The 144179-nt window shown below is 40.9% G+C and overlaps 1 protein-coding gene, 1 non-coding gene and 2 gene segments (V, D, J or C); 2 read left to right on the top strand and 2 right to left on the bottom strand.

Moving 5' to 3' along the window:
* The first annotated feature begins 25519 nt into the window (after positions 1-25519).
* RPIA (ribose 5-phosphate isomerase A) lies at positions 25520-77693 on the top strand. 2 transcript variants are annotated; one of them, XM_032243639.1, is made up of 10 exons: positions 25520-25848; positions 32166-32226; positions 33671-33726; positions 59075-59134; positions 61359-61423; positions 62422-62490; positions 63284-63425; positions 64724-64823; positions 67191-67228; positions 76730-77693. In XM_032243639.1, exons 1-10 carry the CDS (start codon positions 25564-25566, stop codon positions 76805-76807), a joined length of 954 nt encoding a protein of 317 aa, XP_032099530.1. In that variant the 5' UTR covers positions 25520-25563; the 3' UTR covers positions 76808-77693. The 2 variants fall into 2 exon arrangements, with proteins under 2 accessions (XP_032099530.1, XP_032099531.1); XM_032243640.1 differs by lacking the exon at positions 67191-67228.
* Positions 77694-79870: 2177 nt separating this feature from the next.
* LOC116527057 lies at positions 79871-80033 on the bottom strand. Its single transcript, XR_004258369.1, has one exon. It is a non-coding gene; the product is annotated as a U1 spliceosomal RNA (small nuclear RNA).
* A 34199-nt stretch (positions 80034-114232) lies between these two features.
* LOC116526975 overlaps positions 114233-144179 on the bottom strand; it is a 315897-nt gene continuing 285950 nt past the window's right edge. The window contains 2 exon segments of the V gene segment in view: positions 114233-114760; positions 118630-118667. Coding sequence covers positions 114438-114760; positions 118630-118667 — 361 coding nt within the window.
* Positions 141282-142643, top strand: LOC116526976. The segment is given in 2 exon segments: positions 141282-141409; positions 141625-142643. Coding segments are annotated over 2 exon segments (609 nt in total).

A 144179-nucleotide genomic window follows, 5' to 3' on the forward strand; every position in this document is an offset into this window, starting at 1 on the left:
GGCTTGGAATTTTGTAGTTTTTTCTCTAAAGTCCTTTTTCCAAAGTGCTTCTTCATGCTTCAAACAATACAAGCTTTAATTCTTAAAAACTCAACAGAAAGCCAACATGGAAATGGAGGGTGAGTTAGCTGCCAGTGGATAGCACATAGGCAAGCACACCACCTAATCACTCCAGACTCTAACGACTGAATGAAAAGGCTCATGGAAGATTTGGGGATGTCAATGTATGCTGGGAAAGGCAGGTGGGACAAAAGGTCAGGGCAACCTGTATCAAACTCTGGGTCCAGACAGGGGCAGAGAATATTTTTAGCCATAGTGATTTGGTTAGACCTACCTTTAGGCTCTCAACCTCAGGTTCATAAAGACGATCATTTGGTATCTCATAATTCAGTCTACCAAATATTCTCCTAATTTTATTTCTTCTCTTCCCATTCTGAAATCCTAATCTTTCTAGCTCCCTCTCATTAAATGGTGCTTGGTGATGAACACCCAAACTAATTTTGATACTACTTGTTCATTTTACAGAATAAACTGGCTCAGGCATCTTAGTCCATTTGAAATGTTAATTTTTCTAATTCTGCCTATTAAGCACTGTATACAAAGAGGATTAGAGCAGTGAGGCACTTAAATCTATTGTCTGATCAAAAATGACCTCGATATGAACTGTGGAAGGCCACAGCGCTGTAAATGCCAGAGAGGTAGAGGGGACATGTCCGTACACTTTGGGAAATGGTCAACGCTCGTCACCTATGTTGCTGCACCCTTCAGTCTTTGTAGATGCAATCTCGCTCACTTTGAATGAAAAACCAGTTATATCCAAAGCCAGCAAATATTTCTGAGCGCCTACACTAGAAAATACATTGTATAGATGAATATCCTGTAAAACACATACCACCACATGTTCAATGAACATTTCTTGGATGTCATTCTGTTAAAAATTTTTGTTATAATGTGGGTCTGTCTTGGGACTAAACCCAGGGTTTAACTGCTGTAGAATGCAATGGACCACATGTTTACTGTGGCCCATGACACGGAGCCCAAGAGGCTGATCACAATGAAAATTTGTTCAGGCTCAAGCCTGTAATCCCAGCACTTTGGGAGGCCGAGGCGGGTGGATCACGAGGTCAAGAGATCAAGACCATCCTGGTCAACATGGTGAAACCCCGTCTCTACTAAAAATACAAAAAATTAGCTGGGCATGGTGGCGCGTGCCTGTAATCCCAGCTACTCAGGAGGCTGAGGCAGGAGAATTGCCTGAACCCAGGAGGCGGAGGTTGCGGTGAGCCGAGATCGCGCCATTGCACTTCAGCCTGGGTAACATGAGTGAAACTCCGTCTCAAAAAAAAAAGAAAATTTGTTCTAATCCAACTTGTAATTGTGCAGTGAATACTTTTACAACTCTGACCGATGTCGAAGCATTTGTACCAATTAAGAAACATAGTACATTGTCAGTATCCTTCTGTGGCAGTTATTTAATTTATTTTATTTTTTCGAGACGGAGTCTTGCTCTGTCACCCAGGCTGGAATGCAGTGGTGTGATTCCAGCTCACTGCAACTGGCACCAAGCAATTCTCCTGCCTCAGCCTCCCAAGTAATTGGGACTACAGGTGCCCACCACCACATCTATCTAAATTTTGTGTTTTTAGTGGATACGGGGTTTCACCATATTGGCCAGGCTGGTCTCGAACTCTCGGCCTCAAGTGATTCTCCCACCTCAGCCTCCAAAAGTGCTGGGATTACAGGCGTGAGCCACTGTGCCCAGCCTTTTGTGGCATTTAAATGGACATATGTAATGTGCTAAGTGTTGTGTTAAATATCCAAGCAGGAGTCTTTAAGAAAAGGGTGTAGTCCTGTTTGCAACTCCTTCATCTTGGAATTTATTTTTCATGGTAATTTGGAAAATTTAGTTTTCAGCACCTTTCTGAATTCCATGGTCTCTTAAACTGAATAGCAAATCCTGTGAAGAGTAACTCTGTGATTGCTTGAGACCCTTAGCAGGCTGCCAGGGTCCTGGCCTTCAAACTCCATGAGAGTGAAGTGCAAGCATGGTGAACACTCAGCACCAAGATTCGTGTGCAAAGCCCAAAGCAAGGGTTTCTGTTTTCTTAGGCTAGTAGTTCTCTAACTTTGAGCATATCATATTTTTAAAAGCTGATGCTTAGACCACCCCAGACCAATAAATTAGATGCTCTGAAGATGGGAAGCAGGCATTGGTAGTTTTTAAACTTTCCCCAGTGATTCCAAAGCAAAGTCAAGGTTGAGAGTCAAACTGTTACTTCTCAAGCTTTAATATCTACAAATCACCTGAAGATCTTACTAAAATGAAGATTCTAATGAAGTAGGGATGGAGCCTGAGTGTCTGCATTTCTAAAAGCTCCCAGGTGGTGCTTAACCTACTGGTTCACAGATTACACCGGATTAGCAAAGTCCTGGAAAATCTGGGCAGGATTCCAAGACCTCCAGTTGGGAGTAAAATCAAGACGAAGGGTGTCCACAGGCAGGAGATGCTGTGCTTTGGCTCCTCTACTTCTGTTTCGGCCTCTTCCTGTGTGCTTTCCTGTATTGTAAAGGCAAGAAGCCTAAAAACATTTCCCCTTGCATCTAGGGCTCTGAATCTTATTCTCATCCCTCCAGTCCTAAGCATGTATGTGACACTTGAATTCAGAACTGAGTTAAGTGGGAAAGGGGGCAAAATTAGAAGTGCCAGCACTGGCTGGAGGCGAAGGAGGGCTGTGTGACAGCCTCCAAATGTAGCAGAGTCACGGTCGCCTATTTGCTTACTTCAAATTTGGGAGTTGTTTCTTAATGTTCCATCTAGGCTCTATGTCTTTAAATTCTCCAACAATGCTGCAAGCTTTTAAATACTTTCTGCATAAACTAGTGATATGGTTTGGATGTGTGTTTCTGTATAAGCTAGTGATATGGTTTAGATGTGTGTTCCCTCCAAATCTCATGTTGAAATGTAATCTCCAGTGCTGGAGGTGGGCCTAATGGGAATTGTTTGGGTCATGTGGACGGATCCCTCATGAATGGCTTGGTGCCATCCCTTTGGTAATAAGTGAATTCTCACTCTATTAGTTCACATGAGAGCTGGTTGTTAAAAAGAGCCCGGCACCTCCTCCCCGCTCTCTTGCTCCCTCTTGCCAGGTGATGTGCTGGCTCCCCTTTAGTCTTCCACCGTGATTATAAGCTTCCTGAGGCCTCACCAGAAGCTGAGTGGAAGCTGGCACCATGCTCATATGGCTTGTAGAACCGTGAGCCAAATAAATCTCTTTTCTTTATAAATTACCCAGTCTCAGGTATTCATTTATACAGCTAGTTAATACAGGACTAATAAGCTAGTTAGAGTGAATTCTGTCTTCTGAAGCTTTTTGACCAATACATCAGGTGTTGTAATAATATAGCAAACCGGTAACATTGAATGAGTAACATCTGGAATACAGGTAAAACTGAGGTCAAAATAGAAATAGCTTACAAGGAGAAAAGTAGTAGAGAGACTTCTCATGGATATGCATGACAACATCTAGGGTTTTGTTATTTTCTTTGAGACGGAATTTCACTCTTGTTCCTCAGGTTGGGGTGCAATGGTGCAATCTCGGCTCACTGTAACCTCCGCCTCCCAGGGTCAAGCGATTCTCCTGCCTCAGCCTCCTGAGTAGCTGGAATTACAGGCATTGCCACCACGCCTGGCTAATTTTGTTTTAGTAGAGACAAGTTTCTCCATGTTGGTCAGGCTGGTCTTGAACTCTCGACCTCAAGTGATCCGCCCTCCTCGGCCTCCCAAAGTGCTGGGATTATAGGCGCGAGCCACCATGCCTGGCTAGGGTTATTTAAAGAGTGTGGGACTCTCCCTATATCAGAAAACCCTTGTCTTTTATTTTGCTTAGTTTTAGTTTATATTAGACAAAATAAGTCTTTTACTAAGACCTTGGAGCTGGCATCTAACCAGAAAGAACTACTGAAGTAATTAAATATGTCTTTGGGGGATCCTGAAACAACACCTTTCTGGAAGGGTGGGGAGACCCAGGGCTGATACTGAAGAAGCAAGGGTTGAGAGGTAAAGAAGGGAAGCTTCCTGAGTGGTACTATTTCCCTAGAATCTCATATAAACAGAGGTCTCCCGAGTTTGGAGTCAAGCCTTATCTTGTAGGCAAGCTACCTTCTTTTTTATAACTCTGTGGTCCCTCAGGTTGGGATGCATGGGACCAAAGAGTTAGGACATGAGGTTTGGAGAAGAACAAGGCTTTGAAAAACCCACAGGATCACCAAGATTTTGGCTATGGGCTGAATAAACAATGTATCACACACATACATATGACAATCTATCTAATGAATATAAAAATAGCATGATTAATAAAATGCAAATATGTTTTAAATCATTGGAGAATTTATTAATTTTTCATTATGAGTTTTATTAGTCAACAAATATTAGAAAAACAATTACTAGGCCAGGAGTGGTGGCTCACACCTGTAATCCCAGCACTTTGGGAGGCCACGGCAGGTGGATCACTTGAGGTCAGGAGTTTGAGACCAGCCTGGTCAATATGGTGAAATCCCATCTCTACTAAAAATACAAAAATTAGCTGAGCATGGTGGTGCCTGTAATCCCAGCTACTCAGGAGGCAAGGGCAAGAGAATCGCTTGAACCCAGGAGACGGAGGTTGCAGTGAGCTGAGATCACACCATTGCACTCCAGCCTGGGCAACAGAGTGAGACAACAACAACAATTATTGACAAGTAGATACTGACAAGTTTTTTTCTACAGAAGTGAAAAAAGCGTCCTTATAACAAAGTATTGGGTATGATTGTCCAGTCATTCTTGAAGCTGGGTTTGCATGTTTCAGCTCTGATATAAGGTATAGTAAGAAGAGCTTGTTCACAGCTGGGCAGGCAGAGGAACTAGACCAATGGGTCTGAGCAAAGGTGCAACCCCATGGCCCACATGCCCCCACCTCACATGGAGAGTCTTGGTCTAGTGTCCATTTTGGAGGATCTGGGTTTTGATTTTATTAAGAAGACTCCATCAAGTCTCTGACTCAGGGTCATGAGAGGAGAAAGAAAATTCTCACTTGGGGCTGGGCGCGGTGGCTCACATCTGTAATCCCAGCACTTTGGGAGGCCGACACGGGTGGATCACGAGGTCAAGAGATCGAGACCATCCTGGTCAACATGGTGAAACCCCGTCTCTAGTAAAGCTACAAAAAATCAGCTGGGCATGGTGGCGTGTGCCTGTAATCCCAGCTACTCAGGAGGCTGAGGCAGGAGAATTGCCTGAACCCAGGAGGCAGAGGCTGCGGTGAGCCGAGATCGCGCCATTGCACTCCAGCCTGGGTAACAAGAGCGAAACTCCATCTCAAAAAAAAAAATTCTCACTTGGAAGCAGTCCATGGTAGCAGTATAAAAGTAAAAGACATAAAATCCTGGACTAGGATATAGTCATTGACTTATACAACAAACAGTCATTGGGTATTTATTATGTATCAAGCAGAGTGCTATGTTCCAGAGATGTTTGACACCATCCTTTTGCCCTCTAAAAGCTCACAGGTGAGTAGGAAGGGAGACATATAAATATATTGGTGACCAGATTTAATGGTAGAAATATCATGATGGGGACGATGTTGGAAGTGATGGTGGCCTATAAATCAAAAGAAAGATTCAATCATGTATCCACCATCTCTTCTGCAAACTTTATGTCAGGCTAACCTCCGCCTCCCAGGTTCAAATGATTCTCATGCCTCAGCTACTGGAGTAGCTGGGATTACAGGTGCGTGCCACCACTCCCTGCCAATTTTTGTATTTTTAGTAGAGATGGTTCGCTATGTTGGCCAGGCTGGTCTCAAACTCCTGGCCTCAAGTGATCCACCCACCTCGGACTCCCAAAGTGCTGGTATGGGCCACAGTGCCTGGCCAGAAGTCTTATTTTTGTAGACCTAAGTATCACAGGTAAAATAACCATACCCCACTGTGGGTGGAGGAGAGAACGACTCCGTCCAACAATAACTTGTAATTAGTCCAGTCCAGATCTAGGTTCTCCAAAGGTGATTGGGTGGCAGCCCTCTTGCCTTCCCCAGCTGCTGATCTTCTCAGGGGCTCTCATTCTCAGGTGCTGTCAATAGGTATGAGTCATGCTCATGGGATGCCTGTGTCTGTTCCCACCCTGGTCCCTGCCAGATCAAACATACTAGCCGCAGATGCAATTGGCCATGAGTGGTGCTTACCTTGGAAACTTGGCCCAGTCTCTGCAGCAAATCCATTGTTAAGGTATGGCTGTATGTGGACACACTCACTGGACCCCACACTGAGACCTCGTTCCCTCCTCAACCTCACTGTCCCTGAATTCCCCCACTCCTAGCACTCCTACCAGACATCACCCAGGAGAGCCCCTTGGCCCAGGTGATTCACTTTTTCTCAGTCGCCCTAACTCATTGCAAGCATTTATTTGGTAGCAGCTCTTAACTCAGCGTAACTCAGCACTCTTCACAGCAGAAAGCCGAGCTGTGTGGTTCACAGATTTCTTGGCCTTGGAGGGGTGGAATATTGAAGACCAACAATGTGTATAGTTGAGTGTTTTTATTAACATAAGCTGACCAGTTCATCTCCTCTTTCCTCTCACCCACAAGTTTCATTCCTGAATCAATGCCTATGCCCAGTTCAAGGGTAAAAGAGGTGCCCAGAAGAGCAGATGCTATGACCATTTGAGGAACTGCTAACGATCTCTCTCTCTCTCTGTAGCTTTTTCTCTCAGAGATCTTGCCTTTCCCGCCAGAATTCTCACTAATACCCCCTACCTGGGGCAGTGGATGCCACCATTTTTACTCTTATTTAAAACCTGACACTCCGATAGCCTGGCATGTCAGGATGTGCCCATGCTGCTGCTGGGGGAGGCTGGCAGATCCCCCATTCACATTCCTATTCATTTCAAGAATGACAGTAGTTGCATTTTGAGATTCTGCAAGACACTTCCAATAGTCTTCTACTCAGCTCCAGCATCAGATGGATGGAAGAGGAAAAGCTAGTGGGATGGGGGAGTATGTATTGCTGCCTATTTCAGGATGAAGAGCACTAAAATGTGCTTGTGCTTTTCCCGTTTCTCTCATTTTTTGACCACATCTCCTCACTCTCTCATCTCTCCCTCTTCTGCATGCTTTCCGGGTAAAGACATACAGACAGCAATGTCCAAGGGGCTTCATGGCTGTCTCTGGAGGAGTCATCCCTTGCTCTTGGTGAGGCCTAATGCTGGGTGCCTGAGCTGCTTCTTGGCTCCAAAGCAGGGTGTGGGAAACTGGAGTGAGATTCCAGTTGGTAGCTCTTCTTGGTGGCAGCTGTCTTTCCTTGCTGGCACTTATGAGGTTCAGGACAAAATATGGCACCGTGGCATTTGAGAAAACGGCAAAAACAGGCAGGCCTCTCTTACCTTCCCCTCGCCTCTTATCCTCGGAAGCAGATCATGAAACTAAGTTGAGCTTCCCCTGAAGCAGGTCCTAACATCCTCATGTGAGAGGTGCCCATCCTACACTTGGAGAAAAGGAAGGTTACACAGGAGCGCCAAGAAGAATCTGAACAAACCAACCTTGCTATGTTTCCCTCAGCTTGTTACCATCAGATCATACCCTTTTGTCCTCCGATCATACTTCTGCATGGCCGTCCACAAAAATACAGTTTTCTTCACTTCTTTGCATCTTCATTTCTGAAGGCTCTCATGAAACTTATGTGAAATACACTTGTATGCTTTTCTCTTGGTAATCTGTCTTTTGTCATGGGATGATCAGCCATGAACCTTGTGATGGGTGAGGAAAAGTTAGTACCTTCTCTCCCCTACAGCAGCGTGTGCTCTCAGATGATGGCACAGGGGCTCTCATCAGTCTGATACCATGAGTTTTATTTCAACAATCAGTGCCTCTTGAACGCTGTGCCTGGCCCCACTTTTGCTCCATGGGGCTTTTTACAATGTAAACTTGATCATGTCCTTCTTCCTCTTAAGATCTCCAGTGGCTTCTCCTTACTAAGAACAAAATCCATACTCCTTACCAAGACCCAGAAGACCTTCCATGAACCAGCTGCTGCCTGCCCAGACAAATTCACCTCCTACCTTCTTCTCCTTCTCACTCTGCTCCAGCCACACTGAGCATTTTTTTGGTTCCACCAACTCCTTACATTTCTTCCCACTGCATGGCCTTGGCACTTGCCACTTCTTCTGTTTGCAATGTTTGCAATGCCTTCCCCCATGGAACTTTGGATATCTGTCCCCTTCCCTTCTTTCAGGGCTCAGCTCAAATGTCACTTCCTCAGAGTGGCCTTCTGATGACCCAAACTAAAGCCTCTCACTCCAATTTATTCCCCACCCCATCACCAGAGTTTTCTAGGCTTTTCTGACTCATATTTATGCTGGATGCTGTCCCCAGATTCAAAGGCAGCATTAGGTCCTCCTGGCGGTTAGACATGGTGTCCTGATTGGCGGGGCCTATGACAATAGAGGCTTAGTGAAAAGATAGGATAAAGTCATTCTGAAATCCACTCCCATTTCTCATTCTGATACTTCTTGTACTGGGAGAGAAAGAGAGGCTGTCTTTAGGTAGAGTGATCAACTGTCCCAGTTTCCAGGGTTTTATGGAATATGGGGTTTTCAGGTCAAAAACTGGGCAAGTCTCAGGAAAACTAGGACAAGTTCGTTACCATGAGATCTCTTGAGGAAATTCAACAGTGAAAAATCCAATTGAATCACCGTTGACCACTCAGTTTAATTCCCTTAACTTTGTCTGAGTCATAGAAGTTGAATACAAAGAAAAACAAGTACTTTTTGCAATACCTTGAATAATGTTATATAGGAGGATTTGTTAGAAAAATACCTTGCAATACACACACACACACACACACACACACACACACACACCCTAAATGCAAATGTGCCACACAGACTGAACATTTAATACGGTTTTTACTCCAAATCCTTTCTACAGCACCTGTTGCCTGAGCTTGATAAAGAGTTCATAAGCTGTTGAACCAAGTTTAGCTGAGTATATTATCAGATCACTTCTAAAAATTCAGAGCCAGAAAATCTGAAGAAACTGAGCTGTTTCAGAAATTCCTCACAGCAGGAAAACCGAGAAAGACTTCATAATCTAAATATAGATGATTACCGTCACCTCCGGTGACCAAATTGATCAGTCAATAGGGAGGATGGTCTGCCACCTGGTGGTAACTCATAACATTGCTCTCTGGTAAAGCACAATTCCTGTGTTAGGTGAATTAATTGGGTATAGAATCATAAGAAGAGTTGGAGCCGGGCGCGGTGGCTCAAGCCTGTAATCCCAGCACTTTGGGAGGCCGAGGCGGGTGGATCACGAGGTCAAGAGATCGAGACCATCCTGGTCAACATGGTGAAACCCCGTCTCTACTAAAAATACAAAAAATCAGCTGGGCATGGTGGCGCATGCCTGTAATTCCAGCTACTCAGGAGGCTGAGGCAGGAGAATTGCCTGAACCCAGGAGGCGGAGGTTGCGGTGAGCCGAGATCGCGCCATTGCACTCCAGCCTGGGTAACATGAGTGAAACTCCGTCTCAAAAAAAAAAAAAAAAAAAAGAGCTGGAGACTCCTTAGGTTATGACTATATTTTTTAACCACTAAAATAAATAAATTTCACAAATAATATTTTTAAATTATTTGTGAATTTTTGTACATGAAGTAATCTCACAACGGGGTGAGGGAAAGGGAAAAGAGAACTGAAATCTGTAGAATATCTAAGTGAGCTAGATGTTATACAAAGATTTCTCCCACAACCTTGTAATATGAATAATATTATATAAATTTTGCAGATGCTAACATGGATACTTAGGTGTTTCCCTAAGATTAAACAAGAAAATAAAGGGCATAGTCAATTCAACCTCAGTTCTTCCTGGCTCCAAAGTTTGATCTCAGGCTGTTACACTGCATTTTGTCATACATTTAACAGATCACTTCATAAGAAATAACTTTATTAAAGTATAGTTTACATGCAATATACCTGTATGTTTTAAACGTGTTATGTTGAGATAATTATACATTCACAGGAAGTTGCAAAAATGGTTACATATTATATAACTAGAGTTTAATATCAAAACCAGACATTGATATTGGCACAGGGTATATGTATAGTTCTATGGTATTTTATCACATGCATACATACACATAACCATCACTGTGATCAAGATACAGAACTGGGGCTGTGAGCTATGGCTCACATTCCTAATCCCAGCACTTTAGGAGACCGAGGTGGGTGGATTGCTTAAATTCAAGAGTTCAAGACCATCCCGGGCAACATGATGAAACTCCTCTCAGCAAAAAATACACAAATTGGTGCCTGTACTATGCGCCTGTCGTCTCAGCTACCTGGCAAGCTGAGGTGGGAGGATGCCCTGGGCCCAGGAGTTCGAGGCTGCAGTGAGCCAAGATTACACCACTGCACCCCAGCCTAAGCAACACTTTGTGAGACAGAGCAAGACCCTGTCTCATAAATAAATAAATCTGTGATCCATTCTGAGTTAACTTTTGTATAAAGTGTGTTTAAGTGTTTTTTTTAAATTGTTGTTTGTTTGTTTGTTTTTGAGACAGTCTTGCTCTGTCACCCAGGTTGGAGTGTAGTGGCACAGTCACTGCTCATTGCAGCCTTGATCTCAAACTGCTGACCTCAAGTGATCTGCCCACCTCAGCCTCCCAAAGTGCTGGAATGACATGCGTGAGCCACCATGCCCAACCTTTTTTTTTTTTTTTTTTTTTTTTTTCTATAGTTATCAATGGCAAGCTGAATAATGTCCACATCCTAATATCTGGAACCTGAGAATATTACCTTAAATGGCAAAGGGGCTTTTGCTGGTGTGATTAAATTAAGGTTCTTGAGATGGGGAAGTGATCCTGGATTATCTATGTGGGCTGGGTGTCATCACAAGGACCCTTGTCAGAGGGATACAGCAGATCAGAGTGAGTAGAAGATGTGACCGTGGAACCAAGATGTTGGAGTGACACAGAGAGTCATGAGTCAAGAAATGCAGGCGACTTCTATCAGTTTGTGACCAGGAGAGGAGCAAAAATTGGTTCTTCTAACTCAATTCTTTATTTTCATGATCTACTATACCATACAGTTTTTTTTTTTTTTTTTGAGACAGAGTCTTGCTCTGTTGCCTGGCTGGCATGCAGTGGCGCAATCTTGGCTCACTACAACCTCTGCCTCCTGGGTTCAAGCGATTCTTCCACCTCAGCCTCCCAAGTAGCTGGGGCCACAGGCGCATGCCACCACACCTGGCTAATTTTTGTATTTTTAGTAGAGATGGGGTTTCACCATGCTGGCCAGGATGGTCTCAATCTCTTGACCTCATGATCTGCTGACCTCATGATCTGCCCACCTCGGCCTCCCAAAGTGCTGGAATTACAGGCGTGAGCCACCGCACTCGGCCTATACTATACAGTTTTATACCATTACGCTGTACAACAATTAAATCATATTATAATAAACTGTAAGCAATTGTACAATTTATTGATTGTACTGGGATTTTATTTTATTTATTTATTTATTATTATTTTTTGAAACAGAGTCTCATTCTGTTGCCCAGGCTGGAGTGTAGTGGTATTATCTTGGCTCACTGCAACCTTTGCCTCCTGGGTTTGAGTGATTCTTGTGCCCTAGCCTCCTGAGAAGCTGGGATTACAGGTGTGCACCACCACACCTGGCTAATTTTTGTATTAATATTAAATATTTTTAGCGGAGACGGGGTTTCACCATCTTGGCCAGGCTGGTCTCAAACGCCTAGTCTCAAGTGATCCGCCTGGCTCAGTCTCCCAAAGTGCTGGGATTATAGGTGTGAGCCACCACTCTGTACTGGGATTTTAACATGATGATTTTATCTGTTCATCATCTATCCATCCATACTTTCATCCATCCAGTAATCTCTTTTTTTTTTTTTTTTTTTTTTTGAGACGGAGTTTCGCTCTTGTTACCCAGGCTGGCGTGCAATGGCGCGATCTCGGCTCACCGCAACCTCCGCCTCTTGGGTTCAGGCAATTCTCCTGCCTCAGCCTCCTGAGTAGCTGGGATTACAGGCACGTGCCACCATGCCCAGCTAATTTTTTTGTAGTTTTAGTAGAGATGGGGTTTCACCATGTTGACCAGGATGGTCTCGATCTCTTGACCTTGTGATCCACCCGCCTCGGCCTCCCAAAGTGCTGGGATTACAGGCTTGAGCCACCGCGCCCGGCCCCCATCCAGTAATCTCTTACTGGTGCCAGTGTAAAGCCCTGAGGATACAAATGTAAAAAATAATACATGCAGGCTCTGCACTCAAGGAGGTTGCCCTCTAGTGGGTTAAAATAGGAATGGCAATTATTTCTTTTTTCGCCTGGTACCCTGGTACAGCAATTATGTACGTATACACATAAATATTTGTCTGTCTTAGAAGATGACTTAGCCAGATGAAGATGAAGACTGAGAGGATAGGGGGTTATAGTGAGGACATTCTATGCAGAGGCACTGGTTCTTGCAAAGGCATGAAGACAGGATAAAACATGGCACACTACGGAAACTTGGAGTGGCTGGCTATGATTGGGGTTTGAGTGGTAAAAGGGGGCTGGCGGAGGAGGATGATGCTGAGGAAAGAAGAGGTCAGCTCATGGAAGAACCCCTGCATACCTTGTTAAGAAGCTTGGACTTTAACCTTAAAACAGTGAGACTCATTGTAAGATTTAAGCAAGGATAACATGATCAGATTTTTTAAAAAATCACTCCCGCTAGGCCCTACCTTCAACACTGGGATTATAATTCAACATGAGATTTGGAGGCTGGGTGTGGTGGCTCACACCTGTAATCCAGCACTTTCAGAAGCCGAGGCAGGTGGATCACTAGGTCAGGAAATTGAGACCATCCTGACTAACATGGTGAAACCCCTTCTGTACTAAAAATACAAAAATTAGCCAGGTGTGGTAGCATACGCCTGATACGAAGTTGTTTGTCAAGGATTCTCATTGGTTTATAGAAATAATGTTGATTGGTGATTGCCTATATGGTTGTTCTTTGTATGACAACTTCCAGGAATATGAAGATAATGGGTGAGCGTTACATTATGAAACTAAAGGAAAGGAAAGGGAAAACAAAATGCCTTTACACAATTGCCTCTGGGGATGGGTGCAGGAGAAGGTGGGGTGGCTGAAGTCCCATACTCATGTTTCTCTGGGTCTGATATATTTTACGTACCTCACGTTCCTCAGACAGCTCTGAGCTATTTTTCTTTCTTGGTAACAAGATGATGACAGAGCACAATAGAATGATCTGATGGGAGTGAGGGGGAAATGGGAGGGCTAAGGATTGGGGCAGTGGTACTGTTCTGGAAAATCTTACCCGACCAGAAACCCAAGCGGCACTCAGGGGAGTGGAGGAACACACTTTATTACACTGGCGGGCCCAGAAGGGTTCGCACCCAAAAGTCTGGACCCCGGCTAAGAAAAGTACACAGTTTTTGTAGGTAAAGGGGCAGGGGAAGGAACTCAGGACTTTAGACAACGCAGCAGGTTTTAGACAATGCGATAGTTTCTCTTAAGGTTTTCCGGTTAGTAAGCAATAAGCTGATGTACAGAAGCAGAAAGAGGCAGTTACTAACAAAAATAGGGACAGTCTCCAAATAGGGACAGTTATAGACAACTTGCTGACAAAATTCTGGGCAAAATATTTCCACTTCAGTACTTTATTAGTAAATCAGGGAAGGCCTCTGAGGCTAAACCTGAATGAGGTAAGGAGGCCAGCTTTGTGAAGGTTGTAAGGGCCCAGAGAAAGCTTCCCTTTTGCTCTCTGAAGGTTCACTGAAAATCGACAGACAGAATGGCAGAAAAGGAGTACAAATTTATTTGATCATCATTTTATACCACATGGCAGTCTTCAGAATGAAGACTCAAAAATATAGGAAAAACTGCCCATTTTTATGCTTAGGTTCAAGAGGTATGGATGGCCACAAATAAATATGATTGTATATAAAGGATATGATCTCATGCTAACAGACTGAGTGGGGAACCCAGCAAGGCCTGCCTGCCTAGATGACTCTCGGCCTCTCTGTGGAGCAGTCCTTCCTTCTGGGTATGGGGCAAGAACCTCTCTGGAATCATTGCAGGAGCGGCCGTGGGAAACAGATCTCTTCGACACAGAATATTCAAGGAAGGAGTTTATTCGGCTGGGAGCAATGTGGCGTATTTGTCTAATACCCAAGCTCGCCTAACAAAGGAAGGTTCTTCTTTATATAGGCTTCTTTTTTTTTTTTTTTTTTTTTTTTTGAGACGGAGTTTCGCTCTTGTTACCCAGGCTGGAGTGCAATGGCGCGATCTCGGCTCACCGCAACCTCTGTCTCCTGGGTTCAGGCAATTCTCCTGCCTCAGCCTCCTGAGTAGCTGGGATTACAGGCACACGCCACCATGCCCAGCTAATTTTTTGTATTTTTAGTAGAGACGGGGTTTCACCATGTTGACCAGGATGGTACTGATCTCTTGACCTCATGATCCACCCGCCTCTGCCTCCCAAAGTGCTGGGATTACAGGCTTGAGCCACCGTGCCCGGCCCTATATAGGCTTCTTATACTTTAGATGCTACACATGGAAGAATCTTAGGTTTATAGTTTAACAGATGAAAAGGGTCTCTGTTTAAAGTCTTAGGAATTACATATGAAAAGGGTTTCAATTTACAGTCTTAGGAATGAAAAGGGGAAGTTGATCTGAGATGCTTGGGTATCCCTCTTCAGAATGGTTATCCCTACATGGTAGGTCAGGTAATTTCTTTATGGCCAGTTTTTACACAGAAAGGTTGGGGAATGTTGGAGTAATATTTCTAGGCATTATGGCTTGCTTTGGGGGGAAGGGGTACTGCTTTCTATGACCTGCTTTGGGGAAGAGGGATTCTAGTTTCTGTGGCTATCCTGGGGGAGAATGAGGGGGCAGAGACTGGAAGGTTGCTTCTGAGACCTTCATCTTGGTGTATCATTTTCTCAGATTCAACAAGATCCATGGATGTGTGGTCCAGTCTTAGAAAGCTCCCCTTTGACTTTTCTAGAGAATAGAAAAGAATATATTCAAGTGGTGTTGGGGACCAGCCCAACCCTGTTCGTGGGTGCCCTTAGTCCTGGCAGTGACGAGGGATTGAGAAAAGGAAATAAAGACAGAGCCACAAGAGTATAATTTACAGCATGGGTCCAGGGGACCAATACAAGCGTGGCAGCTGCATTGGCCCCAAGCTCTGGGCTCCAAACACTTCATTATGTTCACAATCTCATTGATCTTACGGGAGTGGAAGAGGAGGGTGAAGATCTGGGGAGAGCACTTGAGATCCTTTTAAGACATGCTAAACTAGTACTCTTAGTTTACCACGATTGTTATCAGGGTGCGGCTGCATCAGAAGTGTATCGGATTAGGAGCCACAGGGTCTGACCACTCCCAGTACATCAAGGGGCTTTTGTCTCTCGAGCATTGAGGACATAGAGCAATTAAAATCACTCCGTATTCCGACAATCTAGGCAGAGCCTGAGGTGTTGTGTGATCTCTGCCCTGCAAGGCTTTTTTCCTCCTTGCCACCTCTCATCTGCAAAGACCCTCCCGGATCTTGTGAGCAGAGGTCGCTTCCCTAGTGGTAAGAGACCTATACGCCTTGCCTGCTTCAGCTGGAGAGATTCAACCCCTGTACGTGGTTTTCTTCTCCTTTTTGCTCTCCTGCTTACTAACCAATCCCATGACAATCCCTCTCAGCTACAGTGGCTCTGCTCCTCCCAGCTGATCTCTCAGCTCACCCTGATGGGTGGCTCACATGGATGGGAAGGACCTTGAGGTCCACAATGAGTAGAGCTAATGGTCCTCCAGTGCAGGAGGCTCATGAAAGTGGTAGGGCTAAAGTCTAAAACCATGCAATGTCTGGGTTTTCCTCTGCTTTTTCAGCTAAAATCAGCTTTTCCCCAAGAACCTGCAGTGTCCTGATTTCTGTATGTGTTCTGAAATGGACTTGCACACTTGCCCAGACCATCTGCCTTGGGGGCAAGTCTGCCTCTTTGCTTTCACTTCACATGCCACATGACTTCTTAAACATACACTCCCTGTTATTCATGTGTCTGTGGCTCTTGCTGAATTTTCATGGCAGAAAAGACACATGCTCCCTTGCAGACAGCCTCTGAGATTTATACTTGTTTTTATCCTACCAGTTCAGATGACCTTCCACCTTTCCCCTGTCTGCTGGACATTGCCCAGGATAGACACTAGTTGGAACTCTAATTCTGCCAGCTCCTTATAACTTATCATATGCTTTTTGCTCCTGTTACACCCCAGGGCTGAGTTTTCCAGTGGCTTTTGAAGCAATTTGTCTGCCTGCACAGGGCCTCACTCTGGCCCTTTAAGAATCCCACTTACTTGCTTTTATCTTTTTTGAGTAAGTACCCACTGGGAGGAGGGCAAATTCTTCCTTTACCATTTGCAAGTTCTTACCCCAAGCCCCAAGTCCTCTGGCAGTTACTCCCTTATGTCAAGAGGGCAAATAAATATTGCCCTCTTGAATCCAAGGGCTGCCGGTTTTTTGAGCATATGAAGGCTTTCCCTGAGTATTTCTCTCTCTTTCTCCCACTTCCTCCTGTAGCTTCCATTTCTCTAATCACTTCCATGCACTTCTTAACATGCATTAAGACCTTCAAGGTCATATTAGAAGGGAGGAAAGTCTAGCCCCTTGCGGCAGTTAGCTGAAAAACAGGCTTCTCATCTACCTAAGAAACATGGAAATGGGATGTAAGAATGTAAGAAAAGAGATAATCTTTTTGCTGCTAAAATGCTGAAGCGAGAGTCACTATGAGGTAATGGAGGCAAGAATACAGGCTGGCCCAAGGTAGCAGGAGCAAGAGACCCATAGGACAGAGATGAAGGTTAGTCCTAAGCTAACAGATTACCATTAGAACAGAGATGAAGGCAAGGTTAGGGGTACACAGTAAGACAAGTTCATTCCAGAACCTCAGGGATGACAGAGGGTCCACTCTTCACTTCAGTATCTCCTCTGTTCTTAAGTGGGTAATTGTGATGAGATAGACCAAGGGTATGTGACAATACCTGTTCAATCTGGAACCCTGAGGACAATGGGGGATGCCTCATTCAGAATAAAGGGAAAGTGGAGAAAAAACTTTTCCCCCATTTTTTCTCCTCTGTTTGCCCTTTGTAGATGGGTAACAGCATCTCCATATTATAGAACATGCCCTTTGGATACACCCCTCAAAACTGGGAAAAGTCTGATTTTCCCAAATCTTAAAACAAAAACTAGTTTTCCTTTATAATATTATTTGGCTTAATAATGAATAATACTGGGAGGAAATTGCAAAAGTCAGCCTCAGAACTCAGTATCCCTGTGCAGGAGGTCCTCACATTAGCCTCCTCAGTCTTTTATAACTGAGAAAAGAATAAGGAGGACAGGGCTAAGAAAAAGGAGAAACACTGAGAAAGGGGGCAGGCTCAAGTATTGGCTGCTCTGCAAGCCCAGGAGCCCTCTCCAGGTTGCCCTACGGGCACTCCTCCAGGTAACTGCCATTGGTGTGAGAAGCCAGGCCACTGGAAGGCAAAGTGCCCTAATAGGATGAATGAGAAAAAACCTCTAATGGCTTGCCTCTCTGCCACAAGCTTGGCCACTGGAAACGAAACTGCCCTGAAGGGCCAAAGGTTCCTTGGGACAAAATCCCAATCTCTGATAACCTTGAGCTGAAGGTGCTTTTTGCTCCAGCTGCCTTCCAAATCACACATCATCATCAATAGGACAAAGCTGAGGGCAATTCTGCAGGTGGCAAGTAAAATTATAAATTTCCCTTTTGGGTTCAAGAGCTGCCTACTCTGGGCTAATATCCTTCTCTGAGCAACTCTCTTCCAAATCCTGTCAGGCAATGGGGGCAAATGGCACCCCTCTCTAAAAGAAAAGATTCACAGCCCTTATTTATTTTTATTTATTTTTTTATTTCTTGAGACGGAGTCTCGCTCTGTCTCCAGGCCAGAGTGCAGTGGCACAATCTCGGCTCACTGCAACCTCCACCCCCTTCCCCAGGTTCAAGTGATTCTCCTGCCTCAGCCGCCCAAGTGGCTGGGACTAGAGGAGCGTGCCACCATACCCAGCTAATTTTTGTATTTTTAGGAGAGATTGGGTTTCACCATATTAGCCAAGATGGTCTCGATCTCTTGACCTTGTAATCCATCTGCCTCGGCCTCCCAAAGTGCTGGGATTGCAGGCAGGAGCCACCATGCCTAGCCTCCCTTTATATTACTTAAGGGACCAATTGCTATTCTCCCGCCAGTCCCTGGTAATGCCCCCACACTTCTTTGGGGCAAAAATATAGTTTCCAAAATGGGTGCTCACTCAATATTTACCCAACCTCTGAATTCATCTTTCTCTCTGATAGCCCTATGTCTCCCCACAAAATTACCAAATTCTTTAACCAATAACTTTAATTTGTACAGTCCTAACTCAGGGGTTTAGAAATAGCCCACATTTATTCAGACAAGTTCTAGTGAAAAATCTAACCAAGCAAACTCTTGAGGGGGGATAAATTCTACAGTATGTAGATAACCTCCTTATCTGTTCCCCCTCCACAGGACTCACATAGCAACATGCAGTATAAATCTTAGCTTTCTAACAGAAGGAAAATGACTTTTGTCTAATTCAAAGGTTATAAGGGTAAAGTGGTATTTCTGGTAATATAAATAAGAGATTTTGTATAAAAAAAAAATCTTGTGTGGTAAATTCTTGTCCTAAAGTAAAATGGTAGTTCCAAAAAAAGGATGTTTAAGACAAGTAAAAAATTCCAAGCATGTTGTAGGTCATCTGTGTAAGTCGTAAAAAAGATTTGTGAAAGGGAATTTATGAAACAAATGTTATACAATTTAAAAAGTTATTATGCCTTCCAAATGCTTCACAAACTGCCACTATGACTGTTAACTGTACAAACTGTTTGCGTTAAAGCTAGATAAGGCTTGGGAACATGTAGAGTTAGCCATGCCCCCTAGCTATGCTGAAGAGTCAAACCTTATCTGCACTTCTGTCTGGTGTCCTAAGCTCCAAACCTAGTACATAATTAGAATCACGTACTTACCAGATTTTTCACTGAGAGTAAAAATTGCTAAGAATTAACAGTGTAACAGGTACTTGAGTCTAGTGGAAAAATAGTTTTACATGCAAGGTGTGTAAGGAAGGTAGAATGTGCTTTTGTTTGGGAAAAAGTTACAAGAAGGTGTGAGAATATGGATTTTTTTGTGTGCCTACTTTAGAGTGTTAAAGAATTGTTTAGTGGGTGTTTTATAATCAGCTATAGGAATCTAACAGGTGCTCTTAAATGCAGGTTTCTGATAACTTTGGATATTGTGACGTTAGAATAGAGGAAAAACTTTCAGGACTCTGATGGAGAGCTAAAATGTTTGTGAGTATCAAGCAGAACAGGAGTTAACTGCATGGACTGAACGAATAAAAGACTAAAATAATCCTTTTATGACTTTTTCCTTAAAACATTGCTGATCCTTTATTTTTCAACTCCAAGAAAGCTTTTCTTTTAAGCTATTTACAATTTTTAACAATTGAGTAAAGTATACTCCTGTAAACAAAATATGCAGCATATTTCTCTCTTCCAGATTGCCCAGAATTTGGAAACTATTTGTGAGTATTCTTAATTTATGGTAAGGTAGTAATTTGCAAAAGTGCAATAAGAATCTGTTTACTTTTGCAAGAACAAAATTGAAGCCATTGGTTATTTTATCAAGGCTTTAACTGGAATGGTGTGCTTTTCTCTAAGGAATCAGATTTGACTTACAGAGCCAATAAAAGCCCCCTTGGAAAACTAGCCATATACCTTATCTACATGGTCCCTCTACAGGGTTCCTGACCTGTGGTAAGTAAAGAATACCACTTTCTGACAGGCCTAGGAGCCCCAGATTATCTTAGGACCTCAGGAGGAGAGGAATTCATCCAATTCAACAGGTATTTGATGGCCCCATCCCATAGCTGGGCTTAAGGCTTTGAAAACATATATGAGATTCCTTATGGAACTAAGTTTCATTGAAGCCAATTTAAAAAGAAGTCCATATGGCAAATAATTATTCTTGCTGTGCTTTATGCAAATAATTAGGCCAAGTATAATAAGACTAAAGTTTATTTTGCAAACAAATCAGTCCTGTTGTTATTCGTTTTTAACAAAAATGAGGACTGGAGAGAAAATTTTCTCTCTCTCTTCTTTTTTTTTTTTTTTTTTTTTTTGACAGAGTCTCACTTTATCGCCCAGGCTGGAGTGCAGTGGTATGATCCTGACTCACTCAAAGCTCTGCCTCATGGGTTCAAGTGATCCTCTTGCCTCAGTCATCTGAGTAGCTGGGATTATAAATGCCTGCCACCACGCCTAGCTAATTTCTGTGTTTTTAGTAGAGATGTGGTTTCACCATGTTGACCAGGCTGTTCTTGAACTTCTGACCTCAAGTGATATGCCCGCCTTGGCCTCCCAGAGTACTGGGATTACAGGCATGAGCCATCATGCCTGGCAAATTATGTTTCAAAAACTATGGTATACTTGTTCTTAGATTCTAGTCTCGTCAGCTGTTTTTGAGTTTTTGACTGCAATTTCGACTAACCCTCATTCCTGTGAACCAACTAGTGATCTCTGGCTGCAGCTCAGAAGAAACAAAAGGGATGAGTAACATAAAAATCTGGATCAATATTCTAATTCTGGGCACATACTTGAATTGGCCAGAAACCCAATAAACTCAAGTCTTAGCAGGCATGACTACGGCCACCAGCTACATGAGCATGCCACAGGCTTGGGATTTTTTGGAGCTGTCCTCACCTCCTTATTTCATTTTAATATTCTACTAAATCTAATAACTCAATTTGTCTATTTTCACCTTCAGCCCATCAAGCTCCAGATAATCTTCGGAGAGGAATACCATCCTCTCCATATTCAAGAGTCACCCTCTTACGGGGTACTCCTGGACTATCCATCAGGGATACACGACAAAGATAAATTTCTGCCCCTGCCTCCCTTGGACCTGGCTGGATACTGCTTTTATCAACCCATAGAGCCACACTCCTGCCCTGAAAACTAGCAAGAGGCAAAGACCCACAAAACAACCATCATTGGCCCTCTGTCAGCAGGAGGGAGTTACAGAAGACTGATTATTTTCCCCAAATAATTGGGGTCTTGGAATCTTGAGGGGAGAAATTCTACAGTGGGTAGCTAGTCAGGCATGAGCAGGGCTGGAGAGGGCTCCCCCAACTCCCTACAGCAAATGTCAGGTGACCATCAGCTGATGGTCAGGCAGCTGCTAACTGCCTCTCTAAAATAATAATTGATTGCCGCCAGTGACAGAGAAAAGCAGTCTCCCAAAAGATAGAAAAAACCTGAAACTAGTAATCAGCAGCTTCCCAATAAGATCTCTGGAGTTGCAGAAGTGGGCTCAAGCATGTGCATTAAGAGGCAAAATGGTGAAGTTGAACTGGTATATAGCCTCCTAGGGACATTCAACTGATAAGGGAAGAACACCTCAAATGAGCATGTATACAACTCCCGTAAACACATCATGCATGCTCCCCTCCCCAGGGCTGGTAGGCAACTGCACACACAGACAGCCCATCCCAAAGAAAGAATTAGGGAGGGAAAAAATGCAATCCTTGGAAGTTTGTCAACATATAAAATGCTAAGTCAAAAAGTCAAACCATGCACTTGTCTTTCAAGTTGCCTCCTTGGCCCTCTTCCAAGTGGACTTTCCGTCCTTTTGTTCTTTCTCTAAAGCTTTTAAACAAACTTTTATTCCTGCTCTAAAACTTGACCTGGTCTTTCCTATTGCCTAATGCCCCTTGGCTGAATCCTTTCTTCTGCAGAGGCAAGAATTGAGGTTGCTGCACATCCATATGGATTCACCACTGCTAACAGAGCCTCTCGCGTAATCCTACCTGAAGATTCTTTAAGGCATTTTCTCAGTGTCAGCACTATTGACACTTTGATTGGGAAAATTCTTTTTGTGTGTGGCTATCTGTGCACTGTAGGATGTTTAGCAGTATCCTTGGCTCTGACCCATTAGATGCTAGTAGCATTTTCACGGTTGTGACAATGAAAAATGTGTCCAGACATTGTCAAATATCCCCATGAGGGGAGGGCAAAAATCATTCCAAGTTGACAATCACTGGTGTAAAGATGTCAAAAGGCAGGTGATCCTTAAGTAGGGAATAGTTTTACACAGCAGTAAGAAATTGTTCTAGACACACTTTTCTCAGGACCACATGGTGTTGGTCAACTAGCAATAAAATTTGGTTTTGGTAAATGGACTGTTTTATGCTGCTTTCCAGTGTTACATGCATAGCAAGGTAGTAACACTGACGTATTAACAATGACTTGTTTTGATCACTAGACCACTGTAAGTAAGGTCCAGTCCTCTTCTAAGGCCTTAGTCAAGATTTCTAGTAGACAATAAACTTGCCCTTCTGAAAAGGGGATGGAGCAAGGCAGGCCAAAAATGGAGGCTCCAAAGGGTCATTCTAAGAGTGTGAGAGTGGAGGGTGTCAAGTTGGGTTGCTATATCTAAATGAGTGAAACTGCTGAATGAAAGTAGGGGGGAGCCAAACTCGACTCTGAGCTATATCTGAGTCAGCATTTTATTTTCAGCCTCTGGCAGGATCTTCAAATCCATTTCAACATCTAGTTTGTAGCTCTGTACAGTCTTCCATGGAAATCACCTTCAAAATGTACAAACTTTGAAGAAAGTAAGAGTGGGAAGGGAGAGAAAATGGAGGTGAGGAAGTGGAAAGTAAGAGTGTTTCTTGTTTCACTGAAGCCTTGGTAGGCACACAATGATGGCTACGTATCTTCCCGGTGGTGCCTACATTCCAGCTGATATGGTTTGCTCTGTGTCCCCACCCAAATCTCATCTTGTAGCTCCCATAATTCCCAAATATTTTGGTGGGGAAACTGGTGGCAGATAATCAAATTTTGGGGGTGGGTATTTTCTGTGCTGTCCTTGTGGTAGTGAATGTTAGGAGATTGAATGGTTTTAACAATGGGAATTTCCTTCCACAAGCTTTCTTTGCCTGCCACCATCCATGTAAGACGTGAATTGCTCCTTCTTGTCTTCTGCCATGATTGTGAGGCTTCTCCAGCTACGTGGAACTGTAAGTCCATTAAACCTCTTTCTTTTCTAAATTGCCCAGTCTTGGGTATATCTTTATCAGCAGCACAAAAATGGACTAATACACCAGCATTAAGCGAAGTGCCATGGTGCCCATTGCCTCTGTTTCCTCTCAGACTGGACCACACTAGGGCTATCAGGGGAGTGGATACCTAAAGCCCATGCAGGCCCAGGCTCTACCTCTCACCATTATCAATAGGGCAGGATGGTGGGCTCTGTCCTCTAGGATCCTTCATTCTGGCCCTGAGAACTCTTTTCCAGAAGTTTCTTGGAATCACAACCTAATTTCGTTAGGTTTCATGAAAGAGGGAAGAATAAACCCCACATGGTTCTTTCTAGTGCAATCTAGTTAAAAAAAAAAAAAAGACTTGTTAGTGCTCGCTTTGGGAGCACATAAACTAAAACTGGACACAGAGATTAGTATGGTCCTTGTCCTTGTAATTTAAAAAAAGGCTTTTTGGCTGGGCACTGTGGCTCTCAGCACTTTGGGAGGCTGAGGTGCATGGATCATGAGATTGAGACCATCCTGGCTAATATGGTGAAACGCTGTCTCTATTAAAAACACAAAAAATTAGCTGGGTGTGGTGGCACATGACTGTAGTCCCAGCTACTTGAGAAGCCGAGGCAAGAGAATCTCTTGAATCTAGGAGGCAGAGGTTGCATGAGCCAAGATCACACCACTGCACTCCAGCCTGGGCAACAGAGCAAGACTCAAAGAAAAAGAAGAAAAAAGGCTTTTTAGTGGATTAACTTATAAAGTAGATTGATCTTACTTTTGTCAGACCTTGAATCTAGTCCATCATCCAAAACCTGTGTACTTACCTTCATTTAGTACTTCCTCATTTATAGTTTTTTTCCCCTTCTTAACCATTTTGTCTTAAGATTTACTGCTATTACTTGTGGCTTTAAAGAGAAAAGGCATTACATGTGTGGCTTATACAAAGTTCGTGCTATATTGGTGATGTGGTGGGGCAATTAATAAATCCCCATCTAGGTAATTCTATTAGATCAGGGTTTGGTCCTAGAATCACTGAAGGTTTGTATCCCAGCTTTGCTTATAAGCAGTGTGACCTTGAGTAAGTGAGGACTTCTTTTATGCCAATGGGAATAACAGCATCCACTTTTTTTTTGAGATGGAGTCTCACCCTGTCTCACCAGGCTGAAGTACAGTGGTGCGATCTCAGCTCACTGCAGCCTCCACCTCCCAGTTCAAGCGATTTTCCTGTCTCAGCCTCCTGAGTAGCTGGCACTACAGGCATGTGCCACCACACCCAGCTAATTTTATATTTTTAGTAGAGATGGGGTTTCACCACGTTGGCCAGGCTGGTCTCAAACTCCTGACCTCAGGTGATCCAACTGCCATGGCCTCCCAAAGTGCTGAGATTCAAATATTCAAATGTTATCTCAAACAGTTTTTCCTCCTACAGACAAAAGTGAAGATTCAGGAGCTCCCGGCCTCAGGGGGCATAGCATAGTCAGAAAATCATAGTTAGAAAATCTAGGTGATAAGTGGCAGTAACAGTGGCCCATACCAGGGACTTGCACACGTGAGTTCTGAAGGCCTGGAATGCATTTGAAGATGAGTTCATGAACAGACAGAAAGGATTCCACTAACAGCTGAGGAACATAAAGATCACATGTTTGTATGGGCCTCCAGGTGGTCGGTAAGGTTGGGGTCAGCATTAGTTTCTTCTGCAAAATGGGGGCAGTAAAAAATCCTCATCCCTTAATCATTCTCAACAGCAAGAAACCTTGAAAGTAGAGAATAAAAGAGAAATATGTTTTCACAGAAAGTCCTTGTAATGGGTGGAGCAATGTGCAGCTCCACCTGCTCTACCACAGGTGCAAAAGAGTGTCTACGGCAGGGGTTGCTTCTCAACTTGTGACCTTGGGCCTGTACTGGTCTAGATGGACTTCAGCTGGCGCCGGTGTCGCATGTGCGTTTCCTAGGGAGTAGTCGCCTCCAAAGCGCCGCGTCGTCTACAGAAGAGCCACTACTCTGAGGTCTAGTCCATGGCCACGTTCTCACTGCTGGGAGAAACAACAAGGTCAAGTCTAACACTCCTTTCTCGGATGATAAAACATCCCTGGGATTCACCTAACGGTCGCGTAAGCACACATCCCTCGAGTAAGGAGTCCCAAATGGCTCTTCCCGCGGCTAAGCGTACTTTATAGAGCGACGCGCCAGCGGCCGTCGCCTGCAATTGCGCATCCGGTCGCGGAGAGCATTATGGGTTTGGTAGTCCAGACTGAGGCGCGGATACAGGTCGCTGAAGCCATAGAACTGCATTTCCCAGCAAGGCCCACGGAGCAGGGCACACAGACTGTGTACGTAAGTTACCAGACTTCCGGACAAGCCGGGGGCGGGACCTCAGCGGAGGCCTGAGAGAGGCGCCGGGATGCAGCGCCCCGGGCCCTTCAGCACCCTCTACGGGCGGGTCTTGGCCCCGCTGCCCGGGAGGGCCGGGGGCGCGGTCTCAGGCGGAGGAGGGAACAGCTGGGACCTCCCAGGTTCCCACGTGCGGCTGCCGGGGCGTGCACAGTCCGGGACCCGCGGCGGTGCTGGCAACACAAGCACCAGCTGCGGGGACTCCAACAGCGTCTGCCCGGCCCCCTCAACGATGTCCAAGGCCGAGGAGGCCAAGAAGCTCGCGGGTCGCGCGGCTGTGGAGAACCACGTGAGGGTGAGCACCTCGGGGCGTGGGGTGCATGTTCTCGGCGTGTTGGGTTCCTGTTGCGCTTTATGGGTACTGCCGGGGCGCGCCTAGCTCCTGGCAGGGTGGGTGCTGAGTGAGAGGGTAGTGGGTGTGCACTTTACCGGAGTTTAGACCCCTCTTCCCTGCTCCTTAAAGACCTTTTAGAAGTAGAATCGGTTAGGGGCAAATCTTCTAATACTTGAGCTTCCTAAAGACTTGTCCAGCTGGAGCAGTTTGCACAGGGGAGCCTGGTGGCGTCTGATGCTTGTAGTGGGGGCTAAGAGGCACTTGCCTTGTGGCCTCCGTATCAACAAATGGAAAATGGTGGGCTTTGGGGCTGCGGAGAGGTTTTCATTTCTTTTTACGGACCCGGAAGCCAGCGGAGAGTTGGTTTGCTAGTACTTTGAAATTTCAGTTGAAGGAGGCTCTTGGCTTGGTGCGCACCGGCCCCTGACTGTACTGGAGGGAAGGGAAGAGCCGGGGCTTCATACCTTTTTCTTTCCATAGGGCGGGGTGGACTAAGTCTGGAGGATGCTGTGTTTTTTTTTTTTTTTTTTTTCAAAGGCCGGGCTGCAGAGATGTTTAGCTGTTATTCAGTCAGGCCGTGGCCCCTACTTGTTTGTTAAGTGGTGGATGTGGTGCTGTTGTTGGAGTTTTTATAATCCAAGTGGTTTTGCTGTCACCAATCAAGTTAATTATGTTAATTATAATAAGGAAGCCTAGTGGAGTATGTCTCCCCTGTGGTGTAGTTTCCTTGATCTTACTGGCTTTTTATCTCTCATTTCTACTTATTAGAAAGTGGTATTAGATTTCCCTTTTCTTTTCTGATGATAGTCCTTTACATCTGTTAATGCTTTGCCCTACACAATTAATTTGCTTAGATGATGTTGTATGAGCTTCACCACAGGCTTTTTGAGTGGGAGTGGCCAGTGTGGTAACCTGTGGCTCAGCCAGTTCTGTAGAAGGGATGTACCATTGTGCCCTTCTACCCTTTCCACTCCTGCCCTGTTCTGGTGTAGCTTGTTGCAAGTCTGGTTGGCAATAGGATTTTCTGTGGGTATTAACAGAGATAATGTAAAATGTGTTAATTTGACCCTACCTTTGGGATTCAGTGCCTCAGTTGTAAAATTGAGACAATTAGCTGAAAATGCAAAATATCTGCATAAAGTGAATAGCTAATGGACAAATGAAATCCACATGAGAATACAATTAGAAAAGCCCAATATCCAAGTTGTCCTGTTAATGAATTTTCATTAATATTTGGTGGCACATCTCCCTGACACTTGTGTTATAGTTATGTATTTGATTAAATAAAAATCTGCAAGCCCTGACCTTAGGCTAGAGCCCCAAAACACTGGATTCTGACCACATCATTTCATGAAGTTAGCAGGTGATTTTGGGGAGATCTACATTGGCCTTTTGGAGGCACCTGTTAAAATCATGTATGCCCTTCAGGGTTTGACTTAAAGGTCATTTCCTCCTTTCAGTTTTTCCTTAACATTCTAAGGAGAGGAAGATTTCTTCTCTGTAATTCTGTAGCACTTCATGCCTCTTATGTGCTTTATGTTGTATCTTACGTTCTCGTCATCTGTGTGTTCATTTCTTCCAGCGCCTTACGGTAAGCTCCTGGAGGGTAGTTAACCTTCATTTAGCATTGGTCACAGTGGGGACTGCCCAGTAAATGTTTGTTCAATTGTGTGCAATGTAGATACAAGTATGAAAGTATTGGGGTTATTGGAGGCTCTTTGTGTAGAATTTCTGGGGAGTAGCACTCCCTGTTCCCTAGTCCATTGTTGTTCCAATATGGTGACTACTTCCATGTCTGGGTGGATGGAAGACTGAGAGTTCTCAGATGAATCCTTTGTATAGCCACTCTGGACCCAGCTCTGTCTGTTTCTGGGGGTGTAGCCACCTAGGATGGGTCGCTGTGCAGATATACTTTCTTCTGAACATCTGTAGCCTCATCCCTTTGTTCTCTTTGGAGCCTGGGCTTTGTTTTTTGACTGGCTTGGTTGAGGAAGCTGATGCGCAATGATTCTAGTTGGTTAGCAGAAGTAGTATGTATTTCCAAAGGTACTCCATTCGACAAGCTGAGTGAAGTTCTGATGTTGCACATACATGAGGTTTAATATTGCGCATTAGAATGGGGCCACTCCTCTAGCAGGGCCTGGTTGGTAGTATTCCGCTGTTGGGCTGCATCATAGGCAGCCTTTGGTCACCTCTGGTTGGCTTTGGCAAGGGCACTGATTCCTGGGCCAGTCATTTGATTCCAAGGCCTCAGGGATTACATGGTTGAAGAGCTTTAGGCCTGGCAGGCCCTTGCAATTACTGGTCTCTTCCAAAAGGCAAAGAAGGAGCCTTGTACAGAGCTTTTCTGATTCATCCAAGTTAGTCTCTGTGCCACCTGCTTTCTGGGGGCTGTGAGTGACATGAATGTATGGCTAAGCTTGGTAACCAGGAATTTGGTGATTGAATTACTGTAAAGCTAGAGTTCCTAGCTTCAGGTCAAGTGTGAAGATCAGGTTAAGTCTAACTAGTGTGATATTTTAAACACACATACACACACACAATGTTTTTACCCATGGCTTCTGGTTCATAACACCCATAGCCCTTGCTACAGTCTTTTGTTATATATGGGGTGCTTTAGGCCTCAGAAGACAACCTCTCTCTCTCTCATACCTTCTCATGCCCTCCTTCCACTTGCTCCTTTCTCTCCCCAGTGATTTTCTGTCTTGGAGCTGGCTGTAAAGAAATTCTGTGACCTGTGTTGTCTTATTGTAGGTCATAAGATCCCCATCTCAGAAGGGTTCCTGTTCCATAACCTGGAGGAAGGAATGCTGTACAGACAGGTGAAGAATCTGAATAGACAGCCCTTGCAGGGTTTCCCCAGTCAATCTGTACCCTTTTTGTCCAGTCACATTTCTAGGCCCTTGCAATTCCTGGCCTTTTCCAAAAGCCAATCATGCTTATTCGATAAATTTTCCAAAAGGCTCAAGAGAACAGGGTTTGGAAGCTTCTGGAGAGAGAACATATGAAGGTCCCTGAAGGGTGGTGTGCCTGGAGAGCATGGAAGCTCTGTGCCTCTTCCTATATGTTTTGCCCTATGTATCTCTTAATCTGTATCCTTCATCATAGCCTTTATAATAAACCGGTAAATGTGTTTCCCTGAGTTCTGAGCCACTCTAGCAAGTTAATTAAACCCAAAGAAGGGGTTGTGGAAACTCCAGCCTGAAGCTGGAAAGTCAGAAGTTCTGGAGGCCTGGGCTTGCATTTGATGGGAAGGAGGAGGCAATCTTGGGAACTGAGCCCTTAATGAGTGGTACATGATGGTATCTCCAGGTAGATAGTGTTGAAATTGAGTTGGAGGATACCTAGCTGGTGTCTGCTGCAGGATAGATTGCTTGCTTCGGATATGGGGAGAAACCCCCATTCATTTGGTCACAGAAGTCTTCAGTGTTGATGATTGTTGTGGTGTGAGAGCAGAGGAAAAAGTTTGTTTTTCCACACTCAGACATAAGACATTTTTTCATTACTTGAAGATTTTTATATATCGAGATATTTAGCCATTTTGAATGTTTCTGTGTTGTGATGTATTATTTACTTGTCGTGAAGTCCTTGCCTTTGGGGCTTGTCGAGGCAGCTAAACAACTTTATTAGACACATTGCCTTCTTGAGAGCATTGGCACAGGTGGAATCCTGACCTAGTGCAAGCCCTGTTCTGACAGCCCAAGCCCCTGGTATATTCAGTGACTTTGGAACTGTGAGTTAGTAAAAGCAGTTTCCACCAGGTCAGTAACACAAAAGTTGTTGGATAAGGTCATCTGTAGGTAGGAGAGGCTGCAGAAACATTTTTAGTATACAGGTATGTGGTTGTGGGGACATTTAATTATTTATTTTTTAAATCTCTGCTTGTTGGTCATTCTTTCTAATCTTTAATAGAGCTGTAGTCTAACTTTGAGAAGGACCATATTAAATATGGGGCCTAGGGGCTGACTTTAAGTATTCTGTGGCCTTTGTCCTGTGGGGAATGAAGGATTTTAGCTGTGGCCCTGTTTGTCCTGAGGGATCTTCAGGACTTTTCTTCTTCCTAAAAAGTTTTACTATGGGCTTTCCATTGTCAAGTAAATTAATTGTTAATCAGTTGTTGGAAGTCTTAAGAAATTTGAAATGGATTGATGTTTCATCAAATTCAACTTCTGAAGTCGCTTATTTGATTGAAGTGGCTCATCCTGTAATCCCAGCACTTTGGGAGGCAGAGGTGAGAAGATCACTTGAGGCCAGGAGTTTGAGACTAGCCTGGGTGACAGAGTGAGACTGTGTCTCTTAAAATAATTAAAAAATTAGCTGGACATGGTGGCATGTTCCTGTAGTTCTAGCTATGTGGGAAGCTGAGGCAATGGGATTGTGTGAGCCGCAGGAGTTTGAGGCAGCAGTGAGCTATGATCATGCCACTGCACTCCAGCCTGGGCGACAGAGACCCTGTCTTAAAAAGAAAAAAATGTGAGTTTGTATGTGTGTGTTGGGCATTGATACTGTTTATATGTATATTTAAAAAAGGTAAAATCACACATATATAAAATGAATATATGTCAAAGATTTTATTTAACTCACTAAATTAATGAGGGAACTGGAAAAGGTATTATAACCTATTCATTGGTGTCTTAGTCCATTTCGTGCTGCTAGAATAGAATACCTGAGAGTGAGTAACTTACAATGAACAGAAATTTTTTGGCTTAACTTCTGGGGGCTACAAAGTCCAATATCAAGGTGCAGCATCTGGTGAGAGAGACAGATGTTGAAGTGCTATGGGTGGGCACCAATCCCACCCATAAGGGTGGAGCCCTATGACCTAATCACCTCTTAAAGGTCCCACTTCTTAATATTGTTATAATGGCAGTTAAATTTCAATATGGGTTTTGGTGGAGATGTTCAAACCGTAACAACAGGAGAAGTCAACCATAAGCTCATATGTAGTTAAAAAAAAAATCTTAAAATGAATTTAGAAGATCTGATAATAATTGTATCTCACACACTATTAATTTGTATTTCTATGAACAAAAATTACTTGTTTTGTTAACAGTTTTCTGCAAGTTAAAGGGTATCTCTGTAGAGCCGTCATATATCCTAAAGATAAAGTCACAAACCTTCATAGAGTCAGACAATACTAGCAGGTTTGCGCATCCCATTGAAAGGCTATCCAGTAGTCTCTTTTGCTCATTTCAGAGTCTTAAGTTTTTCCTTACAATGTTGAATTCATCTCTAAAGTGGGATAGTGGGTCTCTAGGTCATAAGTGATTGTTGTGAAATTTGACTTTATATTAAAGTTTATAAGTCGTTTTGGTACGTGCTTCATAAATGATAGCTGTTGCTTTGGTGTTCTGTTGGTTTAGCCTTGCACTGGCAGGAGATAGATGTCAGGAAGTTGCTTAGGCACTGAGCTCCATGTTAGTTCCTGTTAGTACCCCTGGCCTCGTTTTGCTCTTTGTGGTCTGGTAGACTCAACTGAGCTCCTACGTTGTCCTTGGTCTGCTTGTAGGTACCTTCCGTGTTTCTTAAGGTGGTAGGCTCAGTATTGCGGTGTCTATTTCTTATACTTTGTACTCAGGAAGTGCACTGCATCGATTACAGATCCTTCCTATTGCAGATGAAGACGATTTTTCATGTTCTTAACTAAGCCTGTGCTCTCTTCCCATTTTCTCTGAGGCAGGCTCATGCAAAATGAGCACCCTTGGTGTCACCTAGGCAGATGCTGACATGCTTTATTATTTTGAAGTTATTTCAGTCCCTCCCTTTATCTGCTGATATTGGGAGAGCTCTAGATGGTGGACCTGATGTGTCTTGTGGTGCTGCCCACTTGAAGGTGCCTGTGGAAGGCACTGAAGCCAGAAACCTTAGCTTTCCTCTCTTACCCAGGCTCCAGGCTCTGTTGTTTTTTCTTAGGTGTTTTTCTTTCTAATTACCTCCTTAACAGAAAGGTGCAGGCCCTTTCTGTGAGCGTTAAGTAAGTTGCTATTCAATTGCAAGTAATTGCACCAATTATTTGGTAGAATGTAGGGAGGAAGTGGTGGTGTTGACAATGTCAGAAATGAAGGGAGGAGGTCCTTGTTGATCATTTGTCATGCATTGGCCAAAGTACAGCATTGAGGTTTATTGTTTATGTTCCTGTAAAATAGGCACAGTACCTGTCTTGCGTCTGTGTTGGTGAATTGCTGTTCATAATAATTTTATAGCTTTAGGAAGTGGGCTGACAAGGGAATAAAATATGGTATTGATAAGTTTTTTTTTTTCTCCCCCCTTTTTGGCAGAATAACCAAGTTCTGGGAATTGGAAGTGGTTCTACAATTGTCCATGCTGTGCAGCGAATAGGTATGTTCTTGCACTGTTTGCTGGATGTTTTGTGTATGATGATGGGGTAGGGAGGTAGAGGAGAGGGAGGAAGTGGCATTGTCCTTTTGGCTTCAGCTGTGCAGAGCTGGAGAGGGGACTACCTGAAGTCAGTCGAGTGTTTCTGCTCTTTTGTGGAGAGAGGGAAACTTGGGCCTCTCAGCTAACTCTAAAGGTTGCCCTTGCTTTTGTTTACTCTGCTCAGCTGGAGGGGAAGAGCTGACTTAGCTTGAGGTCCCAATATAATTTTAATCATGTCGATGGCATTCTACTGTCAAGTCCTGTGTGTGGTCTCAGACTTCCTTAGGCAAATAATTGAGGTCACAGTGGGTTTGCCCTGTCTATGACCCTGGAATGGATGTGGGGCTCCTGCAACTGATGCCTAGTCCCTGCAGGTGCTCATTTCACACCGATTAGGGTGTGTCTGTGCTTAGGAAAGGCTCAGGAATTATCAGCCCCTATGGCTGCTCAACAGGTTTTACTGCTCTGCTCTTTGTTTGTAAGAACAAAGCCCAGAGGAGAGGCCTGCCTGACTGCTGAATTCTTCTAGGTGCCAAGGGCCGGGGCCCAGGAGGCAAAGTCCAGGAACACTTTGTCATCAAGGAGTGGTTTTACTGCTGGTGTGATGGCTTCTAGAAGCCTTATTGGCCAAATGGGAGCATTTGTGTTGTATACCTTTCAATCTTAACCAAGTATCTAGAGAATACTTTCAGGGCATAGGAGTTACTATGAATTTTATAATAGTGGCACCCAAACCTCCAAAGATGCACTCAGTGATTTAAAAGACTTGACATTTTAATAAGACAGTTTTTTTCCTGAAATCGTTTTTTTAAAAATCAGACTTTCCTGAAAGTTACAAATCCAAAATGAAAAAAATCAGTCTCTCCTTTAGCTACCCTCTGGGGCCTACAGATAAGTATGTTTTTTACTAAAATGTGAAAATAAAGTTCTGGCTTTTTCCTAGAAGAGACAATAAAGGGGAGTTAAGACTGGGTGGCTAGATGGCCTGGGATCATATTCCAGCTGTGCCACTTATTAGCAGTATAGCTACCAAGTTACATTACCTCTCAGCCTCAGTTGCGTTATCTGCCAAATGGGGAAAGTAATTTAACTTACGTTTTGGGTTGTTAGGATTAAGAGCTCATACATACAAAGTTCTTAGAATGTTGCCAGGCATGTAATAATAGCAAACACTGACACTGCTTTCTGTGGTCGGTACTTAACTCTCCAGACTTTCTTGTGTCCCTCTCTTCTGCTGTGTGAAGTACAGTCACCAGCTTTTCCACCAAGGAGAGGAACACTGAATGAAAGGCAGCTGACAGTGGAAGATAGACCTTCCCTTATCTGTTGGATTCGAGTAAACACATGACAAGAAAAATAAAGTGAGGAGAGTGAAAAACTGCCAATATGTCTTTTGTTTCCACAGCTGAAAGGGTGAAGCAAGAGAATCTGAACCTCGTCTGTATTCCCACTTCCTTCCAGGTATGTCCTACTTTCCATCTGCATTGTGACAGCTTCTGCTATATCTTCTGGTTCCTCGAGGGCCTTGTCTTGTACCTCAAGGTTGTTCTAGCTTCAGAGAGTCCAGAAATGGGAGAGTTTATTGACCAAAGATTCCATCTTAGAATTGTAGTTTTAGGTGCATTTGTTTATTCACTCAATGAATATCCACGCATGTTGAGTTTAGGCAGTACAGAGTAGGCAGAGATGGCCAGGTAGCCTCTATCCTCAAGGAATATTATTCCTATTTATAGGTGAAAAAAATCAGGCTAGGCCAGGTGTGGTGGCTCATGCCTGTAAACCCAGTACTTTGGGATGCCAAGGTAGGCAGACCACTTGAGCCCAGGAGTTCAAGACCAGCCGGGGTAATATGGTGAAACGGTGCCTCTACAAAAAATATAAAAATTAGCTGGTGTGGTGGCTTGTACCTGTAGTTCCAGCTATGTGGGATGCTGAGGTGGAAAGATCTCTCTTGAGCTCAGGAGGTCGAGGCTTCAGTGAGCTGTGATTGTGCCAGTGTACTCCAGCCTGGGTGACAGAGTGAGACCCTGTCTCAAGGGAAAAAAAAAAAAAAAAAGCTAAAAGGAATTAAGCAATGTGTTAGTAATGCAAGTACATCATAAAATAGTAGGAGCTGATGGAGGAAAGCAGTGGAGCTAGTTAAATATAGAGAGAGATAGAAAGAGCAGGCTTTGGGAAGTAGAAGGGAAGACAGTTGCTCAGGTGGAGCCAACTCTCATCCCACATCTGGCCATTGCAGGGAGGAGTATGCGTATAATCTCTCATTGGATTAGTCAAGATGATACTATGCACTGGGGTAGGAGGTGAGATTTATACATGACTGGTACTCCTGGGACTTTATGGACTTAGGCTTGGAACCCTCCCAATCCTGGAGGCACAGAAGGCTGGCAGCCTGCAACCAGCTCTGGTGAAGGGAGGGAGGTTAAGGTTCCTTCAAAAACAGATGTGGCATTAGCTTAATGGTAGGAAGTAAGGCAGAGATTCCAGGTAGACAGGTGTGGGAGTTAGGAGAGTGCCTACTGTTGGAGCTTCCTTGATGTTAAATCTCTCGGAGACCCTAAACAAGGTGGCTGGCCACCCAGGGGACTGAAAGGAATACCTTAAGTGTTTTTTTATTGCTGCTTTTTTTTAAAATCCTGCTGTCTTGAGAAGACACTTTTAAGGCCTCGGTGGCTTGTGGTGGGTTTTCATGGTCTTTTGAAAAGCGAAATGTCTAATGTTTCTGACTGACTCGATCATCAAGTATTTTTATTTCTTTCCTTTTTTTTTTTTTTTTTTTTGAAACGGAGTTTCACTCATGTTACCCAGGCTGGAGTGCAATGGCACGATCTTGGCTCACCGCAACCTCCGCCTCCTGGGTTCAGGCAATTCTCCTGCCTCAGCCTCCTGAGTAGCTGGGATTACAGGCTTGAGCCACCGCGCCCGGCCGGTATTTTTATTTCTTAATAAATTACATTGGTGTTTATTTTTAAAGCTATGTATGGACGTGGATTGAAGAAACAATACACGTTTTTATTTGAAAGAAAAAAAGCCACTCCCTTCATCTTCCCCAAGATGACCACTACCAAGAAGGTATACTCTTGTCACCCCCCCATCCCGACCACCATTATTTTTTTGCTCTTTATGTGGACATACTTTTAGCTCTTTTAGGTGATTGGATATTTGCTCCAGTGTTTTTCTCAACTAGGTTGACCCAAAAGTTTAAAGTAACAGCCACTATAGATTTAAGTCAAAGTTAATTTTATTCTGAGCCAAGTTTGAGGACTATAGACCAGGGACACAGACTCAGAACAAACTGGGAGTGTGTCCCTTTCTGTCATAATTCGGTAGGTCAGAATTAGAAGAAAGAGTATGTTGGATAAAACAGACAATAAAAGACCACCTTTACATACATTCTGTGGCTGTTAGTTCAAATTGATAAGCTAACATAATTTTGGCAGGAGTTTTATTCTTTTGGTAATGTTTTGCAGTATTTTTAGTACTTGTAACATAGAAATATTAGAAAAATATTAGAAAAAAACAGACAACAGAAGACCACCCTTACATGCATTCTGTGGCTGTTCAAATTGATGAGCTAATATAATTTTGGCTGGAGTTTTATTCTTTTGGTAACATTTTTGCAGTATTTTTATTATCTGTAATATAGAAATATTAGAAAAATAATCAACAATATGGTGAGCAACTTAAGAGGTCCACTGAGGTAAAGGCAATGAAGTAAAGAAACAATTATAGAAAAGAATCTTGAACATAGATTTTAATAGTCTGTGACTAATAATTTCCCTCCCTTTGTTTGTATTTGTACTTTATGATATCTTTGACATATTTAGAACTGTAATTAGCTGATGATTTGTAATGTCCAATTGGTTGACCATTAATTTTCTGCCGGGAGTACAATTTGAAGAGGGTTGAGTTTCAATTTTCCAGTTTTCTTCATTATTATAAGTATTATTTAATCATAAAAGTAATTTTCCTATTAACCCAGTATTGGACAAAATGCCAGTATAATTTAAATCAAATGTTGTCTGGTTGCAAACAAGATCTAAGACAGCTTTACAGTCTCATTTTTTTTCCCTTTCCAATGAAAGCATCCATTTCCTATTATATTAGCCCATTTTCATGCTGTTGATAAAGACATACCAGAGACTGGGCAATTTACAAAAGAATGAGGTTTAATTGGACTTGCAGTTCCACGTGGTTGGGGAAGCTTCTTAATCATGGTGGAAGGCAAGGAGGAGCAAGTCTCATTTTACATGGATGGCAGCAGGCAAAGAGAATGAGGAGGGCACAAAAGTGGAAAACCCCTGATAAAACCAGAACAGTATGGAGGAAATCATGGTTGTGATTCAATTATTTCCCACCAGGTCGCTTCCACAACACATGGGACTTTTGGGAATACAATTCAAGATGAGATTTGGGTGGGGACACAGCCGAACCATATCATTCCATTCCTGGCCCCTGCCAAATATCATGTCCTCATATTTCAAAACCAGTCATGCCTTCCTAACAATCCTCTAAAGTCTTACCTCATTTCAGCATTAACTCAGAAGTCCACAGTCCAAAGTCTCATTTGAGACAAGGCAAGTCTCTTCTGCCTATGAGCCTATAAAATCAAAAGCAAGCTAGTTATTTCCTAGATACAATGGAGGTATAGGTACTGGGTAAATACAGCCATTCCAAATGGGAGAATTTGTCCAAAACACAGCAGCTATAGGCCCCATGCAAGTCTGAAAACCCACTGTGGGTAGTCAAATCTTAAAGCTCCAGAATGATCTCTTTTGACTCCAGGTCTCACATCCAGGTCACACTTGATGTAAGAGATGGGTTCCCAGGGTCTTGGGCAGCTCCAACCCTGTGGCTTTTCAGGGTACAGCTTCCTGCCTGGCTGCTTTCGGGGGCTGGGATTGAGTGTCTGAAGTTTTTCCAGCTGCATGGTGCAAGCTGTTGATCTACCATTCTGGGGTCTGGAGGATGGTGGCCCTCTTCTCACAGCTTCACTAGGCAGTGCCCCAGTAGGGACTCTGTGTGGGGGCTCTGACCCCACATTTCCCTTCCATACTGCCCTAGCAGAAGTTCTCCATGAGAGCCCCGATCATGCAGCAAACTAATGCCCGGGCATCCAGGTGTTTCCATACATCTTCTGAAATCTAAGTGGAGGTTCCCAAATGTAAATTCTTGACTTCAGTGCACCCACAGGCTCAATACCACATGGAAGCTGCCAAGGCTTGGGGCTTGCACCATGTGAAGCTACGGTTTGAGCTCTTCATTGGCCCCTTTCAGCCATGGCTGGAGCAGCTAGGATGCAGGCTACCAAGTCCCTAGGCTGCACACAGCTCAGGGACCCTGGGCCTGGCCCACAAAACCATGTTTTTCTCCTAGGCCTCCAGGCCTGGGATGGGAGGGGCTTCCATGAAGACCTCTGACATGCCCTGGAGACATTTTCCCCATTGTCTTGGGGATTAACATTTGGCAGATAATTATGCAGATTTATGCAGCTTGAATTTCTCCTCAAAAAATGGGATTTTCTTTTCTATCACATTGTCAGGCTGCAAATTTTTCAAAGTTTTATATTCTGTTTCCTTTTAAAAGCTGAATGCTTTTAAAAGCACCCAAGTCACCTCTTGAACGCTTTGCTGCTTAGAAATTTCTTCCGCCAGATACCTTAAGTCATCTCTCTCAAGTTCAGAGTTCCACAAATCTCTAGGGCAGGGGCAAAATGCTGCCAGTCTCTTTGCTAAAACATAACGAATCATCCTTTTTGCAGTTCCCAACAAGTTCCTCATCTCTATCTGGACCTTATTGTCCATATCGCTGTCAGCATTTTGGGTAAAGCCATTCAACAAGTGTCCAAACTTTCCCACATTTTTCTGTCTTCTGAGCCCTTCAAACTGTTCCAGCCTCTGCCTGTTACGTAGTTCCAAAGTCGCTTCCACATTTTTGGGTATCTTCTCAGCAGTGCCACACTCTGCTGGTACCAGTTTACTGTATTAGTCCGTTTTCACGCTGCTGATAAAGACATACCCAAGACTGGGCAATATACAAAAGAAAGAGGTTTAATTGGACTTGCAGTTCCATGTGGCTGGGGAAGGTCTCACAGTCGTGGAAGGAAAGGAGGAGCAAGTCCTGTCTTACATGGATGGCGGCAGGCAAAGAGAGAATGAGGAAGATGCAAAAGCAGAAACCCCTGGTAAAACCATCAGATCTCATGAGACTTACTCACTACCACGAGAATAGTATGGAGGAAACCACGCTCATGATTCAATTATCTCCCACCAGGTCCCTCCTGGTGGGAATTATGGGAGTACAATTCAAGATGAGATTTGAGTGAGGATACAGAGCCAAACCATATCACCTGTGTACCATATATTATTTTCAGTAGGGGATAAAAATTAAGGGTCATCTCTCTCAACACCCCTGTTCAACATATTATTGGCAATTCTGGCTAAGGCCATCAGACAAGAGAAAGAAAGGGTATTCATATAGGAAGAGAGGAAGTCAAACTGTCTCTGTTTACAGATGACATGATTATATATCTAGAAAACCGTGTTGTCTCAGCCCAAAAGCTCCTTAAGCTGATAAGAAACTTTAACAAAGTGTCAGGATTCAAAATCAATGTGCACAAATCACAAGCATTCCTATACACCAACAATAGACAAGCAGAGAGCCAAATCATGAATGAACTCTCATTCACAGTTGCTACAAACAGAATAAAATACCTAGGAGTATAGCTGACAAGGAAAGTGAAGAACTTCTTCAAGGAGAACTACAAACCACTTCTCAAGGAAATGAGAGGACACCAATTGGAAAACATTCCATGCTCATGGATAGGAGGAGTCAATATCATGAAAATGGCCATACTGCCCAAAGTAATTTATAGATTGAATGCTATTCCCATTAAACTACCATTGCCCTTCTTCACAGAATTAGAAAAAACTACTCCAAAATTCATATGAAATCAAAAAAGAACCTGTATAGCCAAGACAATCCTGAGCAAAAAGAACAAAGGAGGCATCACACTACTGGACTTCAAACTGTAATAACCAAAACAGCATGGTACTGATATAACAACAGACACATAGACCAGTGAAACAGAATAGAGATCTCAGAAATATGACTGCCCCTCTGCAACCATCTGATTTTCCACAAACCTGACAAAAGCAATGGGGAGAGGATCCCCTATTTAATAAATGGTGCTGGGAGAACTGGCTAGCCATATGCAGAAATTGAAACTGGACCCCTTCCTTACACCTTATTTAAAAATTAACTCAAGAACTTAAATGTAAAACTCTAAAAAATGTAAAATCCTATAAAAACCCTAGAAAAACATCTAGGCAGTACCATTCGGGATGTAGGCACAGGCAAAGATTTCATGACAAAAACATAAAAAGCAGTTGCAACAAAAGCCCAAATTGACAAATGAGATCTAATTAAACTAAAGAGCTTCTGCACAGCAAAAGAAACTATCATCAGAGTGAACAGACAACCTACAGAATGGGAGAAAATTTTTGCCATTTATTCGACAAAGGTCTAATATCCAAATCTACAAAGAACTTAAATTTATAAGAAAAAAAATCCCATTAAAAAATAGGCAAAGGACATGAACAGATACTTCTCAAAAGAAGACATTTATGTGGCCAGCAAACATGAAAAAAAAGCTCAACATCATTATTAGAGAAATGCAAATCAAAACCGCAGTGAGATACCATCTCACGTCAGTCAGGATGGCGATTATTTAAAAGTCAAGAAGCAACAGATGCTGGCAAGACTGTGGAGACATAGGAATGCTTTTACCCTGTTGGTAGAAGTGTAAATTAGTTCAACCATTGTGGAAGATGGTGTGGTGATTCCTTAAAGACCTAGAACCAGAAATATTTGACTCAGCAATCCTATTACTGGGTATGTACCCAAAAGAATATAAATCATTCTGTTATAAAGATAGAAGCACATGTATGTTCACTGCAGCACTATCCAAAATATCAAAGACATGGAGTCAGCCCAAATGCCACCAATGATAGACTGGATAAAGAAAATATGCTACATATATGCCATGGAATACTACGCAGCCATAAAAAGGAATGAGATCATGTTTGCAGGGACATGGATAGAGTTGGAAGGCATTATCCTCAGCAGACTAACACAGGAACAGAAAACCAAACACTGCATGTTCTTACCTATAAGTGGGAGCTGAACAGTGAGAACACATGGACACAGGTAGGGGAACAGCACACATTGGGACCTGTCTAGGGGGTAGGGAGAGGGAGAGCGTCAGTGTAAATAGCTACTGCGTGCAGGGTTTAATACCTAGGTGATGGATTGATAGGTGCAGCAAACCACCATGGCACACATTTACCTATGTAACAAACCTGCACATCCTGCACACGTATTCTGGAACTTTAAATTAAATTAAAAATAAAAGAAATTCAGGGTCATATTTATGTGATTTCAGGATTCCAGACATTTTGGGGACAGCACCAACTTCCTGGGTTTGTTTACAATATAGAACTGAAATTGGATTCCAAGTATTATTATTTAATATGGCCCATCAACTCCCCATTGGGAAAATATGGATATTACTAAAAAAAAAATCTCTATTCCCACTAGTTCTTTGTTTATATGCCTAGTTATCTATGTGGGGTGCTAATGCTGTAGGAGTACAGTGAATTAAGCTACATATCCTTCGTAGTAATTTTCTAGGAGGAAGAGGGTTCATATGTTTTCACATAAATGTATACCTTGTGTGTTTCTGCATCAAGTGGTAGGCATGTTTTAGAGGCCACTTTAGTTTCCATTTGGGTTAGCATTGTCAGTAAACCTTGTTGAGTTTCAGTGCATGCTATTTCCCATCACTGGGCTTTGACATGGCCCCTTGTTAGTTGAGTAGTTGATTTACCTACTTAACAATAGTGTCATCGTTTCATGTAGGTTCCCAACCCATACCTTCCTTGTGAAAGAGTATTCCCTTTAATCTGTTTAGACTAGTAAGTATTGACTTTTCCTGTAATTTTTTTTTGTTGTGGTTAAATACATTTACTTGTCCTAATATCTCAAGTCCTGCCTTTATTGCACTTAAGGTTCTTTTTGCCTTCATTGGCTCGTGCTGTTTTATCCACCAAACATGTTGTTGCCATTGAGCATTTATAATGGAAGTATAATTTTCGTACAGGTTACAAACGCAATAATGTTGGGTGCTCCAAGTTAAGGTGAGATGAGCAGTAGTTACCTCTAGATGTAGTTTAGTTTGAGTATGCTGTAAGGTTTCTCACAGTCTCCCTGGTAACATTCCCAAGTTATCCTCTGGTGGTATTCTTGTCCACCAAGTAGCTCTCATTATTTGATTTCCAGTTTCATTAGAATGTTGTATAGACCAGCCATAAAAACAAGGTCCCTGGCTCCTAGGACAAGAGATACTATGGCAAGGCACATAAGCTGCAGCTAAATGTCTTCTATCATATCCAGGAGTTTGTATAGTAAATGATCATCTGCATTCACGGTAACGTAGTGATTTTTTTTTTTTTTTTTTTTTTTTTGAGATGGAGTCTCGCCCTGTTACCCAGTCTGGTGTGCAATGGCATGATCGGGGCTCACTGCAACCACCACTTCCTGGGTTCAAACGATTCTCCTGCCTCAGCCTCCCGAGTAGCTGGGATTACAGGTGCCTGCCAACATGCCCAGCTAATTTTTTTTTTTTTTTTTTTTTTTTTTTGTATTTTTAGTAGAAATGGGGGTTTCACCATGTTGGCCAGGCTGGTCTTGAACTCCTGACCTCATGACCCACCCGCCTCGCTCTCCCAAAGTGCTGGGATTACAGGCGTGAGTCACTGAACCTGGCGTTCTATTTGTAAAGTATTAAAAATTGTCAGACCAGGCATGGAATTGGGAACTTCCTGGATATTTTTTTCTAAATGGGGGCCTCTTGATAATGTATTACACCTGAAAAACTGATGCCATAGGTTATGGGAACATTGGACTGATTCGAAGAAGTTGATGTCAGGGTTCCAATATCTTTTTGATATTGAAAAAAAAAATGCTCATCTTACTTTCACATCAGTTATATTAGCAGTTTCCCAGTATGAGGAATGGGGAGCAAATAAATGAGGGGGTGTCAGTAGACATTCAGTCATACAGGAAAATACAAAAACAAAAGGTACATGCAGAAGAAATTCATTGTGAGATCATGCCTGGTCTGGTATTTTGGGCAGTGTTATTTACTCAGATCTTGTTTGCTTGCCATCCTCAGAGGTGTCAGGAATCTTAGAGGTCTTTAATTGGAGGTCTCCAGTGAATTTATAAGCTCATTTAATTGTTGGAGCTTTCTTTAAATGAGAAATGTGAATCCAGGAATCAGCTCCTTGAAGTTTTGCTGCACAGCAATTAGTTAACAATACCTGATAGAGTCCTTTCCAGTGAGATTCAAATGAATCTTTTAATTGATGTCTTTTTCAATAAAAAAATGTCCACCTGCCAGGTTCAAACGATTCTCCTGCCTCAGCCTCCCGAGTAGCTGGGATTACAGATTTAAGATCTTTGTGTCCCAGGAGTGCACTGAAATCTTTTATTAATTTGTTTTTGGGGAAAGAAGTTTAGTTAAGCCTTAACAGCAACTGAGTATAGCACCTTTCAATAAAGTTGGTTCATGTAGACTGCTATCCTGTTTCATAGGTTGACTTGTAATTATCTCATAAAGGGGTAATTGATGTTATCCAAGAGAAGTTGCTCTTGGGTTAAGGAAAACCAACGGAAGAGCCTTGGGCCAAGTAGTATGAAAAGCTTTTTTTAATTTTGCCAGCTGGATCTTTATTATTCCATTTATTTGTTCCACCAATCTGGAAGGCTAAGGATGGTATACAAAATGAAAATGTTGGAAAGTGGGCCAGATTTTACAAATTGAGTGGACTATCTTTCTAGTAAAATGAGTTCTTCTATCACTCTGTAATTTGGAAGGAATTCCCCAAAAGGGAATCTTCTGCTTCAGCAGATATTTTCCTCCTGGGTGTGCTGTGATTCTTCTGCAAGGAAACGTTTCAGCCCAGTGAGAGAACACACAAATCATAACCAGTACCTGTTTATAATCCTGGGTTGGAGGTAGTTGGGTAAAATCCACTAGCCAGATATCAAAAGGTCTGGTGGGCAAAGGAAAATGCCCTTAATATCCATGAAGAGGCTTTCCTGGATTATGTTTAGGACAAACTGCACATTTCGTATAAGTCTGTTTTTTTTTTTTTTTTTTGAGACGGAGTTTCGCTCTTGTTGCCCAGGCTAGAGTGCAATGGCGCGATTTCGGCTCACCGCAACCTCTGCCTCCTGGGTTCAGGCAATTCTCCTGCCTCAGCCTCCTGAGTAGCTGGGATTACAGGCATGCGCCACCATGCCCAGCTGATTTTTTGTATTTTTGGTAGAGACGGGGTTTCACCATGTTGACAAGGATGGTCTCGATCTCTTGACCTCGTGATCCACCCGCCTCGGCCTCCCACAGTGCTGGGATTACAGGCGTGAGCCACCGCGCCCGGCTCACATAAGTCTTATGAGCTATTGTTGGTGAAGGTTTCCAGTAGTACTGTTTTTCTTAGGCAGTAATTTTCTGAGGTCCCTAGTGAGAGCTGTTAGAAATGTTGTAATACAGGAAATTGAAATAAAATTACAAAGGAAAAACAAGTCTGTTGTGGAGTCCATAATGTAATTTGCAAGTGGAGGAAAAGTGTGTCTCCTTTGTTAGCCATATCTGTTTTTCCTTCTCTGAATCCTTTTCTTGAGCCACTTGGAGTTCCTTTTCAATGGAGCTCATTTAAAAAAAATAGCCACCTACACAATTTCATCCGATATTAGCGTTAGAGCAGCCTTCTTGGCTGCTGCATCAACAAAATACTTTTTCTCTGAAGGACTGAGTTTGGAATGTCCAGGAATCTTAAACAATAGCCTCTTTTTTTGGGTAATTGATTGGCTTTTGAGAACCACGTTTAATAGGATGTCCAGAGAATTTTACCTTGCCATTTCCATGACATTCCCGTCATGAGATACAACAAAAGTGTAACAGCTGCCAGTGTACATATTAGCTGTTTGGTTTTGGGCCATTTGAAAAGCCCTTGTGTTTAATAGGGTGTCCAGAGGAGGTTACCTTGCCATTTCTGTGACATTATCAAGTCATAGATGCTGAGTGTATGATGGACTATATTGTTTGCTGAGAACGATGGCAAGGAAAACCTAGCCGGCCCCCCAAGCGGAAAACTGTTTGGGGCATTCTAAAGTAGCAAAACAGTGTATGTATATGATGTACCAGTTAAAAACAATTTTTTAAGCATGGGATATGTGACCCTGCCCCTGTGACTGCCTTGTGGAGAATACTTTCTAGTTTGTCTTTGATCAGTGGTAAGCAGGCACCAGCTGTCTGCCTACTTTATTTTTTGTTCTATGAGAAAACATAGAACACCTGTTTGTTAATGATAATCACCTGTTAAGAGAGAATAACTACGTGGGCCCCTGAGAATAAATCTGCTCAAGGCCCTCAGCCTGGAATGCTGTCAGCCCCTGAAGTTCTCAGCTTGGAAGACTGTTGGCTCCCAGATAGTCCCACTTTGCTGTTCTATCTGGGTGTCTAAGTTTCTTAATGCCTTCAGCACCGCCTGGGTAGGGGTCTTGACAGCCGAGCTGGTCTCGGTAATGAGCTACAGCAAAATAACGGCTGTCAGTGTACATATTAGCTGTTTGGTTTTGGGCCAGTTGAAAAGCTCTGGTGAGTGCTACCAACTCAGCCAACTGTGCTGATTTTACTTTGGGCAGGAGATTGCTCTCTGTGATGTCCAAAAGAGACACAACTACACAACCTGTTTGGTATTCTTCAAAGTCATCCTTTAGATGGGATTCATCTGTGAATCAGGTCATATTAGCATTTTTCAGTGGTGTCTCCTGAAAGCCTGTCTGGGCACCAAAAACTGTTCTGTTAGTAAAATACACTCATAAGGTAGCTCATCAGTTCCTTCAGGATCTAATGTTGTAGGATTATTATACCAAGAAGGTAATATTAATATATGGATCAGAGAGTAAAAGTACTTCATACTTGGAAGCCAATTTGTTAACAGAAAAGTGTTGTGTGTGATGTGACTTTAAAAGAGGTTCTATAGAATGAGGTATATACATAATCAGGGGAGCCCTATTACAGTTATCTGAGTGGGCTTAAGGAGCATAGCAGTGGCTGAAATGGTCCTCAAGACAAGGGAGTAGTCCACATGCTATGGAGACAAATTGCTGACTATAATAGCCAGTAGGTCTGCTCTGTCCCTGTGTTTGGGTTAGAACACTTAGAGCACTGTCAGGGATTTTCATTAACAAATAGCATAAATGGCAACTGATAATTTGGATAGCCCAAAACAGGGACTTTATAAGATTTTATTTTGTGAATAGCTGTGTGTCCTGATGTCCTTTGTATGGGGTCAGGTTGATTTTCTTTCAGCAACATATATATAGGCTGTATTGTGAGAGGAAAATTGGGGACCTGGCTATTGCAGTAGCTAGTTAAACCTAAAAACTCTGAGCTGTCTTTTACTTTTTGGAGTGAGGTATGCAAGAATTCCAGTTACTTGATCTGGATTTATATGTAGTCTCCTTAGAAATTAAATGTCCCAAATATTTTACTTTTGTTAAGCAAAATTGTAGTTGTTTTTAATATTTTATGCCTTTTTTTTCCCTGCTAATTGTTCCGGTAAGTATAGGAGTTCTTTTTACAGTTATGCACACTGGAGTAGCATGACAGGAGATCATCCACACACTGAAGTAGAGTGGAATTTCCTTCAAAATTTAGCTCAGCCAGGTCAATCCTTAACATTTGTGAAAAATTAGTTGGGCTTTCAGTATAACCTTGAGGCATAACAGTCCAAGTATAATGATTATCCCAGGTAAAGGCAAATAAATATTGATTCTCTGATTTACCAGTATGCTTCAAAAAAAAAAGCACTGTGTAAATCAATTACAGTGAAATAGTTATGCCTACAGTTAATTGATTAAAAAATTATAGGGGTTTGAAGCCATTGGCTGATGGGAATTCACAGTATTATTAATGGCTCTCAGATCTTGTTCAAGTCTCCACCCTTTCTCATGAGGTTTCTGTACTGGGAGGACAGGAATATTACAAGGACTGGTACAAAGGATAATTAGTCTTTTATTCGTTAAAGCTTTGGTTATTGGCTTTATTACAATTGTTGCTTACCGTTTTAATGGATACAGTTTAACATGGGAAGTGATTCATTTGGATCCACCTGTATCTCTATTGGGATGGTGTTAAAATCTTTTCTATGTTGTTAGTCATTTGGGACCATAAATGGTCAGGGGTTGGCTTAATGAATTTTTGTCTTAATACTTAATGATTGAATTTTGATGATCATCTGATCAGTTTTCTGATTAATAATTTTCATCAGTCCTCTTAAATTTCCAAAAACATTTCTCCTTTTTTTTTTTTTTTTTTTTTTAGTAAAGATGAGGTTTCACTATGTTGCCCAGGCTGGTCTCGAATTTCTGAGCTCAAGTGATCCTCCCACCTCGGCCTCCCAAAGTGCTGGCATTAAAGGTGTGAGCCACTGTACCTGGCCTCTCCTCTTTTTGAGAAGGAAATATGAGCATTATCAAGCTCCAGAAAGTCTCTTTCTATAAGATATCAGTGCAGAAAGCACCAAAAGAACGATGTCCATCTAAATTTCCTAATTGGAAAGACAAAAGTTTTGATTTATATGAAGTCATTTGATTTGATACCTCTACCAGTTGAATTGTTTGACTACTCCAAGGAAGGGGGCTCTTTAAAAAGGTAGGACTGGCCGGGCACGGTGGCTCAAGCCTGTAATCCCAGCACTTTGGGAGGCCGAGACGGGTGGATCACGAGGTCAAGAGATCGAGACCATCCTTGTCAACATGGTGAAACCCCGTCGCTACCAAAAATACAAAAAATCAGCTGGGCATGGTGGTGCGTGCCTGTAATCCCAGCTACTCAGGAGGCTAAGGCAGGAGAATTGCCTGAACCCAGGAGGCGGAGGTTGCGGTGAGCCGAGATCACACCATTGCACTCCAGCCTGGGGTAACATGAGTGAAACTCCGTCTTAAAAAAAAAAAAAAAAAAAGGTAGGAGTGAGAACAGAAAGGGTAGCTGCATGTCAACTAATGCTTTAGTTTGTTCTCCACTTATATATGGGTCAATTTCCTTCAGAGTATTGCTTATGAGGAATGGAAAAGCCTTCTATTTCCTTGGAGTCCCCCTACTTCTATTTTTCTTTTTCTTTTTGTCTCTGTACCCGTTTTAGCTCTTTGCAATTTTTCTTTAGATGTCCTATTTCATGCAAGAATAGCAGACGTCTTTAGATGTTTCTGAGGCTCCCTTTTGAAAGGGAGGTCTCATGTCCTATGAAGACAAAATAGGGGGAGGAAGGGAGAAAAGCAGCCACAATCAAAAGAACAATCTTGGAAAACTGATATAGGCCACTTATTCTGAAATCCATACATTAGTAGACAGGTATGAAAGTGACTTATTTACGTAAATAGGTTGCTATTATTTTCTTCTGAAGTTTAATTTGTCTAGTTTCAGTTTGCAGGACTTTTTGAAAGCACAGCTTAGTTTTTAGTGACTCCAAATTTGGAACAATGGGGAAAAGAGAAAAAAATAACACCTTTATTCTTTGAGAGAGGAGACTTAATTTTCCAAACAATAAGCCCAAATAAAAAGCTAATTAAATTTGTTTGTCAAAATTTTATAAACAATTTATAAAATTTTAATCTTGAACATAAGATATAACTTTCATAAGCCTTTTATAAACTTTATAACCTTTATTAAGGAGTCAGTTAATGCCTCAAGATAACCTTGTTAATCTGACGTAGGCGCCTGTATGCTGGTCTTGCATCAGTGTGCTTTTGATGTTAATGATTAATTTATAGTGAAATTGAACTTACGATATTTCTCAAAATTGGCCCTTACAATCTCACACACCCACCTCTTCCATGATAGTCCCTTGGCTTTGAGGAGTTGACTAGCTTTAATTTCTGGCCTGTGTCTTAGGGTTGATGGGTGCAGCAAACCACCATGGCATGTGTATACCTATGTAACAAACCTGCACATTTTGCATATGTATCTCGTAACTTAAAGTATAATTAAAAAGATGGAAAAAATATATTTAATATTTATATTTCAAGATAATATGTTAATATAATCATATGTCAATATAATTTTAATGTATTTAATATATAATATATTAGTATATTTTATTAATATATAGATATATAATATATATAATCTAATATATATTGTAGATATATATTATTATATGTTAAAATATATGATTATAAAGAACATTATATCTTTAAATACAAATGACAGGTGATGGATGCAGCAAACCACCGTGGCGTGTGTATACCTAAGTAACAAACCTGCACATTCTGCACATGGACCCCAGAACTTAAAGTATAATAAACAAATTTTTAAAAAATAACATTTATTTAAAAATATAATTAAAATCTCTAGTCATTGAGTAAATCCCTTAAGAAATCAATCGCTTATTGTTCTAATCAATTCTTTAGTGTATTTTTTAAAATATCAAACCCAATCTCCAGAAAGACCATTATAAATTCTCTTTAATTATAGACAGCTTGATCATATAAAAGTTTTTTTTTGTTTTTTTAAAATAAATTGTTTTATTATGACTTAGACTATTCATGACATGCTTGGACTTTCTGGTTTGTCCGGAACATACCTCTGTCTTAACCAGTCATTCTATTCTAGGTGCAAATTAGCCTTGCAAGATTCTTTCTCATATAAAATTGTTTCTTTATGCTTTCTCACCAAAAAAAACCCTTTATTTCTATAGCTTTCTTTACATCTCTCTTATTTCATGGTTTCTTTTACCTTGTTTTATACATAACTTTTAAATAAGCTTTGAATCAGACAAAAATTGTTTACCTTTTTAAAAGGACACTTCTTTCTTAGAATGCTTTCCTGCAATATATTTTTATAGGAAAATGCTCAAGTAATGAAATATCTATAATAAAACTTCAGATTCTAAATTATGACAAATTTGTCTACAAATATTTATCCCATTACATTTACCTAATTGCTATAATCATTTATCTAGATCATTTATGAAAACTGCAATAGTCATTAAAGTTATGAAACCCTCCATTGCAAAATTCTGAGACAGTGAAGAAGATGTGACCTAACACTCCATCTTGCTTCTAACCTTTACACACCATCCTTGTTCATTCCTGGTCTTTGGGAGAGACTTAGCTTAGCTTTTAGAAACAAAGATAATAACAGTCCTTTCCATCACAAACCTTACTGCGTGTGGACTAGACTGCTTAAGGCCACAAGATTAGAAGTTATGGCAGTTTTACTAAATAATTAGAGATGTAGCTATTTTCATTAAATTAGTATCAATGTCTTATTAAAGATTACACAAGGAAAGATCATTCTGTCTTGGGTTGGGTTTATAGTTCTGTAACCCCTATGCTAGACTTTGACACCTTATAGTGTTTGGCAGGGATAAATATGAAATTGCTTGATGAATAAATGCAAACAAAAATGCATGGTGGCATTTCTTAAGACATTTCTAACTAATAATTTTAAAGCTAGCTTATTAAAGATTTTACTTATGTAAACTTGAAAAAGCATTTGACTAGTCTTTTTTTCTGATAAAGTATTTGATTCAAGCACTTTTATTTTCTTAAGCCAATTAATTAGAGCTCTTTTATATATTTTCAGTAATAAAACATGTACATATCTGTACACAATGTTTTATTACTGAAAATATATAACGTAGATGTGTTAGGCTGATCAAAGTACATCTTATAGATTCATAAAGACTCTTCCCCCCCCCACCCCCCACCCCATTTTAGACTTTCAAATTCTTGATAACTTGTTTTTCAGTCCTAGGGTAATTGTTACCTAAATAGCTTTAAATTTGCATATTAAAGGAAACAACTCAGGTGAAAATCAAATAGCAAAATTGATGTCATAAGGTATGGAGAAAAAATACCTGATGTGCTAGAGGGAAATTAAAATGGATCTAATCACCAGTTAAACGTACAATTATAGATACTGTAAAGGTCTTTTAAGTGTATGTATACACACAGACATAGATCCTATACCTTTTGCTTCAAAATTTTAGCCATGAGATAAATACAAATTCACAGACTTGCAAAAAGAACCAGTTGGATCCAAACAGTGGTTTTTATCTTAATAGAAAAATAACAGTGGATTTAAAACAGGCAGAAAATAAAAAGAGAGAAAAAGAGGATTTAGGAACTCTGTAGTTTGCAGGTTGACCTTAGGGCTTTTTTTCCTTAATGTAAATGTGCACAAAGACCATATTACTGAAGCCACCTTGTTGTCTGGGGTAATACCCAAGGTTCATCATCTCACGGCCACAGAGATCAAGGACACAGACACACAAAGAGTGAGGTTAAGAGTGGTAATTTAATAGGTGAAAGAAACACAGTAGTGCTCTGCTACAGAAAGGGGTCCTGAAAAATGGGTTGCCAGATTTGTGGTGACATGCAGGGGGTTTTTATAGATGAGCTGGTGGTGAGGTGGTATCTGATCTATATAGGACATGGAAAACTGGTTAGGACCAGGTATGCCATTTGCATAGGGTGCAAATTTCTGGTAGCCCCCACTCTAATCTTTTATTATGCAGTTGGGCTCTCTGCCTGAGCTGTGCCATGTTGCTCATTTCTTTCTTACTGTACATGCACTAACAAAAACAGGGAAGGTGTAGCTTCCATGGTGGACATGCCTGGCTCCCAGGTATCTGTTTTCTGTTGACGCAGCTGCCAGCATTCCCTTCCAGTTTGCTTATCTGTGTTTGTACCTCAATTTTTCAGACTGCTCTTTGTTAGGAAAAAATAATAATTTCTTGGGCTACTTTTTGTTAGAAAGGAAACTTTGCCAAGGACTTTTTGTCCTCACTGTCTGCCTAAATAATTTCTTTCATGTATCTTGTATCATTACTTCCATTTTACATAAACTCTGGCAAGTAGAAGTGTCATAAAACCTACCGAGTGCTTGAAAGGGGGTCCTTTTTGTTTTCTTCTCATTCTTAGATTGTTTCCCACTTTTTTTTTTCTTACAAGGAGGAACTGAGCTGTGACCTAGGATTTTTTTTTTTTTTAAGATAGGGTTTCAACATATTGGTCAGACTGGTCTTGAACTCCCGACCTCAGGTGATCCGCCCACCTTGGCCTCCAAAGTGCTTGGATTACAGGCGTGAGCCACCACGCCCGGCCGGCCTAGGATTTTTGTGTGGCGGATCAATGTGTGCTGCTTGTGGACAGGACTCCACAGAGTGTCAGCACTGAGTCATTTCTGCACTCTTAGGTTTCTCAGTTTCTTTCTTTCAGAGTTCTGTGACCTCTGAGAGAGCTCACAGTGCTGGGTGATCAGCCCTTATGTGTGTTTCCTGGGTGAACCTTTTAAAAAAATTAACTTGTTAGGGATTTCCCTGGGGGGCTGCTGTATGTCGCCGGGCTGGGAGGCGGGGAGCTCTTGGGTGTCAACCCCCGAGACATTCCCATGAGGCCCCTGGTAACCCGGGTTGCCTTTTGGCTGGGAGGAGCAAATGCCCTTTCTCTTTGGAGCTGAGAAAACTCAGTCTCTTTTTACCTTTGAAAACAACAGCTCAGTTTCTTGCTCCAGTGCGCACAGACAAGCTAAATTGTGATTAATTTTGGGAGAAAAAAGAAATAGAGAAGACCCCCTTAGGATGCATTTCTGAACTAGTATTAGGATCCTTAAACAACACCTTCCTAGGAGAAAAAAAACAGTAGCCAAGACTACTTCCTGTAAACTGTGTTCAGTGACTCCTACTTTGTAGCTCTCGTCCTCCATTATACGCACCATGGTCAAATCCTCTTATGGTACGGGGTAATCTCTGGTACCCCTAAAGCCAAAGAGGTCAGGTCACGCAGTACAGGAAAACAGAGCTTTAGACCTAAGAAGAATCTGTCCATGCCTCTTGGAACTCCACAAAGAAAGCAGAACACACCAAAAGGGTGAGTGGCACCTTTGTTCTGAATTCTTTAAAGGGGTTCAAGTCATTACAAACCTCTAGATTTTTTTTGGTACTGCAGATGGCAAAGGGGGAAGGAGGTATAAGGTAGAAGAAAAGTAAATGAAAGAACTTTTGTTTGTTTAAGATAGGAAGCAAACACAGAAACCAAGCACACTTTTTTGTTTGTTTTTGTTTTGTTTTTTTTCCTCTTTTGCACCTGCGAGGAATTTTAGCCAAATTAGAGAAGGTTGTTACCCATAAATTTGGAATTCTTACTAAGATTTGATCCAAGTCATGTAGAGTTGGTCAAACCTGTAAGGAGAAAGACCTGAACAAACAACAAAACAACAACAACAAACCCTAACAATATTATCACTGTGCTCTAATGGTAAGGAGAAATTAAGACCAGCTGGCTGTTAAACTTCAGACAACACAAAACCCTAATTCAGCGACTTATCTCGGGATAGGTCTTAGGCTAAAGACTCCTTTCTACCACACTAGAAGCAGGAGGAAACAAACAGAAAAAACAAATAAAACTTGTATTCATATTCCCTGCTGAGAGTGTGCTCAAACTCCATGAACGAGTTACCTGCCTTCCATTGTCATGGAAACAGGAAAAGTAAAACTCCAAAAAAAGGGGGAGTTGTACAGCCAGATAAACTTTAGATCTTGACTATATTTGGGGAGATCAGGGATTCCCTGGAGGGGTACTCCCAGACCTCAGCTAATTGTCCTGTTGGTTTGAGCCATAAAATTAGCTCATGCTAGTACCAAGCACTGATAGGAGATTTGTCAAGGTCAGGGGTACTTCCACTCAGAATCTCTCCATGGTTACCAAAATGTGAACCCTGAAAATCTGAGACAGGTTTCAGTTAATGTAGAATATTTATTTTGCCAAAGTTGAGGACACATACCCATGACAGAGCCTCAAGAGGTCCTGACGACATGTGTCCAGGGAGGTCAGAGCAGTTTGGTTTTATACTTTTTAGGGAGACACGAGATATCAATCAATATATTCAAGATAAACTTTGGTTCCATCTGGTAGGGTGGGACAACTTGAAGCTGGAAGGGGGCTTCCAGGTCATAGGTAGATAAGAAACAAATGGTTGCATTCTTTTGAGTTTCTGATTAGTCTTTCCTAAGGGGGCAATCAGACTGAGCAGAGGGGTGACTGAATAGAATGGGAGGCAGGTTTGCCCTAAGCAGTTCCTAGCTTGAGTGATTTTGGGGCCCCAAGATTTATTTTCCTTTCACAGTTTTATGTCTGTCTTTGAGGGAAAGGGAAAAGGAAAGTGGCTGTGGTTTCTGTGACCTTTGAGGAAGGATTCTAGTTTCTGTGGCTGTCCTCAGGGGAGCATGAGGCACCAGAGTCAAGAGCACAGGATAAATTGAGAGAAGCTTTTGTTTCTGAAGATATTTCTTTCTTTTCTTTTTTTCTTTTCCTTTCTCTTTCTTTTCCTTTCCCTTTCCTTTCCTTCTCTTCCTTCCTTTTCTTCATTCCTTGTTCTTTCTTCCTTCCCTTCCACCCTCCCCCCTTCCCTCCCTTCCTCCCTTTCACTCTTCTTTTCCTTTTCTTTCTTTTTTTTGAGAGAGTCACCAGGTTGGAGTTCAATGGTCTGATCTCGGCTCACTGTGACCTCCACCTCCAAGGTTCAAGTGATTCTCATGCCTCAGCCTCCCAAGTAGCTGGGATTACAGGCGGGTGGCAGTATACCCAGCTAATTTTTTTGTATTTTTAGTAGAGATGAGGTTTCACCATATTGGCCAGGCTGGTCTTGAGCTCCTGACCTCAGGTAATTTGCCTGCCTGGCCTCCCAAAGTGCAGGGATTACAGGTGTGAGCTACCGCACCCACTTGGCAGCTCCTGAGGGTGTTTCTGAGGCTTTTATTTTAAGGTATTGTTTTCTGAGCCTCAACAGCTTCATGCCCTGCTTTTTAAACAAGTAAACCTGCAGGGATTTAAATGATTTTGGTAGATTTGCTCTTTAAAATTAAAGGTCTTTAATTTTAAAGGTGGCAGGTAAGGAAGAAGGTAAAGCACTGGAAAGCCAGAACTGGTTTAAACCAAAAATAGTATTTATTGCTCACTCTGCCTTCAATTCTACCTGGATTAGGTAGTAGAAAGGAAAATGTTTACCCTTCTGCTATGTCAGCACTATAAAACCTGAGAACTACATTTTGTGAAATAATAAAACTACATTTTCAGGTTTTATGGTGAAATTAAGGGAAAACAGAAGTACCGCTAGCCTCCCATGTGCCACTGTCCCTAATCACAAGAGATGTTTAGAGGTACCAGCTGTGGGGTTTGCGTCTTGCCTTGCTTCAGAATCACAAGCTAATCATTAGCTTTCCTGCTCTCTTGCACTTTCCAGAGCTCTTGTCAGAAGAGGCAGGCAGGGATGTTTACTCAGCACACTCCAAAGATCCTTTTGCTTGCCAATTGGAAGCTTCTGGTGTCTAGCAGATGCAGCTCAGTGGAGCACCAGGTGCTGCATATGCTCACTGAGCCAGTGGTGGGTTAAAACCCCACGTTGTTTGTTGAACTCCATGCACCAGTTTGCTAAGGCTGCCAAAGCAAGGTTCCACAGACTGAATAGCTTAAAAAAAAAACCCCAGCAGTGTATTGTCTCAGAGTTCTGGAGGCTAGCACTCTGACATCAAGGTGTTGGCAGAATTGGTTCTCCGAGACTGTGAAGGAGAATCTGTTCTGTGCCTTCTTCCTAACTGTCTTGGTGGGTTGCTGGTTCCTTTGATATTCCTTGGCTTGTAGGCCCATCCCCCTAATCTCTGCCTGCACGTTCATATTTGTTTCTGTGTACACCTGTCATATTGATTTAGAGCTTACTCTAATGACCTCATTTGAATTTGATTACCTCTCTAAAGACGTTGTCTCCATAAAATGTCACATTCTGAAGTACTGAGGCTTAGAACTTCAATAGGTCTTTTTTTGGGGGAGCACAATTCAACCTAACAGGAAGGATGAGGCTATTGCCATTTGTAATCTTCTCTGTAGAGCTGCAGGTCCACTCAAAGAGGTCCTGCGGGGAGGCAAGTCACAGGTGGGGAGAAGGGAGAACTGGAGAACTTGCTGATGGGAACAGACTTAAAGTGTCCCGTCTTAGTGGGATCTTGAAGTCGTTGTACAGGGGCCCAGACTTTGGTTGTTCATCCTCACAAACTGGCAGAATTCCTGAGCCCCGTGTTGTGAATGGGGGCACAGAACTGTTTTAAGGGAGTACAGATGCTCCCCTTCAGGTGTTGCTTATTGTCTGCTGGGGAAGATGGGAGAATCCCAGGGCTTGCAGAAGTTGAGAGTGGGGATATGAGGATATGCAAGGGAAGCACAGTGGGCCTCCTAGCTGCAGAAATAGACAGTGCTCACCAACCAGGCTTTGGTCAGGTTTGGTCAGGTACTGGGGTTGCTGGCTGGTGGTTGTGGTGAGGAGGCATAGCTCAGCTGGTTGTAATGATCATTTAAGGCAAGCTTGTCCAACCCATGGCCCAAGATGGCTTTGAATGTGGTCCAACACAAATTCATAAACCTTCTTAAAACATTGACGTGTGTGTGTGTGTGTGTGTGTGTGTGTGTGTGTTTTATTTAGCTCACCAGCTATTGTTAGTGTTAGTGTATTTTATGTGTGGCCCAGGACAGTTCTTCTTCCAATGTGGCCCAGAGAAACCAAAAGACTGGACACCCCCAATTTAAGGTATATACATTTATATAAGAATACAGAGGCCCTTGTGCACAGAGAGTGTGTGTTACTATCTTTGGTGTCCAGTGTGGTGCCTGGCATGCCACAAATGTTCAAAGAATTAATGCTACATTCATGTAAGTATATGGTAGAGAAGAAGTAGAGATAATGTGCCTTTTAGGGGAAGGAGAGCCAACTCCTTGTCCAGGACATGACAGCTATTTTTTTTTTTTTTTTTTTTTGAGACGGAGTTTCACTCTTGTTACCCAGGCTGGAGTGCAATGGCGCGATCTCGGCTCACCGCAACCTCCGCCTCCTGGGTTCAGGCAATTCTCCTGCCTCAGCCTCCTGAGTAGCTGGGATTACAGGCACGCGCCACCATGCCCAGCTAATTTTTTGTATTTTTAGTAGAGACGGGGTTTCACCATGTTGACCAGGATGGTTTCGATCTCTTGACCTCGTGATCCACCCGCCTCGGCCTCCCTAAGTACTGGGATTACAGGCTTGAGCCACCGCGCCCGGCGACAGCTATTTTTAAAATGTCATTTTTAGTTAGCAGTGTGGTTTTTTTTTGTTTTTGAGACAGAGTCTCACTCTGTCACCCAGGCTGGAGTGTACTGGTGCGATCTCAGCTCACTACAACCTCCACCCCCTGGGCTCAGGTGATCCTCCTGCCTCAGCCTCCTGAGTAGCTGGGATTACAGGTGGGCACTGTGATGTCCAGCTAATTTTTGTATTTTTAGTAGTGACAGGGTTTCATCATGTTGATCAGGCTGGTCTCGAACTCCTAAATTCAAATGATCTACCCACCTCGACTTCCCAAAGTGCTGGGATTATGGGCATGAGCCACAGTGCCCAGCTGTTAGTGATGTGCTAGTGATTGGCTTAATACCCCATGTGAGAGAGGAGAGATAGAAAGAGAAGTTTGCCACTCTGCACCCTTACCCCTTCCCTCCCTCTGCAGTGTTATAAACTAATCTCAGAAGTGTCATATCATCACCTCTGCTTTGTGCCTGCCATTGGTCACACAGACCAACTCTGGGACAGTGTGGGAAGGGATGACCCAAAGGGATGAATATCAGGAGGTGAGGATTATTGGGGCCATCTTTCAGGCCACTTTCCAATGTTTTTATAGTCTCAGATCTGAAGTTAGGTTTCTCTAATGCTAATTTATTTTATATTTTTAAACGTTAAAGTTCAGGGGTACATATACAGGTTTGTTATATAAGTAAACTCATGTCATGGGGGTTTGTTGTACAGATTATTTTGTCACCCAGGTGTTAAGCCTAGTACCCACTTAGTTATTTTTCCTGATCCTCTCCCTCCACCCACCCTTCACCCTCTATCCTTCGGTCAGCCCCAGTGTGTTGTTACCCTCTGTTAGCTCCCATTTACAAGGGAGAACATGTGGCATTTGGTTTTTTGTTCCTGCATTAGTTTGCTATGGATAATGGCCTCTGGCTCCATCCATGTTCCCGAAAAGGACATGATCTCCTTTTTTTTTTTTTTAATGGCTGCATAGTTCTAATAGTACTTTTGGAGGAATCTAAGAATTAAGAAATAATCTAGCAATACTGTTTTGGATATTTTCCTTTTCAGTATATATTTCTCGAGTACAAAATGATAAGTTTTTTTTTTTTTTTTTTTTAACTGGCTTAGCCAGCATTTTATTTTAGCTTTTTATTACGGAAAATTTCAAAGTTTAGAAAGAGAGAACAATAAAATGAACTTCCGTATACTCAGCTTCCAGTTTCAATAATTATCAGTTCACAGCCAATCCTGTTTCATCCATACCTAAATAGCGCTCCAGCCTCTTGTTATTTCAAAACAAATTCCAGGCATAATATCATTTCATTGAATATATTTCATATGTCACTTTGAAAAATTGGGAGTCTTTTGAACATCACAACAATACTAACAAAAGGCAGTAATTTCTAATAACATCAATAATTTTTAATAACATCAAATCTGGGGCTCAAAGTTTTTCTATTGTCTTATCCTTTAAAAATATATTTTTTAGTTTGTTTGAATCAGGATCCATCCAACATTATAATTTTCAAGATCTTTATGCTTTAGTCTTAGAGTCTTAGGATTTTAGTTTGGAAGGTTGGCCTTGGTCATTTCATCTGTCTCTACCTTTTTATAGATGAGAAAACTTGCCAGGGGTCACAGGGCTGGCTCATTTAAGATTAGAACCTGTACATGCTGATTGTTAATCTCAGTTGCTTTTCATTTTAATTGGAAAATGTTGTCGAGGTATGTCTTTACAAAAAAGTTCTCCATCCTTTGGTTTCTGTACATTATAAGCAATGACACGAGCATAAACCTGCATCACTGGGACTTGGGTATTCAAACATGAAGGTTTGAGACCTATATTCCAGCCACGAATCCTGCTCAGAGCCATATGATGGCTGTAACCACCACTCTCCCCTTTTGTCACCTTTTTAAAAAGGTTAGCTCAGAGGCACGATTATAAAGTCAGTGGGGCTGACTTTTTCACAAACATCCTAAATCTCTCACAGTCCACTGTGCTAAATTTGCCGACTTCCTCACTTAGTTCCTCTGGATTCTGGCATTTTTAAGTGTATGTATTCTTTTCCTCATAGTTACCTAACAGTATGGGTTGGAAATCACTCCGTGTCAATTCATAATGATCTTCTTCAGTCTTTTTTTTTGTACCATTGGATTGCTTTAAAAGCTTTTTTGTTGACCTGGATCATCCCAAGTTTAAAAAAAAAAAAAGAAAAAAATAACTTTTTTGATATTTTGTGGATTTGGTTCTATGATAGGAATTTTTTGTCACGCTTGTTTTGCCAGAAGCTTTAGGATGCCATGGCATTCTCTTTTGTTGTGAGTCACTGAGGAGGAGCTCTTAGCTTTGCATTGGAACACAGTCCTTGCTGTGCCGTTTGCCTCTTTCCAGCTCCCAGGTTTAATCAGCAGTTAGTTTTACCATTCATGGGGCTAGATCTCCTACCTCTTGGTGGGCCATGCTGGATTTTGGGAGAGAGCCTGGGCAGGATGTGGAACACTTAAATCCAAAAGAATTCTGAGAATCCTTGCCATGAGCTCAAGTAAGTGATCATTGTTGCCCTTCCCTGTCTTCCACAGGCCCGTCAGCTCATCCTGCAGTATGGCTTGACCCTTAGTGACCTGGATCGACACCCAGAGGTAAGATCACCACTCAGAGGCAGACTGCTGAGTGTTTCTCTCCACTTGTTCATAGCTGTCACTTGTTTGTGGGTTCCAGATGTCTTGTCAAATCTAGGGAAAATGTCAGTTGTGTTAAGTTTTCTCCTAGGACCCTGAGTGTTAATTCTGGCTGAGGTCACAAGTGCCGAGGTGGTTCATTTTTACCACGTTCCTTGTGGTTTAACCATGAGGGGTCAGTGTGGATGTAATGAAGGGAAGTGGGCCCAGGGCTGCATCAAGGGCTTCTTGAGGTCTTTGTACAGAGGTATAAGAGTGAGCCAGCTCATGGAGCTTGCCCCTAAGCGGAGGTAAGGAAGATTCATCTGAGGCAGCCATGGACATTTGAAAACATGGTAAGTTTTGTGGTAAAGACTAACACAGGGGCAGTCCAGAGGAGACTGCAGTTGGTGAGGGTGAGCAGCATCATGCACCCTAGCTGGCATTTTCTGAGCCATTATTATGTACCAGCTTTTTCTAATTGCTGTACCCATATTAAACTGTTTTATCTCCAGTATTCTTGAAGATAGGGTACCATAATTTTCCCATTTTATAGACGTGAAAAAGGCATTGAGAGGGTAAGTCATACTTCTCAGGCCACAGTTTTTAAGTGACAGAATCAGAATTTGAACTCAGACACATCTATTCTAGATTAATGCTAGTTAGAAGAGTTTCATGGGAAGAGGTAAAGTTTGAATTGAGCTGTAAAGGCCAAGTGGCAAAGGCAGTAGAGAACATTCCAGAGAGTGGTAGGTGGGAACCACAGGAACAGCTCCACGTGGGTGTGTGAGTGTATGGACATTGCTTAGACTGGCTGGGGTGATAGGACAGAGTAAATGGACTGCATTGGTGCCTGGTGGGGAGAGGGAAAACAAAGCTGGATAGGAAAAGTGGGGTAGTTTAATGGCACCTGGAAAACCAGTCTGGGGGTTGAAACTTGATGGTGACCTAGTAACCCACATTTCTGTGGTACACATGGGCCTCACAGGGGTTAGCAGGAACTATGGGAAGGACTTGAGGATTTCTGTGGGCAGAGTCAGGGGCACAGGCTGATCATGTGTTCAGCAGCTGTGAAGAGAGTGGTTTGGGCTGAAGGTGGGCCTGGAGCCCAGACAGAAAAGGTTGCCACTTTCCATACCCCAGAGAATTGCCACAGTGCAGCTTGGCTCGGGGCTAATGCAGGCTTGGGGAGGGCAGTGCCAGCTGTAACTTCAGACAAAGGCCGGAATCTGTAAAAGGCTGGAAGCAAGTGTGACCCATGTGGAACAGTATATATATATATATATATATATATATATATATATATACTGTTTTACATATATATATATATATATAAATATATATATTTTTTTTCTTTAGTAGTCCTGTTGCAGTAGGAACTGTATTTTTATACCTGTGCCATGCCAGCCATACCAAGCAATTTAGTAACTGTACTATGAATAAAATTTGTACCCTGCATACTGCTTGTTGTCTTTAAAAATGTACTTGGGGTTCCTACATTGTCCATGCAGAGTACCATGAGTGATGAGAAATGTGTCACTTTCTTGATTTTGAATTTTGAAGGCTAGATGAACTTGTTTGCCCCTCAGCTGCCTTTGGGGCTTGTGGTGGAGCTTCTTAATTGAGCCCAGACAAGTGGGGTCTTAGTGGCAATGCCCCAAATAATTTCCAGTTCAGGAACACATCAACTTCCTGATGTCCAGTTGAAATTGCCTGTGAGTTTGCTCACAGTTAGTAGAGACTTCTGAATCAACTTTTTTTGGTATTTTCCTCACCCTCATTGGAATTTAGTAGCACAGATATTACTATATTGGCCCTTCGGTGGGCCAAAACTCAATGTAATGTCTAAGATTTTTTATTCCCCTACCAACGACCAATATTTGCCTCTTGTGGCGGTGATACCACACTGCAAATCCATGCTCTAAATAACTGCAGCTTGTCCATAGAGAAGCCCCTCAACGAGAAGAGGGAACATAGTCTTGTGGGTAAAAACTGTACCAGGTTAGAGTCCCAAGCCCTGTGCTGTTTCCCTTTGATCCTAGTGGAGCAGCTTAACCTCTTGCAGCTCAATTTCTTGATTTGTTAAGTGGGAGTACTGGAATTAGCTAATAGGGCTGCTGAGTATCTGAGGAGCTATTGCATGCTCAGACTTAGCACAGAGCCTCTCCTCCAGTGGTTTTTGTATCTTTACTTTCCCCTTATACAGATCGACCTTGCCATAGATGGTGCTGATGAAGTAGATGCTGATCTCAATCTCATCAAGGGCGGCGGGTGAGTGTTGAGGGGCTTTTGTGCTGAAGAGTATCTGCCAGTTAATCTTTAGCAAAGCAATATGGATACAGAATAAACAAATGCCTCTGTGACATATGCAAGTTTGTCTTTCTCCTAGGCTGTTGATAGCATATGGCCTTAGACCCAGCTCAGCATTTCTGGTCATTAGCAGCAATTTAGTGACAGCCTGGTCCTCTTTAGTGAGGTTATTTATCGTAATGGATTCTCTGTGGATCTGTGTTCTTTTGTTGATTGAAACTTTAAAAACTTAAGGCAAATCAAAATTATACTGGGCTAGATTGTTAGGTCTGTGGATACCCATGTGTGACTTTTGCTTTAAAGCTGTGCTAACCTCTGTGAGCAGTTAGGGGTATTTTTTGTTCCTTTGGAAACATTAATCGGGTATTTCTTCAGTGCTGATTTGGGAAGTGATGGGAATGGTGAGTTGAAAAAGGTGAAATCCTGTTCTGCTGGTTCTTATAATCAAGCAGACCATTGAGTGATACAGCATTTGTTTAAAATCACTTTTCTGTCAACTGCAGAAGTGAGATAATTTAGCTGCTAAACCTTAGAGGTAGAACTGGACCCACATCTGCTGATTCATTGCTCTGGGCTCTCTCCACTTCATCGCCCTTATTGGCAAATAGTCTATAGGGCAGGTTGTCCAAAGCATGCCCTCCTCAGCTTCTAGACCCTCCCATTCATGCCATCTTCAGTTGACGTCTCCCTGAACACAGTGCTTCCTCTCAGATGCATTTGGATGGAATTATGCCTTGCCTGAATGGGAACCTTCTAGGTTTCTCCTAGACACAGGGTAATGCTTCTATAGTCTGTTTACTGGCAGCAGCATGATGGCATTGGGGCTGTCCGTTTAAAAATTAAAATTTCTCTCTAAGTGTCAGGATTGAGTGGATTTGGGATTCCTATATTTGACCTTAGTTCCCAAACTGAGATTTTTGTCTTACTCCTGTGTTCATTTCCTTCTTTCCTATCCACAGAGGCTGCCTAACCCAGGAGAAGATTGTGGCTGGCTATGCTAGTCGCTTCATTGTGATCGCTGATTTCAGGTACAGTTTCTGGTGTCTGAACTGCCAACTGATGAGGTAGATTGGACTCCCAAGCCTCATCTTCATTTTAGTGAAACAGGAAATGGAGCGCTGCAGGGACTGTGACTTTCTGAGACTGATGGCTAGGGCTTGATACAGTGTCTAGGAGACCTTATATTCTGCTACCAGGCTGAAGGTTGATGTTGCCGATTACATCACTGTTATCTGCAGCCAGGATCTCTAGCACTGTTTCATGTATTCAGTGGAAGGGGGAAAACAGCTTGTCACCCTGTTAGTAGAGCATGCTCTCATGTGTCATGTCACTCACTGGATCCTCACAGGGAGCCTCAGATGAAGCAGGGTGTGCCCTGCCTATCAGCAGTGACTCAGCATGCCCTGCTTCTTCTTGGGTCAGGGTTTGCTGCACGTGACTGGTGTCATTGATGGTCTTTGACTGGGCTCTCAGATGCTCCTTCAAGGAGTCTGGTCAAAAGCACTTGTGCTGAGCATGTTAATTTCAAATATGTGTATGTGTGTATTTACTTGCAAAATATAGCCACAGGAAAAGCATAAATATTAAACACCTACATACCCACAAGCCTGCAATATCAGATTTTAACATTTTTATCATATTTATTTCAGATAGCTCTTTTCCTGTATAGTGAAATAGCTAATTCATTTGAAGCCCCATGTTTACTGCCCTTGATCACTTTCCTTGCCTTCCTACCATCTAATTAATCCCATTCCTGAATTTGGTGTTTGCCTGTACTGTTGAGCTTATTTACTTTTATTGTACTTTTTGACTCCTTTCCAGGAAAGATTCAAAGAATCTTGGTGATCAGTGGCACAAGGGAATCCCCATCGAGGTCATCCCAATGGCCTACGTCCCGGTGAGCCGAGCTGTGAGCCAGAAGTTTGGGGGCGTGGTTGAACTTCGAATGGCTGTCAACAAGGCTGTGAGTGGCCTGACTGGGCCCGGGGTGTGTTGGGTGCACTCAAGTTTTCAGTGTGGTATCCTCCCTTCTCTTCCAGTTAGGTCCTCTGTGCCTTCACCAGGCCATTGAGTTTTATTTATTTATTTTTAAATTGATGTTTATTTCTAGAGAATTGTCTTTGTGTTAGTTTCTGTATTCAAACTCATGTAGACAAGACCACACTTAATACAGTGCATCTACTCTGTAAAGATAGGGGAATGATTCTTTCTCTGTCCCTCAGGTTCTGACATTGTCAGGTGATCTGACCTTTGTGCCTGAGGCCTGGAACACCCTGATTAGCAGCTGTTAAACACTGGCTTTGGGAATCTGTTTGGAGCAGAAAGTTTTTTAGGTTCCATGATGTAACTTCTTTTCTCCCTCCTTTTTCCTCTCATTTTGTGGTTAAATGTGACAAGAAGTAGAATTTCTTGGGGTATGTGAACTCTTCCCCAGGAATACACTCCAGATGGTCCAAGTTTTTCATGTTTCTCTTTAGCTTCTAAAGTGGATTGCACAGAACTTTTCCCCCGTTTTAAACTTAAGCAAAGACAGTAATCCAAAAGATAGCTAGAGTTACATATGTAACTACATAAAAAGTTTGGAGGATACAGAAAAGATCTGTTACCCTATGCTGATACATTTTTGTTTTGATATATTTTGTCCCCAGTGTTTCTGTGACTTTTAAAAAAACTGTAGTTCTATTCCTAGTGCCTGTACAATGCTCTGACATTCAGACTGACGTTGAGACTGTCGGCGCATGAAATCAATGCAACACGAAATGGAGAAGTTGTTTGACCTTGACCCTGCCAGAGTTCTTGTTTGAAAGCCATGTTGCTGCTAGTGTTCTTACTATCTTTTGAACTCTTGTTTCTTGCCCTTTTTCGTATTAGCCAGGTAGTAACTTAAGGACGTAGGTAAGAGCAATGAATGGAGTAACTTAAGGAAGTAAGAACAATGAACCAGAAATCAGATAGGAATGTGGTAATAATTGTGCCATGTTCACATGGTCATAGTGGGAGCTCATGTGAGTAAAAATAACTTGATACTTTTGTTAAGAGGCTTGTATTCTATCTCAAAAAAAAAAAAAAAAAAAAAAGACTCCAATCTAAGTCTGATTTTAAAGCTCCTGCTTATTACTATTTCACAACACACCTTCTAGAAAGCACAAAGTAGGAGCTGGTTAAAATGCATACTTGTCTTTGGTTATCCCTTCTACTTTCCTGTCCTTCTCTGCCTACCTGTATCTGCATCCTTGGTCACTGTGGAGAATTATCTTCTAGGGTCCTGTGGTGACAGATAATGGGAATTTTATCTTGGACTGGAAGTTTGACCGGGTACACAAATGGAGTGAAGTGAACACAGCTATCAAAATGATACCAGGTAACATGAGTGGCATTCACCAGGCATATACACCCATGCCCTTCATAACTGGCCCCTAAATCTGGCCACAGAAAGCATAATGGACATGGGCTTTGTAAGGCTTGATTGGAAAGAATAATTCCCTTTATACCATGTTTGTGGTTTTTAACTTCACCTCCTTTGCTGTATTCCCTTCCCCCAACAATTGTTGCTTATCTAGCAGCTTTGTTACTCATGCATTTCATAGCCTGTTTGAGTTGGGATAGTCCTGAAGCTGGTGGAAGTTCAGAGGGGGTGTTGCCTTAAAATAAAGTCGTTATCTCTGGAAGGAAAGGGTAGAACCTTTCCTTCCAGGAGCTGGATTGTGCCCTCTTTTTGTGGACTCTATTCTTAAGCAGGGAGGAAAGGTGGCTCAGTTAATCCACATTCATTGGATGCATGGCCACAGGCAAGATGCTGTCCTGTGTGTTACAGGGGATACTTTAATCTAGAGGATATGTAATGTGTCCTCAAGGAGAGTTGATGTAAACCTGGAGAAATCTGTGTGTGTCTGTGTAGAAGCCATGCCTACAAGTAAGACAGAATGTGCTAAATTCTGCTAGAGGAATACTGAGAGTCTAGAGTGCACAAAAACTTTCTTCTTTTGGGGAATGTGAAGATATTCTGTAGTGTAGAGGTCGTTCTTCACCCATGCTGTAGCGTAATGTAAACTAGACATGGTGCTAAGTGTCTAAAAATGCTTCCTTTGGTTCCCACTTTGATGAGATAGTTATAGAGGCCAGGACACTGGCCAAGGAAGGTTAAGCCATTTGCCCAAAGACAGCAGCACCAAGATGGGCGCCCCAAGTTGCCTGCCACTAGACCCTGAATGTTCAGTGCTCACTTGCGAAGCACCAGGTGAGGAGAGGCTGTGTGAAATGAGCATTTAGAGCCATGGGAAGCCTCTAATGCAGCTGTGCCAGGGAATGATGGAGTAAGAGCCAGCCTGGGGCTCTACCTGAAGGATGTGTGGGCAGTGTAGAGATGAGTTATGAGGCTAGAGCCCTAATCCAGGCTGGAGGAAGTGGGCTCGTACAAGGGGAATAAAAGGAGGAGGCAGTCTTGAGAGGTGTCAGCTTCTTAGGATATTGTGAGACTAAGAGTCTAACAGGGAATATTCCTTATCATGGAGTATTCTTGGGCCAGAACTGGCTGACAGAACCTATCAGGCCAATTTAGTGGAGCAGACTATTCTGGATGAGGATCCTAACCTAGCTGTGCTCTGGCATGTTACCTTTTAGCAGTTAGTTAACATCTCTGTGCCTGAGTTTCTTCCTGTATAGAAGGGGTTAGTTAATTCTAATTCCTACCTCATAAGGTTGTTGAGTAGATTAAATGAGTTAAAACAGTGCCCATTACAGAAGAGGATGTGTTTGTTGATTGACTATATCCTTTGAAAGAAAGGTACTATTGTTACCATTAATTAAATATACTAAGATGCTGAGATACACCTGCTAGTTGGGATTGAAAATAGTGTGAATATAAGCTGTGTAATGAAAAGCTAATTCTTCCACTTCTACTTTATTTTTTGAGACGGGATCTCACTGTGTCACCCAGGCTGGAGTACAGTGGTGTGATCACAGCTTACTGCAGCATTGACCTCCTGGGCTTAAACAATTCTCCTGTTTCAGCCTCCCCAGTAGGTGGGACTACAGATGTACACCACTGCGCCCGGCTAAGCTTTGAATTTTTGCAGAGACAGGGTTTCACCATGTTGCCTAGGCTGGTCTTGAACTGGGTTCAAGGTCTACGTTGGCCTCCCAAAGTGCCAGTATCACAGGTGTGAGCTGCTGTGCCTGGCCCCAATTCTACTTTAGTCTGTTATTTTATTTTAGTCTTTGACAGCCTTTTACCACGTTAAGTCAAAAAGATGAGTTGGCTTATACTCATTCTCTTGGTTAATATTCTCTTTTTAGTGGAAGAACTAAAGAGCCAAGAAGGTAGGAGGGAGAGAAGATTTGCAGATCACTGTTAGTAAAATGGGAGAGCTTGCCCTTGGTGATAATGCAAACAAACCCAGAGCCTCGGGAGGAAAGGGCTCAAATGTGGGTGTGATATAAGTGAATTTCTTGCATTGCCCACTAGATGGCACTCTTGCTCCTGGTTAGACCTTTCTTGGCTTATTAAGATTCTGAGATGTCCTCTGTAAGGAGATTTTCCTCATACGTGATCCTTGAAACAAAAGTGTGTAGAAGCTGCATCCTAGAGAAGTTCAGAGTTTTATTAGGAACTTAGAGTGAGGAAAATGATAAAAGAAGCTAGCTATTATATAATGCGATATCTACAGGATGATCAGAGTGGTTTGCTGTATCTTTTCTCATTTTCTCTTTTCCTGATTGAGTCCATTAGACTCATGGCTGGACCAATATCAGGAGAAGAGAAGCAGGGTGAGTTTCCCTGTTTATACCTGTTTCCATGTGCATTCATATGCAGTATGTGAGGGTGCTTAGAGAACAACTCTCTTGGATGTTTTGTTGGGTTCCACCCAGAGCAGAGTGACTCTCTATTGAAGGGCCAGGGCTATTGGAGTTCTTTCCTTTAGGTACACATTTAGCATCCTCTGTCCTTTCCACTGTATTTTATTGGGGAGTTGGGGGAGGCCAGTCACACCCAGTATCTCAGTAATTTAAAGAGAAGTTGCTCTAAAGTGTTACCTTAGACTGCTGCTCATTCATCTCTGCTCTTTAATCTTTAAAGCCTTTTCAGAACCTGGTTTGACTCTCTTTTGGATCAGTGGAACCTTTCTCCTTATATTGCGGACATTTTGAAAAAAATGGGTTTCGAGTGGCTACTTTGCTTATCTTTGGAAGGATCCAGTTGCATAGGCACAGTTTGGCGCTTGGGACCTTTATTTATGTTCAGCAGCTCTTTGCTCTATCTGTTGGCTTTTTGTTGCTGGATCGTTACTCGATCTTATTTGTTCTATTTGTTTATTGGGAGCTGTCTTTGGAGTTTTTAAATTTTAAAAATTTTTCAATAGTTGTTGGGAAACAGGTAATTTTGGCTACATGGGTAAGTTCTTTAGTGGTGATTCTGAGATTTTGTTGTACCCATCACCTGAGCAGTGTACACTGTACCCAATGTGTAGTCTTTTGTTCCTCATCCCACTCCTACCCTTCCCCCCAAGTCCCCAGAGTCCGTTATATCATTCTTACACCTTTGCATCCTTATAGCTTAGATCCCACTTAAAAGTAAGAATATACGATGTTTAGCTTTCCATCTCTGAATTACTTCACTTAAAATAATGGTCTCCAACTCCATCCAGGTTGCTGTGAATGCTATTATTTCATTCCTTTTTATGGCTGAGTAGTATTCAGTGGTGTGTGTGTGTGTGTGTGTGTGTGTGTGTGCGCGCGCGCGTGTGTGTGTATGTATATCTAGATATACACCACATTTTCTTTGTCCACTTGTTGGTTGATGGGCATTTAGATTGGTTCCTTATTGTTGGAATTGCAAGTTATGCTGCTATAAACGTGTGTACAAATGTCTTTTCATATAATGATTTCTTTTCTTCTGGGTGGATACCCAGTAGTGGGATTGCTGGATCAAATGGTAGTTCTACTATGAGTTCTTTAAGAAATCTCCACACTGTTTTCTATAGTGGTTGTACTAGGTTACATTCCCACCAGCAGTGTAGAAGTATTCTCTTTTCACTGCATCCATGCCAACATGTATTATTTTTTGATTTTTTGATTATGGCCATTCTTGTGGGAGTAAGGTGGGATTGCTTTGTGGTTTTGATTTGCATTTCCCTGATCATTAGTGATATTGAGCATTTTTTCATCATGTTTGTTGGCCATTTGCATATCTTCTTTTGAGAATTGTATATTCATGTCCTTAGCCCACTTTTTGATGGGGTTTTTTCTTGCTAATTTGTTTGAGTTCCTTATAGGTTCTAGATATTCATCCTTTTTCAGATGTATAGATTGTGAAGATTTCTCCCACTCTGTGGGTTGTCTGTTTACTCTGCTGACTGTTGCTTTTGCCTTGCAGAAGCTCTGTAGTTTAATTAAGTCCTACCTATTTATCTTTGTTTTTGTTGTATTTGCTTTTGGGTTCTTGGTCATTAAATCTTTGCCTGAGCCAATGTTTAGAAAGGTTTTTCCAATGTTATTTTCTAGAGTTTTTATAGTTTCAGGTCTTCAGTTTAAGTCTTTAATCCATCTTGGATTTTTTTTTTATGAGATAACAGATGAGGATCCAGCTACATTCTTCTGCATGTGGCTTGCTGGTTATCCCAGCACCATTGTTGAATAAGGTGTCCTTTCCCCTCTTTATCTTTTTGTTTGATTTGTTGGAAGATCGGTTGACCATATTTCGCTTTATTTCTGGCTTTTCTATTTGATTCCATTGGTTAGTATGCCTGTTTTTATACCAGTACCATGCTGTTTTGGTGACTATGACCTTATAATGTAGTTTGAAGTCAGATAATGTAGTGCCTCAAGATTTGTTCTTTTTGCTTAGTCTTGCTTTGGCTATGCGGGCTCTTTGTTGTTTCCATATGAATTTTAAGATTTTTTTTTTTCTCTAATTCTGTGAAGAATGATGGTGGTGTTTTGATGGGAATTGCATTGAATTTGTGGATTGTTTTTGGCAGTACATGGTCATTTTCACAATATTGATTCTATTCATCCATGAGCATGGGATGGGTCCCATTTCTTGGAGTTTTTTTTTCAGCAGTGTGTTGTAGTTTTCCTTATAGAGATCTTTCACCTCCTTGGTTGGGTATATTCCTAAGTATTTTATTTTTGCAGCTATTGTAAAAGGGGTTGAGTTCTTTATTTGATTTTCTACATGGTGGTGGTGGTTATGTAGCAGTGCCGCTGATTTGTGCACATTAATTTTGTATCCTGAAACTTTACTGAATTCATTTATCAGATCTAAGAACTTTTTGGATGAGTCCTGAGGGTTTTCTAGGTATATGATCATATTAGTGAACAGCGACAGTTTGACTTTCTCTTTACTGATTTGGATGCCCTTTCTTTGTCTTGTCTGATTGCTCTGGCTAGAACTTCAGTAGTATGTTGAATAGAAGTGATGAAAGTGGGCATCCTTGTCTTGTTCTGGTTCTCAGGGGGAATGCTCTCAACTTCGCCCTTTCAGTATAATACTGGTTGTAGGTTTGTCATAGATAGCTTTCATTACCTTTAGTTATGTCCCTTCTGTGCCGATTTTGCTGACAGTTTTAATAGTAAAGGGATGCTGGATTTTGTCATATGCTTTTTCTTCATCTATTAGATGATCATATGATTTTTGTTTTTAATTGTTTATATGTGTATCACGTTTATTGACTTGCATATGTTAAACCATCCCTGCATCCCTGGTATGAAACCTACTTGATCATGATGTATTATCTTTTTGATATGCTGTTGGATTTTGTTAGCTAGTATTTTGTTGAGGATTTTTGCATCTGTGTTCATCAGGGATATTGGTCTGTAGTTTTCTTTTTTTGTTACGATCTTTCCTGGTTTTGACATAAGGGTAATGCTGCCTTCATAGAATGACTTAGGGAGGATTCCCCCTTTTTTCATCTTTTGGAATAGTTTCAGTAGGATTGGTACCAATTTTTTGAATGTCTGATAGAATTCAGCTGTGAATCTACTTGGTTCCGGTCTTTTTCTTTTGACTGTTTGTTGTATTACTCTTTCAGTATCGCTGCTTGTTATTGATTTGTTCAGAGTTTCTGTTTCTTCCTGCTTTAGTCTAGGAGCGTTGTATATTTCCAGATTTTCTAGTTCATGCAAAATAAAATGTTCATGAATGATATTTCTGTGGTTATAATATCTCCCATTTCATTTGTAATTGAGCTTATTTGGATTTTCTCTCTTCTTTTCTTGGTTAATCTTGCTAATGGTCTGTCGATTTTGTTTTTCTTTTCAAATAACCAGCTTTTTGTTTCATTTGTCTTTTGTATTTTTTGCTTGTTTTAATTTCATTTAGTTCTGCTCTTATCTTGGTTATTTCTTTTCTTCTGCTGGTTTTGAGTTTGGTTTGTTCTTGTTTCTCTAGTGCCTTGAGTTGTGACCTCAGATTGTCTATTTGTGCTCTTTCAGACTTTTTGGTGTAGGCATTTAAGGCTATGAGCTTTCCTCTTAGCACTGCTTTTGCTGTATCCAAGAGGTTTTGATAGGTAGTATCACTATTATTATTAAGTTCAAATAATTTTTAAATTTCCATCTTGATTTCATTGTTGACCCAGAGAACATTCAGGACCAGATTATTTAATTTCCATGTATTTGTATAGTTCTGAGGGTTCCTTTTGGAGTTGATTTCCAATTTTATTCCAGTTATGTCTGTGAGAGTACTTGATATAATTTAGCTTTTCTTAAATGTATTGAGACTTGTTTTGTGGCCTCTCATATGGTCTGTGTTATAGAGTGTTCCATGCTGATGAAAAGAATATAAATTCTGTAGTTGTTAGGTGAAATGGTCTATAGATATCTCTTAAGGCCATTTGTTCAGGGTGTAGTTTTTTTGTTGACTTTCTGTCTTGGTGACCTGTTTTGTGCTGTCAGTGGAGTATTGAAGTCTCCCACTATTACTATGTTGCTGTCTATGTCATTTCTTAGGCCTAGTAGTAACAGTTTTATAAATTTGGGAGTTCTAATGTTAGGTGAATATATATTTAGGATTGGACTAAATATAGTTCGACTTATCCTTTTATCCTGTTGGACTAATCATTTTATCATTATATAATGTTCCTCTTTGTCTTTTCTGTTTTTCCTACCCCTTTACGGTAAGCTTATGTGAATCCTTATGTGTTAGGTGAGTCTCTTGAAGACAGCAGATACTTGGTTGGTCGATTTTTCTGCACCCTGCCATTGTGTATCTTTTTTTTTTTTTTTGAGATGAAGTTGCACTCTTGTCGCCCAGGCTGGAGTGCAATGTCATGTTCTTGGCCCACTGCAACCTCTGCGTTTTGGGTTCAAACAATTCTCCTGCCTCAGCCTCCCAAGTAGCTTGGATTACAGGTACCCACCACCACGCCCAGCTAATTTTGTTGTATTTTTAGTAGAGACAGGGTTTTGCCAGTGTTGGGCAGGCTGGTCTCGAACTCCTGACCTCAGGCGATCAGCCTGCCTTGGCCACCCAAGGTGCTGGGATTACAGGAGTGAGCCACTGTGCCCGGTTCATTGTGTATCTTTTAAGTAGAGCATTTAGGCCATTTACGTTCAGCATTAATATTGAGTTGTGAGGTACTGTTCTATTCATCATGATAGTTGTCTCCCGGATACCTTATTTTTTTTTTTGCATTGTGATATTGTTTCATAGGCCCTGTGAAGTTTATGCTTTAAGGGGGTTCTTCTATTTAGGTATATTTTGACAGTTTTTGTTTCAAGATTTAGAACTCATTTTAGCATTTCTTGTAGTGCTGGCTTGGTAGTGGCAAATTCCCTCAGCAGTTGTCTGAAAATGACTGTATCTTTCCTTCATTTGTGAAGCTTAGTTTCACTGGATACAAAATTCTTGGCTGATAATTAGTTTAAGGAGGCTAAAGATAAGACCACAATCCCTTCTGGCTTGTAGGACTTCTGCTGAGAAATCTGCTGTTAATTTAATGGACTTTCTTTTATAGGTTACCTAATGCTTTTGCCTCACAGCTTTCAAGATTCTTTCCTTCTTTCTTTAGATGACTTGATGACTATATGCCTAGGTGGTGATCTTTTTGCAACGAATTTCCTGAGTGTTTTTCAGGCTTTTTAATTTGGATGTCTAGATCTCTAGCAAGACCAGCAAAGTTTTCCTCAATTATTCCCTCAAATAGGTTTTCCAAACTTTTGGATTTCTCTTCTTCCTCAGGAACATCAGTTATTCTTATGTTTGGTTGTTTAACATAATCCCAAATTTCTCGGAGGCTTTGTCCATTTTTTTGATTCTTTTTTCTTTTGTCTTTGTTGGATTAGGTTAATTTGAAAGCCTTGTCTTTGAGCTTTGAAGTTCTTTTTTTCTACTTGTTCTAGTCCGTTGTTGAAATTTCACAGTGGATTTTGCATTTCTCAAGTGTGTCTTTCATTTCCAGAAGTTTGATTGTTTTTTCTTTGTAATATCTGTTTCTCTGGAGTCTTCAATTTTTTTTTTTAATTGTTTTTCACCTTTCTCTGGCTCTTCCTTGATTAGCTTTATAATCAACCTTCTGAATTCTTTATCTGGCAATTCAGAGATTTCTTCTTGGTTTGGATTTGTTGCTGGAGAGCTGGTGTGATCTATTGGAGGTGCTATAGAACCTTGTTTTGTCATATTACCATAATTCGTTTTCTGATTTCTTCTCATTTTGGTAGACTATTTAATTGGAAAGATCTAGAACCCAAGGGCTGCTGTTCAGATTATTTTGTCCAATGGGGTGATCCCTTGATGGGGTGCTCTTCCTCTAAGGATAAGGCTTCTTGAGAGCTAAACTGCAGTGGTTGTGCCCTTCTGGGTATAGCCACCCAGTGGGGCTACTGGGCTCCAGGCTGGTGCTGGGGAATGTCTGCAGAGAGTCCTGTGATGTGATCTATCTTTAGGTCTCTGAGCTGTGGATACCAGCCCCTGCTTTGGTGGAGGTGGCAGGAGAGTGAAGTGGATTCTGTAGGAGTCCCTGGTTGTATTTTTGTTTAGTACACTGGTTTTCTTGAATGCTGATTTATGCTAGCAGTGAAGCTGTCATGTGGACAGACTCAGGATCTCTGGTTAACAAAGATGTTGCAGGCGATGGAATTAGCTGTTGTTTTCCCCTTCTTTGGAGCAGGGTTGTTCTGTTATGAGTTTCTGTAATGGCTTGAGTTGGTTGGCCTTCAGTGAGGAGGTGGTGCTTTCAAGAAAGCATCAGCTGCGGTAGTATGGTGAGGATACAAGCTTGTCCTACGTTGGCCAGGTTAAGTATTCGGGTTTCTTAGGTGATAGGAAGGGCCATAGAACTCCCAAGAGTTTATGTCTTTTGTCTTTGGCTACCAGGGTGGGTAGAGAAAAACCATCAATTTGGGGCAGAGTTAGGTGTGTCTGAGTCAGACTCTCCTTTGGCGGGGCTTGCTGTGGCCACTGTGGGGGATTCAGGGTGGTTCTCAAGTCAATGGCATTATGTTGCCAGGGCGATTTGCCTCTTCTGTCTCATGTAGCCTGCCAGGGAAGTAGGGGAAAGCCAGCAGTGACAGGCCTCACCCAGCTGCCACACAGCCAGCAAGGCCAGTTTCACTCTCATCATGCCCTGCATTTATATCCACCATGGTGAGCAGGGCTGAGATCTTGACCCAGGCTACAAGCCTCCCTGCTGAGAAAGCAAGCAGGCCTCTCAGGCCTTGCCCCTCCCTACCTGCCTTTACCTTCGGCTGTGGCTTCTGCACTTCTATCGCACATCCCATTTGCCCTCCACTGGATTCTGCTCAGGAAAATTTTTGCTCAGTTGAAATTATTATGGAGATCAGCTAGAAGCTTCCTTCACCCTGTGGCCCCTCCCAAATTCTGCTGGCTGACTTTTCTTCCCCAAGGACCCCTGTGAGTTAAAGCCAGAGATGACTTCCCTGGGCTCGAGCTGGGGACCAGGAGTGTCCACAGGGCTCTTCCTGCTGCTGCTTCTACTTTTATAGTTTGCTCAGCTCTCTAAATCCATTTAGGCTCTAGGTAAGGTTAAATCCTTCTCCTGTGATCTGAATTTTTCAGGTTCCCCAGCAGGGATGTTTTTTCAGAGGCAGACTTTTTCCCCTCTCACACTTTGGGAACTCACACTTTTTTGGCTGTCTTGTGGAGTTTGCAGCAGCAAGCCACTTCTTTCAAAGGGTTTGTGAATTCTTTTGGTTTTCCTGGTATGTTCCTGTGGTGGTTCTTGGAGCAAATGTTCACAATGTGAGTCTCTACATGCTGTTCTGTCCATCCAAGGAGGGGCTGCACATTAGTCCTGTCCCTATCTGCCATTTTCCTGGAAGTTTTCGTTCTATTTATCCTTTTGAATTTATGTAGTTTAAAATTATGAGTTAAACAGTGGCAAGTCTTGCTCGTCACTTTTCTGACCAACTAGTTACCCTGTCTGGAGGCAGGCAGTGCTACCAAAATTGTGTGGCCTTTGAACAGTCTTTCATAAACACACATATTGCAACTCCTCCCACCCCACCCCTTTTTACACTAGTGGTAGCATGCTTTATACATGTTCTGTTTTCTGTTTTGCTTATCTTGGAGATTATTACTTACTGGCTTACAAAGAGCTTCCTTGCTCCTTTTTTTTCCCCTCAATAACTGCATGTATTTCACTTTATCTATATAACATCATTACTAAACTGGATCACCACTAGTGGTCATTTATGTTTGCAGATTTTTGCTAGCAGAGAATCACTGGTTGAAAGGATTAATGTGTCTGTGCTTTTTGTTAGATGGAACCAAATTGCCATCCGTAGCTTGTATTCACTTACCCTTCTACCAGCAGTGTGTGCAGGTGTCTGTTTCACTGCTACCTGGTTCATCATACCTTTTCTCTTACAGTTAAAGTGTTATGTCATTGAAGTATGTGTGTATATGTAAATATTTTTGGTAAAGGCTGTGTGTAGTTGTTTTCATTTCTGAATCATATTCCATCATCTGTATGTGTGTGAAAAAAAGTTTATATCTCTATTCTACTCTATTATTTTTTTCTTTTTCTTTCTTTTTTTGGAGACAAAAACTTGCTCTGTCACCCAGGCTAGAGTATAGTAGCATAATCATGGCTCACTGCAACCTCTGTTCCTAGGCTCAGGTGATCCTCCCACCTCAGTCTCCTGAGTAACTGGGACTACAGGCACGTGCCAGCATGCTTGGCTAATTTTTGTGGTTTTTTTTTTTTGTAGAGCTGCCATCTCTGTGCTATGTTATTCAGGCTGGTCTAGAACTCCTGGGTTCCATCAATTCCATCTGGAGCTCCATCAGACTCCTGGGATTATAGGCAAGAGTCACCATACCCAGCCTCTGTTCTACTCTCAAAGGACATTTGGATATTATCAGTTTGTAGCTAATAGGAAAAGTGCCACTATGAACATCTTATACATGTTAGGAAAAGTGCCACTATGAACATCTTATACATGTCTTTTGATGACCATATATACATATGCCTAACAGTTGTATATCTAGGAATAGAATTGTTAAGTGGTTAGATATGAATATATTCAGCTTTGGAAGATGTACTCACAACATTTTCAGAGTGGTTTTGCCAGCTCAGCCTCCACTGTCAATGGGTATGAGTGTCTTTGCATCCCAGCTGAATTTCATTACACTCACTCTGGTGGGTGTGTAGTGGTATCTTGTAATGTTAATTTGTATTTCCTTTCAGCAAATGAATTTGAACATCTTTTAAAATGTTTATTGGCCATTTTGGATAGCTTCTTTTGTGAGGTACTTGTTCAAGTCTTTTGTCTGTTTTTCTATGGGGATTCTGTCTTTTCCTGGATTATAAGTATATTTTTGATGTGTGTTTTTTGTCAAGTACTATGCTTTGCAAATATCTCCTCCCCCTCTCAGGAAATCTTTCAAGGCTGATGGTGTGATTGAAAATAACTGGTAGTGGGGCTCCTTGGTTGCATTAGTCATGGAGGATCTCTAGAGGATGACTTGCCATCTGATATGTCTGAATGACAGTGACGAGCCATTGAAGTGCTTGATGATGACTTGTCCAGGCAGAGGGAACAGCATGAACAAAACCCAGGGAAGGACAAAGCTTGGCATGTTTGGGTACAGAAAGAAAGCCAAGGTGGAGGGGAAGAAAGAGGTGGCAAGAAGAAATAAAGATAATCAGAATCTCTTTTCATTGCTCTGTGGGAGAGAAAGGCTTTAGATTTGTCATTCATCCAGTGCTGTGTATGACAGTTGCTTCTCGTGACTCTGTGGTCTTTGAGTCTCTTTTGCTTTGGGAGACTGAAACATAATGTTTCTTTCTGTCCTTTGTCCTGCAGGTGTGGTGGACACAGGCCTATTCATCAACATGGCTGAGAGAGTCTACTTCGGGATGCAGGATGGCTCAGTTAACATGAGGGAGAAGCCTTTCTCTTGACCCTGCGAGGAGCAGAGTGTGTTCATCTTGAGTTTCCAGCCCACAGCCAAGGTGGATGTACCTCTCCAGGAGCCTTTGCCTTAATGTATCTCTGCCAGGGTGGACAACTGGTTGTGAGGGACGGGGTGGGGGAGTGGGAGGGGGAGTTAAATCCAGTCTTATGAAGTATTGTTATTAAATGTCTTTTTAAAAAGAGAAATATAAACATATATTTTTACTATTAAACTATTCAGTTTTTTAAATAAAGTAGAACTTGATTTCATGTTTTATATGAAACATTTATAAAAAAAAAAAAAGGAGAGGTGGACTGTCTTTAAAACCTTTGACTTGAGTCTGCTGGTAAAGTTTCTGAATATTGGGTTTGCTGAGAAATAAAAATCAAAACTTCTTTAAGCTGATAAAATGAGGGGCTCAGCCAGCAGTGATTTCCTGATGCCTTACTGGAAACTTTGTTTACTTGTCTGCTATTTTCTGTTTTGTTTTTAGTTTTCACTGTGAGCACACATAATACCTGGTTACATCTTAAGATCACGTTTACAAAACTGTGGAGTGGAGCGGGGTAGTATGGAATGACTTGGGAATGTAAACTATTGGGGAGAAAATGTGGTTATACTTTTGCTAAGATCTGGGGGTTTCTTCATATCCCTACTGTTGGAAGAAGTTGATCAGAAATGCTTGCCAGTACTGCCAAAGCACTGCTGTGAAATGTGAAGTACTTGTTTTTTTTTTTTTTTTTTTTTTTTTAAATGATTTACTTTTTGTTGTTAATATTTTTCTCTGTTACTTCTTGCATGGTTTGGTGTCAGAAGTCCTTACCTCTTTATATTGTTTGCAGGTTGAAATAAAACAGTGTGGTGCCATTTTGACTCTTTTGTCTTTACTTTAGAATTGGAATTTAAATGGCCACAGAAGGAAAGCCAAGACAGAGGGGAGTCAGTTTTGCCCGCCCAGTGTATATCAGATCTGTATGGGGTGGAATTCACTCAAGAAATCTTGAACCAAAGAATAGGTAAATGTTTCCATTATTTCTGGGAAAGCTATCTTCCAGATATGTCAGTTATTTAAGGAAATATGCTATAGCCCTTTGTCAGGCAAGGTATTAATTTTCTTGTTCATGAAGGCTAATACAGATGAACAAAAGTCACAGATTATCTCCACATTTTATATTAGTCAAAACTTCTTTAGTTATGGAAGCTGATAATCAGTGAAATAGTTATCCTAATTAGTGCCCCCAACTCTAATCTGCAGTTTGCTTAATAAACAGTCAATTTTCTGAAAAGAGCCTCCTAGGGAAAGGAAAGGCCTGACCAGCTCAGTGAGTATTCTAGACTAGGCTCAAAGGAATCCATCCTCTTGTTAAAAGGTCTTGATATTGAGAGCCCTGATTTCTACTTGCTAACTTTGGACAATATTTGGAACAGTCATTTCCCTCAGTTTACTCTCTATTTTGAAGCTTGGATAATAACGATCAGACTTGTTGGCATCTGAATTCTTGCTAAATCAAGTTGCAGAATAAAACTTACATCAGGAGAGAAAGCATTAAAGATGCGTATTTCTTTCGGAGTTCCCTCTTCACTCTCAAAGTACTCTTTAAAAGTAGCTGCCTTACATATTATTAGGAAACCTATTGTTAGGAGTGCTTTATTTTTCATTTATTTGGTTTGGGTTATAATTTTTACACAAAACAGGCATTATATCTTAGCTGAGAAATCTTGATAAAACTAATTTTTGAAATAATCTTTTAAAGGTCTTGTGGCATGGATTAAATTTAGGAATAAAGATAAACAACAAAGTTAAGCTGAATTTCTGAAAAACACCTGCATGTACCACATCACATGTAAATTTTCTGTGGGTTTCATAAGCATTCGCACCTGTGACGGATCTGCAGTTCCTTTGAATGTTGATGTTAGGTTTTCCTTCTCTTGAGGAAAACAAAACACCTATGTTTTAGGCACACATGACAACAAGGTACATTTTGACTAAAGATTCTTCATTAAAACTCATTAAATGTGATCTTTCTGAGGAGTTAGATGGAATAAGATAGAAAAAATAATTTTTTTCATGTGACCCACGTGCTAGTACGTGTGATTAATGATGAATCTCAGGGGCAAGGGTGAACTGCAAATTTTGTATTTGGGAAATGTTTATGACCAAGGTACGCGGTCACACTCTGGGAAGTATCAAAGGAGGAAAATCACTCTGATTTAAATAAAATCTATTCAGTTTGGTTTCAGCTACAGCTTCTCATTAAGTTTTTATATTCTTCATTGATCAAACTGTTTGAGCTTCCATCATTGGCCAGTTCCTAGTGGGCACTAGTGGGAGGGAGAGGATGGGACACAGATGGATAAGATCTGCCTGTGCTCCACGGGCTTCCAGCCTGGTGAGCATGACAGGCACCTTGACAGAGGAATGATGAACTGGAGGAACACGGTGGGCAGGTGGGCAAGAGATGTGCTCTGAGTGGGGAAAGTGGTTGACAGGTGACTCTGGCGACAGCTTCCTACGTGCAGTCTTTGCTGGCTTTGACTCCATCAAAGCACTTTTATTTAATGTTAAATAAGTTGTCAGCTGATGGCAGAGAAACAGGTCTGAATAGGATAAGTCACTTGTCACAGATAGAGCTAGTAAGTGGCTGAGCCAGCCCCGGAACCCCTGGTTTTCAGGTTGGAGGTTTTGTAGTGTCTGGGAGGATACTCTTATGTTGGTCTTAAGAAGTGGCAGGGATGGTGTGTTGCAACTTTTTACGGGAAAATTCTAACGGAGACAGGCAAGTTTCACAGAAAAGCTAATTTTGGAGTAATCGTTCCAAGAAGTTACCTTTCATTTCAGGGGCAGTGCTTTGCTTTGATGTACTATTTTTATTGAACTATTATATTTCAGCAGTTTCAACCTTTTATCCTAAAGTGGCAAGGAGGGGAAGCGGAGAGCTATGGTATTTGAATGTGTGCCAGGCACTATTTGGGTTTTTGCATTATTATCTCATTTCACCTTGATGGTGTTTGTTCTTTTTTTAAAAATTTATTTTATTTTATTTTTTTACCAGGGGAGAGCATGAACGCAGCCCCCCATTACCACAAATTCTGCAGTCGAGTTTCCCACATTTGGGGAAATCTCAGGGGGTCAGCACATCCGGAGTGCAATGGATTAGCCTCGCCCTGGGAAAACCACCTTCGTGATCATGGTATCTCCCCTGCCAGATGTTAGTTCTTTTAATTTGCTGAGTGAGAAACGGAGGCTTAGTTTAAGTAACTTGTTCAGGTCACACACTGGAAAGCAAGCCAGACTTCTCTGGTTCTAGGCCTTGTTCCTACTTCAAGGTAGTTGTAGGACTTTGAATAGTATAGTTTGTGTTCCTTAATTGTGTCCATCAGTTGTAACTTGACTAACAATTTGTTAAAGTACTGGAGTTAGTGAATGGCTGGGTTGTGTGCGTAGGCTCATGCTTAATTCTATGATGATCAATTTCTGTCATCTTTAGTAGGAGGGAGGAGTAGAACATTACATATAGTCTTGGGTGGGCCACAGGAAAGTGGCCTTTGTAGAAGTCATCTTTATTTGTCACTCTGGAATGGAACATGACAACCACTGATTTCTGTCTTCCATTGTCTGTTTTCTTTTTCCTCCTTTCTCCCTGTGATTTAGGCACAGTGGCTACCAGAGGCATTGCTAGTCTGCGAAGGGGCATTTATGGCTGAGGACTGCCCATTCCTTTTAGCCAAAGATCATTCAGAACACACACACGGTTGAACAAAGTTGGATTTACCTGTTGAATAAGGGAAATTACACGCCATGGGCAGCTGCACTTATCTCAGCCTTAGAACTTAGAGAGTTTAGGCCCAAGGAAGCAGAGCTTAGTCTGGATTGGATGCCGTCAGGAAGCAGGGCTAATAATATAACTGGATATCTTAACTGTTCTTACCTAGAAGGTAAGGAGAATGGAGTGAGCCTAAAGCTACCATTGTTAAAGAAGGAAGTTATTCATTAGTGATGTTGGGCAATTTTTGTGATGTGGACAATGTTTGTCTGTGTGATTATGGTCTTGTTTTTGTCTTCATCCGTTAGTCACAGACTGGCCTTGTCTGATGTTGATATTGTGTGAAATTGTGTTCCACATGAGAACATCATGGCTTGGCTGTGGGTGCCAGGCCAGCTTATAGCAACACTGAGGTCTGAGTGATAGAGCTAGGCCAGCTCCCAGCCATCAAGGGCGACATTGCTTTCTCTCTGAAGATAACGGCAGAATCCCCTAGGATCCAGAGGGCCTGGGCATTCTATAAACAACTCTTTCAGCCTTTCACTGACACTGAGTTTGTCAGTCCCTCTGACTAACTGATATTGACCACTTGTGTGTACCTAGCACTGGAGTGCAGGAGTCAGGTCCCAGATACCCCAAGATGTCACCAGCCCTCAGACTTCATTGGTGCCGTGACAGCCATTTTTTGTGACTTGCTTCTCAGATGCCTGACTTTGCTCACTTCCTGTCACACTTAGTAGCTGAAGCTGCCAGATTTAGGATTGCATCAGCCTTCACTCTCCACTAACCCAGTAATCAGATGAGCTGAGGTTTTAAACATAGGTTCAGTGCCTTTGCTTTTTTAGTAACTGGGTTGTATTGCATGGCAGCAAAACACTCCGATATAGCCTTGTATTCAAATGTGCCCATGTTGGCCTCAGCAAATAAACATCTGTAATTGTGTTTTGAGAGGGATGGAAGTGTGACAGTTCACATGGCTGGTGCAGTGGAGGCAGAATCCAAAGAGGGAAAGAAAGAACTTCCCAGGAAAGGAAAGCCTGCTGTCTTCGGACAATGTATTATGTAGACTGATGAATAAGATCAGTGCTGAAACCCTATTCTCTTACGTCCAATCACTGAGAACCATCTGCTCAGCAGCAAGGTGGGAGAGGGAGCAGCTCTGTCTCAGAACTGAAGTCCTGGCTGGTTGCATCTCGTTCAGCCTCAACCCAGTAGCAATAATATCTCTGAATGCTCCCTGATTGCGGAGAGAATACATTTTGAGAGTTCCTAGGTTTGGGGGTTTTCCAACTTGAGTTTCAAATAGGGGAATGGCATGCATCCTCCTTTATTTCAGAAGCTGTTCTTGGTGAAGGGTGAGACCAGTTTCCAGTCACCAGTGAGTTTTGAAGTTTCCAGGGCTTGGTTCTTTGGGCTTAGCTACATCTGGCCCCTGCGCCTCTGTGTCAGTGATGCTGCCACTGGGTTCTTTGTGAACCCATGAGAAGCACTCACAAGGTGAGAGCCCACAAGGAGCTGGGCCCAGAGCAGCACAGGTGTGAACAGGAACAGCAATGCCTGATAGAAATGCCAGCCACATAGTCTTAAATGTTCTAGTCTCCATTACCGGAAAAGTTAAACGAAACAGGCAAAATTCAGTTTATAGTAAAATATTTTATTTAACAAAATATCTAAAATATTACTACTTTAACACATAAGGAGTATTTCATATTTTTTCTTTGAAGTCTTCAAAATGCCATGTGTACTTAACTTCGGCACATCTCATTTTGAATTGGCCACTTTCCAAGTGTTCCGTGGTCACTCGTGGCGAGTGTCTACAGCATCGGAGAGCACGGAGCTAGAATTCAAGAGGGACGCGCATAGCCCCATTCTGACTTATTTAAGTCTCTCATTTCTTGGAGCAAGTCTGGAGTTCTGTAGTCTTAAGATGTTTCCAGAACCCACAGAGAGTTGAGTCAGTTGGAAAGCTACCCTAGGGAGGTCCACTCAGTAGCATCAGCTTGAACTGAAACCTTCATCTATGCTTCCAGCAGGTGACATTTTGACCTTGTAAGTGACCTTAACTCCAGGAAAAAGAAGCCCATCCTTTCAGGTTCTAAGTTAAATGAATATTTTGGTTGCAATATACTGTTCTTTTTTGTTGTTTTTGTTTTTTTTCCTGAAAAAGATTAAGTTTCATGAAGATAGTAACCTAAATTTGAAATTCCATTCTCCTACTTCCTAGCTTTTGGAGGACATTGTTTCACCCGAAAGCCTCAATTTCCTCATTGTAAATGGCTATAAATAATAGTATCTGTTAGCATTCTTTTGAAGAGTAAATGAACTAATTCATACCAAAAATATAAAAAAATTACTTGTATATAAAACACTTGATATATCTTAAATTACTATTCGACAGCTGTAGACTTATATTTTCTAGGTTCTTTGGGGTTTGGGATTAAGAACATTGAGTTGTGCAAAATGGCTCCCTGAAAATAATTGGTGGGGGGTGTGCAAAGGAGAGAAAAACCATGGGTGCATGGGGATCCATGTATGAGTTTTTTCCAGAATGAAATTTTCCTTTAAATGACTTAACAACGTTTGTTTTGGAATTTACTGAAGGAAAATTGATAAAATAATTGCATATGTCCATGTGGTACGCCGTACAGGTTTACTTGAGATGTGTGTGTGTATGCGTGCATACACATGTGTATCTTCTACTTGGGGAAGTCAGGGGAAGCCTCATAAAGTAGATGGTCATTTAGTTGAATCTTTTTAAGAAATTTAAATTTTTTTCATTTTTTTGTGTGTGCTTGTAGAAAGTGATTTATTTAAAGAGAGAGAGAAACAGGAGAACAAGAGAGAAAGAAGCATTTAAGCCTCACACTGAGTGAGAGAATCCAGAAAGATGGAATCCAGGAGAGGAAGGCAGCTTCCACACTGAGTGGAAGGGAATAGAGAGACATGGTGTTTAGGAGGGGAAGACAGGCTTCCACGAGAGAGTGTGGAAGGGTTTTTTTTTTTTTTCTTTTAGAGTCAGGGTCTCACTTTGTCATCCAGGCTGAAGTGCAGTGGTGTGATCATGGCACACTACAACCTTGATCTCCCCAGGCTCACATGATCCTCTCACTTCAGTCTCCCGAGTAGCTGGGACTACAGGCATGCACCACCGTGCATAGATAATTTTTATATATTTTCTTGTAGAGATGAGGTCTCATCATCTTGCCCAGGCTATAAAAAGTTTTTAAACTTTAAAATTTTAAAATCAGTCTTATCTAGATATAATGAGCATACTGTACAATTCACCTGTTTGAAGTATATAATTTAATGGCTTTTAATATATTCATAATTGTGCAACCGTCACCACCATTGATGATTTTCATCACCCCAAAGAGATGAAATGTCCATTAAATAACTCCTTATTTTCATACGGTGCTCCTTCTCTCCCTCCCTTAGGTCCCCCTAGGCAACCATGAATTTACTTTCTGTGTAGATTTGCCTCTTCCAGACATTTCATATGGATGGCATCATACGATATATTGTCTCTTGTATCTTTCTTCTTTTGTCTGGCATAATGTTTTCTGGGTTCATCTATGTTGTCACATGTACCAATATTTCATTATGTTTTTATCGCAGAATAATATCCCATTGCATGGAATATTATTTATCCATTAATCAGCAGGTGGCCACTTGTTCTATTTCTACTTTTTGGCTGATAATGAATAATGCTCTTATGAACATTCATGAATAAGTTTTTGTGTGGACAAATGTCTCATTTTTGTTGTTGTTCCACTGTTCCTCCTTTATTTTCTTTTGGTATACATATAAAATTTTTCATGCCATCATAATTCCTTTTTTTAAAAAAGTACGTTTGTGTATATATATACATGTGTGACTTTCTTAGTAATTTCTGTAGTTGCTGAATCTGGAAGGAAGACTAAAAGGCCACCAGGCAGGAAGCGTGGTGGGAGGAGGAGGGAAGGAGCATCCACGCAGAGGGAACAGCATGTGCAAAGACAATGGCGAGTGAGGATGTGGTTGGTACTGGTAAATTCGAGGAACTTTGAGGGCTGACAAGTAATGCTGGCTCTGGGGAGGTGTTGAGAGAAGAGAAGGGAAGGCAGGAGCCATGTAACAAAAAGCTGTGTTCACTGTTGCTAAGGACTCTGGACTTAACCTGCCAGTGGGGCTTTAGGCAGTGGAGTAGCATGATCAAAGCCATTGCTGGCTGCAGGGAGGAGGCTAGGATGAACAGGGCAGACAGTGTCTGGGCTGGGGCGTCAGTTATGAGTCTATAGAAATGGTTCAGGGAGGCTTCCCAACTTACTTTAAGACTTTCTTTAAAGCTGCTGAAATGTTTTATTCCCAGATTAAAGGTACAGCAAGTGTTGGTTGTGAGAGATGCTTCTGCTACCACTTCTGTTGCTCACAGTAAAGCAAAATGTCAGTCTAGATTCAAGAAGGTCGTGCAATAGATTCCACTTCCTGATGAGGGAAGGAATGAATGCAGAATTTGCAAGTTGTCTGTTGAAAGTAAAGACAAAGATTCAGGAAGAGTTAAAGTTCATTCAGCTGGTGGCATCTAATCCAGTGGTGGGTTGGCAGCAGTGCCAGGAATAGCATTTAGAGAGCAGCATCAATAGTGACATTTTTTTCCAGAATATTTTAGGGTAGGACCTTGGCCATATTTCCAGCCTACCAGCTACCCTTGTTTTCAGAGCCTAATTTTTTAGACTTCCCATTCACTTTGGAGTTGCATGATACCCTTTTAATAAATGCTCTTTCTGCTTAATTTAGCCAGAGGTAGCTTCTGTTGTTTGCTTCTAAGGGTGCTGACTGGTTCTTTGGTCAATAAGACAATCACTAAGGACTGTACAGTAAAATGAACAAGATAATTTACCAAAGAGGAAATACAGGTGGGTAATAAACTCCTGAAAAATATCCCATCTCACTCACGATAAAAACAAAACACATCTAAATTAAAATGGTAACAACCAGATGCCTTTTTGTTTTTGCCTTTACAATTTGCAAATTTATCTAATCAGAGCTGCAGAGTATGGTGAGACAAGCTTTCTTTAACTTTTCTTTGCTGGTGGGGCTATATATGGCTTTTACTTTCCTATGTTTTCTGTATTTTCTAAAGAACCTGAACAAGTCATTAAAATTAAATAAATGGAAAGAGTGTTTGTGGCAGAAGAAACACTAGTGGGATAATAAATTGATCTAACCTTTTTTTCCTGGAGATTTTTTGGCCATATGTACGAAGATCTTAAAATGAGTAATTCTTTGTCACTTCCAGGAATCCAGTGTAAGCAAAGAAATTTGTGCACAAAGATGTTCATATTTTAGTAAAAATTGGAAACATTCTGAATGAAACGAGACAATTAAGATGTGACATAATAAGATAATAAGCAGAAAGGTTTGTAAAGAACTGATGATTGGCCAGGTGTGGTGGCTCATGCCTGTAATCCCAACACTTTGGGAGGCTGAGGCAGGTGGATCACGAGGTCAGGAGTTCGAGACCAGCCTGGCCAACATGGTGAAACCCTGTCTCTACTAAAAATACAAAAATTAGCCAGTTGCAGTGGCAGGCGTCTATAAATCCCAGCTACTCAGGACACTGAGGCAGAATCGCTTGAACCTGGGAGGTGGAAGTTGTGGTGAGCTGAGATAGCGCCACTGCACCCCAGACTGGGTTGCAGAGCAAGACTTCATCTTGAAAAAACAAAAACAAAAAAACTGATGATTATAGGAAAACCTTAATGGAAAAATATTGAGTGATACATTGTTAGGTAATAAATTAACCAAAAATTATACACGTGACATCACTCCTGATCCAGTGGGGTAAATAAATCACCCTGGACATTTTAAACAATGGGAATTTATTGTGGGAAATGCTTCACAGGTGATGAAGAGCAGAGACCCAATCATCATGGAAGCAGCCCAGAGATTAGTCACACCAGGAAGCCACTCCACCTCCAGGGCTACAGAAAGGGGCGTTGGGAGAGCCCAGAGGCTGAGCACTTGGTGGCAGCTAGAATCATGGAGGAGATGTAGCTACTGATGCAAAACTCCTCCCTGCAGCAGAGAGAGGGACAAGTACTCTGCCTTATCCCTTCTTTTCACTACCCAGTCTCTAGCTGGTGTCTCCCACTGGCCATATCCAGCCGGAAACCAGTTGCCAATGGAACCATGGACAGGAAATGGATCTGAGTAGATGGACAATGACCACCACACAGCCTGATTTTGACTAGATAAACATGATGGATGTTAAATAATATTAAAATTACTTTTGCTGATGGGGCTATATATGGTTTTTAGTTTCCTATGTTCTTCTGTATTTTCTAAAGAATCTGAACAATATTATTAAAATTAAATAAATGGAAAGAGTGTTTGTGGCAGAAAAAAACCTAGGCAATACCATTCAGGACATAGGCATAGGCAAGGACTTCAAACACCAAAAGCAATGGCAACAAAAGCCAAAATAGACAAATGGGATCGAATTAAACATAAGAGCTTCTGCACAGCAAAAGAATCATTAGAGTGAAGCAGCAACCAACAAAATGGCAAAAGATTTTTGCAATCTACCCATCTGACAAAGGGGTAATAACCAGAATCTACAAAGAACTGAAATAAATTTGCAAGAAAAAAACAACCCCATCAAAAAGTGGGCAAAGGATATGAACAGACACTTTTCAAAAGAAATTTATGCAGTCAACCAGCATGAAAAAATTCTCATCATCACTGGTCATTAGAGAAATGCAAATCAAAACCACACTGAGATACCATCTCATGCCAGTTAGAATGGTGATCATTAAAAAATCTGGAGGCAACAGATGCTGAATAGGATGTGGAAAAATAGGAATGCTTTTACATTGTTGGTGGGAGTGTAAATTAGTTGAGCCATTGTGGAAGATAGTGTGGCGATTCCTTAAGGATCTAGAAATAGAAGTACCATTTGACTCAGCAATCCCATTGCTGGGTATATACCCAAAGGATTATATAAATCATTCTATTATAAAGACACATGCACAGGTATGTTCATTGCAGCACTGTTTACAACAGCAAAGACTTGAAATCAACCCAAATGCCCATCAACTGGATAAAGAAAATGTAGCACATATACACCATGGAATACTATGCAGCCATAATAAGGGATGAGTTCATGTCCTTTGCAGGGACATGGATGAAACTGGAAACCATCATTCTCAGCAAACTGACACAAGAACAGAAAACCAAACACCGCATGTTCTCACTCATAAGTGGGTGTTGAACAATGAGAACACATGGACGCAGGGAGGGAACATCACACACTGGGGCCTGTTGGGGGGTGGGGAGAGCGGCTAGGAGAGGGATAGCAGGGGGTAGGGGGATTGGGGAGGAATAACCTTAGAAGAAACACCTAGTGTAGGTGACCAGGGATGGATGCAGCAAACCACCATGGCATGTGTATATCTATGTAACAATCCTGGATGATCTGCACATGTACACCAGAACTTAAAGTATAATTAAAAAAAATAAAAAGATAATGTGTATTGTGGGGATGGATGGGATGTTGTTAAACAACGGAGTTTTAGATGCTGTGTTTCCTTGTGCTCCCTCCAGCTTTAGTCAGTGTCCCTGAAAGGGCTGGTGTCCTGGCTGCATGGGGCCAGCAGGGGGCGCTCCAGTCTAACACAAGGCCTTCCCTGACGGGCGGACTGTGGCTGGGATTTCCGGGCATTTCAGAGCAGGACCCTAGGGCCGGTGTCGCCTTGTCGGATAGTTCCTGCCCCCAAGAGGTTTGTCTCAGCCTCCATCTCAGGGCTGACCCGTCCTCCCTTTTCAGGCAGGCCCTTAGCAGGACTCATGAGAAAGCCAAGCCAAGCACCACTGGCACTCGAGTGTCCTTGGTGATTGGCGCAGGTGTCCATTGAGCCCAGAGCCTCACTCTGCTCATTATGTGTCGCCTAAGGGCACTTGCACGGAGGTGCCAGTGGTCACTGCTTAGAGCTCTCAGCCCTAGACGGCGTATCACAGTTAATGCTCCATAAAACCCATCGTGGCTTTCCCCTAGTAAGACTCAAATCGCTGCGTGCAAGGCTTCGTATATGAGAGTTTCTGCTGTCTCTTAGAGCCATCTCACCAAAAGCTACTGGCTCTGGGAGACCAGCCCAGGCCACAAATCAGCAAAGCACCAGTTATATTTAGAGCTGCATTATGAAGTGGCCAGAGGACATTTCTTTGCTGTGAGATGTGTATGATGAAGTTTTGGGGCCTGTGCTCGCCTAGTCCTCATCTTTGCTCTCCTAGGTACACAAAGCCGTCTCATGGCTGCAAGTGTTAGCTGCGCTGGGCTCCCTACTTGCCTCAAGCCCCTTCATAGACCCTCAGGCAGATGCTTTTCCCTAGAAATTTACAGACAGGTCCTCAGAGGTCAGAGCAGGTTATCCTAGGGAGCAGGGAGGCTTCCTGGGGGAGGTCAAACTCCAAATACTGGACATGGCCAAAATGCAGCTGCAGCCCTACGAGGAGTCGCCCTGGGCTGCCACTAGGGCTCCCACAGTGCGTGCTGCTGACCTGCTGCCTGTGCGGAAACTCTGGGGTAAGAGCCGGCTCCTGGTGTCCCACTCAGGCTGTGTGTCCCTCACAGTTTGCTCTGTGTGTGTGTGTGTGTGTGTGTGTGTGTAGGGGGGTGGTTTATTGGACAATCCAAGGGAGGCCCAGTGAGGAGGAAGGATAATTTCATGTAATTCTTTCCGGTGTGTCTTTCTCAACCCCCTCCTCTTGCCTCCTCCCCAACTCAAGAGAGTGCACTTTTATTTGTGTGACCTTTTTTCCTTCAATACACATATAAGGTTGTATAACTGTGCTTCTCTGTTTTAGAAAATGACTTAAAATCATTTCAAGAAAAAGTTTACTTAGGTGAAATGTAAATAAAGAGATGTGTCAGCAAAATACAATTTTTAAGGGTAACCAGGGCCTTGAATGCAATTTTAATTGTGAAGAAGAGGCAGAATTTCATCAAAGTAAATTATTGCAGGTGAGAAAAGTTGAATTGCTGTAAATAACCATTATCCTAGGCTGATAATGCTTACAAATGTTGATTTGGACATTCTTCAGGGACCTTTCAGAGCTGAGAGTTGTGCTTTCTGGGGTGACACTCAAAGGAGATTGGGTCCTTTTTTAAGTACAATTTTCTTGAGCTTTTAGTACATTCTTATTTTTTATTGAAATTTACAATAAAAATTCATCACAATACACTCTTATTCCTAAAAGAGATTGCTGTATCATAGGACATATGTGCATATGAAATTTTATATTTGTTTTGAAAAGTTTTGAGGAGAAAAGGAAAATCCTTTCTCTAAGTAAATTTATAGATTTTGTTTTTAATTGCATGCATGCAAGTTCTCATTAATTATAAATTCAGTTCACAGGCAAAGTATATTTTCTGTATGCCACTTTCTATAGGAACCAAACTGGATTCTTTCTAATTGTGAGCCTGTATCTGAGTCAAAATAATGACAATAAGTAAATGATCCCAAATACATTCATATAAGTAAAAGGTTGCATTCTAGAACCTATTTTTTGAATAATTTTCTATAATTAAAATGATGAACACTTTTATTATCTGAATTTCCTAGTAAGGATAATTCTAAACAAATTCTGAAAGTTTTGGTTTTAGAAGTAGTTCAAGAACTATTTGGTTCTGAAAGGAGAGTTTATACAAGTTGTACCTCTACACTCTAGCTTCTCGCTATGTCTTTTTGAACATACCAGTTTTGGGGTTAAAAACCTACTTTAGAGCCAAAATATTTTATTAAACATTTCCTAGCCTGGGTAGTTGGAGTGGTAGAGAGAATTACTTCCCATGGCTACTCTCTTGCACTGTTTGAATGTTTTACCAAATGCATGCATTACCTTTCCAAAAGTTAAATGGAAACATTTTCAATAATCAAATCAAAAATACTTGATGCTCTTCAGTTTTTTATACCTACTTTTGCCCTTTTGCATATTCTCAAGACTGGAACTAGACGAATGTAAGTGAGGAATTAGAGAGAAGTGACTTTAACTTCAACATACATCTGTGCCCAGAACACCTTTGTTAATTTATTAATATTTTAGACAATTTTCAGAACCTAAAGCATTTTCAGTTCTCAATCTAGATTGTCTAAACTTATTTTTATGGTTCTACATGGCACTTGACAATAAAAGATCATTTATGATTCTAAGAAGCATTTGCCTCTCAACTGGCATTGTAAATCAGTACAACCTTTTGAAAAGGAATTTAGTAACACATTTCAAAAGCCACTAAAATTCCACTCTGTTTAACTCAATAATTTCAGTAAATTTAAAAGTCAAACATTAGAAGGCATGGCATGTTGCCTTTCACAAACATAATTCTGCTATGATCCCTGGAAGCTGTTGTTAGAAGCTCATGTTCAATTAGCTTGCAGTGTTTTCTTGATAATTGTTTGTGTGACTATTAAAATTTCATCAGTATTGGGGAATTTTTACCTTTTGGATCATTTAGTTCAAATTGTTAGGAAACAGCTCTTATGTTCATCTGGTTAGTGAAAGTATTTTACTTTGGCTGCAGAAGCAGGGTCTCTGGGGCTGTGGAATGATCCGCCAAGGGCCTGGCATGGGAGGGCCTGCTTCCATCTCAGTCTGAAAATCAGGCAAAGGTTTATTTCTTACATCTGCTATGCAATGCTGGCAAGTTGTTCTGCCTCCTTTCCCATTCCTGAATGTTACTTACTGTATAATAAAAATAATATTTTAACAATAAAAAATTAAAGAAAAAATTCGCAATCTTGTACTATAATGCAGCAATAGTCTTAGCATTTTTGCCTGTGTTCTCTTTTCAATCTTTGTTTATAAACATGCATGTTTCTACATAGAGCTCACTGTAAGAGGTATGGAATTCCACACTTTATAAATGCCTAGCTAATTGACTGTTTTCCATGTTGTCACCTAGACTTCAGGGGCCTCTTCTCAACCGGCTGCAAGTTCCCCAGAGTTGGCTCCCCATGATTTCCTCGGCCATTTCTCCTATCATGGAGCATTTAGAATTTTTCTAATGATTGACTTTTAAGTTTCTTGAAATTATTAGGTTAAAGAGAGCAGAATTTTAGCAACTTTTGTTATGTGTTACTAAATCCCTTTTCAAAAGATTGTACTGATTTACAATGCCAGTTAAATGTTTTACAAGTGTTATTTTCCAACCATGTGAGGATTATATATCTCTATTGCTGTCCTCTCCAACCAGCAAAAAAAAAAAAAAAAAAAAAAAAAAACACAAAACAAACAGAAAAAGAAGTACTCAAGGGTGAATTAGAATATAGGCATACATATATGCTTGTGTGTTTACATTTACTACGAATGTCTAAGCTTCAGATATTGAATTCTACAGATATTCTCCTACTGAGAAACAAGAATAATTGACTTATCCGGGCTGCAGGTCTGGTGCTTGTTCTATTTGATAGTCTGATGCTGTAAGTTTTTTGTCACAAACCCTGAACAGTAAAATGGAAACTTTGACTTTTTGCTTCCATGATTGCAGATTTCTGTTCAAAGAAGGAGTTGAGGGAAATGCTCCCTAATTACACAGTCCAAAGTGAACACTGAATGTGGAGTCAGAAGGAAGGTAGACTTATGAGCCCATCACACATGGAGAAAACACTTTTGGTTCCCATCGTTGGCAGGGACAGGGAAGCATGCCATGTTTCATGAAAAAAAATTCTGCTACCATCTGGGAGCTATCTTTGGAAGATCATGTTCAATACACTCAAAAAAGTGTTTTCTTGATCATTGTTTGTGTCACCTTTACTCAACGTTGTGTAGAAGGTAGGCAGGTGATTTTATCCCCAATTTTATACTGAGACTTATTTTAGATGCATTATGTGACTCAGTCAGAATCGCATCAAAGCAGGACCAGAACCAAGTTTGTTTTCAATTCCAGTGCTGCTTTCCAAAGTTTTATGTCCATTTTAGGCCACTTAACTATTTCAAAACATGTATTTTGGAGTAGAGATCTCTCAGTAGGAATCCACAGCAAAGATAAAGAGAAACTAGATCAGTTACCTTGGCAATTTTGTCCACTCAAATCAAGATATTCAGGGATTTCTAGATTTAATTTATGTTTCCCTCTGACTACATTGTCAAAATAATCTGGATCATCTCCTTTTCTTGTTCTTAGACTCTCTAGGTGTATTCTTAGTGTCTGTGGGGGTGGGCACGTGTTTTAAGTGGTAAATTCCTAAAGGCTTGTGGAGGCCCAAGGCCATGCACACTGGGGGAGTTGTGGATCAAGGTGCATGATGGGCCCAGTCTCTTTCTGGCAGAGCTATTATTTTTATTTCTCTTTGGCCAGTTATCTTCCTTAGAGTAGTGCCTCTCTAAATGCTTTTTCATTTGGTGAAAATCTAAAAATTCGTCTCTAAAAGAAATGCCAGGCCCCAGGCCTCTTTTCATATTAAAGTGGTTATCTCCACATTGTAGATCGTAAATCACGTTCAAAGAAAAGACCTTAAAAGTTCTCCTTATTGCCTTGCAGAAATCATAGCACAACATTTTAGATGTGTTAGGGAGCTTCACAATCACGCAGTCCAACCCACTCATGTTACAGATAGGGAAACTGAGGCCTGGTGACGTGCCTGATTAACAAGGTAGTAACTGAGAAAGACTTCAGTTCACTGTTTTTATGACTGTATAGTGAGCATCCAATGTTTGCTCTTCTGCAAAAAGGGAACAGAGTTGACTAAAGGGAAAATACCCTAGTTCAGAAATCAGAGGCAAAAAAAATCATAATCACCTTACAGTTGTGGAGTCCTTTATAGTTTATAGACTCTTAGAGAGAAATATGAATATGGAAAAGAAGGTTTATTTGATGTTTCATGAAATGAGCCTTAATTCATCAACACTTTTACCCCTTTATAGTACTGCAGTAATTTGTTGTGAGATTCTGAAGTGGTTTCTGAATTATCAGAGGAAGAAAATAATTAACAAAAGGAAACCAGAGCTACTAGCTTTATCTTACTTCAGTCATGGTCTTTTAAAATCTATTCAATTTATTTTAACTATACTAATTCATTTTTGAAGTAAGGCAGCTAACATGGACTTTTCTGAGGCTACTTAACAAATTTTGGCAATTTCCTTAGCTCTGCATCAAGTATTTTTCTTTCTTTTTTTTTTTTCTAAAGAAATAAGTGTTTGTGGATCTTGATAACTGCTCACAACAGATTTTATATCATCTGGTTTTGATAGAGCAAGGGGGTATAATGAATGATTAAAACTCATATTTACAAAATCTTTCAAATTTGAGAGGCAGGTTCTTGGAAAAAGGAGGATACTACAGAGTGGCCTCTGTGTCACTGGTGGGACTCTGAAGATAGGACTTATTGCTTATTCTCTGATATGAAGAAACAGATTAGTAAAGTATGTTGTCCAAACTTTGAAAATTGTAAAGCAATGTTCACATGTAGGTTGATAAAAGTAACAAAAGAGTTGTTTACTTAGGTCCTACCCTAGGTGCTGTCATGTTGTCACTACCTTCATAATAACCTTCAAAGAGGTGCTCTGTTATTATCTTTAAAAATTACAGATGAGGGGCCAGGCGCAGTGGCTCAAAGTGCTGTAATCCCAGCACTTTGGGAGGCTGAGGCGGGTTGATTACAAGGTCAGGAATTCAAGACCAGCCTGGCCAACATAGTGAAACTCCATCTCTACTAAAAATACAAAAATTAGCCGGGGTTGGTGGTGGGCACCTGTAGTCCCAGTTACTTGGGAGGCTGAGGTAGGGGAATGTCTTGAACCTGGGAGGTGGAGGTTGCAGTGAGCCGAGATCGGGCCACTGCACTCCAGCCTAGGTGACACAGTGAGACTCTGTCTCAAAAAAAAAAAAAAAAGAAAAATTACAGATGAGGAAACTGAGGTTTAGACAGTGTTAGTAACTTGAGCAAGGCTAGTCACACAAGGTGTGTTAGAGCTAGATTCCAAGTCAGTGTTGTCTGGCTCTAAAGCTTAGAGTCTTTTAATTGCACTTTTATTATTAAACCAAAGATATTATGATTAAAATATTTTCTGCTTTCTTTGATGATTTATTCCAAGATCTAACCATTTCTTTTTCCTGGACATGCTGAGCAGGGAGCATGAGCTCTCAACTCCTCTGCCTCTACCCTCTGGCTAGGCTGCACCTCCTGCTTCCTGTTCCTCCTGCTCCATCAGCACACAGTGGGACTACACATGAGCCAGGGTGTTCGACAGACCCTCGCTGGGTTTTGTCTTACTTTCCACCTTGGTGTTATGAGGACAAGGTCTGTAGTAACTAAATCAGGAATCTTAGGAGCAAAGGCTCCTCACCCCCATGGGAGCACAACAGTGACATTTGGTTCCTCCATTTTGCTTAAGAAACGTATGACCTGGACCCTCACCTCAGGCCCATAGTGAGAAAAGTCAGTTTTCATTTCTTCTTTCGCCAAGCCCATCTGGATAGAGCAGGTGCACAGCCAGGCTCTTAAAATAGAAGCCCTTGTTTCGGGTGACGTGGCATGGTGGAAACTCCCTTGCTCCCTTGTCTGTTGATCAGATTAATGAAATGATGATGATCTCTTCCCTCATCGTGGCATTTTCTTGACTTCCTGTCATTGTCAATTGACTGCTCTAGTTTCTTCATTTGTAAAATACAGGACTTGTTCTTCATAATCTCAAGGGTCCCTCCTAGTTGGATAATCTCTATGTCCATGCTTCTGACTAGGGCTTACATTTTGAAATTTACCATTTCTATAGAAGTAGAAATTTAGTTCTCCCAGCAATATGTTTCCAGCAGGAGTAGCTGGGATGAAAACTTATTCTTGGTTAAAGCACATCATCTCACCATCTTGACATCCCATTTGCTCTATACCATCAACCATCTCTGACCCTAGGCCCTGAACCTCAGTCTCCTTCCTTGGAAATTAGGAATAATAATACCTTACTCATGGTGTGAATCATATGAGAGAGGATTTAGCATTGTTTAGCAAGTGATACACATTAGGCATTCAGACAATGCTTGTTCACTTAGGGTCAAATAATAAGGTCCATTTTCTCCATTCATGACTTCTAGGTATTGATTAGCTTTGAGGCTGAAAAATAAGTTTAAGATGGACCTTCTGATCTCAAGAGGCTAGCAATATTTTATCTTTTTAAAAAGCTATCTCCCATAGGAAGAAAAGCTAGCAATATTTTAGATAAGACAAAATAAATGCATATGAAACAAAAAATGGCTTAAATCAGGAAAATCCTTCCATTGCTATACTTAGGACAAGGTATCCCATGCAGAGCAGGTAAATTTTTAAAAGCTTTGTCTCTGAGTCAAATTTTGGAGAGTGAAGTGTCAGCATAGCTGATCATCCTAAGAAAATGTCAAGACTACATGTTCTGGTTTCCAACGATGGAGAAAAGGCTAAGTAAATTATGCACTATTAATAAGAGAGAATGATGTGCACCATCCAAAATGGTCAATATGATGCATAAGTAGAAAGAAGAAGTGCTGTGAAGCAACAGCAAGTGAAAGAAGTTGAACACAGAATTATAGCAATGCTGTCAATGACCCTATGGCTATGTATAATGATATTCAGACAAATGTTAGAAAAGAATATAATTTGGGAAATTAAAAAATAGATGTGTTAGGGTTATGGATTTATGGATGAATTTCAAAAACATTCCTTTTATTAAGCTTTCTCTTCATAAGCCAAACATTTTGAATAATTTCACATTGAATAATGACATGGATTGCATAATATACCAGTCCCTGGGTGAAGGTTCCATCTTTCTCTGTGGCAGAATTTCCCCTCTGGTTTTCATCATGATCTCTGTCTTTGAACAACTTGTTTTTTTTTTTTTAAGAGAAAAAAATATAACAAATCCAGTAGGTGATGGAATCCTCTCTCTTCCATTTACATTTCTGTGGATCTTCCTTCTCAAGTTCTCTATAACCTGAAATTGAATCTGAAGGAAGGGAGAGGTTCCAGGAGCCCTGATATTAGGCCTCAGGGATTTGTTCTGCCATTTCTTTAGAAAAAGCCTCGTTCTCTCACAAATGGGTCAGCCCTAATGGAGGCACTTATTCCTTTAAGAAAAAGCTGTCAACTTAGCAAACAGATAACTCCAGAGGTGATTTACATTTTACTTGGTCAGACGGAAGCATCATTTTCAATAGAACTCCCTGTGAACTTCCTTTAAAAGTGTTTTGACTTTTCTGGAGCACATGGACTCCATGCAGTGACATGCCCTGTAGGTAGTAGTACATACTTAGGGCTGGCTTTCCAGAGCTTGAGTAGGTGGGTTCTTATTAAATAAAACAATTTGAAGAGATGCGACACAACTGTGACCCTTGGTGGTCTTCCAGTTTTTAATCTGATTCAAGTCACTCATTTCAACCCTGTGCAAGCCAATCTGATACAAACTAGTCCAATCTAACTGGTCCAAAAAATACTGGGTGTTTGTACCAATAAATCTAATGATCAAATCATTCCCCTTTGAATTAGAAGTTAACAAGACAGGTTAGCTCATGCTGGCCTCTCGTCTTTCCTGCCACCACTGAGAAGCTTGGGGCTCTTTCTTACTCCATGTGCCAGCTTCTCAGGGCCTCCTTGTCTAATTTTGCTTGAGAATGTAGAGGAAGGAGAAATGGACAGAGAGCCTCAAGAAGTGGCTTCTAGTCTGGGTTCAACCCCAACTACTAACAGTGTTGAGGAAGTCAGCTTCTCTAAGTCTCAGTCTTCATATTTGTTAAAATAAAGAGGGTAGTCTGGTTTTTCTGACCCCTTTTCTCCAGTCTTCCTAGTCTATGAATTCATTTTTAATGCAAATTTTTGATTAATTCGAATCTAGCTTCATCATTCTGCTTTTAGTTGGCTCTTCTTAGAACATTAGTGCCCAATTTGCACTAATAAAATTTTCCCTTGTTTGTATCCTTCAAAAATTTTCTTTTTTGGTAAGGGTTGTATTTTTTCTTCTTAACAGGCTCCTTGAGGATAGATGTGATATCTGTGTGCTTGCATTTCCTCACTGTGTCCTGCATTCTTAGGGCCCTCATCAAAACAACACATTTCTCAGTGATTCTGAGACTCTTTCTCTTATCTATAGAAGTCATAGCTCGAGTAGAATAATATCAATATTTTACATAAACCCTGAAATTTTTATAGATCTAATATTTCTTTTTAGAGTACATATTGGAAGTAACTTCATAAGGAATGTTTTCTATTTTTTTTTTGAAAAAAGATTTATTCTTATAATCAAATGAGGTTGTTTACCAAATTTGTCTAGAGAGACACACACACTCAGGGCAACTGGGCACTCCTTTCCTGGACAACTCAATGACCTCTTGCATCTGGTCAAACCACTCCACAAATAAAGTGGACTGATCCTCTTGACTCTATGTGTAAGTGCCCATTATGTGTACGCAGAGCTGGTAGGAGTGGCCATGGTGCTAGGTGAGGGTGGTGTTGGTGGAGATGGACTAAATTATCTGGGATCATGTGAAATGAAAATGCATTTCTAGCTGGCTGGCTCCAGGTGTCATCTCCTATCTTTATATTAAGCATTCTTTGGAACTTGGGGCAACATAGGGCGGGTGTGCTGCACAAGGACAGCAGGAGAGTGAGCTGATCACTTCCTGAAGTCACAGCTGGGAAGTGGATTACCAGTGCAGTAGGGCTCTTCAGGGAGGCCTGGACCACCAGGTCTAATGGTGTTGTTCCAGGTGGGTGATCGTGCAGAGCAAAAAGGTTCGAAATCAGTGGGCACGTACCTGAGAGATGACTTTTCCACTTGGGCAAGTCTCTTGATATTTCTGGTCCTGTTTCTTCATCTGTAAACTGGGTTAGTAATGTCACACTGTGAGTTGGTGCATCCAAATAACAAACAAACAACCCCACACACAGAAAAACAATCCCCATAAACGTCCTATAAATATATATCAATCATCAACAATTCATTTATTCATTCACTCATTTATTCAACAAATACTTGCATGACCAAGGGACTGTGCTTTGTGCTAAGCAGTACAATAAATAGAGAATTGTATAAAGATCAAGATGTAAAAATTCTAGTTTAGGTCCTCAATAAATGGTAGGTGAATTGTAGACTGAAATGTGAAAATAAAGAAGTCTTCCACTACTGTTGTGATCCTTAAATATTCCTTTGGGTGCACAGTTTCTATAATGGACAAAAGGCCTTGCTTTTTAGGAGTATATATTTTAATAGGAAATAAAGATAGAAATACTTGGAACTTAGACAAATTAAATACATAAGTGATGAATGGTATGTAGTGAATACAGTGCTGTAGGGAATCAAAGAGAGGGTGAATTCTGGGTGGAATCAGGAGGGTTCTCATCGTTCACAGATGGTCTCTTAGGGGAGGTGGGATTTTTTTAAGTCAGCTGGAAATAGAACCAGGCTTTCATGTTCAGAGATACCTGCAGATAAATAGCTCATAAGAATTATAAAACTAACAACTTTGTTAGTGTTACGTTTGACAATCTATTTGTCCTTCATTATTTTGGGATATGTCAAGAATCTGATAACATGGGTGGTAATGCTATTTGCCACTGTCATATCAGGTATTCTTAGTGAAAATGCAACTTTTAAGAACTTGTTTAATTTTATCAATTCTTACTACACAATATAGACTTAAAAGAAACTCATTCTTTTTTCTTACATAGTAATTAGAGGTTACTATATTTCTGAGCAACAAGGCACAAGGGTTTCTAATGGAAATGTGTTTTCAATTAGAAAACCAAGTTGAGGTGAGGGTGAAGACAGCCACATGCAGAAGGTATCTGGGCAGCAGCACACATCTGCAGGCCTGCGTGTGTGCCTGCACGGGGGCAAGGAAGGGTAGATTGTATCATATTCTACATATACTTATTTAGCTTCTCCTGTTTCAAGGACTTTGGGTTTTATTAATAGTCAATTTAAGAGATCCTTTCTCTGCCCTCAAGCACTGACAATATTAAAGGATGGGTGGGAGGGGTGGGCATTAAGCCTCAGAACCTTGTAGCTCTTTGGCTGGAGTGGCTCTCTTTGCTATTGCTACAACCTGAGGAAATCTTTCAAATTCTGGCTGCTCTGGTTAATATAGTGGAGCCTCTAATAAAAATTATGTCATTCAGCAATGGAGCTCTGGTGCAGTGAGTGGCATACTAGCTGATGAACATGTCAGTGCACAGCAATTCTCAGAAGCCTTCAGCCAGGACACTCCTAGGGAGGGCCTCTGGTTACAATGCTCTTCAGAACCTGCCCAGTCTGTCTCTGTTTCTGTCTTTTCTCCTCGTTTCTCATTATTCCCAACACTATTATTCTTTCTCTTTTTCTAAGGTCTGTATATTATCCTTCCCCCAGTCCTCTGCAAAATTTACTTCAATTGCACATACAATGGAATTAAATGATAAACATCAATTTTCTAAATAAAATGCTGTCTACACCCACACTCACACCCACAGAATATTTTCTGTTTTTTAACAACAACAAGAAAACAACAAAATGCATAGAAAGAATTAAAAAATCTGGAGGAATATTGAAGGGCAGGGTAGATTCTTTGTTTAGATTAGTGATCCTTAATTCAGAATTTCCTCACATCTAGATTATTGTCTGGTGGATGACAAAGGAAAATATATATTGGAAACTCAATGTGGATCCTTGAGAATACAGCAGAGAGTACAGTGAAAATTGAATGGGAGTAGTTAGAAATCCTTCTTATTCGGGTCCAAGAACAGATCTGGGCTTGGGTTTGGTGGCTGCAGCTCTAAAAAGGGCTCATGGTGTGTGTCTGTAAATCCTGCTCAGCACTATGAGGACAGGAGTTGCCATGTCCTCTTCCTCCTTGTGTACCTTCCCTCATCTGCCTCCCTGTCTCTAGCACATGGACCAGGGGCTCATAAATGTTTGTAGGATAAAATAATCCAGCAATATATGTGGAGTCAGAAGTTGTAAGAGACTGGGTTGAATATATTCTGATTCCTCAAGTTGTTTGTCTACTTATTTTCTTTTTCTTCTCTATCTATGACGATTCTTTTTTCTTGTTATTTGTGTCTTTGCACAATGAAGGACAAGAAACAAATCAGTTCCAGTCATTAGAGGACTTCAGTAAACATGCTGTCACTTACCTGCCCATGAACCAAGAAGTTGGGAGGGAAGGTCTCAGTTGGCATGCAGCCCAAGAAGAGTTTGTCACATCTTAGAGTCCAGAGTCTCCTTTCCCACAAAGATTCAAAACACACACTTAACTCACTGGTCTTTTGTCTGGGAAGATAGACTGAACCACTTTAAAATATATACTGATGACTGGTGCTGATGATGCACATTTCTTTTTTTTTTTTTTTTTAGTATGAAATATTAGTTTTTTGGGAAATCCACCATCTACCCTAATCTTGCAGCATTTTGAAATTTCCATCATGGCATCATACAGGATGGGCTGAAGGGGAAATACAGTGAACTCAACTGGATTCTTAGGCCTGTGGGTGAGACATAATATTGACAGTGCCTTTACTTTGTGGCTCAGTTTCTTCAGGTTTCAGAATTGAGAGACTTTTTTCACTTTAACATGTTAAGTAGGTAAGGATGGATGGAAGGATTGTAATGTATTATTGCATATTGGAAGGAACAAAGATATTAGGCCAAAGTTAAGAAGAGTTTCTTTGTGGAATTACTATAGGGAGAATATCCACTGAGCTCAGCCATGGAACTCAAGAACCTGTTAATAATTAAGAATATGAAAAGATTGTGAATTGAGCACCTTCTCTGTACCATGCCCTGTATGAAGTGAATTATACACAATATTTCATTTACTGTTCACAGTGATATTGAGTTAGAGGTTTATTGTTATTGCCTTATTATATAAACAAGTAATGCCAAACCAACAGGGGATAAGAAGGTGATAGATTCCCATGTGAAAGCTCACTAACCCATGACATCCCAATTAGAGGGCTGGAGCATTAGAATGATTTGTAAAGACACTGTTGATGTTTGGTAATTCCCAGGTTGGCTAATGTTGGGGCAGGAGGAGTGTACCTTCTCTGGTCTCCAATACGTGTTAGGTGCTCCTTCTTTGTGCTTACATAGAGCTCTCTAGGCACTCCTCTCAACTCCATTCCTCCATGTTGCAATTTCTGGTTACTTTCTACACTAGGTTAGGAGCTCCTTGAGGTCAAGAGCTCTGTCTTGTTGACTATGTTATCTGCAAATCTTTGTACAGAGCCAGGTAGATGGAAATGCTAATAAATTTCTATGGAATGAGTGAAAGTGGACATTCATACATCCAGACATACAAACAGGTTTTTTTTTTTTTTTTTTTAATTTCTGGAGTTGTTGTTTGGTGTAGAAGGGCTGACAATGAGCCTTATGACTTGAGGAAGGATCAACCGATGGGTGAATAGAAGTTCAGATGGTTATATGCATGGATGGAAAGGGAATGTGCTGGAAGAGAATGCTTCTGTCATGGGCTCTAGGAAGTTTACTGAAATATATTCTGAAATGTTGATATGTATGGTTCATCCTTATTCTTTGCAGCCTCTCTTTTCTGAGATGACCAAACTATTCAACATAAAGGGTTTCTTGATGTTCTTAAATACTTCCAGGACACCTCTGGGTCTCATGAAGCACTGGCTTGATCACAACTTCATTCTCACATGCAGTCTGCTTGGGACCTGTTACCATATCAGAACTCTTTTTTTTTTTTTTTTTTGAGACGGAGTTTCGCTCTTGTTACCCAGGCTGGAGTGCAATGGCGCGATCTCGGCTCACCGCAACCTCCGCCTCCTGGGTTCAGGCAATTCTCCTGCCTCAGCCTCCTGAGTAGCTGGGATTACAGGCACGTGCCACCATGCCCAGCTAATTTTTTGTAGTTTTAGTAGAGACGGGGTTTCACCATGTTGACCAGGATGGTCTCGATCTCTTGACCTCGTGATCCACCCGCCTCGGCCTCCCAAAGTGCTGGGATTACAGGCTTGAGCCACCGCGCCCGGCCCATATCAGAACTCTTAGAGGACACTGACTAGTCTGGGCTGAGGTTTTCCAAGGCGAGAACCGTAGGAGGACTGGAGATGGAGCAGTGCATTTAGATGAAGTGATATCAGACAAGGTTGGGGTTTGGTGTTCCTTCCATTCCAGTGCTGGACACAGCGTTGGCCAGGTGCTGTGGGGGCCCCAGGTGCATGGGGCCTTGGGAAGTTCTGAAAGGGTGTGGAGTGCTCCACCCAGCCCTGTTGGAGGAGGATGGGAGCGAAAGCAACAGCTGTGCTTAGGGTTCTGTTTTCAGTTCCCCAAAGGGTCTTCTCCTTGACCAAAGCAGTGTGACGGTTGCTATGACAGTTGCTATCTTGGTCCCTGGGACTCCCCCTCATAAGGTAGCATTACTTTTTTTAATCTTCTCAGGCCAGTAACCATGAAACTCTGTAATAACCAATCTGGGGTGGGGCTGTTTGGGGGCATGTTTGGGACTGAGTTCTGGGATGTGATGGTGGAAGATGCTGGGGTACTAAGAGGTACCTTTGATTAATGAGTTATTTTTCTAAATTAGACCAACATTCCTCCTAGTTGTCTCAGGCTTGGTGGCTCTCCAGGGGTTGTTGCTGGAAGATTCAGTGACATGATGCTTGTCAGTGTTGAGACATTGTATTCATTATGACTGTCATAGAATAAAAACCTGTTATTCTATGATAGAAGAGCTGTCGGCAATTTCATATGTCTCCCTTATGCCCATTTTGTTTCTCATTTTGATCATCAATATTTTAATGCAGCGTTATAAATTGGGGGCTCTTTCTTGTTTGTTCTTAGACCCATGGTGAAATAAAAACTTGTATATTTTTAAAGAAGTATTCATAAAGACGAAAGGCCCTTACTCAACATTCAGTCTGACCATCTTACTAGTTTTAAAGGAGCTGATTGAGACCTAACTGTTATTATTACAAACCCATATTATTGGAAACCAACACAGAACTTACTGTGCACACTGTGGGAAAGGCATGGAAGCCCAGGTTTGACAAGCTGAGTTTAAGTAGTGATTCTGTATCTTACTAGCTCTGTAATCCCAAACACGTTATGCAATCTTTCTTAGTCTGTTTCTTCACCTATGAGACAGGGCTAATGAGAAACACCTCAGTGTATAGTGTGACAGCATAGGGGGTCATACAGGTGACAGTCCTAGCCAATGTCAGTCCCCTCTTCTTCTCTACCTCCCCACTCCATTGACCCTCTCTTTTTCTGACTGCATGCAGAGAATCTTGCTAGCTTCAGGGATACAAGAATCCAGAGCTGGGAGACAGACCCTTCTTACACAGAGATCAATAACCACATGGTACGGGTAGTAAGGGCTGCTCAGACCCTGAGAAGAGCTTGGCAGGTCAATGGAGAGATGCAAAGGATGAGAAGAACTGGGGAGAGAGACAGAGATGAGGGAAGGAAAAGGAAGGGAGAAAGGAGGACATTGTGTATCTGAGAACAGGAAAGGAGCAAGTGGGATGGAAAAAGGAGAGGGAAGGCAGCAGGTGTGGGAGAAATAAGAGAAGCAAGGAGTCTCTGAAAAGCAGGGCATGTCTGTTGGGGTGTTTATGGGGGGTCTTTTCAGGGAAAGAATCTTCAAATGAAGCCAACAAGAAAGGAGCTGGCAGGTGGTAGGGATGTTCTCCTGTGAGAATCAATGTTCTCCCCATCCTCACTTCTCTTAGTTTCACCCTCCTTAGAGCTTTTATTTGCTTACTTCAATTTTCAAGATCTTCCCAAGCTTCTAAACCTACAAAATCTAAGTGACCCACATTTACTGGAGAAATCACAAACAGTTCCTAGCACCCCTGTGGACCTCTCTGCATCTGTGCCCTGGGCACCTCTTTCTCCTTTGTTTCTGTGGATGAAGATCTGTGTTCCTGGCTAAGGATGATACCTCCACCATTCTTACCTACTCAGGAACGTTGCTCCAGCCATTTTCTCTCCCCTTCAGTACCACCTTTTTCCTTTATACCAAATCATTCTTATTAGCACTTAAAAATACTATCATTTCTTTCCATTTAAAATATACCTTCACCTGCATATCGTGCAGGACCATCTATAAACAAAATAATAAAAAATGAGAAAATAAAAAAGATAAAATGTACCCTCTGTAGAGCCCCCTTCTTCTTGTTACCGCTTCATTTCTCTCCTTCCCGTTTCTAATTCTCTCCTTGAAAGCATTGTCCATGCACTCTCTCTCCCATTTCTCTGCTCTCATTCTCTTTTGAACCCATTTGGATCAGACTTTTGCCCTTGGCATTCTATAGAAACTACACTTGTCTAGTTCACCGGTGATTGGTGAACTAGACAAATGGCTAAATCCAATGGCCCATTTCCATTCCTAATCTTTGTTGACTTGTCACAGCAATTGTCACTGTTGATTCATTTTTTTCTCTTTGTAACATTTTCCCTCTCGGATCCTAGGGTAACACCACTTTCCTGTTTTTTTCATCTCCTTCTCTGGCCAGTCCATTTCAATCTTCTTTTCTGGTTCCTCCTCATCTTGACAACTTCTTTACGCTGGAGGGCCTTCTGGCTCAGTGCTTGGGTTTCTCTTTTCATGTGTACTTGTTAGGTACTCTCTCCCAGCCTGACGGCTTTTTACACCATAGGTGTGGTGATGACACCATGTTTATGTCTCCAGCACTGACCTCTTGCTTCTGAATTCTAGACTCTTATAGTCAGGCGTCCACCCAACATCCCCACTTGGTTGTCTAATAGACATCTCAGACTTGACATGTCCAAAACAGAGCTCCTAAAGCTTCAGTAATCAAAGCTGTGTCTGTTGGCATAAGGATAACCAAATTGATCAGGGGAATTAAATAGAATAGAAATAGACCAAACTTACTGTCAGTGGATTTCCAGCAAAGGCACCAAAGCAGTCTAATGGGAAAGAAAAGTCTTTTTACATGAATAGTGCTGAAAATTTCAGCAGCTCATGAAATATATATATATATATATATATATATATGAAAAAAGTAAAAAAAAAAGTAAAAAACAGTGCTGAAACAGCTGCACTTCAAATGGAAAAAATGAACCTTGACTCTTACATCATACTATACACAAAAATTAATTCCAACAAAAATTAAAAAATAAAAAATTAATTCCAGGTGGATTCAAGTTGAGATCCCAAACCTATGCCTATGTTCTGTAGACCTCTTCATTTCAGTTAAGACAACTCTATTCTTCCAGTTCATCAGGCTGAAAACCCTAGATTCCCCTCCTTCAATTTTCTCTCTTCCCCACATCCACACTGGCAGTGCTTCCTGGCAGAGCTCCTTCCAAAGTAGCTTCACCTTGGATTATGTAACAGGCTTCCAGCTGGGGCTTCTGCACTTGTTCCTATCCCACCCCTGAAGGGTTATTCTCATCAGAGCACCCAGAGAAATCCTGTTAATATATGTCAGATGATATTATTATTATTATCCAGACAGGGTCTCACTCTGTCTCCCTGGCTGCAGTACAGTGGCACAATCACAGCTCACTGCAGCCTCCACCTCCCCGGACTCAAGTGATTATCCTACCTCAGTCTCCCAAGTAGCTGGGACTACAGGTGCACGCCACCACGCCTGGCTAATTTTTTGTATAATATTTTTTGTAGAGATAGGGTTTCGCCATGTTGCCTAGGCTGGTCTCAAACTCCACTTGCCTCAACCTCCCTAAGTGCTGGGATTACAGGCATGAGCCACCGTGCCTGGCCTCAATATTATTATTTTGCTCAAAGCCTACCAGCCTCATCTCACTTAGAGTAAAAGAAATGCTTCCTGTGACCCACAAAACCCGACATGACCTGCCCTCCCTATATCCCTGTGTCATGAGCACTCCAGGCACACGCCCACCTCAGGACTTTTCATTTGCAGTTCCTGCTGTGTTCTTATCTATTTATCCACATGGTTTACTTCCCACTTCATTTAAATATTTACCTGAATGTTACATTCTCAGTGACACCTTTTCTGAGGATCCTATCAAAATTTATAACCCTCCTCCAACAATTCCTGCCCACTTTCCTTGCTTTAATGCTCTCTTTACCCCATCATCATCTAAAATAATATATTTTAAAAATTTATCAGTGTTTATCATTTATCTCCGCAGCTAGACTATAAGCTTCACGAAGGCAGGGAGTTTCACCTGCATGATATCTCCGGCATCAAAGGTAGTACATGGCACGTTTCAGGCATTCCATACATACTTACTGAGTAAAAGAATAAATTGTGGCCAGATGTGGTGGCTCATGCCTGTAATCCCAGCACTTTGGAAGGCCGAGGTGGGCAGATCATCTGAGGTCAGGAGTTGGAGACTAGCCTGACCAACATGGTAAAACCCTATCTCTACTAAAAATACAAAATTAGCCAGGCGTTGTGGCACATGTCTGTAATTCCAGTTACTTGGGATGCTGAGGCAGGAGAATCCTTTGAACCTGGGAGGTGGAGGTTGTAGTGAGCCAAAATCGCACCACTGCATTCTAGCCGGGGCAACAAGAGCAAAACTCAGCCTGGGGAAAAAATAAAAAAAAAGAAGAAGTTGTGATTGAGGTCTACAGACGACTGGTCAGTGTTTCGCATGTCCCCAGACTGTTTTCCTGTCTGATGCTGTTGTTTCATGCCGCGAGTTCAATTTCCTTATCCATTGCTTGACTGTCCAACTGGATTGTCAGAGTACTAATGTCAAGGACTGTGGATCTTATCTTGTTCTGTTCTATATCCTCCACTATTGCTGCCATTGTGAGGGGGCACTTGGGAGTGGCTTCCCTCCTTCCAGTTCCCTACGTCATATGTTATATCTACATATAAATATATTAGGTCAACCTCCTTCTTACTCTGTATAAATGTTATATCAATATTTGAGTTCTGGTATATTTGTATTTTCAGGCAATTATGTAATTATGGCTTATATTGTTACAACTTCTATGCCCATATTTATAAGAAAAAAGTATTGAGAGCATTTCCAGGAGAGTATTGACTAGAAGGAGAGAGAGTGGTAAAAATGAATTAGCAATGAACTATCAGGATATTTAAGCCCAGCCTTCTAGGAGCTAGATAATCTGAAGAAAGAATCTCTCTATCACTTTTCTTATCTGTACAATGGTGGGGGTGGGGCTGCTGAAGTAGAAAAGCCCTTGATTAAAATTTATTCTAATCCTTGCCGAGGTGCTGCGTGTGAGTCCAGGAAACTCTATTTTATTTCTTCATGGGCCAGCTTAATGTCGAGATCCAAAACTCCTTTGCGTAAAGCTTGGGATCATCTTCAAGGATATGTTTAGTAGTTTAGAATAATCTAGATATCTAGATAATAGTCTAGAATTATGCAGGAATATAGATAATTATAATGTGATCCACATATACAATTTAAAAATTCTCAGTAGCCATGTTATAAAAGTAAAAAGAAATCTGTGAAATCAATTTTAATGATATATTTGGTTGCACCCAATATATACAGAGTAATCTCAACATGTAATCAATATAAAATATTAATATTTTACATATATTTATTGTACTAAATATTAAAAATCGGGTGTGTTTTTACACATATAGCCCATCTCAGTATGGACTGACCTCATCTCCAGAGATCAATAGCTCTGTGTGGCTAGTGGCAGGATATTAGATATCAAGTCTAGAACATATGTGAGTTAATTCAAGGTTCAAGCACACTGAGGCTGAAAGAGTTATGACTGAAGAACAAGTTCAAGGAGGAAATCAATAGCCAAATTTCACTGAGCTACTCCTTCTATTCTAATGATAACGAATATTTATAGATTCCTTAGTATATACCAGGCCAGGTGCTTAGAACTTTATGTGAATTGTTTCATTTAATCCTTACAACAATCTTTAAGACCTCCACCCTGTTTCAGATGAGAAAACTGAAGCACAGAAGTGCAGTAACTTGCTATCATGACTTGTGAGCACATTTTCCCAGGCAATTATACACACGGGATGATGTAGGGAAAGCAGCCCAATGATTTATTCACTATGTTTCTCCATGCTCATGGTAATGGCTGACTTGATCCCTGGTGGCCACACACCTGTGCTCCCCCGGTGAGGGAAGGGCTGCAGAGCCCCTGGCCTGCGTCCTAGTGACTTGGGTTCTCCAGTGGCTGCTCTGGTTGACAATTTAGTTTAGTAAAATGCTAGATCCCATCCAGATAACTGTTATAAAAAATCCTCCTTCCCCTTCCCCAGCACAGGCACCCAGCCCAAGAGGCCCTGTCTATGGGAAGATGAAAAGAACTGGCATGCACTTGAGCTCACTGGGGGCGCAGGTTTCAGGAAAGAACAAAGAGAGCTGATAGATTGAAGGGACGCAGTTGAAGAGTGTTAGATCTTGGAATTGTCAATACCTGGAACAAGGCACAGTGTGAAAAGACAAAGAAACACACAAATATCAACCTGGCTTCCTCCTTCCTCTTTCTGTTTCATTTCTTACCCTCCATCAATCAGCCTTTGCTTCCTCTTTCGCCTCCTTCTCCTCCTTCACCTCCTCCTCCCCTCCCTTCCCAATTTCTTTCCATCTTCCATTTATTGTTCGTCTACAATTTATTTACTCATCCTCCCTTCTCCCTTCCTTTTTTCTCCAAAATAATATGTTCAACTTACTGACTTGCTGAGGGACTTGTGGAGGAAATGTATCAGCACCAACTCTAGGAAACATGGCAAATTCTAAAAACTCATTCTCATAGAAAAAGAAGTTAAAAATAGACAGCTACAGTCATTTTTTGAAGCCACAGAGGATCCCACTCTGATGTATAGACATTAGAGCCAGAAAAAGACTTTGAAGTGACCAGTGAAGCTCCTTGTCTCACAGACAGGGTGAGGGAGGGACAGAGGGGAATTGTGTGTCCAAGCATACTTGGGATGGTGTAGGTGGCTGATAAGAGTGTCGGTGGAGGTGGTGGTTAGCGTTTGGAGTGCCCCAACCTTGTGACACTAAACATTTATTGCTATACTAACCCCACTGCCCACTATCAGAGGTTTTAACTTTTCTTACTGTGTCCTAGTCTCCATGGCGCCCATATACTGTTCTCCCCATGTCCCGGCATCGTTCCTCTCCCACAGTTGATGTGTGGCTCTGTGCCATGGGTGCAGGCCTGCCTCTTCTCTCTCAGAATGACCGCTGTTTCATGCTTGGTGAGCCAAGTGGTGTGCCGAGCTGCCATCTCTGACCTGGAGAAAGGATACCCTTACTATCACAGGTGGGGCATGTCATGGGACAGCCTTCCTGGTTTTCCTTGGCAGAGAGATTTTTCTCATTTTTTTTCTCTCCTCCCTTTTTTTCTCTCCCTCTTAGATTTCTTCTCTTTTCCTTTTCTTTCTCTTGCCTCACTTCTGCCTTAGATCTACCATGGGACCCAGGGAGCTTTGGATCCAAAGAGGTAGCCTACCCTGAAGATCAGTGAAAGCGCATGTGTTCACTCAATAGCTGGCACTCACTAAGCTTTTCATACAACCCCACAGTGTGAGCTTTTTACACGTGCTATCTCTTCTAATCTTCACAATTCTTTACCTATCAGGCATTACCATCATTATCTGCATCTTACAGGTGAGAAAGAGAGGCTCATGCAGATTAAGAAACTTGCTCAGGACCACACAGGCTGTACATGCAGAGTAAGGGCATTCTCACGCCAAAATTCATTTTTAGAACCAAAAGCATACCATGTGTCAGGTGAAGCAGCCTGGATCTCTTGTCTGTTTGGCGTTTAACTCATGCTGGCCTGAACTTTCTGGATTTGAGTAACTCTCAGGCCTGTGGAGCCCGGTTTCTGTGAGTGGATTTGGCCAGCCACCTCTGGGGAGGTGAACCCTTGCTGGGGGCTTTTGGGATGTTCACTTTCTTCTCGGCCATACCCATTGTAGTAGTTTCTTGGGTCCGCCTTAACAAAATACCACACACTAGGAAACTTACAACAGAAGTTTATACTCTCATAGGTCTGGAGGCAGAAATCTGAATTCAAGGCAAGGGCAGAGTTAGTGTTTTCTGGAGGCTCTGAAAAAGAAACCATCCTCAGTGTTGGAATTCACTTGGGGTGGTTGGCAAAATATTAAAGATATATTGGGAAGAGTTACAGATTAGCCTCACATCTTTTGGAAGGCCGAAAGGTTTTATCTGGGCAGGCCAGAGGCAGCTGGCCGGTCCATTAAGTTAGGGAGAAGATAGAGAAGAGGCTTTCCCCAGCTTAAGTCTGTTTACCCCGCATCTCTTTGTCTCTACTCTGTTTACTCATGTTAATTTTGTGCTGGATGGCCCTCTCCAGGGAGGATCAAAAGGGAATTACCTGTTAATAGTATTTTCTCTGGGCCCCGAAACTAAAGCTTTTATCATTTGTAAAACCACTCTTTTAACCATGTTAATTATCTACAAGTGTGTTGACTTAGAACCTCTGTTATGAATAAATGTGTGGATGTACATGGGGTCTTGCTGGATTGCTTGCATTTTATCTTCTGAAAGCAGCCTACGGCCACCCCTAGCCCACTTGTATCACTGTAATGGTGTGAGAGTGCATTCATTCATCTGTCATTGAGTCAGGTCTGCAGGTCAGACTTCCACAGGTGGTGGGCGACGTCTCACACCTCCCCATCTTCTGGTGGCTCCCAGCAATCCTTGGTGCTCTTTGGCTCCCAGTTGCATCCCTCTGGTCTCGGCTTCGTTAGTCATGTGGCATTCTTCCTATGTGTCTCTGCGTCTCCAATCTCCTCCTCCATATGAAGACACCAGTCATTGGATTTAGGGCCCACACAGATCCTGAATAAAAAAATGTTAAAAAATTTTATTTGGAAATAATTATAGATTCACAGGAAGTAGCAAAGACAGAATATAAAACACAGAGGTCTGATGTGCCCTGCACCCAGCTTCTCCTGATGGTTACTTCTTATGTAATTATAGTACAATATTAAAACCAAGAATTTGACATTGACAAAATAAGTGTATACAGTTCTATGTCATTTTATCACATGTCTAGATGTCTATAACTACCACTGCCATCAAGATACAGAATTATCCCATGATCACAAAGATCTCCCTTTATATTCTCATCTACTCTTCTTTCTCTACCACCCTAACCCCTGGCAACCCGAATCTGTCCTCCATCCCGATAATTTTGTCACTTCAACAATGTTACATAGAAGAAATCACATGGTATGTGACCCTTTGAAACTGGCTTTTTTCACCCAGTAGAATGTCCTTCGGAATCACTCCAGTTGTTCTCTGTATCAATACTTCATTCCTCTTCATTGTCTCATAGTATTCTACGGTATGGATATATTACAATTTGTTTGGCCAGTTGCCTGTTGAGGGATGGGTTGGCTATTTCCAGCTTTGGCCTAGAACAAATAAAGCTGCTGTGAATAATCATGTATGGGTTTCTGTGCAGACGTAAGTTTTTATTTCTTGGGGGCAAATTCCCAAGGATTACAATTCTTGGGTCATATGGTAGGTGTCTTTTGTTTAGTTCTTCAAGAAACTGACAACAATTTTCTAGAGTAGCTATACACTTTTATATTCCCACCAGTAATATATGAATGATTCATTTTCACTGCATCCTCATGAACATTTCAGTATGACCTAGTTTTGACTTGATTATCTCTAAAAAGACCCTATTTCCAAATAAAGTCACATTTATGGGTACCAAGAGTTAGGAGCTGCGCATACCTTTTTGAAGGATACAATTCTACCTGCAGCACCTGTCTTCACTTGTTTGGGTTATGGTTAGGTCTCGCTTCAGAGTGTTGCCTTCTGAGAAGGTTTGAATTCATAACTGGATTATGCCTGCCTTTGATTGTTCAATTTGGCCCCCAGGGATGAGTGAACACGTTCATGTCATTTGAAGGGACATCACTGGGTCTTTCTGACCCCTACTCAAACCTCTAAAGTTTCCAAGATTTGATAATCATCAACATTCTCAAGAGGCAGGAAGGCAAGGTGCTTCCTTATGCAGTTTTTCTATGACTGGCCTTCCCTACTGTCCCAGTACTGACAGGGGAAAGGAAAGCAGTGCAAGACAAAGGGATTGCCAGTCAGTCGAGGGAAGGGATGCTGTGTTAATTACTTCTGAACACTCTTCAGAGTGTAGGTGGAGAGAGGTGCTTAGTAAGGTGTGTTGGATGGATGAGTGGCTGAGAGGGGCAGGGCCAGAGTACCCCACAGAATGAGGAAGAGTCAAGGTTGGTATTACATGTGCCCCTCCCCCTTCCCAAACATGTGAACATTCATACATGGGTTTTCAGTATCTGGGCAGGGTTAACTCTGTTCTCTGTTGCCTTGCTGAAGGTCTGTTTCATTCCATTTCTATGTACGTGTGCTCCTAGTTAGTCAAACAGGGCAGAGATGTCAAAAAAAGAGCAGGTCTGTTGTTTTGTCTAGCACCTTGAGCCCTGGAAGGCAGCCTCATTCAGGGCTCAAGAGGGCAGGGTTGGGCAGGCAGCTATTGGATCCCAAGCCCCCACTTACCAGCTATGTGGTCTTGACGTATTACTTATTTCTCTCCACCTCTTCTATCTATTAACTGGGCATAAGATGTTCTTTATATGAAGTTATTTTGGAGCATAATGTGTATATAGAATAATGCAGAGATCATAACTGCACAACCCCACAATGAGGAACAGAACATTACGAAGACCCCAGAAGCCCCTTCTTGTCTTCTCCCAGGTATTACCTCACCCTACCTCCAGCTAAGAGTAATTTCCAACCAAATTTCTAATTTTATTTTTACCTGGTTTTGAACTTTATATGGATGAAAATATCCAGAACATATCTTTTGCTTTGAGTTTCTCTTATGTAACACCGTGTTTATGAGATTCATCTGTGTGAGTAGGTATAGCTGTAGTTTGTTAATTCTCCTTATTGGGTATTCTAATGTATAAACATACCATAGTTTAATGTTTAACTACCCATTCAATTGTTGGACATTTGGGCTATTTCCAATTTTTGGACATTTGGCTTTCGTAAATAAAGCTGCTTTGAACATTCTTGCATAGTTTTTGTGGGTGGGGACACTCAGTCATCTAGGAGTGGGATTGCTGAGTTACAGAATATATTTATCTCTCAGTTTTATAGAATATTTGCAACATTTTAATGAATGTTATTAACCTCACAGTATAGTGTGGATTAAATTAGGTTGTGGAAAATACTCAATAAGGCCCTTGGCAGACAGGTGTCTGTCAGTACATGTTTAAAAGTGTAAATAAGGCACAACATTCCATTAAGTCTAAGTACCATCAGGGACTTAAACAATTCCCTATTGTTTGTTCATTTAGGTTGCTTTTATCGTGTTGTTGTTTTCTATCGTGATGCAATGAATGATTTTCTTTATGGCAGTTTTCTTCTTTTGAAAATTTACTTTGGTAGATTCTCAGGGAAGATTGAATGGAATCAAAGGATATATGACTGTAAGAACTGTCATTGTTAAAAAGGACTTTGAGGACTTGCTGAAGAGGGGAAAGCAAGAAGAAAGTCTCTCCTACCATGGCTTAGGGGACTGAGATGTGAGGACAGGAGGCTTGTGGGTTTGAGGGAAGAGTGTCTTACAGAGGATGATATGGTAACATAGAATGAAAGATAATTTTTCTAAATGGTGGTATGCCTTAGGACAACTACATATTTAGTCCCTTATAAGAGAAATCGAGTAGTTGGAAAAACAATGGATAATAACCATTAAATGAAGAAAGAGAAACCACATGTGCAAAGATTCACTTTATTTATTCATTCTCCTCCAATATTAGCATAATTAAAGCCAAGAAGGAGGAGGGGAATGAGGTGAAAGATGAGCTGGAGGACAGCAATAGGGGTAGGTCCCTTGTGGGAAAAGGGCCAGAGGCCAAAGGATGGGAGGGGGAGAGGCTGGGACTGAGGAACAGGTGGTGGGCCTGGAGCACCTCTCCCTCTAACACTCTCCTTTACGGAAGCTCTTCGTGAGGGGCGAGCTCAAGCCTTGATGGGTGACCTCACAGGCGTAGACGTTGTGCCTCTGGTAGTCTGTGCTGCTCAGCGTCAGGGTGCTGCTGAGGCTGTAGGTGTTGTCCTTGCTGTCCTGCTCTGTGATACTCTCCTGGACGTTACTCGACTGGACGACATCATCCACCTTCCACTTTACACTGACTTCTTTGGGATAGAAGCCATTCAGCATGCACACAACAGAGGCAGTTCCAGATTTCACCTGCTCCTCAGATGGCTGGAAGATGAAGACAGATGGCACAGCCACATCTCCTGAAGAAAGAAGCGAACAGGATGGTGTTTAAATAACAAAAGTCTGCACTTGGGTGTGTTTTTTGAGATAATCACAGAGCATGTTAGGGACAGACAGAAAACAGCATGCTTATCCTAGATAATTATAGCAATGAGGCCAGGGAGCATATTTAAAATATTGATTTTGAGTTTCTTCCTAGCTTCCCCCTCTTCCTTAAGAAAGTTCTAAATCGTTTTGGTGGAGCTCTCTGCAGCTGTTCCGAGGCCTCTGCATGCTTTTCTGATCTTACCTTTCTTTCATTCAGCTGCCTCTTGCAGTAAACTCAATGCTTTAAGCAAAGAGAGGCCATGTCATCTGACCCCCTCAGAGTTTAGAAGTCGGAACAGGTCTGAAGAAGACCAGGCAGCGGCTGAGTCAAGGAAAGCCTCTGTTTGCTTTTATTTCCCCTGTGCCTCTTCTAGGACTATGATGAGATAGCAAGCCCCCAGGGGTTAATTTGGCTGGGCTGCGCTAAAACCTCCTTGTAGAGCAGGTCCTGAGCCCGGCCTCTGTGCCTTGGTGGTGCCAGCCTCTCCACCTTCTGACTGTGCCAGCAACTCTCTAAGCCCTCCCAAAGGCCTCAAGGCCTGTAACCATATGTGGCAATTTTCAGCCATGCCAGGAGAGGTCAACTGTAATCTTGGCCACCTGCTTAAGAGGAAATGGCTAGCTTCACTTCTGACCCTCAGCAACTGCCAGATGGCCTCTTGGAAATCCCCCTCCACGGGGATTCCAGCCACTGAGTGGGAGAGCAGCAGTTAAAATGAAAAATAAGAATCTTTTGCCAGGAGAAGTCAACAGATAGGGAGAAGTCAACAGATAAGAGGAATAGCTTTTTTTTTTTTTTTAAGCTAAATTCACTGTTAGCCAAGCAGTTTAACATGAAAGACTGAATGAACTTTTATGTTTGATATTTTCTTGTCTTTTAACTTTTTTTACTATTTTTTTTTCCAGATAATTGTATAAAATAACCATGGTAGTAAAATAATGTGATCATTAGAATACAGGCAGGGAAAAACATGCTGTGAAGATACTCCTATCTGGGTGAATTCTGATAGCTTCACATTTTTCATCTGGCATTTAAACATTAAACAACTAATGTATTTGATACAAAAATTATTTCAAGATATCTTATTTGCTTTTAATAGAGTTTTAAAAGTCTTTAAAAGAGTTTTTAAAAAGCTCTAAAATCATTTTGAAATAGTTTAAGACAGTTAGATAGTTCTGAATCGTTGTAAGCTAGTTTTAACAGAGCTTTTAAAGGTCCCTAAAATAGTCCAACTGAGTTGTTGCACACCAGAATAATCCTCCTTAAATATCACTTTTGAAATCAGCTGGGATAAACAATGGCAACATAATGACAAATCATTAAACTATTTTAGAGGTTATGAAATTAAAATATTCAGATTAAAATTTTCCTATCACAGAATTAAGGTACTGAAAAATATGTTTTTTATTAATCACATTGCTATAGGTTTAGATATTTTGTACAACTGAAATATAATCATACACGGGCAGTTACATTTTTGAAAATTAAAAACATGGTCCCAAAGATATCTTATTTTTAAATCAGTTAATATACCCTAATGGTATTTAATGCCATTTAATGCCAGATTCAGTCAAAGTGAATTGATCAAGCCCTGAGTGGCCAGGTTATGGGTGTGAATTTTACCCTGAAAGAATTACATATTTGTTTTTTCAGATTGAGCTTTTGTTATTCGAATACATTTGATGAGAGGATATTGAAATAATTAAATAGCACTGAAAAAAAAAAAGCTTTAAATTCTTTACAATCCCCTAATGGAAATTTTCACTAATGAGCTATCATAATGAATGTGACTTTTCTTTCTGAAGTCTCTAATAAGTTAGTCTTTTCACTGGTTTTCCCAGCTTAGTGCCTATTACATTTCTGTTCTCTTTCCGTTAGTGGCATTATTTGTATCACTGTGCGTCAGGAAAGCTGCCTATGGCAGCGCTAATCCAGCAGACGCGGGGTGGCCGTGGCCGTTAGCGGCAAGGCGGCTGCCCCAGGAGCGCGGTGTCACGGCCACCAAAGCCATTCAATCATGAAAGACCGCGGCTCTGTCTACAGCTCGCGGTGCCGTGGCCTTCTTGGCGGAATAAAAATGTAGACAAGTAGTAACAGAGAGTACTAAAAGAACATACTCTTTAAAATCTTATTTTTTTACAGACCCGTGATCATTTAAAAAATGCAAGTATTTACTTTTTTTGGCATTTCAATACTTTTCTTTGAGCTTTTGGAAATAACCACTTTTCCACCATTATAATATGAGATAATTTCATGTTTAATCTAATGTAGAAATTGTAGTTTTAAAAAATGAGTGCTCTCTGTGAAGCCCTTATTCACATAGAACCTGTCGTTTTGAGTTTATTCGTCATGCAGACTCTAAAAAACGACATTGCTGCTGATTTTCAAGTAAATTGCCTCTTCTACATGGGCAAATAGGTACACTTTACTTTTTCCTAATTTTTCTTAGGGCATGTTATTGATTTTTACAGTTGTCTGACAAAATAATTTATCAAACAAAAGGGAGAAAACAGAATAAGAAATATATTTTTCTACTTTTCTGTATTATACATAATCAGCAACAACCAATACAATATTTGGCAAGAGTGAATAAAAATGAATTTACTTTTGCTCTGTAGAAATTCAAGGGTTCCTTTTTAGTTACACTACTTTTTTTTTTGCTTTGTGTCATTGAGTTTAGAACAATTTAATCTTTTTGTCTCCAAACCCATTTTTGAAGCTGAGTTTAACTTTGGCAATCCATGGTGAATCTGAAATGCCCTCATTTACCCATCTTTACAAAACTCCTATTTAAACCTCTAAAAGTCAATACTGGCAATCAGACCTGAGTTTCAGAAGGCAATAGTGAAAAATTACTTACGTTTAATCTCCATTCGGGTCCCTTGGCCGAAGGTGCTCCACGGTATTAGCTTAATTACTTCCCCCTCAACAAAAATCTCTTTTTGATGTTAATATCACTAGCCTGACTGATGCAGAGAAAACCTTGCGATTTAGATGCCTCATTTAACTGACTAGCTCTTTGCTGTTCCTTAAGATGAACTAATTTTCAGATCCTTATCTATCTGACTTTTTGAAAAGATCTGGTACTCTTTGGAATTTACCTGAGCTAATCTCTCAAACATAAAAACTCCCCAAACTTACAACCTTATAAGAAAAAGCATTAGAAAAGTGCACTTACGTTTGATCTCCACCTTGGTGCCTTGGCCGAAAGTGAGCCACAGTGATGAATCTTACTCTCTCCCCTCAACAAAAACCTCCCTCGAAGCCAATCATGTGAGATAGGCTGCTCACTCAGAGAAAATCTAGCTATTTCTTTTCCATTTCCCCCATGAATCCAGTGATTTGTCTATTTGCTCAGCTTTTTAAGTTGATTTTCTGGTGCCCCGCTATTTACTTCTAGGTTACCAGGTTTATTTAACCAAAATATCACAAAACTTGCACGATGATTCAATGGCACCAAAATCTCACAAATAATTGAGACAGATGTACTTACGTTTGATTTCCACTTTGGTCCCGGGGCCGAAAGTGAATCACAGTGATTCAACTTAACTTCTCCCCTTACAAAAACCTCCCTAAAAAGTCGGCAAGCCTCCTTCCCTCAATGAAGTTATTTTGATTTAGAAATCTTAAAAATTAGCCACAAGCTAGCCTACTGTGGAACATTTTCCCCTCCTCTGTACCTAACTGGGGAATGAAGTTTGTTAGATCCCTGACATCCAACTAATGAAAATCCACGCAAAGAAACACAAAGCAATCCAATTAGACAGAAACAGTGAAGAATCAGCAGAAAAAAGTACTTACGTTTGATGTCCAGCTTGGTCCCTTGGCCGAAAGTGTACACACAATGGTTCCTCTTAACCTCCTTCCTATACAAAAACTCCCTTTCTAACAACTGACCAAGGCTCTGTCCAGAACATGTTATGTTCCCCAGGACATTTTTGAAGCTATCACTTAGACAAGTTATTCTCACCCAATGACTGAATCTTGCTTGCTCTTCATAGAAAATGTACAATCAATTCTCGAGTTTGCCTACAGCTCCATCTCCACATTTTCCCTGAAGGATGTCAGAGTCTGACTGCAGAGTCAGCTTACAGATCACTTCCTAGACACAGGTTACAGAACACACAGACAACCAAGGAAGGAAGTTTAAAGTCTACTCACGTTTGATATCCAGCTTGGTCCCTTTACCGAACGTCCACCACAGTGAAAGCTCTCCATAGTCTTGCTGTACAAAAACCCTTCTCACCAAAGAGGAACAGAGCCCTGGGTTAGCTGCTGAAGTGCAACTCCCTTTTCTGGCAGGTGTGGAAGCCCTGGGGCTTCTCTGACAGCGTGTGTTTATTTTCTTCGGTGAGATCTAAAATCCAAGAGGAGAATATATTTAAGTCTATGGCCTGATGGTTTCTTTCTTTAGCAATTTGCCACCTCTGGACTGCTTATTATTTATTTATTTGTTAGAAAGTAAACTGAGTGTAAATTACAAAGAAAAACAAGCAATTAAAAAATGGCCACTTTTTTTGTTCTTTCTTTTGGGGTGGTCTGGGGAGCCTTTGCAAAGGATAAACTTCATTTAGTGTAATTAGGGAAATCATCAGCTTCTCAGAGAGTAATAATTAAAGTTTGTGGTACTGTTTTAACTTCTCCTTTCCTGCAATGTTATTTTTAAAAAGGTAGACTAAATATATATCAAATTAAGGCTCATAACTTTGAAATACATTTTGAAATGTAACTATGGATGACATATGAAACCAAAGTGAAGATTAATAGGGTAGAAAGTAGACTTGACTTGGTTGGTTTGTCTGTTGTCACAGCACAAGTAGAGCTCAGCTCCTACTGAGCTGAGCCAGGGGCAGGCCATCTTTGGAGCTGTCATGGAGTCCCAGTGTTCCAGAGTGGAACACATATGAAGTTCATGGTAACCTCATCAAGAACACTGAAGACCTTTTCAGCGTTTTCATTTGAGTCCAGCTCTCCGTTTTTGCAGTCTTGTATCACTCTTAACTGTCCATCTCCACCCCTTCCATACATTACTCCCAACTCCCTAAACTCCTCACAGTTTTTCCATGGCATCCAGCTTTTATAAACACTCCCTCTGCTTGGGAACACCTTTGTCCACCTGGATTGGCTTGTGAACTGCTAACTGTCTTTCAAGATTCAACTGAAGAGGGACCTTCTCTCAGATTATTCCTGAGCAGGTGACCTGAATTTACAGAGTACAGAGACAGGTCACTGGGCCTAGAATGCCTACTTATTTTTAATCTGCTTTCAGTTTTTTTCTATCCTACTAAATTATAAGCTATTGGATGTTTTATTTGTCCTGTATTTGGGAGGCTCAGTCCAATATATTTATTTAGCAAATGCTTAACAAACGTTTTCAGATTGAATTAAAAAAAACAATAAATAATTGAAAATCGATAATAGATCAGAGATGCATCATAGACCAAAGACTAATACTGACCACTACAATAGTAAGTTTTACAACAGAAATCATAACTATAATTCTAAAGATTAAAGATAGGTTTATTTGATTCTGTCACTTGCAGCTTTGCTAGTTGCCTTGAACAGCAGAATCAGCTGTTGGTCTTAACAGAAGACGAGGGATGAGAGAGATCAAGTTAGAGGTGGAGAGAAAACATTGGCAAGTGAAATTTAAATGTGCCAACTAGCTGACCAAGGGCATAGTCCTTTTTTACAGGGAATATAAAGTGATTTTCTCTGCAGACATACAAGCAATGCCAATCATAAAGGGTGACATTTATTGAGCACTTACTAAGTGCCAGACATTGTACATGGATCATCACATTTAATAATTCCCAAGACTCTATGAACTAGGAACTAATATTATCCCCTACTTTGTAGGTGCAAAAACTTGAGGGCAGAGAGGTCAAGGAACTGGCTTAAGGCAGTAAGTGGCAGAGCTGGGACCTAAACTCAGAGCCCATGTACTTAACTGCACCATACGCAGATTATACTCCAGGAGTGAAGTTACCCAACGGAAGTAGCAAGCATGGCAGGGAATGCTGGGTTGGGGGAAGGTAAGAGAAACTCATTAGACTGGGATAAGTGTGCCCAGAGATATGTATATAAAGACTATGCATGGAAATATTGTTTAAAAGGTGAAAAACTGAAAAATAACTAAAATCCTCGTTAATAGGAGTTTGGTTAAACTATGATAGAGCTTTACAATGTAGCACAAAGCAGACAATAACAGGAAGATGTAGGTTTCTGTACAGTTACGTGGAAGTGTTTGTGAAAATGCAGGTCACTGAAGAGCATGTGTGATGAGATATCATGATTCCATCTAAATTGATTATATCTGCATATAAATGCAAGCTGATTTTTAAAGGACACATAAATTGTTCTTGGTAGTTATCTCCTGGGATTGCAGAGGAGGAACAATGACACTTTCTCTTCCTACTCTTCTATATATCAGAGATTATTTAATTTTAAAATGGTTATGTGAATATATTCATTTTATAGTTTTTAGAAATAATAAAACTACTATTTTGAAAAAAAGTAAACTCTGACATTGCTTAGTAGCATTCTCAATATTCCTGTGCAATGTATAAACATAACTTTTTAAATGATATGTACATATACGTGTGAGTTTTCTTCATCCAGTACTTTTCTGTAGTCTTTAAATCAAGGCAAAAGCTTTTCTGATTTAGTGTGGGGGATTTGTGTTCCTAAGTGAGCTAATTGAAAATCTAATATAAACAGTGCAACCGAATAGCTATTGTAAAGCAGTATTTTTAACCAACAAAAGATGATTATCCTAAGTACGGTTGTGGCAAAAACGATTTTACTGATCCCATGCAGTGGTGATCTATAGGAATGATTGTCGTGATATTTGCTGTAACGTAAAATGGATCACGAGAAGTGTTTGAGATCCTTAGGATATGTGTGGTTCGTTTTTTGAAAGCAAATCTTGTCTCAGAAGCATCCGTGAGGCTCTGCCAGGATCTACCATTCTACAAAGTATCTATGATGTATGTTGATAAGCTTGATTTGTTGAAGAAAGGCAAAGTGTCAATAAGATGGTCTGAGAGGTTCCTGGATTTCATGTATAAGAGTGATCGAAATAGAATTTCTTGAGGACCATTCCAACCAACTCATTACCGAAACTGCTTTACATTGAACCCTCAGCAAAGTTAGATTATCAGAAAAAAAATTCTGAACTGCTGTGGAGGGGAGAGGAAGAAAAGCCATGGAGGGAGGGAGGCAAGGAGCAGAGAGAGAGAAAGGGAGAGAGAGGAGAGAGAGAGAGAGCGCGAGTACACATTTCAATGCACATCTACACATCATCTTGAACACTACTGATAAGCTATTTTAGCAATGTTCCTTAGGTGTAACTTTTCAAGAAACATCATTTTTGCTTTTTATTTGAGATAATTACTAGCCAATTTAGGAAGTTCCCCTCACATCAGTAACATACAGTAAATCACCCAGTATGTCAGGGAACACAATGGCATAATATTGCCTTTTGCAAGATTTGAGGGATGGCAGTTTCCCTACCTGACTTGGGAGTATCTGTGGCAGATATCCATCTTCAAGTCTGTGGTTCTTTCTCTCTCTGTACGTATTTGAGCTCAGCAGTCATGATGGAGTCCAGAGCATCTTTTTGTGATTTAGCTTGACTTTTTGCTTTAGCTTGACTCCTCCTTAAGATTGTAACTCTGTCATTTTTACATTTTTTTTTTTTTGGTCAAATGCAAGCTGATATCCGACAAGGAGAGGAGGAAATTCTGTGGTTCACATCCAGTGGTGCTTAGAACGTGATTGGTTGTCATTCTTTCCGGAACTTGTCAGGAGTGGATATCTGTCCAGGATCCCCGAGAATCAAGGCTGCCCCGTTAGCCAGGAAGGAGGGAGATAGAGGAGGTCACTTGAGAAAGAGCTGCTTCTTTGCTGCATCAGGGTTGTGTCTGTTTCCTCTCTTATTTGAAGACAGATGAGCTGGCAGAAGCAAAGTCCTCTGTCCAGCCATATGCAAATGAGTGGGCCATAAATATGAAAAGAGATTCTGGTCCCACTCTAGAAAATGTAGATGTTCATCTTGTTTCCAAGAGGACAGTAAGGCTGCGGGTATTTTTTGACTGCCTTCCTTGAGAGAAAGAGAAGAGATAGCAGCAATTGTGTAAGGGTTTACTGGCCTAGGAGGAATTCAGCCATGAAAATGTACATATTCTGTGCTGTGGTTTTTGTTTCATTTTGCAACAGGAATGAATCCCTCAAGCTCTGCCTTAGAGTTCCCTGCCCTCCCCGTCTGCCTACTTTGTACCCAGCCCCTATGTTCTCTTCTCATATTAAGGTGTAGAAACTCAGCATGGGCAATTCCTGTGGTCAGGCTGGCTCTGGATGCAGTTGTAAAGTCAATGAGTTTGGGCTTGGTTCTTCAGACCCCAAAAGCCCTAATAATCCTGGCTGAGGCTAGAGTTCCAAGTCTAAAAGGGAGGATAGGAGGCAGACTGCCCAACAGAAACAACAAATGAACAACAGATGGAAACAAGGAATAATGTGGATTTTTGAGTGCATTAGCATGTCCTCCACTCTTTCAAAACCTCCTTTGCAATGACAGAAGAAATATAAAAATGATAATGAATTTATTTTGTAGTTGGAGAATCATGAGAGGTCCTCTTAGAAGAAAAAATTTGAAGTACATCACAGAGATTTAAAACATGTCATTGAATTCATAGGGAAACTGGAATTTAGAATCTTATTCCATTGCAAAAATAGGAGGAGCCCTTGAAGCTGCCAGTTCTAGTTTTATCCACAGAGCCTCAGAAAAACCATACTTCAGAGTTATCAGGGGCCGGGAATGGTGATGGGTGGGCAGTGGAGAGTGGAATAACACCTGGGTCATCTCTCTGCTGGTTATAAACAGCTTGGCCCTCATGCCTCAAGTGGTGGGAATAGTGATTGAAAGAAAAAGGGGCCAGGTTAATAGGCGTTCAATAGTAATGGGATTAAAAAAAACCTCCCATATCACTAGAAGGAAAAGAAATTGACAAAAAGAATAAACCAATCTAGCAAAATTCGCAAAAAGTGAATAAAAAATCAAGAGACAAGCATAATAGGTAAAAATACAAAATAAGTTTGAAGGAACAAGTCAAAATATACAGTCACAAACTATCATGAATGTTAAACTATCACGAATGTTAAATTATTTCAAACTTTAAAATAAAAATAAAGCAAAAAAGACAACTGTATTCTTTCAAGGACATTTGATTCACTAGAGAAACAGTTTGTTTGCTTTCTATTTATGATTGATTAAAAACTAGATTGCAAAAAGTTAGATGTTAACCTAGAGAAAACTTTATGAAAGTTTTTCTATTTTTATCTAGTAGAGAAGTTAACCCCAGTGCTTGTGATTTTATTGCTCCGTAGGATGTTAATAAGTTGTATCTCTTATTTAGCAAACTTATTCCAACATTAGTAGGGGTGTGTGTGTGTGTGTGTATGTATACTTACACATATAGGCGTGTGCATATATGTTCATATGTATGTGTATAGGTATATATGTATATATGTGTATACTAGCAAATTATAAAGTTTAAACCATGGATAAGGAGGTACCGTATCATCTCCTTATCCATGGTTTTGCTTTCTGGGGTTTCACTTACCTGTAATTAACTGTAGTCTAAAAATATTCAATAGAAGATTCTAGAAATAAGAATTTACTCATTTTAAATTGTATGCCTTAGTAGCTTGATGAAATCTCATGCCCTTCTGCTTCATCCCAGCCTGGGACTGAATTATCCCTTTGTCCAGATTCTCCATGCTGTCTACACTTACCCTCCTATTTAGATGCTTAGTAGCCCTCTTGGTCATCAGATTGACTGCCATGATGTCCTAGTGTTTGTGTTCAAGTAACTCTTATTTTATTGAATTGTTCTATTTTATTATGAGTTATTGTTGTTAATCTCTTACTATGACTTATTAATACATTTTATCATAGGTAAGTGGGAAAAAACAGCCTCTATAGGGCTGTGCACTAGCATCCATTGGGAGGAGAATTTTGCTAAAGTTAGTACAGAGAAGACTGTCCAGAAGAAACAATTTTCTGGCTGGGAGCAGTGGCTCATTCCTGTAATCCCAGCATTTTGGGAGGCTGAGGCAGGAGGATCATAAGGTCAGGAGTTTGAGACCAGCCTGGCCAACATAGTGAAACCCCATCTTTACTAAAAATACAAAAAATTAGCCAAGCATGGTGGCAGGCACCTGTAATCCCAGGTATTTGTGAGGCTGAGGCAGGAGAACTGCTTGAACTGGGGAGGTGGAGGTTGCAGTGAGCTGAGATCATGACTTTGCACTCCAGCCTGGGTGACAGTGCAAGATTCTGTCTAAAAAAAAAAAAAAAGAATTTTCTATACTTACCACCTTTTTTCTGTTTGATATCTTCATGTAAGTCTCAGTGTTACGATCTGTCTCCCCACCTCAATCACTGCCCTCTGTCTCTAGAAGGAAATTCCCCTTAGGCTGAGGCTAGCATGGTGCTAGACAGGAGAGATCCAGTACCCACTCTGGAAAATTTCATAAGATGTCCGGTTCTTTACCTTCTTCAGGGACCTTTTATCATATCTCATATGCCCATGGCATTTGTCACTGCCATCTGCACAACACTGAACTCCAGCAACATTAGCTGAGAAGAGACAGAGAGAGAGAGAGAGAGAGAGAGAGAGAGAGAGAGAGAGAGAGACAGAGAGAGAGAGAGAGAGAGAGAAAGAGAGAAAGTCATTTGTTGATTGAGACACAGAAATTATAATTTTTTCCTAATTAAATTATATACCCAGGTAGCTGCAATATGATACAATCCCAAATACACATATTTATTAAATATGATTCAAAGAGCAATTATTGAGTACTTAGTATCAAGGCACAATGTAAAATAAATGGAAAATTACTGGTGATTGTCATGCCTTTCTGTGGGACTCAACTCCCTTTGGTTGGAGGTGCTGTGTGGGAGTATATGGGCTCCAATCAGGTGGTCCTGAGGGAGCAAAATGCTACTGTTGGAGGTTAAATATGAAGGGAAATAGCAGTAGGCATCGGATAGCATAGAATGAAAACAAAAGTGCATATACTTCTAGTGTCTATTTTACAGATTCCTTTTTTTTTTTTTAATTTTTATTTCTATTTTTTAACTAGGTCAAACTCCCAACTTGTAACTTGGAAATTCAGGTCATAGGATGCCCTGTTATTTATAAGGTATCCAGCAACAATGTGTGGAACAGAATATTTAACTATTAAAAAATTTACATTAGGTTGTTGCAAAATTAATTGCCCTTTCCTTCCTTCCTTCCTTCCTTCCTTCCTTCCTTCCTTCCTTCCTTCCTTCCTTCCTTCCTTCCTTCCCTCCTTCCTTCCTTCCCTCACTCCCTCACCCCCTTCTCTTTCTTTTCTTTCCCCCCTCCCCTCCCCTCTCCTCCTCTCCCCTCCCCTCTCCTCCTCTCCCCTCCCCTCCCCTTCCCCTCCCTTCTTTCTTGTTGTGTTCCAGGACTATTTAGTGTCATCTGCAGCTCCCAGAAAAATAATTCTGTCTTGAAGGATAGCCGGGGCAGGGATACTGCTCTCCCTGCTCTGCGCTCTAGTGGCAGGGTGGCTCAGCTCCAGCTGCCAGGCCCCGTTTCCCAGGGGATGGCATTCTGTCTTCTCAACAAGAACAAAATAAGTGCTTAGTAAATATAAGCTGCCTTCAGCTTTTAGTATATGTGTAATCATAAATATAAATTTGTTTAAAACCCCAATTATTCTGATGTTCTCCCTAGCTAACCAAACTTAAAATGTGTATTTGGACTTGAATTTCCCACTCAAGGGTGTTACTAGTTTCTTTATAGTTGTAGCTGCCTTTTGTTTTGTTTTTGAAAATTAAAAAAAAAATACATAAGGGGCTTTTGCTTCCTGAAAGTTGGAGTAGAATTATTTTTACCTATTTCTCTCAAGTAAAATAAAAATCCTGGGCATTGTAGGTAAAGGAAACTTATGAAGACTCTGGAAGGTGGAGAGAAGGCAGACCAGTTAGAAACACTGGGACCCTAGGAGCGATCCAGCAGTGCATTCCCTGGGCTTTCTTTTTGCCTCATCCATTCCAGACTTGGTTCTGGAGAAGCTGTCAACCCAGAAACACCAGCAGGTCCAGAAAAACAAAAAGCCCTAATAAGATCTGACTCTCTCTGACCAAAGGACAAAGAAAGGGGGAGCCCAGTAAAACAATTGTTAGGCAATAACTAACTGCTTGGCTCCATTCAAAACACCGTGAGAGACACCCTAACTTCTCCTTCCTGAGTGAAATAAGATGAAGTCTGCTGGGATAGGTTTAAATGAGATCCAACGTCTCATAATGCAATACTCCAAAGTCCAGATTTCAACTGAAAACCACACAACCCACCAGGGACCAGGAAAATCTCAACTTAAAATGAGACAGTTAAGAGGTGCTAATACCGATATGACAGAGATGTTAGAATTATCTGACAAGAATGTTAAAGCTGACATCATAAGAACACATCAAACTCAAAAACATCATCAATGAGTAAGATCATAAATCAGCATTGCTAGAACACTCCAACCAGCACCAACAGAATTCATATTCTTTTCAAGTGCCCATGGAACGTATACCAGGATTGTCATATACTGGGCCATGTAACAAACCTCAACAAATTTAATAGAAGTGAAATCACACGACGTGTGTTCTCTGACCACTTGGAATCAAACTGGAAATTAATAATTAAAAAAACTGGGAAAAATTCCATACCCTTGGAAATGAAACAACACACTTCTAAGCAATCCATGGGAAGTTTCAAGGACAATAAAAAATTATATACTGAATAGAATAAAACTGAAGATACAACATATTATAATGTAGAGGATACAGCAGAAGCCCAAAGAAATGAAAACTTATCACAGAAAAATGAAGACTACATCAGCACAAAAACATAAATAATACACAACTATTCATAGAAGTTTTATTTGTATTAACAAAACTGGAATCAGTCAAAATGTCCTACAATAGATTAATGGTGAAACAAACTGTGGTACATCCATCCCGTGGAATATTAGTATTAAAAAGTAGTGAATTGAGCACAGTGGCTCACACTTATAATCCCAGCATTTTGTGAAGTAGAGGTGGGAAAATTGCTTGACCTAGGAGTTTGAGACCAGTATGGGCAACAAAGTGAGACCATGTCTCTAAAAAATAAAAAAAAAATTAGCTGTGTGTTGTGCCCTGTGCCTGTAGTCCTAGCTACTTGGGAGGCTGAGGCAGGAGGATGCTTGCGCCCAGAAGTTCGAGGCTATGATCTTGACACTGCACTCCACCCTCTGTGACAGAGTGAGACTCTGTCTCTAAAAAGAATTAAAAAAATAGTGAGCTGTTGATACACACAACTTGAATGAATCTGAGGGGTATTATGCTGAGTAAAAAGGTCACATATTGCATGATTCCATTTACATAATATTTTTGTCTTTTCAAAAATATTGCAAGGGGTTCTTCTTGGTTGCAGGGTGTATGCATTTTTCAATTCACAAATTGGTCTCAAATTCGTGTATGAAGTTACATTCCTACATTTGCAATGATAGGTCCTCCATGGAGTTTCCTCACTCTAAATCATCTCCAATACTTGATATTACCAGGCTTTTTCATTTTTTTGCCAGTCAAATGGGCAATACATTGTATTTCATTTTTGGTTTAAAATTATTCTTTGTGTTTTCTGATCACTCCTGAGGCTGATCATTTAAAAAAGTTTAATGGTCATTAGGGTGAATTGTGTTAGGGTGTTGTGAATTGCCTATTCTTAAGGTATGCCCACTTTTTTATTGAGTTGCTTATTATTGTTATTTTAAAAAATTATTTCATAGAAGTTTCCAATCTTTCTCCCCCCTGTTATTCTTTAATAACAGAATCTCAATTTTTTACAAGGTAACAGTGTCCCAGCCGAAAATCTAACTGCCCTGCTTCTTTGCAGTTAGGACTGATGAGACATAATCTGAAATTTGTTGTATATTTCTGGAAAAAATTTGCTTGATTGACAGAGGCATCACTGCTCATTTAACCTTTGTGTTCTGTTTTCTTATGTCTGGAACTTGGCAGAAGTGCCATCTTGCAGGATAAAAGTAATAAACCAGAGTGGAGGAGCAGGCAGGGAAAGGACTCAGGTCCTGCAGCAGCTGTCTAGCTCTGAACCACCTGCCTCCAAGTCAGCATTGGTGAGAAAAATGTACCTCTTTATCTGATCAGGTTCCTCTAGTTAGATTTCAACTACATGTAACTGAGTGAATACTGATGAATACTGAATAATGAATACTGGTACAACTTTCTAATATTTTCTCTTAGAGTTCTGTATTGAAGTTTATAAATAAGTTTAGTCTATACCTTTCTTTTTCATTTTCAGTCTTTGATTTTGAGTTCAAGATAGTTCCTATGATGTGATTTATGTTTCTAAATAATGACATTTACCGTCTTTCACTATTTCCTGGAATTAGAAAAAAATCGGTTATTATTTTTTTATTTATTTTTTGGGTTTTGGTAAAACTTAACCATATGTTTAGCAGGATCTGGACTTTGATTTAAGCAAACTTAGAGTGAAAACAATTTGAAGACAATCAAGGAAACTTGAATAGGAAATGGATGTTAGATATTAGGGAATTACTCTCAATTATGATAGGAACCATAATGAAACGGTGGTTATTTTTTAAAAGTCCTTATCAGTTGGCAATGTATTAATGATTGGTTTAAAAATACTGCATGTGTCTGTGTGTGAGGGTGACAGTACAGACAGCAATTGGCTGAGTGGCGGTAGTTGAGACGAGATTGGCAAAATGTTAATTTGTGAAGCTTGGGGTTTATTATACTATTTGTGTATACTTGTAAATAGTTGAACATTTCTATAAGCATTAAAAATGAAATTAAAGTGGTCTCGTGTTGCTGACTGTGACTGTCACACTCTGTCAGTAGATGGCAGTGTTGTATAAACCATGAGCATACATAGGCCTAATGGCTACATTGTGCTTGCTAAGTAACAAAAGCGATGATAAAATATAAGGCAGGTCAGATTTTCTTGCTTTTAGACAAACGGCATGGTAAGATTAGAGTAAAGAACAGGCACAGAGTAATCATAAATTATTTTTAAAATTCTAAGTGATTTACTAAAGTCTTATAGGGAAGTCAGGTAGAAAAGTACATGAACCCCCCGTAAACCTGTATACCTATTACAACTATAAAATCATTTGGCCTTTCTCACTCTCTCTTTCTCAACCTCCCCTTATCTGCATTTTAAATCAGTATTTTCATACATATATATTTGCAAAACCTTATTGATTTTATTGATGAAAATGATTTGGAATTTGCTTTAAAAACTTGTATGGTAAACATAAATATTTTTCTGTATTTCTTTTTACCCAGCTTTTAACTGGCATAGTTCAGTCTATGAAAAGAGCTCCATATTTTAAAGGGTTTCTAACTATGAAAACAGGCAACATTTCATAGACAATAAAATGTCTTTCAACTAATAATATCATTGTATTTTAACGCAGGTTATATACAATAATAGCTTTGAGAAGCAGTTGTAGAATTTGATATGCAGAAAATAATACAGACCTTATCACTGGGCGAACCTATGGTGGAATCATTTTTTGTGTGGTTGTGGATAAATTACTTATTCTTTCTGAACTCCTGTTTGTATATATCTATTTTAAAGCCTATAATTTGGGCATCCTCATAAAGTAGTGAAGTCTGAAATCAGACAATGAATGTAAGAGAGAGAGTTTTCCTTCTCAGCAAGAGAAGATTACTCTGAAATTTATGTCCAAGTTAGACGGTTTCTATTTTGCCTCTTACTCCTAAAATATTTGGGTTTAATTAAAAATTTACAGTGAAATTAAAAAAAATAAAAATAAAAATAGAAAATCAGACTGAGATAAAATAACAGTGGTAATCATAAATATCAAACTAGGGGTCTATTTTGATCTAAAAAAGAAAAAAAAGATAATTTGAATGTCATAAAAATTAAACTTCTGCTCTTCAAATGGCATGTTAAGAAAGTAAAAGGAGCCACTCGTTGGGAGAACATATTCATAAAACACAAACGTGAGAAAGAAATTGTATGCAGAATATACAAAGAACTCTTACGGTCCTTAGTAATAACACCCCAATAAAAACTTTACCCAAAATTTGAACAGCTATTTCATCAGAGAAGGTATATAGTGAAGTTACAGTATCAGGCTCGAGCAAGTGGAACGCTCATTCATTGCTGATGGGAGTGCAAAACAGCACGGGCACTTTGGAAGACAGTTTGGCAGTTTCTTATAAACATACATTTACCTGATGACTCCGCAGTCCCAAAGCTAGGTATTTACCCAAGTGAAATGAAACTGTAAGTTCACACAAAAACTTGTACTTAAATGTTTACAGCAACTTGACTCTTAGCAGCCAAAAATTAGAAATGGCCAAATGTCTTTAAATTGGTAACTAGATAAACAATTTGTGGCATATCCATACAATGGAATACTACTCAACAATAGAGGGTGAACTAGTGATACATGAAATAGGGTGGAACTCAAATGCATTCTGCTAAGTGAACAAAACCACATCAAAAGGCTTCACATTGCATGGCTCCATTTATATGACATTCAGAAGTTGGTAAACAATCGGATCAGAAAAAAACCAGTGGCTGGAGGTGAAGGAAGAGGCACAAAGGAAATTTAAAGGATGATGGACCCGCCCTAAATCTTGAATGTGGTCGTGATTACATAGCTATGCATTTGCCAAAGCTTATAGAAATATATATACACCAAAAAGTGGCTTTTATTGTAACTTATACCTCAGTAAACCTCACTTAAAATAACCAGTTTTTGATTGAACATAGGATCTGGTTCTGAGCTTCTTGGAAACTGATTAAAAAAAGATAATGTGTTAAATTACTGATTAAAAACAGATAAAACTACTGATTAAAAAAGATAATGTGTTAAGTTACTTGGAAACTGATTTTAAAAAGATAATGTGTTAGCTTTTGTCTAGGGGAAAAATATTCTAGTTTCTAAGTGTGACTGAATGTTATTCTGAATCAAAGTTGAAGTCAATTTCTATCTTGGGGCATTGCATAGGAGCTGCCAAATGGATAATATTGGGGCATTGCATAGGAGCTGCATCGGATAATATTCTCAGTAGTAATTTGATAGAAAATACAAAACAGACTTTTTAAAAACTTGTGTAAATTGTGGTACAGATGTAGTTTTGTTACATGGCTATATTGTGTCCTGGTGAACTCTGGGCTTTTAGTGTATCTGTCACCCAAATAATATACATTGTATGCATTTAGTATTTTCTCATCACTCAACCTCTTTACACCCTTCCACCCTTCTCAATCTCCAGTGTTTATCATTCCACGCTCTATGTCCATGTGTGCACATTATTTAGCTCCCACTTATAAGTGAGAACACGTGACATTTGACCTTCTGTTTCTGAATTATCCACTTAAGATAATGACCTCCAGTTTCAGCCACATTGCTGCAAAAGACATGGTTTCATTCTTTTCTTTATAGCTGAATAGGATTTCATTGTGATACACACACACACACATTTTCTTTATCCAATCATCTGTTGATGGACACTTGGGTTGATTCCATATCTTTGCTGTTGTAAATAGTGTTGCAATAAACATGTGAGTGCAGATTTTTTTTTATATAATAATTTTCTTTCTTTTCGGTAGATATCCAGTAGTGATTGCTGAATCACATGGTAGTTTTATTTTTAGTTCTTTGAGAAATCTCCGTACTGTTTTCCATAGAAGTTGTACTAATTTACATTCCCACTAATAGTGTGTAAGTATTCCCTTTTCTCTGCATTCTTGCCAACATGTTATTTTTTGATGTTTTAATAGTAGCTACTCTGACTGCTGTAAGATAATATATCCTTGTGGTTTTAACTTGCAATTCTCTAATGATTAGCGATTTGAGCATTTGTTTTTGTATGCTTGTTGGCCATTTGTATACTGTATTAGTTTGTTCTTATGCTGCTAATAAAGACATACCCAACAGTGGGTAATTTATAAAGAAAAAGAGATTTAATGGACTCAGTTCCACATGGCTGGGGAGGCCTCACAATCGTGGCAGAAAGCATAGAAGCAAAGGCACGTCTTACATTGAGAGAGGCAAGAGAGTGTGTGCAGGAGAACTCCCCTTATAAAACCATCAGATCTCGTAGGACTTATTCACTATCACGAGAACAACACGCGATAAACCGGCCCCCATGATTCAATTACTTCTTACTGAGTCACTCCCATGATATGTGGGGATTATTACAACTTAAGGTGAGATTTGGGTGGGGACACAGAGCCAAACCATATTATATAACTTCTTTTGAAAAATGTCTATTCATGTCCTTTGCCCACTTTTTGGTGGGGTTATTATTTTGTTGTTGTTGAATTGTTTGTGCTCCTTATAAATTCTGGATATTAGTTCCCTGCAGAATGCATAGTTAGCAAATATTTTCACCCATTCTGCAGATTGTCTGTTCACTCTATTGATTATTTCTCTGGCTGTTTAGAGCTTTCTAGTTTAATTAAGTGCTGTTTGTCTATTTTTGTTTTTGTGCTTGTGCTTTTGAGATCTTAATCCTGAATTCTTTGCCTAGATCAATGTCCAGAAGCATTTTTACAAGGTTTACTTTTAGTATTTTTGTAGTTTCAGGTCTTTAATCCATCTTGAGTTGACTTTTGTATTTGGTGAAAGACAGGGGTCTAGTTTCATTCTTCTGCATATGGCAATTCAATTTCGCCAGTACTCTCTATATGACTATTTCTTTTATAAATGTTGACTGTGAATAGAGAGCCTCAGATGGTAAAGCTGATGTGTGGCTTGGGAATCAGGTGGACTGTCCATCTGTGATCTCAGAGGGTGGACTCCTAGGCATCCACCTTGATAAATTTAGCATAGCTGACGGCACACTTTTAGATTTGTGTGCTCATGAACCCTTAGATGCAGTTTCAGAGCTGAATAGATTCATTCTATTGCAAACCAACATGTTGATTTATTCATCTGTGCCTAGAAATCTAACTATCCTGTAAACTTGATGACAGCATCCTCTGGCCAACATGTTTCTTTCTAGTTAGAAGTGTGGTATGTTCGATGGAGCATCAACTTAGACACAGAATTAGAATCCTAACGCTGCATCTTATGAGCTGCGTGTGACACTAGGTAAATTACTTAACTGTCTCCAAGCCTCAAATTTCTCATCTGAAATGTAGAAATAATAACATTTGTCTTATAAAGTTGCTGTGAGGAGTAAATAAAATACTGTATATGAATTACTTATATACATGTCCCTGGGCATGTAAGTTCTTAGTAAGTACTGATTTTTGTTGGTTAGATCCAGTTACAGGGGAAGCAAATTTACAGATACATGGTTCATTAGCAACAGATTTTCTGGATTATTGTCCTGCACACAGTAACCAGACTGATCTTTAAAAATTATAAACAAGAAACAAGTCAAATTATTCCCCTGCTTAAACTCTCTGAGGGTTTCTTATTGCACTTAAAAACTCATTGTCATGATCCTAGGCCAACATCTGTGGTGTCCGTCTTTGGCTGCTGTGCATAGAATCTCCTGGAGAACTTTGAAAACTACTGGTGCCCAGATTGATGCCTAGAGATTCTGAAAAGCCTGGTCCATGTGGGGACTGGGCACTGAGACTTTCATGAGCTCTCTAAGTGGCTCCAGTGTGATCTTGCCCTGAGCCTTCCCTCCTGTCTAACTGTTTCTTATTGGGCCTTCTCTCCTTTCCTGCTCCTATTACCAGGACCTCCCTTCTAATCTTTGCGCTGAGCTCTTCCTTCAGGACCTAAAGCTTCTTCATTACTGAGCCAGGTGGTACCACCCCTTCCATGTCAAGCTCACATTCCATCTTCGTTATGACTCTGGTCCCTGGTCAGAACCTGGAGTTCTCTTTTCCTTCAGGAAGCTGGGGCTTGGAGGGCTGGGACTTCACCATCAGTTTTTTGCTCTTGGTTGTAGTTGGAACCTCATGCATTTTCATGTATGGATTACACTGTTTGCAGGAACCATCTGATCTTCACAGTGAAGAGGGAAGTCTTAGGTGTTCAAAATTCATGTTGCTTGCTATTGGAGCCCCTGATACATGGCTCAGACTATGGTGAGGTGAGTGAGGCATTGCCTTCGTCATAAAATTTAAGGAGGTTCCCCAACCTCAATAGTCAAGATAAAGAATATTTTAATGCAATATTGAAAAAATCAAAATTAATGCAAAAAATCCTTGATGAAACAAATCAGAATTTAAGTCAATTCTGGGTCTATCTAGTGAATAAAGAGATATCAATAGGGACTGCTTTATTTTATTATATTTTTATTTAATTATTATTATTATTTTTGAGATGGAAGTCTTGGTCTGTTGCCCAGGCTGGAGTGCACTGGGACAATCTTGACTCATTGCAACATCTGGTTTCTGAGTTCAAGCAATTCTCCTGCCTCAGCCTCCCGAGTAGCTGGGATTGCAAGTGCCTGCCACCACACCTGGCTAATTTTCTATTTTTAGTAGGTGTAGGGTTTCACCATGTTGGCCAGTCTGGTCTTGAATTTCTGACCCTAAGTGATCTACCCGCCTTGGCTTCCCAAAGTGCTGGGATTACAGGTGTGAGCCAACACGCTCAGCCAGTGACTGTTTTATATTTGTGGTTAAGGGGTATTCGAGGAACAATTTGAGTCTGTTCTGCTTTCTTGGGTTGTGTTTCTCAAATTGGCTTATGAGGATTTCCAGCGATGTAAATTTTGTGATGAAAATATTTTATAGTAAAGCAACACATGGCCATATTGCAGAAAGAAATGGCAAAATTTTATGAAATTTTAAAATAAATCAAGTTCAACTACTGGAGAGGCTGAGGCAAGAAGATCGCTTGAGCCCGGGGGTTGGAGGTTACAGTAAGCCATGCATTCGAAAGCCGAACAGAATCAAATTATCCCTCGAATGCGCTACAGCCACAATATAAAACAGTCACTACTGATATCTTTTTACTAGATAGATCCTGAATTGTCTCGTTCTGTCGCCCAGGCTGGAGTGCAATGTGAGGCCTTGTGTCTAAAACAAACAAATAAATACAAAAATAGATAAAAACAAAAACAAGCTCAGGACTTTGAAGCAGTGATTCCCCGAAGCTTTGAGACCGCCGATTCTCGAGGTACACACGTTTTCTTCTTTCTGCCACTAGGTGGGGGCAGTGGGGAGGGTTGAGAAACACTGCGGTAAAGCTTGTAATCAATAACTTAGAGTGCCAGACAGTGGAGTTGCTATGACGTGCAGAGTAGCGCCTGTGCTTTACTTGATCGCATATCAGAGGGGAGTGAAAGAGAGGGAGGCTTGAAACAACGGGACGAGCCCTAAGAATCAAGTCTGATGAACTTACGTAAACCGCCTTGCACACAACTTTTCTGGCTGAACCTGCACTTTCCATACGTCAAATGCAAACGTTAGAAGAGATGTCGTGTGAGGTTCTGTCTAGCTTGTACAGTGTGAGCTATTTTAAAGGAGGAAAGCTGCCCAGAGCAATCGTCCTTGGAACTTGCAGTGCATAAACGTGACCAGCAGAGGACAGAAGTGCCTACTCCTTTAAGGAGTAACGTTTCCAATTTTCTACTGCCATGGTAGAGCTTTGATCCTACAAATGGGACAGTGTTTGGACCACTTAATAACAACCAACCCTAAAAGTAAAATTTCTTTTTATTAAACATTTTAATTTTACATTTGTAAATGGAAAAGAAATTCTTATTGTGTTGGCTCTGGGACATCCCTTTCTTGGTTCAACTCCTTCCTCCTTGACCACTCCTTCTCAGTCTCCTGTGCTAGTCTCATCTCATCTCTTCGACCTCTACTTGTTGGGTTACCTGCCAGGGCCCAGTCTGCCTTCATTGATTTAACTCATTGCCTAGTAACCTTGTCCTGTTTCCCAAATCTGCATCTCCAGCCCAGACGATTTCCCTGAACTCCAGAATCACACACATTGATCCATCTGCCCACGGGGTATTGCCAATTAGAGGTCTAGTGGGCGTCTCAAAAATCTAGTATGCCCTTCTCTAAGTCCTGATTCCCGCCTGCTTTCCTCACCTCAGAAAATGTCTTTCTGAATTCTCTCGTTGCTCAGGTTCAAACACTTGCAATCACCCTCGATTTCACATTTCTTCCACACCTCACATCCAATATGTTAATAAATTCTACTTTTTCTACATTGAAATATGACCAGAATCTGACACTTTTTACCAAAGCTGCCACTGGGCCTCTTGACTGTTATTGAGAAAGGAGGTGTGTTCTGGTCTGTAAAGATTGTTAAAGGATGTTAAATTGGGACTTTTTTTGGTATTTGTTTTGTAATGTATCTTAAAGGCAAAGAATAATGTAATAGATACCGTGTCCTCTAATGGAATTCTTCATTTCTCCCTTCCTCCACTGCCTTTTTGGGGATGGTGGAAATATTTAAAGAAACAATTTTATTGCTGTTCACCAGATGCAGGAGGCTGTGGTGGGGTGGCCTCGAGTGGACTGTTTAAGCCTAGAACTTAGAAACAAGGGTCCCTGTGGAGCACAGACCCTAACAGGTCTTGGTGAGTAACAGAATGGATAAAAGAGAGCTCAGTCTGGCCATAAATCCTTTGACCAGTTTCCACGCATTGCCATGAGAAATTCCCCAAGAAGGCACCTGCCTCTCCTCTTTTTCAGGCAATTCTATTTACTAGATTCTGGAGAATTCAATGTCATCGAATTCCATGCCTTCTAGTCAGATGGTGCATTAGTCACAGGTTTTTTTTTTTTTTTTTTTTTGCAAGTAACGTAAGTCAGCTGTAATACATACAAGTAGAAAGGAATTAGAAAAAGAAAAGTAGTTATACTAATGTGAAAGGAAAATAAATCTCAGGACCCCCAAATCACTAAGCCAAAAGGGAAAGTCAAGCTGGGAACTGCATCAGGCAAACCTGCCTCCCATTTTATTCCCAAATGAGATAGCTACAAAGATAAAAAAGCTACATACCCTCCTCACAATTTGCCAGCAAGGGGATTCCTTATGGACAAAGAAAGGACAGAACTCAAAGTCATCCCTCTGTTTACTACAGACAAATGCATATCTGGTTGCTGCTTCTCCTCTATTGTGTCAATAAACACTACTAAGGCATAAATGACTATTTCTCTACCCTCCTTTCACATGTAAATTATATATTCAGTGAAAGGCTGATCAGAGACTCAAAATCATACAACCCCATCTGGAAGCCCCCTTCCCTGCCTCGAGCTGTCATGCCTTTCCAGACCGAAGCAACGTACATCTTATACATATTGATTAATGTCTCTTGTCTCCCTAGAATGTATGAAACCAAGCTGGGCCTCGACCACCTTGGGCGGACGTTGCCAGGACTTCTGGAGGCTTTATCACGGGTGTGCCCTTAACCTTGGGAAAATAAACTTTCTACATTAGTTGAGATCTATCTCAGATACTTTTGAGTTCACACTAGTTGTTCACAAAGACACGAGGAAGGCTGTAGAGCCAGGATGGGGCCACGCAGGTGGAAAATGTACCCTTGATCATGTCACTAAACTAGTCCAGGGACACGCCCAAAACCTGCTCTGTCGCTTGACGCTGCAGTATGTGCTAATGTCATCACTGCTAATGGATTGTGGTCTCACTGCTAGTGCGAGTCATTTTCTTTATTACTTTTCTCAAATTTGAGTGAGGTGAATCTGTAGCTCCACAAGATGGTGTAACAGGGGCAATGTGAAGCCATGTAACCTTATTTTTGTAGTGTCCATATTACTTGAATGTTTCATGAAAAAAATTTATATTAAAATTTATGCACACATAAAAGGCACAAGTTGTAATATTCGCTATGAGAAGAAAACATGATTTAAAAGATAATCTTCAAACGGCACAAATAGCAGTGAGGGAGACGAAGATAGTTACTCACTTTACTGTGAACCATGAGAAGCCCCATCTTAAAGTATCTAATGAAATACGCTGATTTATAATAGCAAATTTATTCCTGCATCTTACTACAGCCTTTTCTGCTAGACTTTGGGTTGGAGAAGTGATGTGATAAGGTGGAAAAAGCACAAAATTAGGAATCTAAAGACCTGATTTTAGCCTCAGCTCTGCCACAAACTAAATAAGTGTTAAGACATTTCTATCTGTGCCCTCTAAGATATTCCCTCACATCAAAGCATGCAATAGATAATTTCTAAAGTTCTTTTTGGCTTTTAGTCTCTAAGTCATTGGAATGAGGAAGTTAGTTGAGCATTCTTCTTTGGAGCTGTAGAACATTATTGTGATCACCAGAAGGCACAGGATCCCGTGGTGGTATAGGATTACAGGAAATGAACGAAACACAGTCTTCTCTCACTTCTCTCTCTGTTCTCTCTTTTGTGTATTTATATTATCCATAATAAAGTAGGTTATACCATTGCCCCAAATCTCATGTCTTGCTTATGTCTTGTTCATGCTACATTCTTCACAAGGGCCAGAAAGGTGCTCTGTTCCATGTAGTCATTCAAGGATCCAGGCAGACAGAGGCTTCACCATCTTGTATTTGCACCATTTGGAGCACGTGGCTTTTTCAGTTGCTGCTGTAGATAAAGAATAGACTGGAAAAATGCATATGATCTTTTTCCTGCCTCAGCCTGCAAGGGATGTATGTTACTTACATGCCTATTTCATTGGCCATAACTGATTACATCTGTAAGGAGACTGGGACATATAGGTGAGCAAGTGAAGCATATAGAAAGTAATAATGTCTCTAACATAAATATTTACAATTCAAAAATGTACAAATAATTTTATAGATGCATCCATAATTCACATTTTGTATCATCACCATTTTCTCCTAAATTACATAAAACTTATTTTATATATATATATATATTTTTTTTTTTTTTTTTGAGACGGAGTTTCGCTCTTGTTACCCAGGCTGGAGTGCAATGGCGCGATCTCGGCTCACCACAACCTCTGCCTCCTGGGTTCAGGCAATTCTCCTGCCTCAGCCTCCTGAGTTGCTGGGATTACAGGCACGAGCCACCATGCCCAGCTAATGTTTTGTATTTTTAGTAGAGACGAGGTTTCACCATGTTGAACAGGATGGTCTCGATCTCTTGACCTCGTGATCCACCCGCCTCAGCCTCCCACAGTGCTGGGATTACAGGCGTGAGCCACCGCGCCCGGCACTTATTTTATATATTGACGTGTGCTTCATATTTATCATTTATCACTGCCTGATAATTTTCATCAGGAGCATCAATGCCTATTCAATATTCTATTATATTTATATACCATAGTTTATAAATTTATTGACATTTAAGTAGTAATTTATTATTGTTTTTGCTCTTATAACTTTTTCAATTGGTGAAATGACATACCTTTATTAACTGATTTTTCTTAGATTAATTTCTAGTGCCATGAGGCTTTCCACTTTGGATGGTAAGAAGGAAGATAACATTTCTACTTATATGCATAAATTAATTCTAGGTAGTGAATTTTATTTATTTGCATATAATGTTTAGATATGGAAACTCTCATTTATTTTGACAAGAAAAATCTAAAGCTCATAAACCCCGAATCCTATATGCTTATTCTCACAAAAATCTCTAATGTCCTGCTGGGGTTTATCCACAGTTTAGATTAGACCTGGAATACATATGATCATGCGACTGTGATCTTAGAATGGGAATTTAACTTGGCTTTAAGAACTGAGCCTAAGGGTAACGAAATTGATTTTTTTTGTGTGGGAAGCTCCCATTATAATAATCAGAACATTATGACTCACTCGATTAAAGTTTTCCCCTGATTCATTGTATACATACAATGAAGGATCAAGATAGAGAAATGTTTAAATGGAAGCATTAGCCAGACAAGTTTGACCTCACAGTTTTACTAGGGGGTATATTACCTATTTTCGGATCTATTTCTAACATCTCAACTTTGTGAAAGCATTTTGGGAACCTGGTTAAATCCCGAAGAATGTTTCAATAGGAGGTTGGCTTTTATGAGTTATTGAATAGCCCGAGCTTCCTTTCAGAAAATGTTGCTGAGCAGGTATTGAAGACTATCAGTAAAATTTATTGAGAATTTGTTTATTATGTTTGATTAACACAGGTAAAAGCCAATATATTATTGATTAATATAGGTAAAAGCCAGTTAAGAAATTGGGGACGCTTTTTCTTCTGCTTGCTTTTACAATGCACAAGGCATTTCCCATTGATGCCCCTGATGAAAATTACCAGGCAGTCCTAGTCATTAGATCATCTAGCAGTTTGCGGTTTTAGAGACTTTAAGTTAGCTTTTGTCTTTCCTAGCCATACAATTGCATATTCTGTGATGATATTTTTGGTCCTTGATTTACACTGGATTCTTTCACAACCCACTGCTCATGAAATTTGCTTTTGTACTCACTGACTGTTTTTGCATTGGCCCATCCAGGCCATGACCAGCTGTCCAGATTTTATAAACGGGACCTTTGCAATGTGAACTGAGCTACATCAGGCAGGCAGGGGCAGGAAGATGGTGTCGCAGACCCCAGTCCTCATGTCCCTGGTGCTCTGGATCTCTGGTGAGGAATTCAAAAATGCCAGTCTTTTCAGAGTAATAACTGGGTAGAAATAAAAAAAATTAAGATGTAGTTGGAAATAATGACTACTTCCAATATGGATGCAATTATGTGCTGACATAATACTATTAGAAAGCATATTTAAACAACATATTTCATTTATATATGAGAAAGCGTGTGTAAATTTATGTATAATTATTGTCCATTACTGATTACAGGTGCTTATGGGGACATCGTGATGACCCAGTCTCCAGACTATCTGGCTGTGTCTCTGGGCGAGAGGGTCGCCATCAACTGCAAGTCCAGCCAGAGTCTTTTATACTCCAACAATAAGAACTACTTAGCCTGGTACCAGCAGAAACCAGGACAGGGTCCTAAGCTGCTTATCTCATGGGCATCGAGCCGGCCAGCAGAGGTCCCTGACCGATTCAGTGGCAGTGGATCTGGGACAGATTTCACTCTCACCATCAGTAGCCTGCATGCTGAAGATGTGGGACTTTATTACTGTCGGCAGTATTACAGCTTTCCTCCCACAGTGCTTCAGCCTCCAACACAAGCCTTCTCCCCACCCATTTGGGCCAGTGACTCTTTGCTGCAGCATCTGCTTCCTCTGCGCACAGCGCCAAACATGCATGCTTCCTCTGTCTGCCGGGGAGGTCACACTATTGATTTATTCCTTGGAGGGTTTGCAGGGCCCAGGATAAAATTAAGGAATTTGGCTTTTTCTGGATGTTTTTGTAGAAGATTATTGAAGCAAAATGTTCCAAAGATCCCTTAGAGACATTTTCAGGAGTTTTCGTGTTACAGGAACCTGCATGTTTCACATGGACAGATCACATGACCAAGCCAAATACATTTATCTTTACTCTCTAGAACGGGGTCCACTGAGTTTTACACACCGAATGGTCAATTCCTTCTTCCATGCGCCTCCTTGACTCTGGAAAGTTTCTTTTTGGATTCCTAACTCTCTTGGTCTTTTTTCTTTATCTGCAATCCTTCCCAATATTAAACCCTGATCCTTCTTATTCATAGCCTCCCACATAGAAGGTAGCATCCTTCTGTGGCTTTTTCCTTCCAGACACCCTGTTTTCCAACAAAACCCATCTGGTCAGTGTTGCTAAAAATTCTTACCCACTCTACCTCCTTTTGTTCTGCCTTTTCATCCCCCTCAATTTCTTTCCATCATATTAATATTTTCAAAGGCAATTTTCTAATTCTTTAACACTATTACACTAGAAATATGTGACAACATTTCTCATTGCCTTTTACAATAGTTTGACAACTTTCTTCTTATTTATCTTTTTATTTTTAATTTTCATGGTACATAGTAGGTATATATATTCATGGGGTACATGAGATGTTTTGATACAGGCATGCAATGTGTATAATCACATCATGAATAATGGGGTATCCAGCCCCATAAGCATTTATCCTTTGTGTTACAAACGATCCAAGTGTGCTATTTTAGTTTTTTAAAATTGTATAGTTATTATTGACTATAGTCACCCTGTTGGGCTATCACATATTAGGTCTTATTTACTCTTTCTATTTTCTTGTCTCTATTAACTATCCCCACTCTCTCCCTACTCCTTGCCGCCCACTACTCTTCTCAGCCTCTGGTCACTATCCTACTAGTCTCTATGTAGATGAATTCAATTGTTTTCATTTTTAGACCCTGCAAATACATGAGAATATGTGCTGTTTGTCTTTCTGTGCCTGGCTTATTTCACATAACATCACGATGTCTAGTTCCATTCATATATTGGCAATGACAGTATCTCATTTTATTTTATGGCTGAATAGTACTCCATTGTGTTTATGTACTACGTTTTCTTTTTCTGTTCATCTGTTGATGGACATTTAGGTTGGCTTCAAGTCTTAGCTGTTGTGAACAGTGCTGCAACAAATATGGGAGTGCAGATATCTCTTTGATATACTGATTTCCTTTCCTTTCAGTATATACTCAGCGGTGGAATTGCTGAATAATATGGTAGCTCTACTTTTAGCTTATTGAGGAACCTCCAAACTGTTCTCCATCGTGATTGCTCTAATTTACATTCCCACCGTCAGTGTACAAGGGTTTAGCCGGGCGCGGTGGCTCAAGCCTGTAATCCCAGCACTTTGGGAGGCCGAGGCGGGTGGATCACGAGGTCAAGAGATCGAGACCATCCTGGTCAACATGGTGAAACCCCGTCTCTACTAAAAATACAAAACATTAGCTGGGCATGGTGACGCGTGCCTGTAATCCCAGCTACTCAGGAGGCTGAGGCAGGAGAATTGCCTGAACCCGGGAGGCAGAGGTTGCGGTGAGCCGAGATCGCGCCATTGCAGTCCAGCCTGGGTAACAAGAGCGAAACTCCGTCTCAAAAAAAAAAAAAAAGAAAAAAAAGGGTTCCCTTTTCTCCACATTCTTGTCAGCATTTGTTACTGCCTGTATTTTGGATTTAAGCCATTATAACTGGGGTGAGACGATATCTCATTGTAGTTTTGATTTTCATTTCTCTAATGATCAATGACGCTGAGCACCTTTTAATATGCCTGTTTGCCATTTAGATGTCTACTTTTGAGAAATGTCTATTTAAATCTTGTGCCTATTTTTGACTGGATTATTAGACTTTTTCCCATAGAGTTGTTTTAGCTTTTTATATAAATTCTGGTTCTTAATATCTTGTCAGATGGGCAGTTTGTAATTTTTTTCCTCCATTCTGTGGTTGTCTCTTCATTTTTTTATTGCTTCCTTTGCTGCACAGAAGCTTTTTAACTTGATGTGGTC

The sequence above is a fragment of the Sapajus apella genome, unplaced genomic scaffold, assembly GCF_009761245.1.
Source record: "Sapajus apella isolate SASKATOON/1434 unplaced genomic scaffold, GSC_monkey_1.0 scaffold52, whole genome shotgun sequence".
Taxonomy (NCBI): domain Eukaryota; kingdom Metazoa; phylum Chordata; class Mammalia; order Primates; family Cebidae; genus Sapajus; species Sapajus apella.

Bases quoted from the DNA above. Each gene is read 5' to 3' on its own strand.
- RPIA (XM_032243639.1), top strand. From the start codon at position 25,564: ATGCAGCGCCCCGGGCCCTTCAGCACCCTCTACGGGCGGGTCTTGGCC. The intron at 32,227-33,670 runs GTATGTTCTTGC...TTGTTTCCACAG, and splicing joins CCATGCTGTGCAGCGAATAG to CTGAAAGGGTGAAGCAAGAG. The intron at 33,727-59,074 runs GTATGTCCTACT...TGTCTTCCACAG, and splicing joins GTATTCCCACTTCCTTCCAG to GCCCGTCAGCTCATCCTGCA.